The sequence below is a fragment of the Rhamphochromis longiceps genome, linkage group LG9 (genome assembly GCF_057381845.1).
Source record: "Rhamphochromis longiceps isolate RC_006_pf linkage group LG9, R_longiceps_female_GT1.1, whole genome shotgun sequence".
Lineage (NCBI taxonomy): Eukaryota > Metazoa > Chordata > Actinopteri > Cichliformes > Cichlidae > Rhamphochromis > Rhamphochromis longiceps.
Window position 1 is genome coordinate 15,139,845 of NC_140565.1, and position 144,179 is coordinate 15,284,023.

The following is a 144,179-nucleotide window of genomic DNA, read 5'->3' on the forward strand; positions in this document are numbered from 1 at the left end:
GACCTGGGTGTGACTCCTGACACTCAACAGTGGACAGGGGCCAGATAATGGGTTTAGGACCCTGATGGTTATCGCTTCAACTCTGGCTTGTTTTCATTCCTCTCCTCCCCTGCCCCTCCTACCATTGCTCTGCTCACCCCCCTCCTCTACTGACAACTGAGGAGGGGTTAAATGGTCTAATTCCACAGAGATTTTTGGAGGGAGAAGATACGTGACAGATTTATAGCGATAAACATGAGAAAAAGCAAGTAAGAAGCCAGAGACATGAATGAGAATGTTGTTTCCTTTGTGACGTATGCCGGTGACTATTTATAGGGTGTGTGTAAACAACAAGAAGTCCCGCCTTATGACTATCATAATTGGTAGGTTCGTTTATTTATTTATTTTTTTCAGATCAAACAAGGCCCGGCGTTTTTTTTGCACTCTTTGAGAAGCGAACTGATCTGAAGCTGAAAGCGGTTGTAAGGACTTGTTCCAAGTGTAATTGATTTTTCTTAATTGATTTATATTTTCAGTCACCCTCATTTAAAAAATAATCTAATTGTAACTAGGAGACAAATTGCTGTAATATTAATTTGACTGCAGGAATTTATTCACAAGTGCAAAAAAAAAAAAGAAATGCGGTGCTATTTTTTTTTTTCAGGAATGCGACCACTTTGTGTGGAAAACAGCAGGCAAATATCCACATCTTCTTCATGTCAAAATCTGTCGAAGCATTCGGAGTCCTTTGATTTTTTTTTTCCCTCTTGCTCATATTGAGACGGCTTAGAAGAGATCCTGAAAAGACCTTTTGAAATGGACCAGAGCTGGCAGTCTGGCTATTTGGTAACCCCCTCCTTCTCCTCGGCCTGTTTTACAATCTCATTAAATCAGCCCTTTGTTTTGCCACTTTCCAAGCTCTGATCTCTGGCTTAGGACGAGTCAAGAGGCCGAGACAGTTTGAAAAAGGCTCCCTCCGCCACAAAGAGGCCGCTTGTTCGCAATCATTCCCCTCTTCAACGCCGCCCAGACAAAAAAAAAAAAAAAGAGAGCGAGAGAGCAAGTGGGTCATTCACTGGCGCGATATCGTGAGAACTTAATGAAAGTTTTATAACACTTGAAATGTTTATGACCTTCCCACTCAACAGCTTGTCCCACCAATTAATGGCTGATTCTGACAGACTCGATGAGCTCAGCTGGCCCAACCAGATAAAACAAGGAAAAAAGGCAGTGAGAAAAATATTTCAAACGCCTGACACTGCTGACATGTTCATGATTTACTAAGTAATGTGATTAACATTCAAAGCTAAAACTACTACCTGAAACAAGATGTGGTACTCCTATTTTTTTATTAAGCAAGACTAATCCAACCTGGGTTGTTATTTACTTCCTGATAGTATATGCCATCAGTACTTTACGCTGGCTGTTCAGATGCTTCAGGGAAGCACAGCAAGGAGATATTACAATCTCTCTGGCAGGCCAGGCCTCTCAGGCACAGCTAACAAAGTCTTCCTACTCTTCCCTGCCCAGAAGCTCTCCAGCGCTTGATAAATGCTGCTTTATAGAGGCCTTATTATGCAACCGTTCACTCGATTATGTCACGATGTTTACAGGGTATAAAAAAAGAAGGGGGAATTGAAAAGGCCACAATCAAAGGTTTGCAAATAATGCATTCAAAAGTGCTGCACCAAAGACCAAATGAACAGTAAGTGAAGCCTCTTTCATCCAGTAGACAGTAGTTACTGAATTACTCTTCTTGCATAGACTTAGCGGAGATCCATCTTGGTACCGTGAACCTGTCATAGAGCAATGAAGGGGAATCCAGCGCCCATCTGAAACAAATGACAAAGTCTATCGCCCAAGGCCCAACTCTCCCTCTTCTTAACAGCTATGCTGAGAAGCCATCACTGTCCACAAAATATGATAAAACCCATGCCATAATAGGATTCATAAACATGCCCAAATACAATTTGCTGAGATGTATTTCAGGAAAAGACAATCATTTACAACTTCTGAGGGGGATTTAGAATAAGTATGTTTGTATGCAAATCCGGCAAACACGTTTTATGTACTCCGCACCCACAGATCATGAAAGCGCATTAGATTTATGGCAATGCATGTGCATAATTGTGAAAATGGTGGGGTGGGGGAAAAGAAGGAGAAGAAGAAGAGGTCTCAGGATTTATACTGAGACCTTTTTTGGGGGGTTTTGATTAGTGTAGAACGAGCCCAGCTTTCATGCCCCCAACATGGAAAACAAACGCTGCCACTTGGCTGAGTCCTGGGCATCAGGGCCCCCATTGCTTCCACATGGGATGCCGCCAACATTCGCTTTTGGCAATAAAGATAGCTGAGGACAAAAAAACAGGCAGCAAGTACCTCTTGGCAAGTTCTTATTGCAAGCAGGGCTTCTTAATTTATATATGTTTTATTTTTTTATAAAACCCGTTATGAGGAAAAAGTTAAACAGGAGAGGAATTTGGAGACTGGAGAATTATTCTGCTGCTTTAGTTTTGAAGAAATTCATTAATTAAACAGGGATTGACTTTATTATGTTAACATTACATTTTTCTTTATTTTTTCAGACATTAAAGATCATTTTCTGACTGATGTCATGGTTGCATTCCTCGCCACATTTCGCCACGTTTTTTGTTTTCTTCTCCCGTCAAGAAACTAAAGGACGTTTGTCTTCTGTGAAGATATGACTTTAAATACAGACACCATTATTGTGTGTAATGACTTTTTTTTCCAGACATGCTCTTATGTAAACACCGTTAGAAAGTTTATTCCAATAAAGTTCAATTTATAAACTCATTTATTACCAATAAAGAAGAATCCTAACCTCATTTTGACATGTTTTCTTTTTCTCACTCACATTATGTCTCGATTGTTGCTCTTTGCATAAATGTGGCGTAAATTTGGGTGTCTGAGACAGCAGCCACCTCTTCCTCTATTTGAACTACTGGTGGGAGAGAAATAGGAAAGGCGTGGGGGGGTTACCCAGGAATCTGGAGGTTTTTTTGGAATGAGAGTTCAAAGGAACTCCCCGCAGCCTACATAAACCACCCTCAATTGGCACAAAGAGGAAACTCAATTTGCAGGGAGCTGTGCTGTATACTTTTTATAGAGGAACTTTTAGTCATTAGGCCATATACTCCATCTCACTCAAAGAGCCAGGCGACGCGGCAGGAGGCTGCAACGTGCTTCTTCTACACAAAAAAGCAGGACAGAACCACCCCCCCCCCCCCCCCCCCCCCGTCAACTCTAGAGGAGAGAGAAAAAAGAAAAGAAAATGGTCTTAATGAGAGCCTAGTTAGTTCCTGTGTCTTCAGATGGTGTCCTGTTTGTTCGGCAAAGCAGGGGGATCTGTGTTAACCCTTCCACAACGAAATCTGCTTAGATGGTGTAATCCTATCTAGTATGCATGTAGCAGTCTTCAGGCGGGGCTGTGCGGGAAAAACAGCCAAAGATGCTGTATCAAATCAAACATATGTGTGAAAGAAGCACACTCTTTTGGGCAACAATCAGGCCGCATTGAAAGAGACTGAATTTGTTCTGAAAATCTAGTTTAGGGTTGTCATATTCATTTTAGTCAAATGGGATTTGAGAACAAAACGCAGTTTGAAACATGACAAAAGCAGACCCAATAGTTGATCTGTTTATAAAGAGAAAAAAGGAGAAAAACACATCTGCATTCTCTGTTCAGTCACTGTAGGACTTAAAGCAAGTCCACAGCACCTTAAATGAAATTGGGGGATATTATGACACACATTTAATACTAAAAGTTATTAAATACAATCATCTGAATATTATTGATGTAAATATTTTAGTACAATGGAGTTGGAAGTCATAAATAAAAGAAGTGCATTGGCAACGAGACATTTACTTATTGAAATTATGAGCTAGGAATGCATTTATATGTGTGTCATTTTCTTCTTCTTTGCATTGAAGTAGCAAGCATGAGACTTTGTTCCTGTCTTTTTGGAATTGCTGTGGTAAACAAAATCCTGTCATTCCAGTGTTTACTTTTTTTTACTCGTTTGCTAAGTGAGCAAGTCTAATCTAAAGCCGTGTGTGCAGGTGGAGAAAATAAAGTTGCATTGCATTTGTGTGCTGCAACAATCATTAGGTTTATTTTCAGTTAAGACTCCAAACGCTATCATTCATAATCTCCACCACCTCCTCTAGCCCACCTGGGTTCTTGCTAACCTTTGCGAACTTTGACCTTACCACACAACCCTTTGCCAGCCATCATATTTGTCTCTTTGTGTCCTTTGTTGCCCTTCTCTCCTCCCCATTCTCCCCCTTCACTATATATGGCAGATTAATGACAGCTAATAATATCTGATGTTCCTGGACATTGCGTCTGGTAATGAGATGCATTCCCAATGGGTAGGCAAGGTGTCACCACTAACAAATTCACCATTGCTGTGCGCAATTAGCCTGTAAAAAGGGTGGAAAAATACACTAAATCAGTATCGGCCAAGATGGATGAAGTGTGCTGAAAGAAAAATACCCCTTTGTTGCCAAAAACCCAGCATTGAAGAAGAGAGGGGGAGCGAGAAAAATGTCTCTTTTCCTCCTCCACATCTTTCTCCTGCAGGAGATGTGGACAGGTTACCTTTATGGAAACATTATTCCTTGACTGCTCCCTGGCAGGAGTTCATTACAGCTCAGCCCAACGTTGAAATATTCTCCGCAAAATGTCAGCATATGTAAATGAGGACTCAGCACTCATTCGCATGTCATGTTTTGTTAAAAGTTGTTGCAACCTCTCTTTGCTCGTTATTTCTGCCTTTCCTTTCCCCATTCTTCCTCATCAACAAGAATTCCGTCTACTTCCGAAACGATAGATGTCCGCTAAAAAAGGACGGAAAGGAAAATGTCTACTGGTGTATTTGTACAGTACTGATGATCCCTGGCGGCCATTTTTGATTTAATAAAGTATTAAATATTTTCAGTTTAAAATAAGACATGAAAGAGTTGTTGTCTCTTTAAAAAAAAAAAAAAAGTTAAATCTGAGACCAAATAATCGATTTTCTGTGTTATGTGGCTGTATTTATATCTGTACTAGTAGGCCATATTAAATCATGTTCAACAGTATTGATCCCTCAGGGCAGTTTAAATATTAGTGAGCATTAAATCAATATCAATGCAGGCTGTTGTTACACACTAAAAGGACGCTGGCATGATTCAACATTTATGCAAAACAACAGCTAAACTCTGGCATAATGTCTTGGCTGGTGCCATCCTCACTGTACAGGCCCTGTGGCTACTCCAAATGATGAGAATGGATAGAGCTTCCATTCACAACCATCCATGTGCGCCCAGTAGCTTAAAGCATCAACTAGTTGCCCAGTCATTCCCCAATGTGACAGCTAGCTGCAGTCAGAGCAAGCGTCTAACGCTACACTAATGCTGAAACACCACCCACTTCTTTGCTGTGAACTTGCGCGATATCAGTGCTGATCAGCACCAGAATAAAAACTCTTTTTCTTACAAATCTGCGCGTGACGCTGGCTTAGATGGAGGGCAATATGGTAAATAATTTCCCACTTTTTTGGCGTCTTGTAGGGGGGGGTGCTCAATTTATGCTACTATGCATGCATGAATGCATTGACTTCTCAGCGTTGCACTGTTAAAAATTCATTTTATGCAAGGGTACAGTTTGAAGTTGCCAACTAGTTCACCTAGAGCTGTAAGAAAAGGGGATTTAGTGCATTGCGCCGCTGAAAAGAAAACTGCAGTACTCCCATATTCAACAGCCAGCTCCCTGCTCTGTTCTGTGCCCCTACTTTACCCGTATGCACAGGCTGGATCTGTGGGGGCTCTATCAGCAGCCTGATGAAAATTACATTCACACCCGCGCCATTCCTGCCTATACAGTCTACATTATGCAACAGATGAGCATTGGGGCCATGGTGTCTAAGTTTGATAGCATTTCTTAAGCAGGATCAGACTGGAAGCGCGGGAGGAGTGTTGGCAGTGATGTGAATTTGATGAGTTCAACAGTAAAAATATTCACTTTTCACGTATAATGAGTATGACAAACAGGTCGGCGCTGGGTAGACTTTTCGAGTAGACTTTTCAGGGGGTGAATCTTCTTTGCAATATCATTATGTGGGGTAAAATTGATATAAAAATGAACTTTTTGGAATAATTGACTCTGTGCTCATAAGGAGAGGGGATCCCGTCATTTGTTATGAGCCAAATGTATGCTACAATATAGGAAATCCAGTTAGAAGAAAAGTGATGAGTTTCAGGAAGGCACTGAAATCTACATGCAAATGCATAATAATCACACATCTACAATATTGCAGTGTTAAGAAAAAAAATACCTTGGATTCAATTATCATGTGGGCTGGAATAATCATAATGTTATTGGAAACTCAATTATGGAGGCAAGCCATGTCTGGAAATTAGCTGAACTTAGCTAAGGCAAGTCAGCCCCTTGAATTCATCAAGTATGGATTATCACAGTATTACATGTTCACTTTGATTCTGCTGTCCAAAGACAAACATTCACAGTCACTGCTGCATAGTCCCTACGTTTGTTTTATTCATGAACTGCGCTCTGATCTATTATACATACAAAACTGATTCTATGCTGATCGCCCCAGGCTAAGAGGCTCAGACATAGAATTAATTATATTATATACACATGCATGATAATTGTGTACGATTCGGTCAAACACAGAGGTATTTCTCTATGCGTGATTACCATTGTTGCTTCACCGGCAATTATTTTCATTATTGTTGCTAATATTGTTAATGTTATTGTTTTCTCATTACAGCATTTCTCTGGGGCTTATAATATGTGTTATTAGAATGTATGTGACCGCTACTCTGGAATAAATCATGGCATTGGCTGACGAGGCCCATGACATTAATACATAAACTGCATGCTCATATAGCAAGAAAATGACTTTGAAATTAAACACCAGGCTAGCACAGGTCGGGCACAGGAAATAGAGATAAGGGTGCTAATTCATTAAAAAATATTAATGAAATATCCCCCTCTACACAGCATGCATGGAGACAACCATACTTTTGAATATTGCAACATTAAAAGCATTTCCTCTGGCTGATATGAACAGTAGATCTATCTTTATTATTAATAAGTTGATACTTTTAGCCTGTTTTCCACGCCTGAACGTGATTGAAAATATCATTTCCATTTGGTACTGGGAGCATCATGCATGGTTTTGTTATCAAATTCCAACACACACTGTGAGGTGATCCCAGCCCAAGATTGTCCAAAGACATTTACAATAAATACATCGGCTTTATGCAGATATGAAAAAAAAGGTCAATTGCATGCCTGGGTAGCATTTCTAATAACCATATTTAGGCCTGGACCATGAAAAAAAAGGTGCAAGGAACTTTATTGATATTTGCATAGATTCATCCACAATGTGAGAGCATTAGAAGGTCATAAAGAAGACAAAGGATCTTGTAGCACAAGAGGAAATTCCCTTCATTTTAAATGATCAGGGATGTTAGACGAATTATGCTAGTCCTATAATTTCTTCTTTTTTTTTTCTGTTGGCCAGCATCGAGGATTCTTGTCATTTGTGCGTTCCTGTCCTTGTGTGCATATCAGTGTGTATGCTTCTGTCAACTTTGAGAGTTCCTTTCAGTTCACTCTGTCACCAGCCTTACCCCCGTTCCCTCTGCACCACTGCTTGCCATGGCTGAGCTGGGGAACATGCAGCCTCGCTTCGAGACGACTTCAATCCCCTATTATCAGGAGAGCGCACATTGCCGCTCACAAGGGTTTAATTTATTTGTGCCTGTTTCAGCCCAAGATTAAAGTTTAATTGGCGCTGACTGGCAGCTCCCAAGTTTTGACTAATTCTCCTTATCGGGAATCCTTACCGAGTAGCTGTGGGCAATGTGAGGCCTGCCTGCCTGCTTGCCTGCCTGTGTGCATGGCAGCGGTGCCCCCCTCCTCCTCCCCCCCACACACACATTCAACATAGTAATCCTTTATTTTAATTAGTCGATATATTGAGTACCTGTGACTTTGTGTTTATTTGAGTTGTGCGTTTTCTACTCGTGTGAGCTAGTGTGAAACCAATTATGTGCATTTGGGATTTTTAAATATGTGTGTGTGTGTGTGTGTTTGCATGGTATTACGTGTGTTTGCTCCATTACTCCTTGGCAAGGCCCCTAAAAGCTTTTGAATTGTTGGGTAATAAGACACGCATCATATTATTTAGTCCGGACTTAATAATTGATTTGTAAAGGTGTAACCATTGTACTCTGTACACAGACCACTCGTGTTTCCGAAACACAGCCTGAGCCTTTGTGATACATGCACATGTAAGCATTAGCAGGAACCACGTCTATGTTGGGAAACAGGATGGGAAGAAATGCTAGTTAAAAAATCAACTTTTTTGTGGGTTGAATCTGCCTATATGCCGCCCCATTTTCCATGAATCATTTCGGCATAAATCATTACTGTGTCTTACCACAGAAGGATTGCATTTCCATAAATGCGTGTTTATGCCAGAGAAATACAAGCGTAAATAACACTGATAATCTCAGTCTGTGTTTGATCAGCCAAATCTGAGTCTCAGGGTGCAATCATTTGTGACCTGTAATATTAGCGGCAGCTATTAAAAGCTGTAGAGGATTTGCAAAGCTTCATTTAGTCAGTCGGGGAGATGTGCGTGAAATAGAGTTCCTTTGGTCGTAACTAATGTCTCTAATTCTAATGAGCAGAGCTTCTGTGTTGCAGCTACATGCTCCTAAACTGGGAAGCACTGGATTAAGAGAGTTCTCATGAGGGCAAATGGACCCTAGTTCAAAGTCATCATCTTTGATCATGCGTGCAGATGTACAAACTGGCATAAAAGCCTGTTTCAAATCCCTCTGCTGATGTACTATGCATGCTTAAACCACGCATACTCCCTTTCATCCTACAAATTTGAGACACATTTGAATGTATGACCCTGACTTTTTTCCAACATTTGATAATTTGTCAGTGTTCCCCCATAAAAGGTTTGGATGCAACCCTACCAAAACCTACTTAGTACCACCCTTTATCCTGTATTAAATTACAGTTGTTTTAGAGGCTTTAATAAATAAACGATTTCAAAGAGAAAAAATAGAAAAAGAGCAGAGAAGAGAGTAAACAGACATCTATGCTGGGAATTGAGGACTGAAAAGAAAAAGTCAGGAAGGAAGGAGGGGCTGACGCAACTTCGGAGAGTGGATCGGAATAAAAATTAGTGACACATGTAAACAGAAGAAGAAGGAAAAAAAGGAGGAGGAGGAGGGTGGGGGTGACTGGGCCAGGCTGGCCGGCTGGAAACAGTTTCTCATTCGGCAGAGCAAATCTGGGATAACGCCAAAACTCACAGGTAGCATGAGTGCTGTGTCCAGCTGGAGACGGCAGGTTCCCCTGTAGTACCAATAATGACTTAATATTCAATCTCTGGCTACATTAGCACATTTCCAGGTTGGGCTTGGCTGTGTGAGCAGACATACCACCACTGATTAGATGTATGCGGTAGAACAGAGCACACAGTGGAAACAGCTCCTTGCTCCTTTATACATATGTGACTTCAGCTTCAACTTCTGTTGATAGAAATCTTAAAAATTCAAAAAAGAAGGAGAAAAAATTTAAATAGATATTCCACCTTCTGCAGCTCTCCCCTCCCTGTTGTAAGCCCAGGTGTCAGGGGGCATATTGTGCTTCCTACACACCAAAAAAACAGGTGAAAGTCTTCTTGTTCCTGCTACGGTCTGCAAAGAAGTGTGATTAGCCAAAGTCTCCCATAGCCCAGGTCTTCTAAACCCTGTAAACAGAGCAAAGAAGAGCTGCAGGAGTCTAGTCCCCTGCACTTGCATGTGATGAAAGGTTGTTATGGATTTTTATTTGGTTCAGTAATGCCAAAAAAAACATGTTGCCAAGCAATGTACATAATCAATTTATCACAGGTAAGTCTGTCTCACAGAAGCTCTTTCATGACCTTTCGTCTTTTCAAAACTTGAGAAAAAAACAGTACAACGTTCAGGAGATACATTTATTATTTTCCTTGCCAGACGTTGATGAGACTATCAATTTTACTCTCATCTGTTTCTTATGTATGAAGCTGCAGTTTGACTTGCTTAGCACTTGTCCAAAAGCAATGGAGTTTTTGAAAAAAGGCACACTAGTGAGATTTAGAGGTGGTTCTGGGTGGATGTTTGTTATCCGGTGAGCTGTTTAGCTAATCTAACCACATGTTTAAAGGGTTAGCTAAGGACAATACTATCACTATACTATACAACACTTCAAACTACAGTTTGTATTATGATACTTTCCCTGGTGCCGTATAAATCATAAAATCAATGCCTAGACACCATAACAAAACATTTTTTTTTCTAATTTGGGTTTCCTGTCAATCAAAATGTAAAACTAGGAAGAAGCAGTACAAGGATGAAAAACTGAGAGATAACTTCTTTAGTGATTCTGCTCTGATGTTATCTTATTGAAAGAGACAGCAAGCTTGTTGAAGTGTAGAAGAAGATACTTGTGAATGATGTTTTGTAGTTGGTGTGGTGTTTGCTGAAGTGGCCCTGTAGCATCACACACGTCCTCACAGGCAAAACAGAGAGGGCCAGGACACACATGCACTGACAAACACTCACTCACACACACACACGGATACACGCTCCTCCTTGAACTTGGTGAGACTTTTCGCTGGGAGTCATTATTTGGAACAGAGGGGAATGGAGTGTGTCTACCATGCACGTGTGTGTTTGGAAGTCAAGGGTGGAAGTGTGAAGGGCTGTCAGCTTGCTGAGATGGGGGCGGTTGTCCCTAATGAATCCCCCAGGTTTGAGGGTCCTTTTATTGACGGCTGCTAATTTCACCTGACACTGCTGAGCCGCTGCTGAGCACGGCCTCGCAACCAATCGGCATGCATCAGTCTCAATCAGAAAGGAGATGCCCCCTTTCTGGTGGTCACGTGCACGCTCACGCACAGACATGAACACTTTATACCGGGTCAGGGCTGCTATCAGGGTTCCCACATCGCCCGTCCCCAAGGAGAGCACCTGATCCTGACCAGGAGGAAGGTTTTTACTGAGTCTACCTCCACCTGACCTCTAGGTGCTAAAGACTGTTCTGACTTTGTTGTCACATCTGTCACACCTGAGGAAGAGGGCTAGCCGCTCTGGAGAAACACACTAATACAACACTCAGGGCCTCTTCTCTTCTCTTAGTAAAAACCCTTGACGAAACACTTTGGCTTATTGCCATCTTTGCACGCTCAATGAAAAGTGTTCTAAGACGCGGTTTGCACCACCTGACGAGCGGCAGACTAGATTCCTCTTGAGCTGAAGTCAAGCAGCACCAAACAAACAGCACCCAGCAGACACAGATTGTGTCACGCTTTTGAGCTTGAGCACTTTGGAAGCACTTCCAAATAACCAGGATTTCCTATAAAAAGAGTGTATGAATCCATGTTATATGTTAATTTATTTCTTTTATTAGCTCAAAGTCTGATATGTGCATGCTTACTTCAGCATTCAGACGGTGTCAGTAACTTGGCTGGAGAACTCTCACATATAACACAGATGCATGATGGCAGTCTCTGCTGGTCATCTGTGCAGCAATAACTCCACAAACATCTCTTTAATTCAGAAATCTGACAAATGCACAACCATCGTCTGCCTTCATCATCCTCCCACTGGTCCTTTTATTTGGGCTTTTTTTTCCAAGGTCGTTACTCCGGGGCACGAAAAAAAAAAAGCTTCTTTCTGCCATCCACTGTCGAGTTATGATGAACAAATCGTAAGGCAAGAGTTGTTTACAGGAGAAACAAAAAAACAAGAAACAATGTTGAAAAATGGGCTCCGCAGTTAGCTTTTGCGAAACAATTAATGTTGCTTGTGGTGGGCAAAAGCGCTCGGGGCCAAAACCCATCTCTCGTTCTCCTCAGCTTGTGTATGTAGTTGACGTTGTGGGTTTCTCACTGTGTCAAGATAGAACATATTCAAATGTGTATTGCTATTAAATGTTAATTTGCACAACAGATGAATGTCAAGTACAGCACTTTATCAAGAAAATGCCCCTTTGTTTCAGCATGCAAAGAGCTGGGCTTCCACCAAGTCGAATGAGCTCTTGATTTTGGCATTAAAGAAAAACTTATCATATTTCTTTCCGAGCTTTGAAAAGTTTGTTCTTGTTTTTCCACCTAGCTTCACATTTGGAAGCGGTTGATGTTTTGTTCAGCTTGACAGCAGAAAGCTTTTAATGCAACTTATTTAAATAAAAGCTCTTTTTCTTTCAGCGGTGATCAAAACACTCATTTCTCTACTTCTGCTACACTGTACCGCGATGAGAAATGAATCTGAGCGAACAGCTTGAGCTGTCCGCAGACACAAAGTGGCTAATATGCTCGCTCTGTGCGGAGTGAGGTGTCTTGATGAGAGCCTTTATTGGAAAAATGTCTTTAAGCACTAAAGATAACACTTTTTATCGCAGCTAGCTTAGTGTGTTGATAGATGGAGATTATCAGTGGCAACGGAGAGTTGTGCCTCTCAACACTTGAGTGAGAATTTTAAATCCAAACTCAAACAGCGTTTGATTCCTTAATGCCTCATGTATCTTCAGCTAAAGAGTAGGTTAAACAATACTCTTACTGTTGCTTTTTTGAGAGAAAGGTTTGGCTACTACGCCCGCGCCTTCATCCTTTTTATATTACTCTACAGTTTTGTTCATGAATCCCTAGAAATGATGTTGGTGTGTCATATTAGGCTATGTGGGCTGTTTTATTCATACGTCATTCTTAAAATTATTAAAAAACGGTCTCGACCAGAGCTTGAGCTTTTGTTCCCTGTCTGTACTGTAGCTAAACCACAAAGCAATGTCCAGAGGTGAGTCAGCCCCGCTCTCTTTCATCTACACATGCACTAAAGCGCCCCTGTCAGAAGTGCTCTCAGTGCATACACACCTGACACCTTCTCCCAGCCGCGATGAAGACACACAGCACGCTCGCACTCCAGATGCTGATGCGGAGACACAAAGAAAGGAAACAGCCTTCTGTGCCTCACACCCAAAGCTTGAGCTGATGTTGCTTGACACAGTCAAAACAAAGCTCGGTGTTCCTTCACCGCTACGTTAAGCATCGAGGATGGTGTGTCAGACCTTACCTGCTTCCTGTTTAAAGGCTCCATGGAAACACGTAGTGACGAAGCCACCTGGTCAGTGTCAGCAGAAGTCAGTATGAGACAGATAACAGGGGAAGGGGAAATGGGGAATAAAGGAACACCAGATCCTCATACCGTTTCCCTTTAGTGAACCGCTGTCTGTATTTACCAGCATTACTTTGATCTAAAGCAGCACCATGCTGTATGTTGTCGGTCCCTGCTAGATTTTTCCACAATGCTGCTCTTTGGACTTAATTTAGACAATATGGCATTGTACTAAACCCTCACATGGAGTGTTAATCACCCTGGATTAAAGTGCTTCTGGGACACATGTGAGAGGTAATTCTCAGAAATATTTCTCTGATAATGAACCTGTTTCTTATTTTTTATTTTATTTTTTGAGCTCTAGTGTTGTCAGATGTAGCACATTGAGGCTAGAGAAACACAAGATGCCTCCGGGGGATTTTCTTTAAGCTGCTTGTGCATTTTAAGAAGTTACATACATAAAATGTATTCCTAGTGTCAGCCTATTATTTATTGATAACTAAAGCTGTCCCATGTATTCATATTTTGTATTTTGTAAGCTTGATAATAATAATAATAACAATGATAATAATAGATTCGGGAACATAATCTAGAAATTGTGGCTGATTTAAATGACAGTTGATTATGTAACGTGTCACTCTGTGCTTTTGAAGAAAGTGAAATATTGTACAATAGATACACAAGTTCTCCCAGAGTGACTCCAGTGGTGCTGTTCTTTGGCTGAATCCAACAACTGGGGAAATCCCAATGATCAAGTCTAAAAAGCTGCTAGCTGATTTGCAGTATCTGCAATTAATTTACTTCCATTTTTGTGAAAAACTGTAAACAATCACGGTGATAAAAGTAGGGCACTGCAGCACAAGTGCAACGCAGAAGGAGAAGCAGAACGCGCGCATGTTTTTTTTCAGCCTTCCCCCAAATTGAGGCCACACTTTTAAGGTCAGCAGAGTGCGAGGAAGTGCAGCGGGTTGCAGAATGTTGCTGGCACTTAGCTTGGCGCACTTCTGAACCTCGTAGACGTCTGTGGCAAGGTCACCGCAGGAAGCATAAATGGGAGTTGATGGCTCCGTTGTTCCGTGTCATCCGACGTGCTCGCCACCATATTTTTTTTTCAGGGACGGCACTACTGAGCGCAGCTGACGTCGTATGTGAAGAAAGGAGGAAGGCGATGTTGAAAACGTGTGCGTGTGTGTGTAGGGGGGGGCAAAAAATAGAGCCGAGGTTGATGTTATTAAGACACAAGCTTCAGTTAGCCCACACAATGTGACGATGGGAAATAATTGAGGCATCTCCCATTTTAAACCTGAGACAGCTTTTCACGCTAGCCTTCACAAACACACATCCTTGAGCCTTACGCCGTGCGAGTGCAAGTTTTTCAAATCTCCCCTTTCAAATGCAAAGGGATAATGGAAGCTGGTGATGCGAGGGCCAGAGTTGTCCTGATTCTCCGCTCATCCTTTTTCTACTAGAGACTTTCTTTCTTTTCTTTTTTTTACTTTGGGAATGCATTGTTTTACTGCAAATTATAACCATAAAAAAGCCTCTGATCCCCCATTCTGTTAAATTAATAGAATTACGCAAAAAATGTAATGATAGCAATTAAGTCTTGAAAATGCAAATTTTATAGTCAAGGACGATTACCTCATTTATAGCATGTGCTGGAATGATGCCAGACGAAGGTAATTTAGATCCGGGTTGCTCACGGTTACATCATGATGAATATGAGGCGAATGGGGCCTCATCGCGTACCTCCAGTCACCCAACTCTCAATCAAACGAAGAGGCGGCGGGTGGGGGAGTTCTAGGGGATGAGGCGTACGTATGCTGTTAGGGACAGCTCTCCCCCAAGAAAGAAAGACATACATCAGGAGTAAATGGGACTGAAGGAGGTTATTCTACAGGTATTTCTCAAAGATTTTTTTTATGTCTGTGTGTGTGTCTGTGGCATTTAAAAGGGCACTACGCACTGACCATAGGTTTTAAAGTGTCTGCTCTTGACTTCCGTGACTTTACAAATATTATGCATTCCAGCAACTTCCCACCAAGAGAAACAGTAATGCACTTTACAACCAATCTTGACATTTTAGACCAGGCTTTGATGGAAGCATCTCAGATGACAGCGAATGTCCTGTTAACCTCATAACGTTTATTGTCCCAGATTAAAAAGTCACATCAAAAGTCCGCTCACAAATGACATTTAAATGCACAGGTTTTTGAACGATAACTGCATTTGGCTGAGCAAAATACTCACATTAGTTAATTATTCGAGAAGGCACCTGTGAATGGCATGAATCTTTTATGGTGTGTGCGGGTGGGAGGGTGGGGGGGGTCTGCCTGGTGTCACGATATCTAATAGCTTAACATTTCACTTTAGCACTCCCTCGCTAGGGCAGTATAACCCAGGTCTGCCCTAATCAAAAAAATGCTTTACATGCTAGAGTGTGATGCTAACTTGAGTCCAAATCATGGGTGCTATTTTTGTTGTTGTTGTTTTTTTTAATAAATCCTGAATTACTGTCTGTCTGCCACTGCTTTAATCACTGTGGAGGATAACTGATCGCCATGAAAATCAAGAAAAAGATCATTTTGCTTTGGTGGTTTCAGTCGTATTTTCAAATATACTGATTTAGTTTGAGATCACCTCTAGGGAGAGACAATAGGGTAAAAAAAAAAGAAAAACGCCAAGATAAAATAAGAGAAATAGCACAAATATCCCTCCTGTTTCTTTTAAAACTGGAAAGCCATTTAACTAACATTTCACCCAGGCCTGGCTATTACACAGTCTATTGACACACATTGCACCCGGGCTGGACTCATTCTCAACCCCATCCATCGGTCACACAGAATGTCCCCTGGTAGGCAGAGGCCTGCGACGTTAATGGAAATGGGGCGATGCTGGGAGCATAGAGCCTGGAGAAGCCTGGATGATCCCTCAGGCCATGGCTGCCACGGGATGAAATAGAGAGACTATTACAGCAGAGTTGTAAAGCCCCACACGCTCCACGCACTATCATAATAGAATATTGATTCTATCAGATGCCAGGCCCCAGCCTGTCCCCGCAATGAAGAAAAGAGCACTAAAGGTCACTGTGCAAAAGAACAGTGTGGGGGAAGAGAGACAGAAGAGCAGAGAGGCAGAGTGGACAGGAAAGAACGAGTGGACTGCTGCTGATGCGATGCTGCATTTGTCCAATAACAGAACTTATAATGCTGGAGGCTCCGAGCTATAACTGTTCGAAAAAAGTGTAACGGCAAATATATATATATATATATTGTTCCCAAGCATGTATGAATAAAGTTAAATAAATCTGAACTTCATTTCTGTTGTTCAATTAAACTTCTTTTTCCACTATTTTTTACTTTTTTTTTGCATTGCTGCATCTGTCTCCACAGCCATAAGTAACAGGGAAGCAATTTCAACCATTAATTGTTGATCAAGGCGGTTGGGAAAAGCGCCAAAGGAAAAGGATGACAAATAAGCGCCCACCACGCGAACAGCAGTACAAATTACACCACAAGCAGGAGACGTTTATGCTTGATTGGAGCAATTTAATGTTTTCTTACAAAAAAAAGCCCACAAATCCTGGGAGGACAGTTAAGGAAATGACTTTTTAATCATCCAAGGAGCCGCTGCGCCTTGTATCTCCTGATGGCCCCATATTGAAGACTTGAAGCCATTAGGAGAAGGACTTCATTGGTAGAAGCTGTTGTTAGCAACAGTTGGGCTTTTTAGGGATGAACTAGTCCAAACTGAAGAGCGCCTGGGATGAAACACTGGAAACATCTGATGTGCATTTCTTTTTTTCTTTATAAATAATGGTTTTAAAAATTCTGTTCTTTGTTCAGGCCGCTTGCTGCGTACATACGCGTCGATAATATATGTTTTATAAGATTCGACACAGCTGCAAATCTACTCCCATTAAATTATAATTTATGGAGTATAGATTTAATTGGGCTCTAAGGCTTTTAGGAGAAACCCAAAACACAGTTTTACTAAAACAGCACAAAGTTTTGCACCCTGCCTACAACCATCCCACTCTGTAACTCTGCGAGTCAGGAGAGGCGTATGCTTAACAGTGCCACTGTGCATTAGGAGATTGACTAATCTTTGCTGTGACATTATGGCCTGTATACAAACTTCATGATGAATTCTGTTTTTCCTGGCCCTTGGAAAATATATTCATGAAATTTCAATGTCCGATGAGACAAGTCATCTTTTAACCAGAGCTTGACTGTGACATTCCATTCCTCATTTCTTTACCAGGCAAGGCTTTATTTTAGTCAAATAAATATCCATTTGTCTTGCTGTATTTCTTTTTTTCCTTCTCCCCAATTCACAGACGTCCCCGGTAATTGAACAGTAGTTGTTGTCGAGAGGCCCCAGCAAATGAAACTGCCATTGTAGCATCAAAAATAATCAATTTGATGAGTCTTGTATATACTCCCATACTAAGTAATGCGATATTGATTTGCCACTCTGATGTAGTACTCCTCTCCTGCACCAGAATGATTATTGGCTTTTGACAAATTCCAGCACAATCTTTTATTCCCTCCCTCCTCGCTCTGCCCAGCCACCTCCTTTGTCTCAAAGTCCTCGGCACCAGTGCTACACGGCAGCCTGTCTTTCCGTGTGTTTGTAGCACACTCGGACAATAAAAGACGACTTCCTTTATTTCTTCTATCCTTTATTGCTAAACAACAGTGGGAATACAATTTGACCCAATCAGTCTGCATCAAACCATTTTACACGCAGCTCAATTTGCATCTAAAAGACATCCAATTTCATCTCCTTTGCTTTCCTTCACCTTCGCACACAAGCCTGCACGCACACACGCGCACCTTTAAGTTATTATGTTTCACAGTGTTGTGAGGTATTGTGGATGGTAGCTCTGAAAAACTAATACATTATTTAAATCCAAATCACCCTCCCCTGTCCAGCTACGTTATGGATGACAATAATGCTGCCAGCCCACAATCCACTGCCGCCACACCCCCACCTCTCTTTGCGCACTCTTTCTTTTACTCTTCACAACTTCTTGTGATGCCACCCCCCCCCCCCCCCCCCCCTTCCTGAATCAAAGGGATGCCAAGGACCGAGACAGTCATATAGAAGGAGTGATGGCTGGGCAGTGAAATGAGCGGATAAGAGCTGATAGATGGACGAGGAAGGGGATTGATGGCATTCAGGTGCGGAGAGGTGAAGGAGGGAAGGAAAATGATAGATGAGCGATGGGTGCTGGGGTGGAGGGTTGAAGAGGGTGTGTGTGTTGGGGAAAGATGAAAAGATGGCAAGCCTCAACGCCAGGTCAGTCTGTATTGATTAATGTGTACATAATAAAGAAAGTGAGACACCTGGGTGAGGCCATGGTTCACTCGGTGTCTGCTTTAACAAGAAGTGTACTGTATGCGTGTGCGAGCGCGCGTTTAAGATCTGAGACCGCTAAATATGCCGATGCCTGCATTTTACTCCCAGAAATGCCAAAGGGTGTCTACAGAAATGAATAAATGAACAAGTACAGTATCTGTGCGTGTGCACCTGGGCATGCGTCTTTTTGTGTGGCGCATTTAGCTGTGTGCGTGTGTGTGTTCGTGCATGCTGCAGGCTGCATTCCCTATGCGCTGTGCATGAAAACACTTCACACACATGCACACACGCATACAACAAGGGCCTGCTCATGGAAAAATCAATTTGATGGTGATAGAAATATGCTTGAATTTGATAGATTGATCTGAGCTCCACAGAGAATCTGTCCGAAGCCAAATAATGGTTAGGAGCCAGTGACCTCGAGATCTCTGCAGAAAACAATAATTATGACCACACTGTATATGCCTGGAATAAGCATAAAGGCGTGAAAGATGAACACTAATGTTACAAATATTGTGTTTCAGCATAAAACAAAAACCTGGAACTTTCAACAATAATTGCATTCACACTGTCAACACTTCTGTTTTCTTCTCAAATATGTGTCTTCTGGTACGCATCATTTACCCTAGTTAACTATTTCCTGGCCACCTAATGATTCTCACTAAACTTGGTCACTTAAAGACAACAAACCCTGGTTACTATAGTAAACTTAGAGTGCTGTGAGTACTTTTCGAATGCATAAATTCGTAGGCGGACGTCAATAGATTATACAAATATTGCCTAAAGTAAAATGTTTTACAGAGGTATCAATAATGAACACACATGAAACAAATAAAACACAAAAACCACACAAAAGCCTGAACAGATGAGTTTTAAGCTCCTATAGAGTCAGGGGTGAGAAGAATGGATGGTAAGCCGGTTTGGACTGTACAGTATCCTCAGTTTTTAGACGGGTAAGTGCAATCACAAGAATGGCTCTGAGCATAAATAAAGATATAAAAAGAATTAAGAAACAAAACAAAATAAAAGACAAATATTATTTTATAGATTAAACTAAACTGAAAAAATAAATGTCACAAAACCCAGATTCAAATGCATCATGTTCAGCATGCAGACATTTATGGTAATGCCTGTGTCCAATTTCTTCTTGGCAAATGCATTAACTGAGGCGAGTAAGACAGACTGATGGTGTGAAGCCAAAGCATGCTGGAGGTCCTGTGGGTAGCATAGAATTAACTGGTCCAGCCCTATTGTCAGGAACAGCCTAATGAAAATAAAGTTTCTCAAATATATTCTGCCATTTTTTTTTCCAATTATGTTACAGGAGCCAAAGGTTTTCCATATGAAAAACATTTCCAGGCTCAGACTGAGTCCTTTAAGTGTTTTGGTGGAGAATATGATATTAAATTGCCCAAGTCTAATTTTTTAAGTAGCTGTTCATAATTGCAAATGAAAAAATATGCTAACATGTGACCTGGTCTTTTTCTCTCAAGGCTGGATCTGCCAACAGAAAAATCTTAATATTACCTACCAAGCCTAACATCAGCACAGCCACTTTTTGAGTGATGAGTCTCCTACAGGAACCAACAGCTGTATGTGCAAATCATGCATATAAATCAATTACCGGGGCCCTATGTACTTTAAATGCACCCATTAATTAAGCAATGTCAGACACAATGAACCGTGAAGTTCATTACATTTTTAGCATTCAAACCCAGGATTATTTGAAGAGTGCATGAGAGAGAGGGAGACGGGTTTACCTAATGATTAGCCCCATAGCTCAATGTCGGGCAGACGCCAGCGGAAATTTCAGGAAAGCTGTTGCAAGAGGAGACAGAACAGCAGTGAGCTGTCTCAGCAATCTACAAAACATGAAAGGGTTGATCAAAAGGAAGCCGGGAACAACAACAACAACAACTATGAGCTGTGCCCACTTTTTAAACTTTCAGCTCCAAAGAGCTTGATGCAACCGCTTAAACAACAATAGATCATCCAGTAGACGGTCAAGCTGCTGGATTGGAAAGCTGGATTGGAAAGAGACATACTTTACAGCCTCTTTTCCATTTTCTGAAGCTGTGCAAGCATCGCTCTGCACAAATGAAACACAAGACATACAGCAGCAGTCACTTTAGAAAGTATTCATATACCTTAACTTTTGTTTTTAAAGAGTAAAACTGATATTTTTACTTACGGTGCACCCAAGAAACTATAATGATGCTAAAAATGATTCAAAATCTCTTAGTTTCCACACTTAGAAGCCCATTTGGTAACAAACACAGTCCTGCTGAGGTGATAGTGTAACGTATGAGCCAGATGATAATCACCAGATCTGGTCTCGGGAGTTCTGACCAAAATTTCTGACTGATCAAATATGCTGTCAGGTTTATTCACATGTGGTTTGGCAAACTACATGCAGACATATCAAGATAATTTATACACACACAGTAAATCATGCAATTGTGTTAAACTGAAGTACTTCATAGAAGCAGCAGAGTTGTCTTAATCGGGAAATTGAACAACACAAGGTTTCCTTTTAGGTTTCCTTATAGCTATGGAGACATCCAGGTGTCGTGTACCTGTAGCGTTTGTGAGTGCCTTGCGTGCATTTGTGTGTTTTTTGTGAACTGTGTTGCCAGGCTGTAGTTTGGTTCAAGTTGCTATGAGATGACAGCAGAAATGGTGGTAGTGGTGGTGGTGGTGGTGAGGGTGGGGGGGGAGCTCATAGAGAAGAATCTGGGCCCAGCTGCCTGGCATTAAGCAATGACCTCTGCATAATGAAAGATGGCAACAACATTTCCCACTCATTACAAGGTTCCACACTGTGACAAGATTTGCATATTCATATATTTTTCCCTTCACCACCCCACCTCCCCCCCCCCTTTCTTTTTTTTTTTTCTTTCCCCCCCACTGCAAATTATTTTTCCTGTGAGCAGGACATCTGCCTCCCCGACACTGCTCTGGAAGAGGAAAAATAAATAAATATGTGTGTGTAGAGAGGCACATGATCTATCCAGATGCCACAGAAATATGGCACGATGTTGACATCGTCACATACCCCAACCGTGTGGATTTTCCACAGCTTAAGCACCAGGGAATTCTTTTCGGGGTCAGCGGAGAAGAATACAGCCTGAGCATAAAAACCTGACAGAGGTCTGGAGTGTATATCTGTTTTGCATAATATTGTTCTTCCACAGTGGCACGAATGCTGCCATCGCACTGGTGTTGAGGTTTTACGGAGACCCTACTAAATTCATTTGACAAGAGGATCAGCGGACTTGCTGCTAAAGCTAGATCGCTATGCCTTGTATCTGATTTGGCACAATCTAAAGCAGAGGGATGCTTTCTTTAAAAATAACACATGAAATAATAGATAAAATAACGTAGCACACCCTTCTGACTCTAATGGTGCACACTCTATAAAAAAGTTTTGGATTTTAAGAAGTGTGTGCCAAGCAGTGCAGAGAAATACAAGATTTGGATTAACACTCGATCACTCTCTATGGTCTCAGACCTTCTTAAGGTCCCAAAGCAACAAGCTCTTCCACTCTTTACAAGACATAATACAATTTCAATATCAAACAAAGCGATGCCATAAATGGGGTTGTGCAAATAGAGAATCCAGGCGTGTATGCCAAAGACTAAAGGTAGAAAATTCCTCATCAAAAGAAATGCTCGGTTGCCTTAAAAACAGGTTTGAAAAGAAGAAAAAAAAGTAGGAATTTGAATCCCTTTTATTTAGTTGAGCAACTTTAATTCAAATGAATCAGGCTGAGCTGCACCCGCCAACCCTGCCCGAAGAGTTGCCGATCTCAACGTGCAGCATAACGATCACGGCAGCACTTCTGAATACAAACTGTTTTATGTGAATACCTCAAGCTGAGGGCTACATAAATATAGAATTAGACAAAGTGTTATTTTTTCTTTTTATGTTTTATTTTCCCCCCTCTGTTCTCACTCTCCAGCAACATCCCCAGGTTGGGTTGGCTGCAAGCAGATGCAGGCACTTACTTCAAAAAGTTGCTGCTCCCTTATGATAGCACTGCAAAAAGGTTTTCTTTTAACTTAAATCAGCAAATGTGTGTAGCAGAGACCTAGCGGCGTGTTTCTCTCCCCTCAGAAATAATTGCTCCCAGGGATCAATTTGAAATTTAAATCGCTATGAAACGGTGTTTGTCATTAGCAATCAAATATTTGAACCGCTGAAATACCTTTGCCCCCTCCGTTTCTGCACCCTCTGCCCCTAGTTGGGAAAAGAAAATACTGCACGGGGCTTTGTTTTGATGATTGCGAACAGAAAAAGGTGATGGAGCTCCCAGAGAACATCACACGAAAGAGAAAGGAGGACAAAGAAGAGCCATTCATCAAATTTTCTCTATTTATATATGAAAAAAGAGAATAACGTGCCGAAGCAAACGAGAAAACAGGTGAAATATGTCCATCATTTAGCTGCGATGACCTCAGACCAAGGTCATGTCACATATATACTATAGAACAAAGTAAGACAGAGGACACTGAGTAGGTCCGTGAAATGACGCAGGCAGCAAGGTAAGAAAATTAGAGAAAGAGCTTCCTGTCATCTCTGAAAAACAGCGTCTCTGTTTAATGTTCATTTCAGGGCTGATTGAATTGGTGGGTGTAGCACTGTCACCGTTAATGGAGCGATCTCTAATTAGCTCTGTAGGTTCTGGCTAGTGTCAAAGGCAGACAGAAGGGCAAGGTGCAACACTACTCTGACACATCCTGCGAATGCTGGAGGTACACTGTGATAAACAAATAGCTGACATTTGCATAAATTACAGATAACCTATCAACAAGTATGCCGATGTCTTCTAACTTCATTTTCTGTATTAAAAATGGACTTATGAGCCTTAAAGTGCTTTCATTATTCTCCCTCTTTTATAGGGATGGAGAGGCCTCTTGTATGTGTGTGTGTGTCCATACGCACTGTGCACCGGGCCATAGGGGCAGGGCTGTGATGGTTTAAACATGGAGGTGAGGAGCAACTTCAAGGCAAAAGTAAGGTGTGTTCGCGATAATGATGGGCCGCAAAAGGGCGCTATCGCCATTCAGCAAGACCCAGAAGTTGATCTATAATGGCTGCCCATAAAGGAGAATCATCATCAATGAAAATGACAGGTTATTAAGATCCGATTTTAGGGGGGTGGCAGGGGGTGCTATGGCTTTAGTATGATAGGTTAGCTATCTATAAAACCTTTAAAGCCTGGCCCTCAATGACAGCAGTCCCGATCCTCATCTCCCTCCACCCTGTGCAGAGACACATGCTAATAAGCTCACAACCTTTAATTAAGCAATATGTGTAAGTAGGCGGCCATTACAGTCTGATTTGTGAGCCACTTCATTACACTAAGCACCGGCTAGCAGACACATATTCAATACAAATCAAGCTGGCCTGAATATTATCCTGCTTAATGTGGGGCCAATATTGATATTTTATCACTCGTGTTCTGATTAGTGACTTTAAGAATCTTCATATTTCATTGTGTTGAGGCAGTCCCCAGCACTTAACAACCTGTATCCATTAGAAGTGGTGGTGAAGTATTTATTTGCTTTATTAGGTCACAGATGGCTTATCAGTTCACATACACCATTTATGTTTACTTGCACAGGGTCTCAAGAGTGAAAAGTACAGTGCATTTCTCACTGTGATTCTTTGAAGTACTACACAATACACAGAACAGGGGGATGTTTTTTGTAACTACTAAAAAACAAACAGGTGATGAGAGCTGTTGTCAGATTAATACACGCTGATTTTAACACAAAGAGCAGGAAAAGTAACATTCAGAATGCATAACTTCTGCAGTGCATTGCTAAATGATCAATAAGAGGACTCAGTGTTTATTCTCTCTTCCATCTGGTGTCATTGATTGAGGTCTTGTAGTGCAAAACTGGAGTCACACCTGTTTCCTCCTATTGGCTCAACACGATGGGACCCTAAGGGCAATGAAACGACTGATAAAACTGTGTCAATAACAGGTAGGTTTGCACAAGCAAGAGAGTCAAACGTGTGTGAGGTGAGGTGACTGGGACGACTGAATGTGCTGTAGTTGTGTGCTCTGAGTGTGACGAGCTAACTGTGAAAAACATATTTTTGTTACAGTGATAGAAATAACAGAGAGAGACACTCACGCCAGAATCGTTTCTTTCGTTTCCGTAGCTGGAGAGCGTCGCCTCCTTTGTCCTCCCTCTGTTTGTCAGAGCTCTGAGCCGGGCAGGGCACCGTGCTGGATGCGTTGTCGAGGCCTTCTATGTCACCCATCACCTTCAGAAAAAGAAAAAAAAAAACTCACCCAAAGCATGCTTAAATCAGCCAGGTAGCATAAACGAGAAAAGGTGACAAAAAAGAAATGAACAGCACAACAATGATAAACCCGACTGTTTCAGGAGCCCCCGCGGCCTGTAAACGTATCAAGCGTCACAAAGTGCAGGTTGAACTTGGATGACAGTGACTGAGATTGGCAGAAGAACTGCAATTTTCCTCGAGGCCTGCGAATAGTGTTGTCATGCACAGTCTCTTCCTCTGTCCCCGTGCTTAGAGTGAAGTTGGAGGAGAAGCAGAAATGGAGACTTTATATGACACACTACCTCTCGTCCCAGAGGGGAAACGGCTCTCACAACTCTGGGTTGGCCTACTTATATACAGTGATAGGAAATATAACTTAAATCTCACTGGTATAAGCAATTACAGAATGATGAACCACACATTTGTCAAAAAAAAAGGCATATAAAAGAAGAGAATAATGTTTATCAGGTTGTGCTATACATCAAGTGGTCAGGCTGAAAATGCAGGCTGGCACAAAAGCACCCTATACATGAAACCAGTCTATATATTCAAAGTTTAGTTTTGCAAGTGTTGACAAAAAAATGTTTTCTTTTCTATTATTTATTTCATTTTAGCTCATTTTTTTATTTTTTCTAAAATTAGTATAAACTTGCTTGACAATTGCCTGTGGTGTACTTCAGGGAAGTCCTCCTATTAAACAGATATGACTGCCAGGGAGGCATTAATCTCCTCATGCAACATATAGTACATAGCCAAGGACATTCCCCTCCCTAATTCTTTTCCTCTGCCTCTCGTAGACACACGCGGCACATGAAACGACATCACACACACGCACGCACACAGAGAGCGCGCTCACTTCCTGTAAAAATCAAATTCATATTTCTGAGGGCTGCCGATGACCTCACGGCAAATGAAGCGCAGGTCTTCAGCTCCACAGCGGCAATCAAACATGCAGCAGAGTAATTACAAAAGAGGGGTAGGAGGGAGAATTGATGTGGTTTGTCAATTAATGTTGCTGCAAGGTGTTTTTTCAAAAGGTTAACTTCTTCATATTGTCTGCATGTTAAATTAGGTCAATATTGGTCCGGTGAAGAGTCGTCGTGTGCAGAAGGACAGTGGACTGAGCTGTGGGAAGGAAAACACACACACACACACATGCACACACACACACACAAACAGCTCTGTTAATGAGAGATGGTATATAATGATTATTATGAAACCTCTTCCCAACTTTGCATTGCTCTGCATCATTATTATCATATTTGTTTGCTTTGTCACTGTACTTGTAAAACTCCATAAGTCCAGCTGGGAAGGTAAACTAATAAATGTTATGGAGTTGAAACCGTATGTGTCTAAACTGCATAGCTTTGGTTTCTACAAACAGTTAAGTGCATTCCCAGAACAGGGAGAGAGAGAGAGGGGAGGGAAAAAAAAGCACAGCTGAAATTGCAGAAAAAAAAGTGTTTTTATTTATACAAGTCGCTGGAGATGCTCATCATCAGCGTTTTTTCCGAGCCATAAATAATTTGCAGAGAGAGGTAATATTCAAGCTGGCAGAGCCTTAGTTGTGCATCTTTAATGGAAGTTTTACAGAAGCTGAGCCAGTTCTTGCATATGCTGCTGCCTCCCATATGGAGGAAAGGAGACAAAAGGAGCACAGTTGGCTTGTCCTATCTTTTTATAAGTCCATCGACACTTAAATGTTAGCCCCGGAGAAAAAACGACACAGGGGGACATAAACCCACTGTGGTTTTAGGAGGGAAGATAATGACTTTGCCTGCATTAATTTCTTCATCAGCCATCTTGTTTCTCCAGACAGAGTGGTTATGAGTCCTTCTCTGAAGGTCCTAGGTTATATAGATGCATTTCCCTGCATAATTTTGGCCCTAACAGTTGTTGTCAGCAGTGCGTTTTGTGAGTCGGCAGCTGTGGAACATCTGTTTATAGGTAATGAGTGTTTGAAAAGCTACACCTCACTTTACCTTTAATGTCTTTTATTGGAGCACACTGATGGGAACGTAGCTTTAACTTTTTCTATTGTTGTGATTCAGCGAGAAGATTCCTTCAACATGGTCCATATTACAGACACCTGCCTTGGGCAACAAACTGAACGAGAGCATATGATGGATCATTAATATTAACTTTCTTTAAACAGAATTCAATATGCAAGTCAATAAAGACTTGAGCATCAGTTAATTTTTACGACGCACCCACGATTTCAGCTTTCCTCCGTTTGGTCCTACGTGTCACCGAGGACGGAAACAGAGGAAAGAAAAGAACGGAGCTGTTTCAACAGTAGCTGAATAAACAACAGAAATAGGTTAGTTTCTCGTGACTCTCGCTCAGAAGTTCATTTTACAGCAAATCAAAAAGTACACACCTAACTGTTTTGCTCCTTCCAAACGGTGTCTTACAGTGTCTATAGCTCAGGGCACTTCTTCTGGGACTTGCTTTTTAAAATGTGCATTTAGGCAAATCTTGAGTGTATATGTGTTGCGTTATGCAAAGCTACAGGCCCCTCGAGCTGTGGTCATGTTAGGCTAAGGGCGGAACAAGTCCTCCAGGGCACCGATGTCCAGGACGCTGCCTGAAAAAACAAAGGTTTTTAAAGGAAATGAGGCATCAGTCAATATTTCCACAATAAATGGAAACAGACTCCTTAAGTAGTAAGATTAGCTTTTAAGCTAACTGAGGCGGAGAATCGAGTACTGTCAGTACACAGTTTAATTAAGATAAATGCTTTTGTCACTGGTTGTGAAAATTTCACAAATAAAGAATCCATGCAACTGTAGTGTAACCACATCATCACATCTCAAAACATGTTTTTTACATAAAAAAACATGTTTTGAGATGTTTTTATATATATATATATATATATATATATATATATATATATATATATATATATATATATATATATAATTTGTGCTGTTCTCATCTCTCAGCAGCAGTCACCTTACATTTTAAAGCCATTTTGTATATAGGACCCGGCTGCAGTGTGTATATCACTGCCAGAATTACATAAAGCACTAATAAAATCAGCTCAAGTGTTCTTCCAAGTGCTGGGGATGCCCTTTGGAGATTCTTAGATCTTGCCCTATACATAAAACCAGTCTATATATCCAGGGGATTAGTTTTGCATATGTAAAGAGGGGATCTGTTCTGAAAAGCAAAAGGAAGCGACAAAGTACTCTATTGGCAACTCCGCACATCGGCACTATCATACCCACCACTGGCGGGTGAAAGAGGATGCCATCAGCATGTCTTGCTGCTGGGGGTCCTTTGCCTGTGAAGTTGCAAGGAACAGACAGCAATACCCACGGGACATTGTGTGTGTGTGTGTGTGTGTGTGTGTGTGTGTGTGTGTGTGTGTGTGTGTGTGTGTGTGTGTGTGTGTAAGAGAGAGAGAAAAGGGATCAACAGAAAGATTATGAACAGCATGTGTCTGTGTGTGCATGTGTGTGTGTCTGTGCATGAGTGCGAGCCTGTTTTCCTGTTTTTCTGTGACACCTATCTTTCACTTACGGTGGCTTCTCTGACACTTCCTGCACTGTTTAAAGAATAGCATGTTGCCAGGTTGGGAATGAATTCTGTTTCTCTGAGTGAGCTAAGGCTGTGTCTGCCAAGGTTATTGGTGTAGTAAATTTGTGTGTTTATGCGAAGGGAGAGCGCTGAAGGTTTTGTGTGAACACTATAACTTATTTTTTTCACAGACAGAAAGGATATGTGAGTCGGTGTGTGCGCGGTTTTGTTGTTTGAAAAATCCTCCCAGATGTCTCATCTGCTATGCACAGGTCTAGAGGCTACGCACACACAAACAGACAGACAGTGTGACACCAGTAATAGATATACCATGCCATGTGTTTATTCACATAAGCGCTCCATCATTCAAATTATGATTGAGAGCTATTAGCGCACAACAGAGCCTCAGAGCTAATTGTTAGTGCGTATGACACCCTCTATCCTCACTCTGTTGACATTCAAAATATTAATTTTGTTGGGACGATCCAGGTTGTGAGGGGAGTGACAGAATGATTGAGGAAAGGAAAACATTCTTGCCACAGCAGCAGTCGTTAGGAAGTCCTACTTTTAATTAGGCAACAAGCTATGAATCAGCCGGTTACTCTGGCCTGTCTCTCTTACAAGTGCTTAGAGGACAGCAATCAATATTTTCCAATGTCACCGTGAGTCGTGACTTAAACCGATGTCCGGGACTTTATACAGAGCAGATCTTTGCACCCCAAAAATTCTAAATGATTGTTACCCACACACACGGAGACAGAGGAAATTGTTTTGTCGGCTAAATTTCGGCTTGTAGTTACGCTCACATGTTGAACTCAGTCATGATTTGTTTCTCGAAGCAAATCCTGTCATTTTCTGTTTGAAAAGAAGAAAGAATTTCAAATCTGCTTTAGCCCAAGGATAACAACAAAAAGAAAAGAATCATAGTTATTCACCCTTTCAGGCCACAGAGCTGTACTGTTGCCTCTCATTGTGCTGAAAGTAGAATAAAGAAATAGTTGCTGCATCCACTTCTGTCCTTTCCCATTCTTACTCTATTCAGAGGGAATAAACCAAGTGATGCAAGGGCCAGTGAAACAATCACACCCTCTGTCTTCTTCTTGCTCTCTCTTGCCCTCTTCCTTTAATTTCAACGTCAGTAAGTATTAAAAGAAAGAGTGAGGGAATAAGATAAAACAAACTAAAATGGTCTCAAACTGAATAAATATACAGATAAGCTTTATTAATATGATCTACATTAACAGATTTCTCTTTTAGTATGACGTAAATCCCAGCAACTCCACATCAAATCAAACACCCGTTGTCATGACGCCTTGTGAATAGGGGAGCAGCCAAAGGTAGCTTTTTGTTTATTTACTGCTGATCTGAATGTAGATGAAGCAAAAAGCTTCAATTTTCAGGGAATACACAACTCTGTTTTTTTTAAATGATACAATTGTCTCATGTTTTGTCATTTGTACACCATCTGAAATTCTATCGCATTAGACCTTTAATTTGAATTGAAGTAAATCTTTGAACAAACAGGACAGAGCAACAGAAGAGGGAGCCCTGTTTCAGGTTTTAAAGGCATATAAATTCAGATCCAGTATAGATCACTATACAGTTTCATTTTGGAGCAAAGCAGGAAGCAACGTCTTCCAACAACAGACTCTTTTTTCCTTCTTGTTTCACATTTGCATAAATTGGAGACATGCAAATAAATTAAGACTTCAGTGTCATCTCCATTGATATCTCACCTCTATGATGGCTCCATCTGACTGTCGAAGAAAGTGCCTGTATATTTGTTTAAGCCCGCTGAGGTGCAGTGTGTAGACTGCCACGTGGGTGCTGGTCTCACCCTCTGGCATGTGCGCACCATCCCTATGGGACTCATCGCTGGGCGCTGCAGAGTCTGACACGGGGTCCTCCGTTGTTAAGATATAGTCATACACGGCCACCTTTGAGAGGGAGATAAGAACATAAAGGCCAGCTAACAGCAGGAACACATGAGAAGATATAAAAACACAAAACAAATATGAACGCCGTTGTGTTAAACAGGAGCTAACAGAGTGCATGAGTACCACGTGGCATGTAAAGAGACCAGTTGTTTCTCTGTGTGTCCATATGCACATATTAGGGATTACACACCTGTAATGTGCTGCCCTTCCCTATTAGGGTGAGGCATGGGGAGCAAGCGGCGCGTGTAACATGTTATGTAGGTCATGTAACTTGAAGTCATCCATGTGTGAAGATCATGGAAGCTCTCTTCCTCTCCGAGAGTGTCTGCTGGTAAAGTCTTGAACGTATAATGGTCACAGATTGTATACGTCACTTCAACTGAAAGACCAGGTAGTAAAGCCACGAGCACCGCCCACCTAAATCTGGCTCACAGAGAGTCTTTAAATCAACTTTTTTCTTTCATATTCATAAACTGCGACTGTGACATTGCTGAATCAGTGACGCACTCTTTCTCTGCCTGTGTGTACGTGGCTGTACTTAAAGACATAATTTAAAGTCTAGCTCACAGCTACCGACCCAAAACAGTGAACATTACACGCACGTAAACTGAGCCACACACAGAGAGTCAAAAGAAGGAGGAAGTTTTTCAAGGTGACCCTCTAATTGGCGGCATAATTATGATTCGTCTAAAAATATGGGAAAAAAGGCAAACTCATTCAGAGGGCCGTGAGTGGCAGGGTCAAGCTGAAGGAGAAGTTTAATTTGGCGGTGTATCGATGTCACCTCAGACTTGGAAACGGTTAGCCAAACACAACTCTAGGCGCTTCACTGAGAAAACAGTGGGAGCTATTACCCCTCTTGTAATTAGAAGCCTAGTATAAACTGCAAAGCACACGACCCAAAGAGTGGAAAAAGACCTCAGAGTCGAAATGTCAACGGGTTATGAGTGCAGAAAATAAGACTAGCTAAAAACACTCAAAGAAGATGTGTGTGTGTATTGGGTGTGTATGCTAGGATGGATCTCTTCGATGCTAATTCAGATGCTCATTTGTGGAATCCCCTCAGCTGCCTTGCCTCCAGCCTGTCCTCGGCCCACACAAGAGGGAAACTGATTACCTGGATTTCTTTTGTGTTTAGCGCCCCTGCAAGGCAGCAATCAGTCTGTTTCGATAAGATGTTTACATCGATGTTGATATTCAGATTTTTATTGTTTTCATCTCTCTCTGAGTAAAAGCTACGTAGATCTCTTCCAATACCATGGTTCTCAGCGAGGTCAGGCTGCATTTTTAAGGTCATTCATTAGTCTTAAAAAACGGCTAAGAAAGCATCTTTTCCTCCTTTACTGGCCACAGGAAGTGTGCCTATGACTCAATTATGGCCCCTTTCCAGGATGTTTTAATCCAAGCTGTACAGTGGCGATAGAAACACCATGAATTCTGCCTCTGTGCTCTCAGTCACTTTGGTTAAACGCACCTGCTTGAATTCCCCCGGTATGGTGTGCTGCGTGTCTGTATTTTGGCTTGCATGAAAATGGATTTTTATTTATTTTTTTAAATGTTTGCCATGCCACCATCCTATGCTAATTAGCACGTGAAATCCAGTTGACAAGACGAGACAAAAGCTTGAAAAGGTGTTTGTGTGTTCGGTTTGGGTGATGCCATTTCATGCAATGCACCATGGCTCTCAAGAAGCATCATTGCTAAGACACAAAAAGGAAAGAGCATTAGAGGGCCTGTCTGCTCGACACTACTCTGTTCTGGTCTGTTGTGTTGTGTTATGGTGCTAGCCTGGCTTCTAGCCCTAGCTTGAGTGCTCCCTCCACTCCACCATTGTTCCATTTGATAGCACTAAGTGACTGATTTAGGTTCAATGCCTGCATGGAGCAGACAGGCCAGCTGTGGGTTAAGCAGATAGCATTCAAGTGAGCTAACCCAATTCAAACCCAATCAAGCCAGGATTTATCGTTGGGGTCTGTATTTAGAAATCTGATAGAGTCTGCATCAGTCCCTTGACTTGTATCAGGAGAGATGGGCCTTATTTCTTTTAGCGGAGGACTATAAACGGCAAACCATGTTTTCCAGCAGGGACATAAATTTCAGGATTTGTAGACATTACCGCAAATGCACATTGGGAATGGGAGGGAGGAGCAGGGGCACAGGAAGTGGGGATGGCACAGCTGCAGACGTGGCTCCATGGTTCGCAAATATAGTCTGTCTGTCTTTCTGGGAGAAGATGTGATTTCACACCTAGCGAATCATACCATACCACATATGAATGCAGAAGAAAAGCCATCAGTCTTTAAATACAAGCGCCTGTGGAAAGGTTCTCTTTAAAAAAAAAATCCAGTGTGACTTGTGATAAAATTTGACTGACCTGACAGTCATTTTTATTCAAGTGCGTGTGCAAATATAAAGTCTAGCAACAGATGGATTTGAATTACCTGTCACCGACAGCATGACGCTTTGTTGCTTTTTTAGTCTGAGGGCAAACAAAATAAAAAATAAACTGCGATCGGAGGCATCTATGGCTCAGAGATAAAAGTATAAATGCACTTCATTCTAAAAGGGTATTCTTTTGTGTTATATTTTAAGAGCGACCCATATTTATACCTAAAATAGGACTTGAACTTGCAAATAACAGCTAAAAAGAGGGCAGACGGAGAGACGCAGTTCCACTGGGTGACACATTTCTCTGGTAATGCGTGTCTGGGAAAGGTACAGTGTATTTTATTTGTTTGTCTTACATGGCCTTCCCCATCATACACATATACATGTGACATCTTGCTCCATTTTGTGGCATGACACATGTAAACACCATGTCTAGATTTGATTGTTATGAAAAAAAAAACCTGTCATGTCGCTCCTGACAATCAAAACAGTTCCCAAATGTAACCCTGTAACCTTGTAATGAACTGATCAAAACACTGTGTCAGAGCAGGGACTAATCACGGGGCCTCAAGAGCAAGTTAAAAATCTCCCACGAATGTGGAAATCCACTATTTTGCAAGTGAGTTAATTACATGTATTAGATATTAAAATGTTATTTTTAAAATGATGGGTTTACTATACTAAACTGCACAAACTTGTTTATACTTATACTGTATGATGTACTTGTGCAGCCAGAGTGTGTGTGTACGTTTGCAACTAAAGGGAGGAGGAAAGGAGAACTTTCAATGAGCACACAAGCTGAGCTGGGCTGGCTACTGTCCAGAACAGGAGCCTAAGGCATGGGCACAAACAGGCTTGTCAGTCCCCCTGATCCCTTAATGATTGATCCAAACTAGATAGCCATCATTACCATTCATGCACTCTCTCTTCTCCAGACCTTCCTACCTTCGCCTAATTTTACCTCCCATTTGCACGTTTCCATGGACTAATTAAACATTTCCCTCCTCTCTTGCTCTCTCTGTCTCCCTACCTCTTTCTGTCTCACTCTGTGTCCAGTGGTATGAAAAATAATGCAGCACATTTTTGGCACGTTATTATGTATGAAATGTGAGGGGCATAATGTATTCCAGCCGGTTGGAGTTCTCTTAGACTCGTCTTGCTTGCATCGCCTTGCTTTACAGCCAGTGTGAATGCTATACCTCCCATTTCTGCTTCCCTTCTTAAAAGCTGCTGACCTTGCCTCCGTCCCGCCCGTCACCAACTCACGCCTACTCCGCAAGGGCTGGGGTTTTCTCCACTGCCGTGATCCTTTTGGTTTGTAGTTCTGTCCCACTTGGCTTTAATTTACAGTGGGAAAATAATTAGAATCTCACTTTTGCAAAGAATGGAGTGAAAATGTAAACAATGCTTCCCTGCGGGTGGGTGCTTCATCACTTTGACAGGTGCATTTGAATTTGCCTGGGTGGCGGACAGGCTTGGTTATTTATGTGTCAGTCGCACATGGAAGCCCCGGCTGCGGCTGCAGTTGGGACTCAGACTAGGGACGAGATTGAAACTCAGTGGAGAGGGTGATACGGGGTTTGGATTTTGGGAGACTACAGAGGATGTTGCTGGTTCTGGACCCAGTGCTCAGAACGGTGCTGTGGCTCCTGGCATTTTTGCACATCTTGCCAACCAAAGCAGTTACAGCACCGGTGCCCAACCTAGCACCGCTTCCATGAACTGTCACCACAAAAAGACTGCTGCCCAGCAATTCTGTTTGCATCCAACAAGTTTGCTTGGTCCAAATTCAGATCCACAGTCGTCAGTGGTTTGGGGATTACTGCAAGAAATTAATCAAAGAGTTGCAGATTCAGTCTGCAGATTCCACCCACCATGATTTTTTTTTACCATGTAAATTACCTCAAAAATATGCTGTCTAATATTTGTAATATTTGATTCTAAACCTGCTCGATCCATGCTGCTTCTTATAAGGTAGAAAGGCAGCAACAGCGCTGGCACCAAATCAGTGGGAAAGAAGTGTAGAAGAGAGGAGAGAAATATGGGAGTGAATCTGGATATATGGAGGAGATTTAAGGCCATAGTGGTAAGAGAACCAGTAATGGGGAGAGTAGTAGGACCTATGTTGGATTAAAGAGACTGATGTATGTCTGGAACTGTGTGTATGGATTACTGCTTTAATTTGCCCTATAGAGGTTTAGAAATAAAAAATAGAAGTCTGTGTACAGACTTGGTTTTGGGGTATCCTTAGCAAGTTACTTGGAGATTCTTACATAAGGAATATTTTGAGCACAAAGAAAGCTTTATGGAGTCACCTGGTTTTTAGCAGTCTTTCTGTAAATACATTTTACGCTGTGAACCAGATCAGAGTCATGTTGGCTGGAAATGCTGAACTGTGATATGATCCAAAAGGAAACATTTTAAGTGTTTCAGCAGATCCAGTGAAGCTTCATCTGGATCACTGCATTGCATTAAGTTTACGAAGTAGACTTTGTGTCATAGATAGATAGATCGATTATTTAGTGGTATTGAACATAGGTACTTACATTAAAGCGATATTTTGTTTTCACATTTTCACTGTACATTGAATTAGTGCTCATTGGTATTACCATTTAATACAAATTAATCCGTATACTTTAGAACAAAAGGTAATCACATCTAATGCAGTGGGTTAGCACAGACAGATCTGAAAGAAGCATCAGTGATTATTGCCAAGTGAGAAAAGAGGTAGCCATGGTTGCTTCTTTTGTCCACATGTACACACAAACAAACACACACACACACATACATACAGAGAGAGAGGAGAGAAACAGTAACACTCATATAAATACTAACACACACATACGACCATGCTCACAGACAGACAAAGCCCCACACAGTAAGGCAACGCATGCGTGCATCTCCAATGCCTGCGGGCGCTTAGGGCTATGCAGCAGGGAGTGGGGGGAGGCAGGGAGTAGTGGGTTGTGGGTTGATGGGGAGGAGGGTGTGTGTTGGGTGTGTGTGTGTGTGTGTACTGTGCATTGAGGCTCTCTAAGCTATAGAGGGTCAATCCCTCCTCTCCAACACCACCATCGTTTCTGTCAGAGCTGGCTTGGGTTCAAGGCCTGGTTGCTGAACACGGGGTTCATGTAACAGATACAGACAGAACGTAGAAACACAAACACACTGTCAACATGGACTCGTGGACACATGCACCACCAACATGTAATTATACATTGCATGCAGCACAACAATTTGAATTAATAAGTGCATATGCTGTGGTGCAGATGCACAGATGCATTGCACGTACGTCAGAGGCTAAATTGTACTAAAGCACAAGCTCATTCTCTGATATCACTTCATGCATTTATAAACATAATGTTGGAAATGTTACTGGAAAATCAGTCACTTAACTCATGACATTATTTAAAAAGTAATTGCATTACTCATTACCCAGCAACAAAAGTCATGAATAACCTGTTGTTACTCGACACTGATCTGAAAGTTTACAAGAAAAACTTTTTTTTGCATCTTAAGGAATTTTGTCTTCAAGGTCACATTAGCCTTATTTCTCAGCAGGTACACTATAACTGTTAAAAATAAAAACTAGGTGACTCCCAGTCGATAGCATGAAACTGTTTGAATTTACTAGAATTGGCATTTGTCTTTTGGTAGAGGTGAACCACCATCCTGGAACAGCTAATAAAAGAGCTAATAGGCCAACCACAAATGTCAAAGTAACTATGGAGGCACTGAGATTAGCAAATGTAATATAACAACTGAATTTCAAATTGTAACCATGTATAGTTCCTGTTAAAGGAAAGAAAAAAATGCATCCACATTAGTGTAGCATTTTTCTAAGTAACAAACTGCTGCACTCCACAGTGCATAGCAGCACATGAAGTTCGTCCAGCACACACACATCCAAAGCCAAGACACGCCACAGCACATTGCACATGGCTGGGAACAGACCAAACCATAAAGCATAAAAGACCACCGACATACATGCATGGATAAGCCAAGCAATGTCAGCCATTAGAATGGAAATAGATATGCTATTATTGCAAATTTAGCCAATATGTGGATGCTCAGCGGATGTAATTGGAGCAGCTTGAAAATGGCATGGATGCACACTGTCTGCGTTGGGCCTGAGTTGGCTGAAGCAAAGGTCTGTGTCTGGTTAAACGCACCACTGGACAAGACAGGCCACCCATTCATATTTGCATGGAGGGACACACATACGTGCATGCGTATACACACACACGCACAGTGACAAAATGACTGTTATGCTACAGTAGCTTCTACCCACCCTCCTCACATGGCTGTGCCGGTAAAGCAAAGATCACCGTCTGCATTTATTTCAACTTGAAGAATGATAGATTATAAGCAATAATACACTCCATCTAAAAGTAGCACAGGCTAAATTGGACTTCTAGAAAAGATAAACAAGCAAAAATGACTGTATTTACAGTCAGAATAAACCAAACGACTTTAAAAGAGATTATACAATGAGATAGCATCTCTGACTGCCTGAGATAATCCAGAAAATAAGATATGCATAATTCACCATTACTAATCTCCTTTGCAGAAAGCCTACTCTCAACCTACAGTAAACAACTCAGATAGCAGCCCATCTTTTTTTCTGCCACACCATGTCTGACTCACCCTGGGCCTTAGGGAGATCACTTTTTCCAGGTTTGTTCTGGAGAATATTGAAGTTTACTTGAAACTTTAACAAAAGATAAATAAGCCTGTGCCACATTTAAATGTTTCAATGTTTACAGATGACTCACAGTCACACGTTTCTGCAAGTAAAGGTGATTAAAGTTGATTGGAATCTTCATCAGTGTTGAAATAATGAATCCACCGAAGAAAGGCGAACACGTAAACCAGTATCCACGAGCATTAAGACTCTTAAGACCAGGATCTGAACTGCTCTTGATAAGTCATGAGCTCACCTGATTATGATTTATGAAATGTTGCTGGTTTCTAAAATATTGATGATATGCTACTTTTTCCACACTCTTTTTTTCTGTATTTGAATTTCCATTGATCATGGGTTTTACTATAGTATTTCTCATGCATGATTCATTACTGCTTCACTTTTTTATAAAGAAACAGAATACACGCTCTCCTGCCAAGGAGCATAGTTTTCACTCTTACCTCCCATAAAACAGAAAATAAATTAGTTACCATTAGTTAAATGTATGAACCTTATCATACTTAAGAATACTGACAAGCAGGGTGAAATAGTAAAGTAGGCACTCGTTCTCTCTGTCAGGAATAAACTGTATTACTGTTATTACTGGAATAAGAAACCTCTCTCTCATAAAGACGCACAGCAGGCAGCAGCTAGTTTTCAACTGTTTTCTTATTATCCTTATTTTCACTAACAGAACTGATGATAAATGAAACTACAATCAAGTGTCAAACGTTTAGTAATTATTTTGTTTTGTCAACATTTGAACTCACACACACACACACACACACACACACACACACACACACATGAATGCATTGGGGGCGACGCTACAAGAAAGGTTTGTGTGTCATATTGGCTTCTGTCTTTATTGGCTCCTTATTAAATCCAAAATCAAATTTAAAATCTTTCTCCTCACATGCAAGTTCTTGAATTATCATTCCCCATCTTGTTTTAAAGATCTCATAGTAGAGTACCATACTAACAGAGCACTTGGCTCTCAGACTACGGGCTTCCTTAAAGTATTTAAAAGCTGAATGGGAGGCAGAGTCGTCAGCTTTCAGGACCCTCCTCTGTGGAATCAGCTCAACAGCTCCCAACCAGTCACTACAGATGGCTGCTCCTCCATTAGCCTGGTTCTGCTGGAAGCTTCTTCCTGTTAAAATTGAGTTTTTCCTTTCCACTGTCGCCAAGTGCTCAAAGGAGGTCGTTTGATTTTTGGGGTTTTCTCTGTATTAATGTAGGGTCTCGACCTTACAATGTTGCTATATAACTTCAATTGAACTGAAATGAACTGATTGGGGTTCAGTATCTTGCCCAAAGATACTTTGTCATGCAGACAGTAGTATCTGGGGAACAAACCACTGACCTTCCGATTGGTAGATGGGTCTTGCTAGACTTTTCCAGCCAGCCCCTACGGTCAGGACCATAACTTTATAACATTAAGTGTATCAAGTTCAAACTAATTGTGTCACCAATACTTTCCAACTTACTCATTTGGCATTTGTCGCATGGACTCCTCATGCTGGCCCTTTTGTGGTGGGAAAACACATTTCCGTCGAGGACGCATTTCAAAATGTCATGTTGAGTTCTTAAAATTTTAGGAGACCAGGCTTCGTATTAAGATGCTGCAGACAGATGCCAAAGTTGAGTATTGCCTTTGATATCCAGAATTTGACTTTGGAGTAGCTTCCACCTAATAAAGCCTCGAAGGCTGGAGGTGATAAGTATCCAAGCCAATAACCAAAATGAGAGCTGGGAATAAGTGGTAAGACTTCACACACATTCTCACTCAGACACACTATAGCTGCATGTGCACACACACGCACGAGCACACACACACACACACACACCCTAAGTTGTCTCTTTAAGCTTATGAGGGGGGAAAAAAATCTCCAAATGTGGTGAAAAAAAAATCCAAATGTCTATCTCTCCTCTGGATGTCACGTGGGGCTGTTAAGACGCGACACCTGTCACAATCACCAGGACTTCTTCATCCCCTAAGGGCCACAGGAAGCGTCCAAGGTCAAACTCTTTAAAGGGGGAGTGAAGGGAGGAGAAGTAAGTAACGGCAGACAGTCGCAAAAAATCTGATCTGTCAAATTCAAGCCACAAAACCTCTGTGGAGCTAGAAGCTGTATACCTAAGCATGCATGTATGTTGAGTATGCATTACATACAACATTGCCCCAGTGTGTATGCAAAGTATATCTGCCTGCAGGGTACTTGCCCTGTAACATTTCCTCAGCTGATATAATCAAATCTTTTCCTCCAATAATGGCATCTCACTGTGTCATTATTCACTTAAAATGTTTGGTGAAACCACATTCTGCACCAGCTTCACAGATCCGAGCCAGGTGCTCTGGGTGGAAAACCTCTTTAACCGATGTAAAACGAGTCTTCCTAAATTTGTTCTACAGTCTTTTTCTCACTTTCAAGAGTCCAATTTGTTGTCTTCTGTTTCACATTAGGGGATGGCAGTGCAGCAGAAAAAAAGGACTCTTTAGGACGTGGCCCGCTGGAGGAGGAAGAAGTTGAGGCTTGAAAGTGGCGAAAACCTGTTGTCAGTTTAACCTCTTCCAGCTGCCCATGTTTTGACAGCTGACATGCAAAGCTTCATATTATGAAGAAATTATAGGGAAAAGCTTTTCCTCACTAATGGTTTCATGAGAGTCAAGTGTCCAAAATATTCAAACTCAATGTTTCGAAACAACACCCGAGCATATTACCTAAATCCTTTTGGTTGACACAGAGGTTGAACATAATATAGGCTGCTAACCAAAGGCGCTTCCTTGTTTAGACTCCTCTTTTTCCCCTCTCACATTCCATCTCTTTGAAAGAAAAGCCTGCCCAGGCCCAGGCATTGGTAGATAATGACATCCTCTCCCTGGATTAATTGTAAGGGACACATTAAGCAATGGAGCTGACACTCCCTGTAATTAAACTGTTCACACCGACGAGTTCATACTGGAACACTTTCTCCTTTCTCTTGCTATCTAATGTTGGAACTGTGCGCCTGTTTAGGAATGCAGGTTGACTATAAGAAAAGGAAGTGTGTGGTGAAATTTAAACCCAAATAAGATAAGGTTTGTGCTTTTTAACCCTCTTTATGAGCCTGCAATGATCTCACTACATTTAAAAGTAGTCAGCTCATTTTACTGAAGATATTCTGTATTTGTGTCCATAAAATCTTGCGTGCGAATTGGAAAAGAGGTGAATGTGTTTGATCTTTATCTGTTTTTTCCCCCCTCTCTCTTCTTTTTTAACCACTGTGCACCACTTTCACACATTACTGCTCAGCAAAGTCCATGACCTTTTCAGGAACACAGGCATGTAGCCTTTGCAGTCATATCTCATATTGCGCTCCCTAATGCTCCGACTGTGGATGCTGTGCTTGCTGCTGTGTCGCTCCTGTCCTTGCCTGTCTGCTCGCTATCGCCTCGGGCCACTGGGGCCCTCAGCACTGTCCACTAAAAAAAGAAGAAACAAAAATCCACTGTAATTGAAGAAGTCTCTCTAATGTGACATGCACACGCAGGCAAGCAGAAAGGTTTGCATGAACACAGTCACACTTATAAATGTGCATGACAGTTTACACACATGCAGGCATACTGGGCCTACATGAACAGGTTTGCCTTCATACACACGCAACCAAGCAAATAAATGCACGCGTGCACACACACGTACACTTGCCCGCACACTGACCACATTGCTCTTTTGTAGAGCTTATTGGGGGTTGGGAGGACTATTTTGATCCCACGCACAAAGGCGCACACACACACAGACACACACACACTACAGACCAGTAGTTGCCCTCTGACTCTAAAAACCCTTCCTGTGCCAGTGAACCACTCAGCTCTTCCTCTCCTCTCCCGGGGTTCCTGTGTTGCTGTTATGGGTTCCTTTTGAGGAGCTGAAGGTTCTATTGTTCTGTGACAGCGGTTCCTGTGTATCCTGTCACGGCCTACTGCTCCCTCTGTCTACCTTCCTCTCCAAAGCTTCTTTCTTTACATGAGTCTAGATTTGCATCTCAAGTGGCTCACACTCATTTAACTGTACTATTTGAACAAGCCCAAGATTGATGAGTACAAGTGCGCAGGCATGCACACTTGTAGTGTTTTGAGGACTGAATTTTATTTATTTAACTATGGGATTAAGATTTTTTTTGATGCCTCTGAAAATAGAGAACGTGCATGTCCTCATAGCTATTGTATAGATTAGGCATGTATGATATTTGTAGCCTATATTATTTTGTCTGACTCCAGATGAACTTTTGCAAAGAGATTAAAGCTCAAAATCTATTTTTATCACTTGGTAATTGGTGCCAAAAGTGTGACCCTGACAGTCCTCCATGGTCAGGGGCTCACAACACACACAGGCTCTGGATTAAAATGGAGAACACACCTCATATGATTAACAGCCAGCCTCCCAGACACAAGTTATCATTATCACTCCAGTCTGTGCCATTTGACTCTCAACAGGTTTACTCTCCACCAAGCGCACTGCTGTTGCAAAACACCTTGGGTGTTCCCAAACTCGCCTGCTGGTAACCCATTACCTAGACATACAGAGACAAACGGCACAAAGGTACGCAAATGTTGATGCAATCAGGTTGAGAAAACATCTCCAGGGCCATCATACAACCCCCTCTCTCCACTCTCTCCCTCCTTCCTCACTTCTTTTAATCTCTCCCTCCCTCCTTCAATTAATACAATGTCACCACCACCACTGGGAAACTTTCCTTTCGGTGAATTAACAGCAACGGGAAAGCTGGTGCTCTACTCTGTCACTGTCATAGCGGTAGCTCCGACAAAACAGTTTGCGTACCTGCTTAAGTATTACAGAAATTAACACCTCCCTTCCAGGTACAGTAATCAAGGGGGTGACGGGAGACAATTAATTAGGTCCATCTGCATCACTGCCTTTACATAATTAATGGGGCTCATTACTGCACCACTAGTAAGATGTGGAGCATGCAAGCCCTCTCACTAGCTGGGAGCATTACTGACGGCACAGAAAAAGTGAAGATTTTTGTTTATTTGAAATCACTGAAATGCGCCTCTAGTTGGCTAACCTGTGGTACTGATTGCCGTCTACCAGCAAAATATGTGAAGTTTTTATTCATTTATTCCACAGGTTTTAAAAACATCATCCTGAATCAGTCGTATATCAGGGCAAATCTGATAAACAAATGAAGAACATATGATGTTTTCTTTATGATTGTTGTTATCACAGGAAAAGGAAGATTGTATTTATCACATGATTAAATTAAAAAGCTACATACTAGTATTTTACTCGCCCTCTTTGCTTAGTCAGTGGACCCTGCTGTTGACATCTTCACCTGAGGAATTTTTAAACCTTCAAGCAACTCAATGGAACAACTCGATGGATGAATCTTATAATATAAAGTTAATTGGTGAGAAAGTAAAAATGAGATTATGTTTTATGACCACCTTGTGAAAATTACAAGTTTGATAATAATAGGCCATTTGCAGGTTGGTTATTGAATGTGGATTCTTTTTTTATTGTTTCATTGCTTGGGGGACATAGAGCATTACAGAGATTTTGCTGAGCATGCTAACACCATCAAGAATCTACTTTTAGCCTAACTGATTACCTGCCTCTCATATTCTACTTGGTTTAATTTTAGCCTTTAAAAAAAATTCTTTAAAAAGAAACAGTGGGGGAAAAAAAATGGTATGACTTCATGTTGCACTTGGCAGGTCTGTTGTTTGGAGATTTTTGGAGAAATTGCCACCTGTTACAGGGCTAATTTTTATGCCCCTGAAGTTTATCTGGACTGTTTTTTACTTTGGGGTTTGGAGCACTGATCGGTGGCTCCATTATTAGCATTGCACAATCTGTAAAGTCCTTGCTTCAAGGTGTTACATGGTAAGTCAGTTCATGATTTGTATGTGTTTAAAAATAATGGAGAAGTCTCAGCAATATAGCTTCTAGAACAGGTGCCGACATATAATAGAATCATACGTTTCAGAAATTTTTAAATGATTGTCTGTAGAAATCTCCAAAATAGAAAAATAGGTGGTTCTACAACTTTTAAGGAGTGGAGATGTAAGTATAAGCCTAACCTTTATTGCTTGAAAGGAAAAGAAAGTGGGGGTAAAGTGGAACCCATGCCTAGGCCAGAAACAGCTATTCACTGCTAATGTCGTAACGTGCTACAAACGAATGTGTTACTTTCATCCAATTACAGTTACAAGGTTCTCAGTGATTTCAACAATAGTTAGAGAGAAAAAAGAAAACTTGCAGCTTGAAGGCTGAAGAAAACGGTGGCGCGGTCTAGATGCGGACATTACTTTTACTTGCACAAAAGGACGAGAGGTCAATGGTGAAGTGAAAAGAGCATCCAGGACAGAAACAGCTACATTACAGGTAGCAAAGAACAGGGACGCCACTTAATCTTGCCATATGAGGGCCAATAAAAGTATTGCGTTGGCACAGCAAAAACAGAATTTCGAATTTTATTTTGCTGTTGTCATATACCTGAAAAATATGGCAAAAAAGAGAGAACTCAAAACTCTGCTAATGCCCACAATGAAGACTCCGGCTCACCAATGTTCACCCATGCTAACCAACTCTGTGATGATACACTATGTGTAACATGCACATTTAAAGTGCACACATCATGCTTGATGACATGGCTAAAGACTAGATATAGCACCCTGTTTTTTTCCCATTATTATGAAGCCTCTTGTATTTCAGTGAGGGTTAAAGAGGCTTTCTTTTAGCAGGTGAGCTTCTGTGCTACATGACAGTTAGGCAGCCAGAATATGTGCAGTTACAAAACTTTCATATTTACACACTGTTTAACATGATTTTAGCCTAGATGGATACCAGCTAGCTGTTTAGGAGGAATCATAATCAGCAGAGTTGTTTCATGTATTTACTTAAGTATGGATGGGATGAGAAGTTTTCCCCGGGCTGAGAAGAATCTGGAGGTATATCCATGATGACGCTGACACTGTGTGAGCACTGAGCAACACCCACCCTTTTGCACATGGACCACACAAAGGTCAAGTGTGTGGTGGTGACTGTCTGATGAATGCATTGCCTGCTTTCCAGGGGGGGAGAGGGGAAAAGGGGAAGTGGCTTTTCAAAGGTGACCACATTTCAGTAGAGGTGCGATGTTAAAAATAAAAAGCAATAATCGTTCTTTTCCCTTTTAAGGCTAAGCTTCTTTCAGCTTTGGTCCAGCCTCAACACCTCTACAGGGTTAGAAGAGGATCTAAGACTATAAAAATATTCAAAAGTGCCATAGTTAGTTAAAAGAAACATGGGCTATTTGCAGATCCCGATAGCCCGAGATCGGATTTGTTCAAAATATCTCACTCTATCTTTTTCAATAACGTTTTAAATTTGGTTACAAACTCTTGATGCTCCTATGGGTACCTTGTTTTTCCTTCCCCTCATCCCTCCTTTTTCTCGCTCAGCTAATGAAGGTCTCGTAGCCCACTGTTATTAAAATTACGCCCTTGCCTCTGATATTAATTGGGTCCATAATAAGGAATGCGTCAGATTCATTATTTAATTGCAAGGGCACATTTGGAATACAGTTTCTGAAATGTATTTTTAATGAAAAACACTACATCCTGACCTAATCATATCAACCTTATTCTATCTAATTAAGGATGCAAAAAATCATTAGAGTTGCAAAATATTAGTTTCAGCTCTTTTGGGCTGCTCCTTTGCTCGCTTTCATGAATATATTTTTTCCCTGTCTATGATAAATAGTTAATGAGGGGAAAAATGACAAAAATTTGCATGTAGTCAAATTAGTCTAATAGGGATATGTCTTTGCTGAGTTAGGAAAGTGACCCTTTTCATAGGAGAAACTGTTACAATAATTATGAAATAATGGTAAGGCCCATCTTATTTTGATGAAAAATGGTCTGCTTGAATAATGTAAAAATGTTAAAATGCAATAACCCTAAATTTTCATCAGACCAGAGAACGTGTTAACGTGTTAGCATTTTATCAGTTTAATAACATCAAATTAGGTATAATATGAAGTATGCTGTAATTGTTACCATGGAGGGGGATATGCAGTAATGCAAAGATGATTTAGCAGTGCACCACAGCAAGAGGCCATCAGCTGCTAAATGAGGCATTTTCTTAATCACAAACTTTGGGGATGTAATTTCTTTTAAAGTCTCCAAACAACGGAAGGCTCAATTTTCTTCCAATAAACAGGTCCATCACCATCCCATTAATGGCGGTGTAGTCACCTCTCAGAACAGGGGTTGCATTTCATTAAGGCATGAAGACCAATAAACAACAACAACAAAAAAGACTTTAGAAAAAGAATAGCATTTACACGATTACAATTATACTATCTGGTTTAGCAATGTAGTGTAAAACCATTTAAAAAGTGTATTTTTTAGGTCCTGCTGATGCAAAATGTATTCCTCTGTTTCTCTCACTTTTGTAGCTGAGTTTTTGTACAATTTTCTATCAAGAAGAATCCAGCTTTTCAAAGGTATCCATTCCCCTGTGTCTGGCACGTCACAATCGACATAGTTAAATACTTTGTTTAGGAAAACAAGATTTTGCATACTGTTTTGTCTTCATGTCTCCTGCTTCCTGTTGCACGTCCTGTCTTTTGTTTCAAAATAAAGTGTAACTACAGATTAAAAAAACCCCAACAAAGCATTGCATCATTGAGAGGAAGACACAAGTTCTAATGCCATGTTGACACAATCGGCAACAAGCTCACTTTGTTGCATCGTTCACCGCTGAAGTTTTGTTCCGTCTCTGCCTGTGGGGCTCTGTTGGTTGCTGCTTCACCCTGTTATTACTGCCCTGAAGAAATTCAGGAATGTTTAACTTTGCTTTATCACATGTCCCACCTGTCACACGGTGACAAGTGTCAGGTATGAGATAGCAGCTTCATGTTGCCTTTTTCATTGAAACGAAATTCGCTTTTCCCCAGCGCTGTGAACGCAACATAATGAATGCAGTCCTGCTTGTAGTGTAAACTTTGTTACGACACGGTTTGACGCGACTTTGATGTGTAGTCGTTCAGATATTAACTGCTACGACCCTCAAAAACTACATTTTGGTTTGGCCCACTCTGTTTTAGTTCTACAATTAGACAAAATAATGCATCACTTCCTAATGCGCAGACCATCTTTCACCACAGTCCACTGCAGCCTCTCATCCCGTTGCCTCACATACTTATTTGAGAAAAGAGCAAGGGAGTTAATGAACATGGAGAACATGTAGCGAGCAGTGTGCTACTAAAATACCCTACAGAATAAATTAAAGGGGGCTGCAGTTTGATCGCTGCATTCTATTTCCCTTATCTCAACAAGTCACATTTTCAATCACTATGCAAAGATTTTACATCAGGGGTAGGCTTTGTGCTAATACACTGCCCTCTCCTGTGCCACCATCATCGACCTACACGGGGCTGGGCCACATGCGTCATCCTCTCCCCCGTGATAGTAATTTCATGGGGACAAGCATTTATTTCAGCTGCCTTAGATGATTTCGAAATGTCCGCAATAAGGGAATGCCCACTATATCTCACACACGCATTCCACTGTGTGTGTTGATTGAGCAGTCTCTCTTTAATGAAATATCTTCGAAAATTGGTTTCCACAGACTAATCAGGCTGCCTGTTAGCTGAGTTTCTGTTTTGGTAATTATCTTGTACTAATTAGAACGGAGCTAAAGACCTCTGAGATGAATTCTCAGCTTTCTCAAATGTAACTAAAGAAAATTTAATGATATAAAATGAACCTATTCTATACATCCTCTCGGATGTAATATCTCCTTTAAAGTGACCAGTGAATGCTAACCCTGTGTTATCTTGGCTGCCTTTAAATGCTTCTGTTAGTGCCTCACTGATCTCACCCAGCTCAGCACTTTCATTGAGCACCTGCACCACGGCAGAAGACCTTATTGGTTACAAACACCACAGTTAATTCCTCCCCTTTGACCAGGTTAATTGAAAAGACTAGTATCATTAGCCCAACAGGTCACTATTGGTTTAATTACAATGCAATTCATTTAGAGACAGCAAAGGAGACCAATAATGTATCTACCTTGCGCCTCTCTCCATTGAACCCTCTCCACTGCTCTGCTTTCTTGACAATGTAGCTCAGTTCCTGATTGGACAGCTCAAGGTCTTGAGGCAGGAAGAATACCCCCTCCTTGGCGGTGAGTCGCTGAAAGACATCCAGCATGCGACCATCATTGTGGAGTCTGGAAGGTGTGTGGTGAGAAAAAAGAAAAGATTCAGAAATGTAAGACGGCGCAACAAAAGCAGACTGACTGGAGATCTTAGAGAACGTTTTTGACTAAACACAGCCTTTTGTAATAAAATACTGCACTGCATTCCTGATACAAAAAATATGGCTTCATATCTACATTTTAGCGTTATAATTTTTTAATTGCTGGTGGCAACTCAAGACTGATAAGAAGCTCTTTGAGCACATGAGAATATGCCCGACAGTGGCACGAGATTTAAAAAATGGCGACTTGCTATATGAGGGTACTTAGCCTGCAAATACAGCAGATATTAAAGAAACACAGAAGGGAATGGGAACTTCCCAATGACAGGGAATGAATGATGGCCAATAAAGTATACAGCGGTAACTGTACTGCCCACCACAGACCTAGCATTGTAAAGCCACACCTGGCCCTTTGGTTGTCCCTGACCAGCCCATGTTTGGTCAATCGGATTCAAATGTAAATACATGCATCATGTTGTTTTTCCTATTTCACCCATTAAACACTCTTTTTTATTGGAAATATTTTGAAGAGGATTTCTCTATGTATGTACATACATGTCTGCAAGGGGATATAGCTTCACTGTAAATGCACTGGAGCAGACAGTGATGAGAAATGTCAGATCACGGCAAAAAAAAAAGAATGACTGATGCAGAATGAATGTGGAGTTTTTGACAGGCCACGGACTTCTAAGTATTTATTTACTGAAGTCAGTAAAGCTATGTCCTTAGTTTTTGTCGAGCACATTGCTGTGTTTAAGAATTACATTTAAAATTGCCATTATGAGACTAAACACACAGAGAAATACAAGAACCTGACTGATGCAGCCTAGAAACCTTTACTGGCAAAGCTGCAAAAGCAACAAAGACTTTTTACTCAGATTTACGCCTTAAATCATCAGACTTTACTGAAGCATTATAACACAAACACAACTAATGAGTGAAATTACTCGTTTATGTTATTTCTACAGACACGTATGTATATCAGTTTAGGAGTCACTGGCAATTAACCTGCTTTACCACTGACGTATGAGAACATGTTGCTTGTTTCATTGCCACCAAGAACCAATCTTTTTTTTTTCTTAGTTTGTTATTAAGAATATTAATTGCGTTCATTAAATCATGGTCGCTGGTTGTAAACAAGTGCACCTATGAGAAATGGAGGCTGGAGGATGGTGAACCAAAAAATGTTTCCACTGTTGCAGAAACATGTAAAATGCGGTGCGTAATTAAATATATACGTTTGTTATTTCATAGGTTACTGCAGTATATGCCCTCAAAAGTTCCAAGAGCATTTGAAACATCACCTTTATTCACACATACCTAGAAAAGTTCATATGAAACCTATTTTTGGTTCCAGAACACAGACGTTGTGTGGATCTGCAGCTTGCAGAAATGCACAGGGCCAACTTTTTATTCTGACAGCTGGGTTGGATGCTCTATAAAAGTCTAATACATCAATTGAAACAGCAAAAGGAATCAAACAAATTGGCCTGTGAGTGGGAAGTATTTTGTGGACACAAGCTGAGTGTAGAAATGTCTGAGTTTGGCTGGGTGTCTGCGTGGTTGCACAAATATTAATGTGTGGGAGTCGGATCCTGGGATGTTCTTCAGTGTTAATGCTGTGCTTCAAAGATGGCAGATACAGTGGACGTGCTGGTTGCAGATGCATCTGGAGAGCCCGGCTTGAGTCACAAGAAAATTTTCAGCCCAGCAGAAGGCATATTGATTCATACCTCCACATGAGTACGCATCACCAAAATGCTATTTTTCGTTTGCCACATGCAGCCAACCCCTAAAAAGAAACACCATGTCTGTAAACAAATGTCTTGGCTGACCATCAAAACCAACAGACCTTGTGCCCTTCCACAGAGATTCTAGCCTGTCAGAGGGTAATCAACTCTCAAATAAAACCAACATCAAGGAGGCAAGGATTTATACAAGAAGCTGGTACGGAGCTTTGAACTCAGCATCATTCCCCATTGCTCTTGGGAGTGGGATGTTTGTAGAATCTTGACCTCAGACACAGGAATAGCATGCATTCATTTTAATCCTACACTTGAATTGTGCTTCTCATTCATTTATGCGGTTTCTCTCTTGGAGGAATTCACCATCTTTGCATCTCCGAGCTTCAAAACGGGCTAATTTCTTTGGTGTGGAAAAGGCCTGAATTTAAGTATGTAATTCTTTACCATGTAGGTTGTGATCTGGATGACAAGGCTCATGGCAGGTCTTTGTTTAAGCACAAGGTTCACGAGTTGATGTCAGTGGATGAAAGGGTCAGAGAATAAAACACAAATGATTTGTCTTTCTAACGTATATGTTAGTATTATCTCACCCAAAGGTTTTTCTCACTTTGGTTGCTCTGTAGTGTAGTGGTTTACACATTTGCCTAGCAAGCAAAAGATGGGAGGTGACACAAATCCCTTTGGGGTTGCATCAAGAAAGGCATTCAGTGTGAAAACTGCTCAATCAAACATGCAGAGATACCCACTGTGGAAACCCTTAGTGAACAAAGGAGCAGTCAAAAGTAGCTTAAACTGTATTTCTCAATTTACAGAATGTGTGATTTATTTTAAAGGATCCTATCAAACTAAATTTAATGGAACAGAAGGATTCAGTGCAAACAAAGATACCTTCTTATCTTGTTCCATCAAAAACAAACTTGCAAACCTCTTCTAATGAAGAAGGAAAACTGATAAAGACACTGATGAAGTAGACACTTGCAGTAACTGAAACAAACAAAGTTTTTTTTCTTTTACAGTCTTGCAAAAATGTTGATGGAACTACCACTACACTACTACTTTTATAGCTGCTCATTTTGGTTTCCATAAAGGGTCAAAGAATACAGAGGTATTTTACGTGTATTTTTGCAGGCAGTGAATAAAAGCTTCCTAAATGTAATTAAGAAAAAAGGATAACAGTCCATTCTATCTATACATACGGCCTGGAGCATATTTTTTAGAAATAGGTCATGGTCTGTGTCAGAGCCCCTTCCTTGTAGCCAATAGGAAATTGTAACCCATAAAATTATCAGCCTTGCTTCAGCCTCGTGGCCTACATTCAGTACAAACCCGTGTGGCTGCTGAGTGGCAGAAGTCATTATTCCCGGCTGCTGTTTTAATATTGTCCATTTAGTCTGATCCCGATAAGCGTCTCGCTCACTGAAATTAGATGGCACCATCTCCTTGGCTGCCAATCTCAAACTGATTAATTCAATAGGCGCTTTCTTACATTTTAAGCTATTAATGGAATTTGGTCGTATGTTAGAGTGAGAGAACACACCTTGGATGAATACTGAGTTACACTATTCAGTAATTTATCACCTGCCTGCCTTTAAAGTGAGTCCTATATTGCAAAAAGTCTGTCAAATCAAATGCCTTTGAATGTTTGAGAAAGAGCAGTGTTTGTTTTGCCTGGGCTTTCGAACTAATCAGCAAAAGGTCTATAGATGACATGAAAAAGCCATCCGAGTTGCCAAATCACAATGCAGGCTAGCAACCAAATGTTTCAACATGGCTGACCTCAATCTGCAAGACATGAGTGGAACACACAGTGCATTAAGATAGAGTATGTGTGTTCATCACCATCCGCACGCCGTCCTTTTCAATATGTATGAAACCTGCAGTGATCCCAACCATGCAAAACACCCAGCCTAATCGGATAAAGTAAGGGGGTTCCATATTCACGCTATATCAAAACACATCTAACTTTTGAATTAGAAATGATTTCCATTTTCCAGTGAATTGCAGCGAATGGTATGTTCAGGCAATCTAGCTGTGTGGTGCGTGTGTATATTCCTGATTCTGTGTTTAATAAGTTTGTGTATGCTTGTGTATGTGAGCCTTTGATGCATAACTCCATCAGTAATTCCCTGCAACTATAAATTCAAAATAAATTACATCAACATCTGTTTATATTTTTGATTTTTTTTTGTTTACAGTTTTTTTGTGGACAGAAAAGGTGAATAAATACTTGATGAAGGGTGGAACAAGCAGGATAGTAACATTTAGATATACTGTATTATTATTAACTGGTGCTATACTATCCAGTCGTTAAGTGATGACGTGATGAATCCTACTTCCGGGCCTAAAGTAGTCTGCGTTTAATAAGGCCTGGAGACTAGCCAGCAACCCCTGTCAACCTCTAGTCCTTAAAGAAAAATGTGTATTTCCGGTTAGCAAGTGGTTGCTGGAAGTTGCTGTTCAAGAAGAGGTATACAGTCCTACACAAGAAACATCTTCATGATTGTTTTGTTGCTAGCAGATTGCTGTTTCCACCTGCAGTTTGCAAGTTGCAATCAAGTTTCACTACTCCTCGAGGAGCAGTTGGCCAGTGTTTGTAGGCAGGTAGCTGACTTCCAACTATAGGTGGCCACAGCTAGTTGCTAGCTGTATTTTAGCCGTGTGATTACTAGCAACCGAAGCAATCATAAAGAGATTTTTAATGCAGAAACTTTAGCAACCACTTCTTAACCACTTGTTAACAATGTTTCCCTCGAAAATAGAGGTTGTCAGGAGATCACTTACCTGTCTCTAGGCCGGTGTGACTGAGACCCAAAGAAACCAATTTCAAAATGTCATCGTTCTGATTTACTAAATGGGGAGGAGGTAAGGTTTGGACGATTAAGGGCTGGTTGTGCATTTGTGTGCTGTGGGTTGCGGGGGTGTTATAGGTTTTACTGCAGTGGTTTTATTGTCCCAGCTCACTTGAGATCAGATTGACCTACATGTAGCCCCTGAAACAGAATTTAAGGCAGACTTATTTGTGGGTGTCTCATAAAGATACTTTGTATTTAATGCCACAGATACAAGTGGCATTAACAAGTGATATAACTTGTTTTCAGATTCAAAACAAAGTTCTTGTAGATGGTTGACTTAAACCAAGCCAGCAAGTATTAAATACGTTTATTGTACATATTATATACTAGGAGCATACCGAAAACAGAAACAAATTAACATTCAAAAATACATTCATTTTATCTCTAAAATAACAAGAAAATATTTGAGATTTATTTTAATGTTAATGCCAGTTGCTTCAAAACATTTTGTGTTTAAGATAATGTAATTGTTTTCTTGCTATATTTGGTATTCTAACTGTGTAGCTCACCTGAGCAGGTACATGGAAAGGATGGTGATGGAAAGGAGAAAAACGACAGCATAGAGGAAGAGAGTGATGATCACCCCCGCTGCACCTGATTTGTCAGCTTGATAGAAGTGCCAATAAAGCTTGGCAGCATCCCCCACTGGTGTGTCAGGACTGTAGGAGAGGCGCTAAGGAGACAAGGATTAAAAATAAATAATAAGTAGTTTCCTATAACTGTGGATGCAGAAAATCTCTTTTTCTAAATGAAGATCACAAGACAGTTCACGGATTTTCTTTCACATATTTCAAAAGTCAAAATATAACAACGTTTTCTCTCCCTTTTTACGTTTAAGTTGCTGCCTACATGAAACTGCAGCAAGAAATGTCCAATCCATTTCAGTCACCTTACACATCTAACCCGCTGCCAAAAAAGACACCCATCCAACCTTGCACATTTTGCTTCTCACCCTCTCTGCACTCTTTTTTTTGTAATCTAAAGTCACTTTGCCAAGATAAAGTGAACTCCTATTTAAAGTGCACAAGTGTCCAAGTTATTTTTAAGTGACTTACCCCGAGGATGGCGTCCACTGCAAAGACTGCCAGGGGGTCGAGGACTGTCCACACTCCCTGAGCCATGATAAACTTTGACGTGAAGGAAGGGAGTGAGCCAAATATCTGTTGACAGCCCCATCTGATCAGAACCAGCAGGAACGTTATTGCGTTCAAGGTCAGGGGACCCACCACCACCATTGCCAGCTCCTCCCGGGTGTGGAGTAAAGAACTCTGGTACACGAGGTCCACCGTGTGTGCGTGGAAGTGGAATCTGGTATGAGAGGAAAGTGTCAATATATGTGTACCATATTTGTGCTTGTGATGCTTTGCAGCTCAAGGGCAGCTGTTTCCAGCAACTCCATATACTGTGTTATAGTATTTGTGGCTAATTCACTCAAATGACTTTGATGGCATTATGACTGACTGTTGTTAAGGAAACCTTTATACCTATTACTATCATAAAAGACACTAAAGATGCAAAGGACACTGAAAGTAAGAGTATTACCACCTTTGCCGATACATGGCAGAGCTTATCCAAGCCCGTTGTACGTTAAACTCCCCATTTACAGCAAGCCTCATGAGTTCCTTAATCTTCCCATCAGTCAGGAGGAGGTAGAGCCAGTGGTGGGAGAGGAGGGGTCCAGTTTTCTCTCATTAATTTCCATCTGATTTGCTCCAAGAGTCAAGCATCTCTCAGATTCTGTCCATTAATCTGACAGTAGAGGTCCATTGGTGTTTCATCTGAAGCAAATCTCTCAAGAGATTCAAGCCCCAAAAAGTCATTTCAGAGAACAGAGATTACCTCTCTGGATGACCGGTAAAGACAAGAGACTTTGATGTGTTATTTTTTATATTTCCAGACAAAATTATAAGTAAAAATCTTAAGATCTCTCTCAAATGCTTCCTATTATTTTGGCACAAAATAAGAGACATTTTGTGCTATAATTAAAGTACATTTAGTTAAGTACAACTTTGACATACTTTTTCTGTCCTTGAAGAATGTGATTTATGCTACACTCTACTTCTGATCGCTCTCTTAACAGATTACATTGAAAAACATATTTAATAAGCACAAAAATATTATACTGCTTATGCCTACAGTATATGTTTACTTATAATTCAGGATATTCTGAACACAAGATGTTTAGTACCTTAGACCAGTGTATTACTGCTTTGTAACTTGAGTGAGTAAAAGAAAAGAAGAGAAGAAATGAAGCACTCATAGATGACTGTAGAAGCACTGAAGGCCAGGGACTTTTGCTGTTGGGGACTCTTTGCAGGCCAATGATGTCCCGGGATGGATTATGGGAAGGGAGAATGCAAAAACAAACAGACACAGACGTAGAAAGAAAGAAAAAGGAACGAGTGTGAGATATAAGGGTGAAGCGAGGTATGCCTGTCATCATGCCAACCGCTCTGACTGTCACTTAGTCTCTCTCTCCCTCCCTCTCAATGGGCATCATCAGCTCTGACCATTGCATGGAGAGAGAAATGCTTGGAGGGAGAGCAGCAGATTTGGACATGTGGAAGTTGTCATCCAGCGTTGACCCCCTCTGTTTTCACATTTTTGTTTTCTATCCGCCCCCTCAGTCCATTCTTTTTTCCTTTTTTTTTCACTCAGCCACATTTTTTTTTCTTCCTGAGCTCTCCTCCATCACTTTCCATGATGTTTGCGCCCCTGAGTTATTGTAATAAAAACCTGGTTGTATGCATGTTTGCAGCCAGCCCTTTTATTGTGATGAATTAAATCAGCACCATATGCTATTCCAATGTGATTTAACAGTTCTGTGGCATCTTATTGCTGTTTATTATCAATGCTGCGTACCAAATAATAACAATAAATTCCTTCCAAATAATGTAGCCTTTTGGGACTTAAAGCTGTGTGGTGAGCAAACTCCCCCAGCAATGGTTTGTTAATATTGAGAAAGTCTTGTTAAAATGTTAATGGGGGGATTCCAAACAGATGATCTGGGTGTATCAAGCCTGCATTTGCCAACACACACACCAAGACACACACAGCACATCCTCATCCTCTCAGCTTGTTGTCCTCTCCGCATCGTATTTTCCCATAACTGTACACCGCATGTGTGTGAGCCTACATTCAGGTCATGTTATGTGTGGCCATGCTAATGAATTTACAGTATGGTAATATGCTACTATTATCTGGTATGTGTCAGTCCTCCGTTTTTATTAATGGATTTATCTCAGCAGCAATGTGTGCGCTTGAAAAGTTTTGCGCGTCTGTGTGTGTATTCATGCGATCCTCTTCCATGCATGTGTGTGTGTGCAGGGCAATATCAAAGGAAGCAAACTCACTTGTTGACAGGAACTGCTATGGCCTGGAGGTAGAGCCACTGGCTGCAGTAATGCAGGTAGAGCCTCAGAAACCACATCAAAGCCAGCAGCAGTATAATGAGGCCGAGCTGCTGAACGGAGCCATGCCAGCTACTATGCAGTTGTTGTTGTTGCCGCAGCAACGGCAGGCCCAGCTCAGATGGCAGCATGGAGAGAGCCAGACGCGCTCGGTCAGACAGACACGGAGGACAGGAGCCAGGTCCAGTCAGTTGTGATCTGTTTTCATAAGAGGAGGATCATACACACTGTACATGACTATCTGAAGTTTTCTTCAGCATTTCTTTTTTTTTTTTAGACACTGATACTATTACTCAAGTATGTAATTATGTGAGTTCATTACTCAGATTTCCTCCAATGAAAGCATTGTAATGTCTTTTTTTCTCATTAATTTTACATCACACTTTCAGGCTGGATAAGAACGTTCATGCACAGGTGACCACATAAAGCAAGATTACTGAAACAGAACAAAGGTGTTGACTTTGTTCAGTCGATTTGGAGGTTATGACAATCACTTTGAATAATGATGCAAATCCTTCCTCCTCTTTCTGTTGCATACTATTCAGAAGCTTATTTCCATCACGACAGCCATGCAGTAAACATTAAAGGTAGGGAAATGTAGTATTCAAACTGGCACACACACGCATACAATTGCCAACATATACACAAGTGCTCTCTCTTTTTTCCCCCCTCACTAACACACCAAAGACACGCAAACAGATAGGAATCCCTTTCAGCGGTGCTCAGCTTCCCTCAGCACCTCTGCCTCCTATGTGCCGCCCTTTGTCAGGCCTGCTCAACTATTCCCTTTCATAAGGAGTGCACAGATGGAGCAGTGGAGGCAGGAGCAAAGGAAAGGAAAGGAAAGGAAAGAAAAGGAAAGGAAATACCCTAACATAAAAACCTGACATTTCACATTTGTGTATAGGTAAATTAGGTGTGCATTTACAACATTCGTTGACTTTTGTTCAATATAATTTGCACATGTCAACAAGCAGTGATAGTGATGACTCCTAGCATTCGCCTGATAGTAATTAGAACAAGACTTAAAGTAGGTGTTTACAGTAGAGCTATGGCGAGGATCACACAATGTGACTTAAGGCATATGCCTGTGGACATCCCCATGTCTCACCACTGTGTCCCAGAGCACAGTTGGAATTCACTTTGTAGTGTGTATCTAGGGAAAATGGTACATTGCCTAAAGACGAAAAACCGAATCAATTGTATTGCTCTCTCACCCCCATTACCAAATGTGGGCTAGACTTGCATCAAAATGTACAAGTGCATTGTGTTCCCTGCTTCTACTAATACGAAAATGTGGAGCCTCACATAGTTTTGTTCGAACCCAGAGATAATTTTGGCCGTCGCTGTGAGGTGTGAAGTGTGAAATTATCTGAAGTTGAATCAAGTTTCCTCAGTGGATGCTATTTAGAGCAGTGGTATATTTTGCTGTACATGTGGGAAAAGTTGGAATTCATTGAAAAAAAAAAAAGGTGCTCAGTCAAGAGTTTGGGCTGATAAATGTTCGAGCTTGGCTGAAATAACATTTATCCTGTTGGGCTAAATGTGTCATGAAAGTCTGTTATCACTCAGCTCTCTGTTTGAGATCTTAAACTAAAGTATACTCCACTGCGAATAAACTGCGTGTTTCCTGTGTGAAACCACTGGTTGCTCATGCACACAGAGTAAATATATATATTTATTCAGCCAAAGTCTTTGTTTACTATCACTGAAAAAGATCCAATTCAGTGCTTCTATACAAGATTTGGAGTTAAAACGCAGATAGAAAGATGATGTCTTAGCAAACGCATCTCATGCTTCTCCACAAAAACACTTCCAGCTTTATCGCAACTTCACTGTGTTGTACAAAAAATGCTCTCCAAATCCCTGTAAACGCAGTGTATCGCAGACACAGGCGAGATGCTACCCTGTCAACTGGCATCGCGCAGAAACAGCAAACACAATCTGACGTCCATCTTTCATGTAATGAAGATATTGATGATGCATGAAAGAGGAATATTTTTAGACGTCTTCACGAAGCGGCCCCTTCTAAAGGAAACCGGTAACATGATGTGAAATCTGTTATCCCGACTGAATTGATTTCATTATGGCACCTCCAATTACAAAAGTATAATACAGAAAAATAGGGGAAGGCAGCGGGCGGACGTGTGGGATTTTTATCTCGCAGGGATGAAGGATGTTTCATTTCAATATCACAGCCTGTCCTCTGAATGGCTGATAGTATGTGGCACAGTGGCCAAGTGATGAAACCAACCATTTCAACAGGCATGCATGGGACATAATACTATATTTTAATTGTAGTTTTAATGCTTTTGTGAAATCTGGGCCAGAAGCTGTTTGCTCATTATCTTAGTTTTGATATGTTTGTTCTTCATACCCGTGTCATCAAAGCATATTGCAAAAGGACTCATCATCCACTCCAAATCTTTCCTGAGTGTGCCAAGGCCTGTAAATCAGATTTAACTAGCGTGTTTCTGTCAGAAGCATCTCCTGGACTGGTTTTCCCAGGCTGGTGTCCCTTAATGTTGTACGCTATGACAACAAACAGACGCTACGCTCTTAAAAATAGCACAAAGCGAAAAGCAAGTAGTGACATGCATTATACCTTGAAGACGGCACGGGTAATACGAGATGGAAGGGTGGATGGGGGAGGGAGTACAGTGGGGTGTTCCATTTAAAATAGCACACTTATGGTGTGAAGGCTCCAGGGCTGTAGGGAGTAAAGGTAACCCGCAGATTCCCTCTGCGTAGCCCCGATGGCTTAAACCCTCCAGTGTCAGACCACTTAAAGTCTTGGACTTATCCCTTTATTCGGAGGATTAAGATATTTTCTGTCACTTTCTTATTTAGGCCACCGGCATTGTTTTTAAATTCCCACACTTCTTTTCCCACCTAGTCGATGAACGGTTTGCTGTTGGGGAAACAGAGAAAGCAAAAAAAAAAAAAAAAAACCACTGTGAAAATAGACTTAAGAGATTGACAGATAATGTAATTGTTTTCTTAGTGGCCCAGATGCATAAGTGTTGTGGTGATTATGGAAGTGTGATTATCTCTGTCAAGAGATAGGACTCAAGATACCACATCTTTGTTTATATTTCATTTTTGAGGAACGCTGATAATGCATTTGTTTTGAATTAGGAGTGTATCTGTCATCTGTCCTACGTGCGTTACACAATCAGGTCTAAGGCGTTGCTAGGGCTTGGAACGTGGTGAAAGGTTTTTGGTAATCTGAAAGAAACTTATAGGTCATCATGTCAGCCTTGTCACCTGTGTTTGCAGTACCCATGTGATACATCGAGAGCTTAGAGGCATTGCTGGCTAATGACGGTTGCAGACACAGGTAGTGGCAAAATGCGTTTAACTGGAATAAAACAAAGAACGCTGTCTATCAGCCAAGAAAAGAGAGAGCAAGTAACTCAGAGAACAATTAGTGAGGGGATAACTGTGTATTTAAAAGTGGTGAGAGCGTCCAGAATAAAACTTGTGCTTTAAGTGGTCTTTCACAAATTTGATTGGCATTGTATATGTGCATCAGTATGCTGTCAGTGTAGATAGTTATGATGGGGCATGTAGAGGGGAAGACCTAAGCTACTAGAGTCCACAAAGCTGAATCAAAACATACCACAGGCATCACACCCAAAGCTGCGAGACTAAACACCTATATCACTTTAGTCAGTCAGTCAGCCCAGCAACAGCATCCAGCATCACTGTCTTAAATTACAACAAAACAAACACAATATGATAAACAAAATGAATAATAAAAGTAATAAATCCTCTTTTGCTTTAGATGTTAAACTAAATGGCCTTTTTGTTTCAATGTTTTGAAACATACTTGTGTAATGTTAACCAGCCATTGCTCACTCCGGGCATGAGATATCTATCATTTTGTCAGAACATTGTTACATTTTACAAGTTGTTGGCACCCAAAAGTAGTTGGGAGCGCTTTGGCTTCTTTAGACTAACTAATTTAGCCTGGCATGCCACCTGCATAATCACTGTTACACACAAAGTAGACACACCAAGGCACTCCCTGGCCTCCCACAGCTGGATACTCCACAAAAACGGGTCCCCAACAGATTATTACTTGTTTCAATTGAATCGCTGCCAAAGCCATCACTGCTCCAGCTTCTTATGTCTTGCTTTTCATTTAACACTTTTTTTTTGCCTTTTGTCCCTGGAAACCAAAGAAGTGGATGTTATCAGTTATATTTGAATACTAATAATTATTTTGACATTTGACTCTAATGCAAGTGATCCTGAAAAGCTTGAAAAGTTCTTGAAGCTGTTTTGCATTTCATGCAAGTGGTTTCTTTAGTTCTGTAGGAGATCTATAATGCGAGTGCAAAAAAATCACAATAAAGAATTATTAACTAAAACTGCCAAATAAGTTTCAGAAGTTTGTGTAAATAAAATTCACGTGTATGCATTTCAATTATGTGAACAAACGTATTTATTTTTAAATTTTATTCATGCAGAAGTACAGATGTTTATTGCAGTTCTGGCACTGAAGCAGTGCTTTGCACAGGTGGGCCAAATATAATGCACGAAGCTTACAAAGTGGAAACCATAAAGAAACACGCTCCCACAAGATGTATTAAATGATAATTATTGGTTTCTAAGCTGGTATCATTTTCCAAAGCACCTCGAACGTGTATGTGTGTGTGCACAATAACAACTTGGACAGAGCATCTCTCTGTGCCTGTAAGGCTTTTAGATAATTGAGTCATTTTATATCATCTTGTGAGAACTTTTATTTATACAAGGAAAAAAAAGAATCAGAAAGCATGAAAAAAAAAATGCATCGGATACAACTTTGTGCTCACTCTTTCTCTCGTACTCCCTCCTCTCATTTGTTTTTTTTCTTTGCTTTATTTTTTTCCAAGTGAAACTACCTTAACATGTTGAGGTTTTATAAGCACATTTATTTATTTTGCAAATCTGCCAAAGAGTATATACATACCCTAAACGAGCTCCATTGACAAAACTGGAGCACAGTGGCAGGTATTTGGAGTCAATTGCCATGTAATAAAACCTGTACACATCAGAATTAAAAATCAAGCCAATTACTTGCAATTAAACAGAAGTTATGGAGAACAGAATTTTAAAAAGTAAAAATATCTATGATACATTCATAGATGAGAGGTATAACAACGGCTCTACAAGTCAAACCATGTAACCGTCTCATATCTCATATTTGTGGATAAACTAGTCTTAGATCATGAGCCATAATTTAGCAACTTGACTCTTGCATTGCCTAAACTCCTCCTGCAAAAACATTTTGGCCTCCTCGCACACATTGGAATAGTTTAGATGCATAAATGAGGTAGCTGTTTCATTGCTGAGCAACATGTGGCGTTTTTATGGAGTGCCTGACTTAGCACGAGAGGGAATTAAAAATGGAAATGGCAGGTCCCTTGGTGCACCATAAAGTAGGGTGGAAACATTTCAAATGCAGATGCACCTGGGATGGACAAACACATACTGACTTTGCGAGTGCTACACACACACACACACACACACACACACACACACACACACACACACACACACACACACACACACACACACACACACACACACACACAAATGGTGCAACTACCACCACCCTTGTGCTCAACAATGAAGAACAGGTTGTTGTTTTCTCGCTCTCTCTCTAGATTTTTGGGGGGCGCTGAGAAAATACAGATATGGGTGCCAGTGGATGTGCAACACAATAAGCGATAAATGCAGAACAAATAAATGTTCCACATCCATCCATTCAGCAATCTGTGTGAGGTGTACAGGGACGGGTGCTGCAGAATGTATGTATGGCCCTCCAGAGAGTTGCATCAGTATTTAAATGGATTTCACTTTTTTGACCTTGCTTCATAACTGCAGGACATTGTCACCAGAGAGATAGAGACAGGATGGAGAGGGAAAGATGGAGAAAATGAGAGGCAGAGAAGTGAGATAAAGACGGAATTAACAGGAGGGAGGGAGAGGAAGAAAGGAAATAATAAAGAGCTATAGAGTCTAACTGTGCGGGTACGCAGAGATCAATTAAGTGAGTGCTAAAGACAAAAAGCAAAGATGATGTTTGACTTGAAGACGTGGCCTGAAATGCCTTTTGGAGTAGGAGTCTGTAACTCTCAAACCACTTTTTTTCCAATCCCAGGCTTTGTTACAATACATTACCACTAATGGGGGCCAATTATGTTCAATGATGTAATGTTTTGTTATTGATTCAAATGCTTCATTCAAAGGAATCCAGCCTCAACACAAATATGGATTAACAAAGATCATGTTTTTTTTATAGATACTATAACTGTAACTGTCTCCAAGCAAATATAAGAAGAAGGTAAATGCCTGTCAGGCCTGCTCCACCTTTGTTTATTGCTGATAATAATAGCACAACAACAACCTCGCACAGCCATTGAAGTGGAGTGGACCAACATTCCACAGGCCACAATTGACAATCTGATAGACTCCATGCGACGATGTGTTGCACTGCATGAGGCAAATGGTGGTCACACCAGATACTGACCGGTTCTGGGTCCCCAGACCCCCAATAGCGCAAAAAACTGCACATTCCAGGGTGGCCTTTTGTTGTGGGCAGTCTGAGGTACACCTGTGCACTACTCATGATGTCAGATCAGCATCCTGATGTGGCACACCTGTGAGGTGGGATGGATTATCTCAATATAGCAGATGTGCCCACTACCACACATTTGGACTGATTTGTGACCACTGTCTGGGAGGGATGGTTATATTGTGTATCTGGAATGAATTTTAGGTCTCTACGTCCATCCCATGGGGAATGGGAGCAAAAACAAAAGTGTTGTGTTTATATTTTTGTTCAGTGTATATATATACAAACGCTGCAGTAGGCAACTGCAACTTCTGATTACATCGGCATCCAGAGAGCTTGTCAGTTATAGTATCAGAGCTGCCTGTCAGTAATATTTTCCTAAGAGTTCACATTTATTTGCACAGGACACAGTCCATTAGTGCATGTTTGTGCTACAGTGCATTGGCTGTTACATAGCTGCATGTAAAACTTGTAATTTCTGGAAGAGTTATGTGTTTATATAACGCTGGGGAACTAGTGATTACAGATATAAAAGAAAAAAGGAAGAGCGTAAGTTAAGTGCCATCTCTGGCTTAGCTCTATTTTTTCAAGTGCACACAAAGGCCTCATGCACAAATCATATGCGATTACTCATATATTCTTACATATAGCTCCTGCCACTTTTCAGTATCTGACACCTCCCCTCTTTCCCACGTGTCAGTGTGAAGCGCATTCATTTGACCCAGACCACCAATGGGACCGCAGTATGCGCCCACTGATGCACACCATCAGTGTGAATTAACCAATCATATTGCAGTGTTAGTCTGTCAAGGATGTGACAGCTCTGATTTCCATAAAGGAAGCGGCATGTTGATTTTGCGAGTATGTGTCTGTGAGATCTGAAAGTGACCCAGGGCACGTCTGGCCACTAAAAAAACCCCTAACATGTGCACTCGGGCCGTGGTAGCCAGGGGCCACTCTTTCACACATGCAAGCAGGTACTTGGGCATGCAGAAGCGCAGACACTTCCCTGCCCTCTCAGTACAGGAAAGAGCCCTGGAAAGCGCTAGAGAGGGGTGACTAGCACCACCATGTCTCCACCCACTTATCCTACCAGTATTACATCAGAATTTATTGACCCTTGCACAGAGTTGTGATTCGTAGCTGCAGTTTGCAGAGGATTGACAGCCTGAAACTGGGTGTTATTTCAGGTGTTTTTCTGCCTTTTTTCTGTACACAACTTCAGGCTCGGCTTTCTTTCTCTCCACGACAGTTGCTGGTCTTTCCCAGGCGTGCGGCACTGCGGGGTTGCACGTTACCCTTGTTATAAACACGTAAAATAGAATAACACTTAACTTGGAATCTTATATTTGAGCGAGGAAACATACTCAAACAGATGGAGGGCACAGAATGATAGAGACACAGAGATACACATCAGGGACGCTCCTATAGGCTCGGTTGGGGGAAACGGGTGGAGAGGAACGTTGGTCCCCAACGAGGCGAGTTAACTGGGGGAAATTAGGTCAGTGTGTTCCCTCTGACTCCACAGCAAGAGCAGGCTGTGCGTGTGTGTGTGTGTGTGTGTGCGTGTGTGTGTGTGTGTGTGTGTGCGTGTGTGTTTTCCAGTGCACCTACAGTATAACACTCCACCACTATAGCAACATACTGTGCTACACAATCAAGGTCTGCTCCTGATTTCGTGTGTGTGTGTGGATTTGTGTACCTGTTTGAGACTTATTAGCATATGACCTAACTTTAATCTAGTTCACTGTCACCGCAGTGGCTTCTTCCTTCCTTGAGTCCAGACTTAACGGTGGTGTTTAATAGCTGCAGCAATAACAGCTGAAACTGTATTTATTATTATTCATTCAACTTATCTAACTGAGACGACAAACAAGCATGTAACTAATCATGGCATCATAATTAGCAGCAAAATAGTTCAGATTTTGAAACAACTAGATAAAGGTTAAGCGACATTTATCCCCAGATGACCTAACAGCATTTTGTAATAAAAGCTTTGGGGACAGATGGGGACAGTTCTGCAGCCAGTTGTCCTCCAGAGAATGAAAACGCTCTCTGCTACCTTCAACACAGCTTTGTCTTCACTGTCGCTCTTCATGTTTCCCGATCAGGACGAGTCACACATACTATAATTGATATGAGATTTAGGGGATATATTTCAGTGTAATTAGAATCTTGATAATTGGACTAATTAGATCTAATTGCTATATGAGAATGACTTTGATTAAAACAGGTTTCTCTCCTCAAAACGAGAGTAGGAAAAAAAAACAGTTGGGTGACATTGATGAGGTATAATACGACACTATAGCAATTTGATAATAATCATGTAAGTATGTGGTACACTACATAGGAAGAGGGTATATATTATCAGATAACAACTAATAGTAATTATTATTATTAGTAATAATTCGTCAATATCACACATGATGAGGTTTGCACAGGTCGAATGTGAGCTACCATTAGTATCTCATCACCGTGCTGAGTACACAAAATGTAAAGTAGTCTTTAAAGTGTAAAATTAATTCAGCATGTTTATCCTCGACCAAAAGCATTAAATTGGCCCGATCGAATTACAACAGCCATATTGAATCAGGTGCTTTGATTTTGCTCAGTGCTATTCTGTGAGAAAAAAAGAGGAGTATTGAAAATTACACTTGTAGACATCAAATAAACTGGAGGGTCGGCTGGAGTCTTTCAAGCGTGTTCAAACAGATATCAGCGGCACAGTAACGCTTGACAAAAAGATCATTCCTGACATGTTTTCAGACTTTTTCATTTGCCCAGAACTAATTTGCAATTGTCAATACCTGCAGTTTTTTAAAAAAAAGTGCATAGCATAGTGTTTTCTTTGATTTTCGACTTCATTATTTTTTTTATTTTATTTCTATGCCTTTTTAGATCACCAGCGTGGAAATGTGAAAACAATTACACAAGAAAGCCTGATCCTCACCCAATGAAACAAAGACTTTAAATAAAAAATATACATGTGTGTACTATAATATATAAACAATCATATCCATTGGAAACATCTCCTCCCAAAAGATGTACTTTGCAGTATTTCTGTCAAAGTAGATGACGTTGTCACCATTTGGAATAAAAAAAACTTTTACATAAAACCTCTAGTAGTTTTCATTCGTGTCGACTTGGTTCTACTTGTATCAGTATTATGTTTTTATGTAGTTGATACATTTAAAAAAAAAATTTTTTTTAATTTAATTTACAGTCCCACCTGTAACGCACACACAGTCTAAGCACTTGTATACAGGTCCCATACATACTGCAGATCTCTTTAAGACATTAGCCCACTTCATTCCAATTCATCGCGCTGCATTTATTTTACTTGATGAATAAAGTGCTCCTGACTGCGACACATAAATGAATGCACTATGTTAAACCGCTCGTGTGATTCTCCGACTGTCTGAACTGAATCTTACTGTTTCAAAGTCTTTGCTTAATAATGCATGAGCATCTGATTTGCACATTTGTGTCAGGATGCCTTATAAAAATCTCAATGAGCTCAGTCTCTTGTGGCTCAATAGATGGCAGTAATATCCCTCAATCACTTCAGTATGATTCCTTTCCTCAGTTAAAATACAAGAATATACAGGCAAGTGTGTGTGTGTGTGTGTGTGCATACTCTACTCGCTTGCATAGTCAAAAAATACTGTACACACCCTCTGTCTCTCACATTCGTCTACAGATGCACATAAACACAGACACAGAGATAAAAACCCGAGCTCCCAAAATGCGAAAAGACGACGCGGGGCGAGATGACATCATTAAGGCAAAATAAATAAAAAAATATCTGTAAATAATCCCTTTTGTCGGCATCTCTGTCAGTCCTCAGGTAATGTAGACAAACCCAGAATAAGTCAAACAACACAGCGGGAGAGACAGATGAGAGACTGCTGCGTCTTTAACGTCACTGTGAAAGCCAGCACTGCCACTGTATCTTTCTAATAGTCTGATTAGGTGAGGGCAAAAAAATAAAATAAAATTATCAGCCTTTAGCTCAAAGATACTGTAATGTGTGTGCTTGTAAAGATGAAATCAATAGCAGCAGCACCTTCACAGGGCATCAGGGAACAGCCGAGTCTCCAACTCAATACAATCCGTACCTATAACTGACAGAAATGTCTCATCTCACCGAACCCAGCAACTGCTCAGAGGTAAAAAGCGGCACTATGAATAATCGTGAAAACCATTTAATTGTGTCCCTTTGTGCGCAGTCTGCCCGGGCTCTGTGTTCATTTTTTTTTTTTTTTTGTATTCACTTTCCCTCAAGATAGTCTCTATGTCGTCATTTGTTGGCAGGATACGCTGGTAATCATTTGAATTCCCTCAGTATGTTCAGAAGATGTCAGGGAGTAGTCTCTGATCTTGTTTAATATGTGACCAGCAGCTATAAATTACAAACTCCCAGAAATGAGGAAACATGGGTACTTTTAAATCTCCAGGGAGCGCTCGCTTTATGTCTCTCTTGCACATACATACAGTAGACTCTCTCGCTGTCTTTACTCTCCCCCCCCAGTGCAGTAATGGTAATCTCCTCCCCTCAATTTAGTTGACATTCAAATAAAAACAAATACCTGAGACTTTTCTTGTTGAAATAAGCAATTTTGCTCTCAGTCTGTTTTGATGCTCCATGGGCATGCGGGTGCTACCTGGATGCTTTTAGCAAATTTGGCCGAGGTGTTTGAAATTCGGAGCTCTGTTTGTATTTCATACATTCTTGTTTTCTCATTAAAATCAAATGCTGTGAGCCACAATAAAGATGAAACGTAATTTCCACGCATTTTTGCAGAGGACTGGGAGACAACAACAACAAAAATTCACGGGGACATTATTGTTGTAGCTTGAGCAGCGTTTGGTTTGGCTTTAAATGCGACACTGTCACAAAGCAAATTAGCTGAAATACGACTGATTATTTTGTCCTGAAAAGCAAAGCACAAAGAAACACTGACTGTTGATTGTGCAGTCTTGAGATCTAAGTCAAATGTAGGCAAGTACAGATTTAATTAACAGACAAAAGAGGACTTGTGACTTCTGAAAGTATCAAATATAAAAATGATAGTATTGTGGGCAGCTGAATTTCTGTGATTCCTCACCAAATTCTTATGGAGTGCTTTCCTTTCCTTCGGGACAGATGAGGCCACCAGGCTCTGGAAATTGCTTTGAGTGTGCCTTGTTTATGTTGGGAAATTAAAATTGAGTTATATGCGATTTAAGCTATACCACATACAAACTCATTTGGATTTCCCTCGAAAGACACTCGACTACTTTATCTATATCTGTTAAGGAGGTGTTCTAGGCACGTCTTGTTGTCAGAGTCTGTCTGGTTGATGCTGTACATTTCAGCGTCTGTGAGGCACAGAAACCACTTGTCACCCACGTTTTTCTTTCTTTTGCTTTTTTTTCTTTTCTTTCCCCCACACATTTGAATTTTGCAAGGCTGAGCCGGGATAATGAGTGGTGAGACTTACTGTAGGGAGAATGTATACTCCTCCATCTCCTCCGCGGAGAGGTTCTCCATTGAAGGCTGCATCTTCTGTTTGTCTGCCTGCCGAGGCGGTGCACTTCTGCCGCTCATGCTGGGGCCACAGCTATTTGTCTTCTTGATTGGCTTCTTCTGTGAGGAGCAGAAATCGGGGAGAACACATGCGGATGTCATTTGTAATCAAAGCAGGAAACAGGCCTCTGAATTTATCTTGGGGGATGCACACGGTGACAGTGACAGTGTGCGTGGCGCTTTGGAGCCTCTCCTATATCTCACCCGCGCCTCAATTGACACGAGACAAGAATGACGGCAAAATCGCATACGGCATGCCATCCTTCAACTTGAGTTCATTTGGGAAACATGCGTACAGTGATGGTGGCGTTAAATATGTGATATTTGAGCAGCTGGCACTGTTTTTTTCCACACAAGTCGTTTACTGTCATCGTCATAAACACAGTCAAATGGAGTTAGGAAGTGGGGTTTTAAATTTTTCACTAAGGTACTTGGGAGCAGATATTATTTGTTAAGCCGCCAACATGTTAACGGCTTGCTTTCCCTGGCCGTGTCAGCCCTGCCTGTGTTGCCCTTGGGTGGGCTTAGTGCCTTTCTGCTTGAAGTTGTGAAATACACACTGATGTATGTTAATGAGACCCACAGTTTGGAATAAGCAAGCTGCCTCTTTTTTCCACCCCTTTCTGACTCTACCTCTCTCCGTTTTATTTTTTATTTTTTTCTTCATCTTCCCTTTCCTCCATCCCTCTCTGTCTCTCCCTCTGAGATAAACTAGGCCCAGGAAGTAGTAAATGGGCAGAGTCCCATAAAAGCTCCATCCGTTTTCATAGGGCAATCTTTGCCAAAGCAAGCTTGGATTCCAGAGTGATGATCACAATAAAAAGGTGGAAAAGAGTGAGAGAAAAAGGCAGAGAGACGGGGGGGGGGGGGGGGGGGGGGAATGCAGGAGATATACCACAATGTTCTCCAGTGTCTCCACACAATAAATTTAATGCAATACCTTAAGAGTGGATTCCGTATATAGCTGAATTCCTGCCCTGTGGGCAAAGTGGTCGCCTGGAGAAAATTCATTTTAATTAGGCCTGCACTGCAGGTTGAAGGGCTGAAATCTGATCCCTAGCGCTTCCAGGCTGGGGCAGGTTGGAGATCACTCCACTTAATCATTAGACAACTGGGTTCCAACCAAGACATTTGACAGAGTTAGCAAGGTTTTAAAGATAGGCCAAGAGGGGAAGGAAAAACATGGTCTGCAGAGGCTGCAGAGATATAAAACCTCATATCAACAAACTCATTTATTTAACAGGTCATCCCTGATTAATGGTGGTCCAAAGAGCCTCTTGTACATCAGCAGGAGGAGGTTAGTAGGAATAAAGACGGGCAAGAAAGGGTGGTGGGTATATGTGTTTGAGAGAAGGAGGCTTGATGTTGTTCATAGGCGTCTAACTACCTCAACAATAACATCACAACAACAAAAGGCCGCAGCAGAGGCACAATGGAAGGGGCGGACCGGGAGGCAGCAATGCCAGATCAGCACATGGAGTAATTTTGCAATTACCACTTCAAAGTATGGCAGGTAACACGCAGGCTTTGATTAATTTAGCTTAAGTCGTCTGTAGCCCAGGAAGAGGCGTGTTTAGAACGGTTTGGAGAAGAAGAAAAAAAGGCGAGGCCTGGCTAGCGTTGCTGATTTCACACAATTTGAGCTGCTTTGGCTTGTCAAGCAGATCAAAACTGGCTTTGAAGGCTGAAAAATACCTGTTAGTGTGAAATGTATTTTGACAAATCTCAGATAATAAGCCGGGGAGGTGCGCGCAAGGCCGCAGAGAGGGGCGGGAAGGAAAGGGAGGGAATGGAAGGGGAAAGCAGAAAGGGTGCTCATTTTAAGGGTGGGAACACTTCCCCTTAAATCACAGTGTTACCTTGTAGTGATTCCCACCCTCTGCTTTCTCCCTGCATGGATCACTCTTCTCTCCGGTGCTTCCAGAAATGGCTCCTGATGAGAAATTCTTGCCTGCACGCCCAAAAGAGAAATAATGTGCAGTAAGTGTAAAGAGGAAAAGAATATTTAAGGTTGTTTTCTCTTGCATACCACACTTTATCATTATAATTTCAGGCCTGAGTAATATTAATACACATATAATAAAAAAAGGGGAAGAAAAAATATATAGGGAGATACAGTAAGATATATAGATATGGATATATATGCAATTACAAATGATGAAAAATCAAAAAATAAATTAAATTTTGGTTATGATACATTTTCACACATTTTCCCATCATTTCCCTTCTTCTGAAGTGTTTTTCATCCTCCATTTCTTTTTCTCTTTTCTCTGTCTCGCATTTTTTTTCTTGCTGTAATTTAAATGGTAAGCCGCCAGATGTGTGTCTCATGCTTGAAGAGTCGAAGATCTGCATTATTTAGCATATTAACATTCACAGAATTTAAAAAAGGGTTCCTGCTTTGCCTGGAGGTTGCAATTAAGTAAACCTTAGCTTGATACATGTAAAAATCTCACTATGTGAAACTTTTTTTTCCCCCCGTGGAACCAATCACATCTATATACTACATATGGAAGACTCAGCAATGATATAATTTTTCTCCTGCTGTGGGATTAAATATATCAGTAATAATAACTTAAATATTAGCCACACATCAGAAATCCTCCTGACAGCTAAATTTTTACTGCATTTAAATGGCAGGAAGATTCTGCTCACCTCTATTTTTCACAGAGTCTGAAATCAGATTTCACACTGATGTAGTTTTTAATTACCACCCCTTTGCTGGTAAACATTTGCCCTGGTGTTATAGTTATTCTATTCTCAGGATAAAATTTTTATTTCTACATTATAAAGACGTTACATAACCGTGTACTCAGTTGTGTGGTCACATCAGGGCTTGGGATAAACACACTTGCCAGCCACAAGATTAAAACAGCAGGTGACTAGAACTGACCACTTTGTTAAATGCAATGTTTTGCTCTCTTTCTTGTTAGTCACTGCAGGCCAGGCCCTTTCTGGTTTCAGTGACCCCCTCCAGAAGACTCTAAGCCAAAAAGTGCTCAGTAATGACTCAAACAAGGAGAATAAGAGCCTGAGAAATATACCTGGTCTTTCAAACTCCCTTGTTACCAATCCAATCGAGCATTCACAGTATGCACAGAGACTCCACCCCTGCAAACCACAGGAACTAAAGGATCTAAACACCATGGGACACTTTCAGACATCCTCTGTGCCAGTTTTTACTGGTTAGAACTGGTTTGGTGGCATGAAAAGAACTTGCACAATATTAGACAAGTGATTTTAAAGTTGTGTCAAATTGGTGTGTCTTAGTATAAAGAGTATAAAAAAGTACAGGTCTTCAAGTGTCAAAAAATCAAAGAATCTTTTTGTAAACTATAGGATGTTACCCTACCTTGTTTTAAAAAGCATAGTCGGATTAAATAGCACACAGCGACACTGCTGACTTTAGTTTACATTGGACAGAAGTCTTTTTAATGTTGCACATGAGCACTACGTCTGTGCTCATGTGCAGACAGTCTGAGTCAGAACAATGCAATGCTCTCACACACAAATACACACACCCCTCATACTCTATTAGCTGAAGCATCAACCACATAAACTCACAGACTTGGACCACCGTGGATTAGGATCTTTTCAGAGACTGTACTATCACACACACACAAACACGAACTTATTACACTAGGCCCCACTTGCTTACGCTCAGACGCTATGGAACGAGAATCAGTGCGGAGGCAGCATCGACAGCTCTGACAGCTAAAGGCTACGTCCATGAACTCAGAGTGCTAGAGCTGCCACAACTCCAGCCTCCCTGGGCACCCAAGGCCAACAACAAACTCCTTGTTTTCCCCCCTGTGCTCTGAGCTATAAGACCAGAACACATACTCATCCACTGCACACACACACACACACACACGCACACACACTCTGTATTGATGCACCCACACACAAAAAGGCAAAGATATTAATATGTAGAAACTTGCATATATGGACAAACATTTTCCAGGGTAGAAATGTAAGAGTCTACCTCACAAAACGCATAACTCAACGCGCCTCTTTTCTTTCTTGCTTACACACAAAAACAGGCCAAGTAAAGAGAAAAGCCCGAGGCCTGTAACACCGTCGAGACCCCATCACTGTGTTACTGGTGAGATGGAACCAGACTGAGATGGCAGTTCTTGTTCACCTAGGCCCTTAATTGCCTGATGACTGGTCCAAATTTACAGAGGAATCGAAGGTTAGCAACTCACGGATTACCCTTGAGTCTGTCAGGCTCTCATGTTGAGGTTGCTATGATACGGTGCAGATTTATTGTTGCTTCACTCAAGTTTTTTTTCTTTCTTTCTTGTAATCCATTGCATTTTAATGACTATCAAACACTGCAGTGCATACTAATGTCTAAATAGTTATGTGCCATTATATCAGGAGTTACCGGTAAATTCTGTAGGTCTTGCAGGTTAAATCTGTCTACATCGCACCTGCTGAATCAAACACAGCCTTCACTTTTCTGGGAATTCACCTTCCATTGTGTTTGTCCCATGCAGTCTGCTTATACTAAAGTAAAGCTTTAAATGTGTGTTTCTGCATACATTTGGAAGTTGGACATTAACGTTGTCGAATTAATCATCAGGAAGTGGCATGCGGCTGATTGAGAGTTTATGATGTAACATCGCGGTTCGAAATGCTGATGACTGGGAGTGGCCTGGAGGGGGGAAAAAACATCCTGAAAGTAAAGGGCAATGCTCCAAAAGAGAGATGAGATGAGGAATCCTCGAAATCACCATCTATGCTCAAGGGGATGGATGTTAAGATGCCTTTGTGGGATAAAATAAATAAATGAGTTCAAAAAAACGAGAGAAAAAAAAGGAAGCAGTGTCATAGTTACAGCAGACTCATCTGCATGCTCACAGTGATCCACTAAAGGCTATCATGAAACAAGATGCTAATCTAATTAGTCATTTGGGTTCAAGTAAACCCATACTAACTGGATCATTCAGTTAATGCGAAAGGTCACTTAACCCATTGTGCCTCCAGCCGATCACTGCGGTAAAAAGCCAAATACACTCCGTTCTGCTTGGACAAGTCAACTGACGTAAATCAGATTATTACCATCCGATAGCTAATAATAATAATATGAAACAGAAACACATTAATGCCCACATAAAATTGTTTTGATTGAAACTCGTCAGAGTTATAATCTTGGTTTGGGATGTCAGGTTTCGTTCCGTATAGACACCTCACCAACGCTGTGTTTCTTCTGTGGGGATTAATTAACTTAAGGCCCAAGGAATGCAATCTTCAAGTCTCACTGTCAAGCTCTGCACTGTGCAGATTATCGCAATGACAAGAGATCTCCATATACTTGTCCTGACTCAGAGACAAATGGGTAATGAGGAAAATCTAGGCGTTACATGCAGAGAGAAAGTGAGCTCCACGCAGAAGACATCAGAAACAGGGAGGCATGAAATAGGAAAGAAATGTCTGAAAACCCTCAGACTTGACTAAAAACTGAGAAGGAGGTGGGGTAGGGGGGTAATTCGTTCCTCTTTTCCTTGCTGAATTGGATTTCCATTTTTGACTAGGTTAAAGTTGTCCATCCAATCGCTCCATTCAACCTTGACGTATCACCCCATCTGAACACCATAATTCGCTCCAGAGGTAATGCAACATGAACGGATCTGTATGCAAATGAGGCACAAACGTCAGGTCGGCTTAGGGAACGGCGCAGATGAGGTGTTGTGCAGGACACCTTTTGATCCGTTATTTCACTTGCGGATTGGGTTCACTTCCCAAGCAACCTCCTCACCTGTGAGAATGTGCGTGCGCGCGAGTGCGTGTGTGTTGACATCTCTGCCTGCGTGCAAGCCAGAGTTTGAAGCCGTGTGCGGTGAAGAGACCTGGTACCTTTTGCCTTGTGTGGCAGAACATAAATCTCCCATAGTGAGTGCTCCTCTCCCTCCCTCGCTCTCTTTCTTTCTCTCTGGAAAGGCAGTCAGTTCGTTGGGGACACTTCCCTTGTGGGCGTTAGGATCTCTGTGGGGGGTCACAGGTCAGCCAGCGGAGGAAGCGACAAGCTGTGAAATGTAAAAGACCAATTTCTTCCACATGTTTCAGTGCTGGGAGAACACTGCCAAGCTGTCAGCCGGCATCACGTTTAAAATGGGCCAGGGTGCTACCCAGCAGACCTGTCACAACTCATTTGTAATTAAAAAGCCTGTGTGATGTTTAAAGCAGAGCACCCCAGAAACTTTTGAGGACTGTTAAATAAAGATGAGCTGTGCGTGCAAAAAAATAGAAAGAAAGAAAGCGAGAAAAGGAAAAAAAGGCCAGTGTATTAATAACAAAGAAGCTAGCCGGTCGTCTTTGTTGAGGATCAATACCAAATGAGTCTGCACTTGATTTGTGGCAATGGCCAGAATGCTAGATGACTAAAACTAGTATGTTTTTTAAAATAAGGAGATGGACTCTAATATTATCATTATTATTATCAACAAAATCATTAGCCCCAATTAAATGTGGTTATGATTAAATATGTGATTTCAGCATTTTTATCGCTTAGCTCAAACTTTGGACATTGTAAGATTCATACTTATATCACTTCACTCCATTTCAGTAATGAAATGAAGCAAAAACTATATTAACCCGGGCCCTCTACTAATATACCTGGGTTGGACCACCACATAAGCAAGGAAACCATAAAAAAACATTTCTCCTACGTAGCTAAAGGATACCTTAATACCTACGTTGTATGACACAGGATATTATCTCTGCATGCTGTAAAAGGGAAGCAAAGGAGCGCCCATCCCTCACTTAAACATGATTTGCTTGTGTTAAGATTTAAAGAAGTAACTACAGGACACAGGAAGAGGTCACACATACATAAGGGAACACACGAACTCTAAAAGCCTCTCCTTGACTTGAAGCAACAGTAAAGACTGAACCAAGATGAAGTCTCATAACTAAATCTAAAATTTCATCATCTGTTTTATATCTTATCTTCCTAAGGAGAAATCATATAAAATAAAGCTAACCGGATGTTATTGAAATGGTGAGTTGTGGATAAAAAGGCAGATGAAGTTAAGATGGTAATCAGAAATGCATTGCAGCATGTAAGCACCTACTATGTATTGAACTTAAAGAAGGAATTTCAGTCAACTGGCAGAAAATTGCTATATAGCTCTTTTTATAGCTCGAACTCGGTAATTATAAGTTAGTCATCCACAGTGAACCAAAGCCAGACCGCAAAACACAGCAATGTGTGTCTTCCAGGTCATGTAAGCATGTAAAATGTTTGGTTTGGCTCAGCTGGACACAGAATATAAAGAAGAAAATGTGGTTATAAATTCCAAAACCTTTGTTGTGCTAATCATGGCAGCTAGGCTAACCACTGTTCACCGATAGCTAGCTTGATTGGACTTATTTAACCAGCACTTTACATGCCAGGTTTTTGTTTGCTTGCTGAAGTGGTGGTTTTATTTATCTAAATGTCTGTCAACTATCAGGTTCTGCTAATGTTGTGCACGATACTTTGCCTATGCTAACACTAACATTAGAGTCTATATATTTTACACATAATCTAACTGAGAAAACAAATATAATGTCTGTCTGTCAAGCATTCCCCTACCAAACCCTACCCTCAAGCACATTCACCTCAGTGGAGCTTTGCTGTAAGGGAGGCCTGTCATTCTTCTTTTCCCAGTGTTGGTGACATTAGGGTGACATTTTCTCCACACTGTGGCATAGTTGGGAGTTGTAACATCGGAGCCCTACCTGGCAGAGATGAGGAAGAGCAAGCAGAATCAGCTGACAGGTTGAGAGGGGACCCCCGGTGAGAATGTACCACAGAGGGATCTCCCGCTCTGCAGCTGGGGTCTGTACAGGGCTGCTGTTGGGACTGGGGATGAACGAGCTGAGGACAGAGCTGGTGCTGCGATGGGGGCTTGGGCTGGAGTGGCAGCTGGTTCTGGTGGACCTCAGATTGGGGAATGATAGGTTGTTTAGAAGTGGGGATCGATAGAGTGATGCAGTGCTCTGGTCTCCGAGATGCTCCAGGTGGGAGTCTCTTTACCTAAAACACAAGAAACCAGAAGAGGAACAGGCCTGCTTTGCGTGTGTCAGAGGTCTGCATATGTGTTCAGTGAACATTAATAGCTTGTAATAATCAGTAGTTATGTGCATAATGTTCCATTGCATCATCATTGTTTGTGGGAGAACATCTTGCTGTATGAATAACATTACAGGTGTTCAAAACTGCAGGCACAGAGAACTACTAGCATTTGTCAAAGTGTGCAGTAAAACAATTCAATTAAATCTATAAATGTGACAAGAATATTGTGCTTGTTGTTGTGCTGTGCATATGCAGAGATACAAAAAAAATATCCCACAGCAATCAAAGCAACCGTACCAACAGTAATGATAATGCAGTAATACAAACAACATGTCACAGTCAAAGAGACAAATAAAGAAGCAAATCCAAGACAGAGAGCTTTGTTCTGGTTTTTAATTCAATTAAGATGTTTACTAATCTAATCAATGCATCAGCTCTAATGCTTTCAGAATTGCTGGGTAAAGATGTGGTTCTTGTTTGCTCTCTGGGGCCAATTTTCAATTTCTCTGTAAAAGCTTTTTATCGTTGAAAATCCAAAAATCCACCCCCCATCTTTTCAGATCCACCGTTCTGCCCCCTAAACATTCCAAATAAAAGAAGAGGATCAGAGTGAAAAAGACACAAAAAAATGGCACACACAAGCACATGGTTTATAACTGAGACCAAGAAATAAACACGCACATACTGTACCTGCACGCAATTACGAATTTAAATAGAATAATCGAGAGGTTCGCGTCATCAAAACAAACATGTGAACAAGGGGTTTCGTAATTGCACACACACCTGAAAATACAGGTTGCACAGCCAGTGGTCGAGATCAGAGGAGATGAGGGCTTCAATCTTTTTAAACTGGTCCAGCTGTGTGCTGGGCTCGCCCCTGACCAGTGGCGTTTTGAACCTGTGCACATAACAGAAACCTGTCACTGTACAAAGAAATGTTGATGAGAAACACTCATAAAAGTTGCAGGTTGCATTTTTTTGGACTGCAGGTATTTTCTCTGAAAATGAATTACAGCCATCCATTTTCATTACCAGTTATCCTATCTGGGGTAACTGGGGGGGCAGAGAGGCAGGGTGCACATGCTAAAAACTAACACGCTTGAGCTAAAGAACTTGTCTTTGGACTGAGTTAGGGGGAAACTCGCAGAATGACAGAGGGAAACACGTGAAGATCATTTTGCTGTTCATCACAGTGGTTTTGACTCACCTGCCCTCGACCAAACCGAGACTTGGCCCACAAGCAGGAAATGCTGCCCAGGCCAACGCAGAGCTGACGTGACTTCTGTCTCCCGGTGCTGTGATCAGCTGGAAAACCAGCACCATGGAAGGGATGATATTACAGGTGGAAGGTAAGACCTGGATAAACATACAGAGTAATATAAGGAAAGAAGAAAGTTGCTCACAGTTTCAGTCAGCTGAGCGCACATGCCTCCAGGGCGCATGCATTAACGCATGCACACATGCAGACACATCAACAGCAGAGTATCTCATGCTAACTGCCTTTTAATCTACATCCTACACTTGAATCCTCCCGTAACTTATCTGCTGTTTTAGGATCGTTCTAAACTGCCACTCTAACCCATCGAGCTCAGAAAATTGCCTAAAAGGAGATGTCGGCGTGATAAAGACTGCGGCATCAAACACTGCGAAGAGGGCAACTCGAGTTTGCTGTTGTAGAGCGTGAGCTGACAGTTACCGAATTTGTGATTCAGAGAAGCCATCATCAATCAGACTGATAATATCAAGGGTGTCTTGCGCGAAGCAAAAATTGTTAGTGGTTAGCAGTCAATGGAAAACACATACATTCTTATTTACCCAGAGAACGGTGGGTTTGCTTAAAAAATGAACTGACAGTGAGGTGCGTGCGACATCATCCATCACTGGGTGGAAATATTTTATCCCTTTATTAGTTGTAATGGAAAATGCAGAGGACTTGTTTTAACACATAAATCATTTGTATCCCGTTCTCTTCAACCCCCCGCCCCCCCTGTAAATCAGCCTTTGGTATGCACCTGTGAAATGATGGGTAGTAGTGTCTGACTCAGGACATAAATTTATGGAATAATATCAGAGATTATAGATATTGAGGATATTCATATTATTCATTTACTGTAAGAAATGTGACCTGCATAAATAGTCATTTACGTGCGCGCGCAGTGCCTTTGTGTAGACACGTGGGCATATGTGCGTATGTGGTGAGAGGTTTGTGAGACTTGATATGCTTCAGAGTTTTTTTCTGCTCCTCTGTTTATGGAGGATCTACTTAAACTATTATAAATATCCAGGTTGACTTTTTTTTTAAAGTGCTGAGGGGAAATTAACGGCTACAGTTGTGCAGTTTACAGTAAACTGATAAAAAGTGATCTTTTAGCAATAAGCACAACACATGACAAAAGATTTAAAAAGTGGAAAAGACAAGAATAAATTCATATACCTCCAAGGATCTTTCCTAATTTTCTTCCTGTCCACTCCCCTCCTCCCCTCTTTAATTAGAATGTGGATCTTTTTTTTTTTTTCCTTTTTCGGTATAAAACTCTAAAATGAGTCTCGGCCCTTCTCAACTCTTTTCAAGCATTCCCACTCTTCTGCATATCCAAGACATTTCAAAACTAAGCGGCACTGTTTCTGTCTAAATCCAAACCCAGACACACAAAGCAAAGGGTGAATGAAAAAAAGTGGGAGAGAGATATGGAGAAAGAGGAAAGGAAAATAAGCTCCCGGCTTCCTCCTACCATCACTAATTCCTCATTTCCTCTTAGAAGGCACTGCAAGCTCCACTGAAATCGCACGCTATCGTGTGGGCAAGAGGCGAGAGAGACGGAGAGAAAACCAGCTAAGCCAATCCTGGTAGTCTCAGACAAATCTGATCAACGTTCCAACTACTATCAATGAGGACAACAACAACTGGTTTGTCTATAAAGCACAGCTGAGGGCTTGGGGAGGAGAGGAGGGAAGGCAGAGTGACACGAGGCATTTACCATGCTGTACTTAAACCTTTTTCTTTTTCCTCTTTCTTTTTACCTCTGACGCAGAGCCCAGGTTTTGCTTTCAGTTCGTGCCAGATTTTACCCCATCTTTTATGTTTCATGGGAGCTTGTGACAATATTATCAGAATGCTCTAGCTCAGTGAATACACCCACCAGCACGCTGACAGTGTCCACATGTGCTAAATGCTCCAGCTAGGCCTTTAGAGTTGCCATCACAACAGTGAAGAAATGCTTTCTCAGCCTGTATGAGACTCTATGGGATCAAGAGGGACACTGCATTTAGTGGTTTCTGTTTTAAGGTTTTGCTTGTGAATCTTTTGTACCGTGCACACATCACTGAATGAATAAACCAAAGAGTTCTAATCCACTGGTCAATATCGACCATCTATAATAAGTATGTGGGTTTTTTTAAAGATTAGCACAGCTTATATAGAAGATCCGCTCCTTCATATCCAAAGGTTTAGGAAAGGGGTTGTAAAATGTGCATAATTTCATCTAATGTAATCTGCTGTGTTGTTTCAATAAAAGAACCAAACGGGAAAACATATTTAGTCATCTATTATGCAATGGAAATGTAGGCTGACATTTTTAAAAATATGTTTCAAATACATATTTTTGTCAGTTCTGCCTAACTTTTCTATTTTTGCTTTTATATGCCTTGATCCGGCTCAAGCATGTGGCAGATGCTGAAAGACACACAGGAAAGAAACGAAATGCTTCATTCCATTTGTGCTCCATTTTTATTCCAATAAAACATTATTTCTTCTATATGAATGAATAATTGATATTGGATTTGATTTACATGCATGGATTAAATGTCATGTTTGAGAAGTTGTTGTTTTATTCATATAGGGATCCCTAGAGAAAAACCTAGAGGCTGTGTGTGACATATTTTCATACGCTGCCTTTACAGTAATATAACTTCTCATAATCCTTTCAGTGTAGAAACTGCTCCATCTTCACTGCAGCTGATGAAAATAAAGGCAGAAGAAGAAAGAGAAATTCTGAAATAGCACCAGAAATGCAGTGTTGTAGCTTCTGTCATTTTTAGCACGTGCAGCTTTATTGTTTGACCAATTTATAAATATAATTTCTTGCCTCCTCAGTGTCAAAATTGCTTCCCGGTGAAAGATGTATTTTATATTTAGTTCCATTTTTCTTTGAAAAAATAAAAATTTAATTCAAGTTTTCCAATTGTCAACTGCAAAACAAAATTGTACTATATTTATACTATTTCTTAACACTTAATAGTCACAACCAGGGACAGATTGTGTGTATTATCCCTGATGTGTGTTGTTGTATTATTGTCAACAGAGAAAAGACGTATGACACTAAAATTAAAACTTTTTTGTTGTTGTCAGAGCTCAGTGGATATCACCCCATTAGAGCACACCCCATGCTTTGCCCTGATGCTTAAACACAGCTTATACAAAGTGAAATTGTGGCTACCATGAACAGACTCTGGTTAATGTGGAGGTCAATGTCGTAGAAGCGTCCCCGATGCTCAGTGGGCTCAGTAGACGCTGCCCAAACATGTTGCCCTTTCTTACTGCACCAGGCCAGAGCCGGACCCCCTAGATGGCTGTGAAGTGCCACTCTGACAGTATAGAGACCCCTGGGAAGTCTGTCCCTCATGGCTCTTAGGCAACGCACACACACCTCCACGGGCTGGGGAGCAGTCCTCTGGTCTGCCTACAAAAAAGTACAGGCTTGATTTTATTATCTTTCTTTATTCGTGGAAACTGTGATTATAAAAATATTTTCTTAGGGAAAATACTGTTATTTAATCAACACCCTTATTGAACCAAGACTTCTGTAACTTTGTAAATAACTGTGAGTGTAAATAAAGTTTGTCAAATTCTATTTGAACAGCTTTTCTCTATACTTAAATATAAATATAAATTATTGTATGCTAAGGAAACTACGGGGCAATTAATAATTATATTAATAGATTTTGCCTGTCAACAGTGTCTTTGACTGCTGAGGATATATGAGACCCCCTGAGGAGTTTGCCAAATGGCATCTTAACGTCTGTATTATTTATCATGTAAGCTAAATATTGTCCTTACTTTAATGCTGGTGGCAACATCATTAGAACAAACAAACAGACAGATGGACAAACAAACTAAAAACCTTCATACGAGTATATCTTTCAAACAAGAATTACATTTTTATCTCTCAAAAAATAAATACTCAGATTACAGGTGTTTCAAATGTGATTCCACTAAAGACAAGCTCAGTAAAGTCACAATCTCCTATCTACATATCTCCATTCAATCCCTCAGCGTTTAAAGCTCAAGGCCTTGCTCAAGGGAATACCAGCATTCCTTGATAACGAAACTAGATTCCCTATTCAGACGACTGGTTTTAAAAAAAACCCCATCCTTGTGTTACTAAGATTATCCCGTTAACCTTCAGGCTACATCATTCCACTTGCAAATGCCTTTGTTTGCTTTGGTGACATGTGCCTTGTTTCAGAGCTTAGGATGAGTAATAGTCTAAGCAGGCTAGACAGTCATTTTTATTTTGTTCTAATGAAACATAATCAGACGACAATGTAGATACTTTTTAGCCTTTTGTGTCCTATGGCATCTGTTGAACAGCAGTGGATGAAAAGTCAATCTAGTTTAAACAGAAACCCCTTAGTCACAATTTATTTACTTTTTTAGCACAAACAGTAAATTTGGCCCATTGCTTGCCTTTGCATGGCAACGTTGTAATAACCTGTACAATGTAATTATGTGCTGTTTCTAAATTTCAATGCAATTCATATTTGAGTTTAGTTTAAGTGTAGGTTAAGATTACAGCAACTCCACTCATGAGTTCATGTTCCATCAGGGGCACTTGCAAGGGAGTCTGGAAAGTATGAGACCCTGTGGAGCATGTGCATGTTGGTGTGTGTGTGATGTGACATCATGCACCATAAGCCACTTTACAGCATTTGCCATTTTGATTTCACACATCAAACAGGAAGCAGCACTGCAGCCACCTGATAGCAATCACAGATCACCACAACCAGCCGGAATATAAGCTTTCTTATGTGCACATGTCATTTTTTAAAAATATATATTTATTTTATTTAACCAGTAACTGCATATTTTATAATCATTTGAAAACCAGCAGGAGAAACTGTCTTATGGGTGATATATATATCAGCCAATATACCACTTTTAAAAAACTAGAAGAAAAGTTGAGCTTATAGTTTGACTCCATCTACTTCTGCTTATTCACACCATAACATCATTTACTGCAGGCTTCTAGCTGGATTGAAATAATTATGCATTAACATCAAGATTTTACTGTTTATCTACCAACCTATAGCATAGGATGGCACAAAATTTGGTCCTTACTTTGCTAAGTTGTTGGGTAATACAACTTTATAGTTATGTTACCATGAGACTACTGATACATTGCTATAATATTAACTACTTGTAACCTATCTGTAAGCTGCCATCTGAAGTTTTAAGCAGCTCTCCTGACCTAATCCTGCTGCCAGATGAAGGTAAATAAATCCACAATACAATTCGCACAGTGATACTCAACATATCATCCTATCCTATCCTAAATAAGTGTTGACATGATCTAAGGTCCAACTTCTAATTCCTATTTATTTTATGTGCTCAAATTTACACCATGTTAACCAGTCGCCAGGGGCAAATTCTGAATGCTTGGCAATTAAAGACCTCAGTTCCAATCAATGATATAGCATCACTCAGGGGCTAGTGTCTATACTCATATGCACGCACTTTCACACAGTGCTGTTTGTACCTGAGATTGTTCCCTGCTATTTCATAGTCACGCACCACACACGTTCACCTAGCAAGGGCTGGTGATCCCCATTGCTCTGCCAGGCAATGCAGGGGTGTGTGTGCTGAGCCCTGCAGTAATGCCCCGCAATCTCCCCTCTGTGAGCATCTTTGCATACCAAAACAACTAAAACAATTTAGGCAGAAGCGAAATTAGTATAATTGGTGGCAAAGCCGTTTAGCCCACACATCTCACATTTGGGAGGAGGGGATGAAGACCTCCAAACCCCCACACTGGAACGAGATGTATGCATGCAGACAAGAAAGGAAGAGGAGGAGGAGGAGAAAGGAGCATAAAGAAGCACTGGAATAAAAAATAATAACGTCATACCGGTGTCCAATTTGTAAGCATTGTTATTATCAAGCCCACATGCTTGCACAGGCATCACAGGAGTCAGTCGAGACAGCAAGGTGAAGGTAAAAGGTGAAGTGAGCCAATTTTCCATATCAGAGGTGGTTTGTTTGCCCCAAGCTTGAGTTGTGCCTAAAGTGCCATAACATTACAGCACTCCTACAGATGAGATCAAAGGCTCCAGCGAGGGATCCTCCGTGGTTTTGCTGGCAAGCGGCCGTCCTTTCACTGAAATATCTTTTCAGGGCTTTCCACACATTGACTGATCACACAAAATGCACTCTTAATAGAGACAGGAAATGCCACATACAAAAACTTCCTTTCTTTCTAAGTATGGGCTAATATTCAGAGATTAAGCTTTCTCGTTAATTATTTTCATTTTAATTAGTATATCTTAATTAACAATGAACATTTACCCTTAAAATTTTTTGGCTTTGGAATGAAGGAGGGGGGGTGAAGAAAGGAGAGAATAAATATGACAATCTTTTTGGGACCTCCGGGCAGGATTACTGATGCAGGCTGCCTTAGTTATTAAACACGTTCTAAATTAAATGCCTCCATGAATTTTGCACAGAAATATATTTTCATAGTTTTGCATGCCAAATGTGACATTTTATATTTCAGATTCATCTCGCTGCAGTGATTTTAGGGAAATGTCATATAAACAAAGATTTTGTCATTTACCAAAGGAAATTACTATGCATGGCAGGTTTGGCCATTGCTTTCTCTTCTTTCTCTCTTTCCCTCTCCCTCTTTTGCCCCCTATTCTGCCTGTGCTAGTTGTTTCAAGTCAGCAAGCCATAAAAAATCTTTATCTCAGTGAAACACAGCAATTTGGGAGATAATCGAATGGTGACTGGGGGGCACAAACGCCAGTCTGAGGAATTATACCACAATCTCCCCTGCATTTACAACCTTCCTCAAAGCCAGTTGTCACCCTGGAAGGAAAGCCCCCGACTGAAGATTCATTACATCTTTAAGCCAGCACGGTGGCATGGCAGCCTCATCCCCAGATGCAACACAACAGCACACTCCTCCCACAGCTGGTGATGCTACCACTAAAGCTGCAGTCCCCTTCTCTCTCTTTCCTACTCGGTTATCTTTTCTCTCCTCTAACTCTGTTCCCCCCTTTTTTTCTCTAAAGGCTCCCTTTTCCTCCTACTTATTTTGCAAAAACCAAAGACACCATCCCCACAGAAAAAAGATTCTTTATATGCTACGTAAAAATACATTGTGTCAATATATAGTGATATTGTGACTACGTATTTAGCACGCTGTATAAGGAAAACTGTTTTAGTCAGCGCTGTATTGCAAATATATTTGCGCAGGCGTGTGCACATACAGGAGCAAAATTTGAAAATCTAGAAAATAAAGGATTTTTTTTTGGATACTCTAACAGGTTACAGGATTTCACAAAATTACATCATTCACTTTTGTTTTTTGTGGTTATTTGTAAACACTTCAGGATCAATATCTTCTCCTGCGAGACCACCCTTTTACAGATTAAGGGTATGTCACTTCCTGTTTACATGCTTTCTGTCCTCGGTGAATGTGTGGCTCGCTCTAACAGATCTTACCTGCCACAGGGGCCGTGATGCTGCAGAGGAGGATTCTGGGAGCTCTGTCATCTGGCTGTATTTGGCCATCGCTTCTTCTTGGCCTTCCCCCAACGCTCTGAGTGACGGGCTTTCGATGTCGCGGCTGCTACGTGCACAAACACACACTTGTATGCGATGCGCACAAACACAAGAGGCTAACCCTGTTAACAGCCACCTGCATTTTGGACCCTCTGTTGTTCCACTCTGTAGCCAACAGCGGCTCAATCTAATAACACCACAACAAAACACTTTCCACTGTCTCTCGCTCTCTCTGTCTTTCTCTCCCCCTCCTCTTTTTCTTCTCTCTGCCTTTCAATCTTATCAGTGGTAATGTAATAAGCGGTTGCTTCGCTCTGTCTCCTCGCCACCTCTCTTAATTCCTCAAAATAAAGCAATATCACAAGGGCCCTGGCCTGCCTGTGACTGGGGATAAGATGCTTGTAAAAGGGAGGATAATTCAGCAAATAAATGCTGCGCATCAAAGGCGAGCACTCTTTCTTTTCTTTCTCTCCTTCACTCCCTCCTCTCTGTTTGCCTATCAAAAGTATTACATGTGCTTTCATCAGTTCACAACAAGGCACAATGTGCTTCCTAATGCAATTACTCAACCTCCATTAAATTAGAAACAGTGGAAACAAATGAATTACACATTTGTTACAAAAACCACAAGTCAGCTCTGTGTCTCTGCTCTTTAATTTTTTTCTTTCACAGGCATAGAGAGAGAGAGAGAGAGAGAGAGAGAAAGTGAAATAATTTCTCATTCAATTTCAGGCAGATGTAGCCCTAGGTGATGCATAGAAAGTCTCCCATGTCTAATAGCCACCCACCATTGATATCAGAGGGAATTTACAGGGTTCAAGGCTGTCGAGAGGAGGTCATCTCGCTAAACTCCAAACCACATTCATCTGACAGGGCTGGTGTCCGACTGCCACCCACCCATAATACAACCCGGTGCGAGACGAGATGCTGATGTGTACAGTGGTGTCTTGATTTTATCGTGTCAGCTGGCGCGGTAGTCCGTAATTACTTAAAACTTAAACATGCTAAGCTGATTGCCTTTGGGGCTCTCGCTTCAAGATGTGATGTGTGATCTCTGAATAAAGCGGATGGACCAAGAATTGATGCACCTCCGAGCCCAGTGACATGGACAGATTTCTGTGCCCCGGAGCCATAGTACCCACAACGCAATGTCTGCCGACAAGAGAAGTCATGCGGGGGACACATGAATTACATTCCTTCCCGAACGTCAGTGGGAATACAAATGCTTTCAACACAATTAATGATTACAGTCATGTGACATAAATTTTACATATGGAAAGAAATATGAAATGGGCTGGACTTTACCACGGAAGCAGTGTGTTCATCATGGGTTGTGGTCTCACTGCCTCATCGCTGTCTCTTTGTGAACCGGGCTCCTTTAATTTAAAGTGGATATGTTGTGTTCTCATATGTAGCAAAACAGCAACATCTCTGCTCTGCACTATACAATACATGATCATTTACCTTAAAATCACCAGTGAAGAAAGCCATTAGTCTTTTCTTTCTCTTTGCCCACTCGCTTCTCTTCGGGGGTCCATTCTGAGCCACTTGCTGAAAACATGTTCAAAATCACATGCACGCGTTCTTTTGGGTGCAGCTTTGTGAAACAGTGCAGTGCACCATAATGGCAGAATTAAGCACAAGGAGCAACTGTAATGCAATCTGCAAGCAATCGATACCGAGCCAGACCCTAAAGACATGTAGCGTTTGATGAGTATTTCTGCCGGTTTTACATTCAGTCAGCACATTCACACTCCCCATTCAGACACATTGACACTGCTAAGTGACAATGTCTTGCACTGCAGCGGCTTTGTGCGGCAGAATAGAGAAAGAAGAAAAACGCTATTATTTTTAAAATAGATGTGAAATCTCTGGTGGATAATGTGCTTTCAATGGGAGGTGGGAGTGGGAGGTAGGAGAGCGCATACATATTATTGTCGAATAAGATAACACCGATCCCACTACTGATACAGTACACAGTAGATGCCGCTGATTATCCAGTGAGGAAAGATGAGTCAACTGTTGCTGTGACTTCGGAGTGACAGTAAGTCATTGTTGGGTATTTTGTTTCCCGGTTACATTTACTTTCTATTCATGTAACTTGATACTCTCTCTCCTCTCTTTTCAAATGGGATTAGAACTAAAAATACAGTGGATGGAAGTCCTGCATTCCTGTGTTTACATATGCATTAATGTGTTTCTTTGGAACCTAGATTTGCCTACACAATGAGAACCTGCTGTTCTTCTATCCACTCCCATTTCTCTTCTGTCTGATCGAATGCAAACACTTGTTTTGAAAGAAGCTTCAGATCTTAAAGCTAGTTCAGAAAATCCTCAGTTGGAAAATGAAAAGTAGTCGTGATCTTTTATTTTTTTCCAGAAAAGACCGTGAGACTTGTAAAGCACCGAGGAAATTCAGCTTCTGTTAGAGACAAATATGCATAATAATGCACAACAAAGTGGAAAGAGAGAAGAAGAGAGTCTACATAAATCAAATAAATTAATGGTTTGAGCTTATCATATGTAGAATAGAATATCGATTTAAAATCCATGTTCTAATTTTGAGTCAAGGATGAATGAGTAATCTAACCCCTGAAGTACCTTGAATGCCCGCTGTTCAAAAGAAACATGAGTGCATTCAGCTGAGACCATCTTCCAAGAAAATGAAATGGATTGAGAAGGGAGGGGGGGGGGGGGGGGGGGGGGGGGGGAAGGTTTGGGACAACATAGAAAAGAAGAAAAATAGAAAATGAGAAGAAGAAAATTAAGCCAAGGAAGTTACTCACTTTGCAAACAGGCATGTGAAGAGACAAAAAACAGATAGACGTACATGCACACATGCACAGACTCTATGTCCATTAGCCAAGCCACTGGTACACAGTATAATGGACATGGCTGATGTGCTGGTGAATATGGGATGATGACACAGATATTCCTCTTTGTAGCGCTGACCTGCTGCAGTGAAAGGCTGCCAAGCATGATCATGTCAGGCCGCGCACGCTCCTTCAGCTGCTGGGTGTAGTGGGGGATCACCTCCTCAGCTGTCCTCACTGCAAGAAATATTACAGAGGCAGCAAAAGCATTCTAATATTTAACAAAACTACAAGATTACCAAAGCATGCATGATTCTTTGAATATTATGTCAAGTCTCCCATTGCATCATTGATCCAATCATGCAACCCTGAATTGAATTAATTAATTTTGCAATGCTGAAATAATATCATGTTACTTTTAACTTTGATTTTATGAGACATTTTCTGCTCTCCAATATATATTTGTTTTAATCAGATAATCCATTTAATTTAGTGCAATAAAATAGTACTATGTATATATGTATAGGATAAATCAACATTAAAACGAATAAAAGGATAGCATTACTTTTTACAGTGCTCTCTCTGCCCATTACCATCCTCCCTGCTTCGAGTCCAGCCTCTCCTCCCAGCTCAGTACTACCCTCAGCCTGGGTTTTGGCAATGGTATGGGCCTGGGAGGGCCTGGAGCCCGAGGCATCACCACCACTGTGGAGCAGCAGTCGCCGCTGAAGCACCAGATCACCCGCCTTCACCTCCAACACCTCCTCATCCCTGGAGGCTAGCAGCGTACCTGGAGAGATTCGCATCAGTGGGCATGTGCAGACACACGCACAACCAGACATACACAAACACACACACATACGCACACGGATTTCCACTCGTAAACACTGGAACATGCATTCACATACTGATGGATGAGCATATTTAGCACATCCAGAAACAGGCACAAACTGATAGATATGTGTATGTTTGCAAACAGTATGATGTACTGAAGTGGAAGTTTGTACAAAAACACAATGGTGAACAGTCAAAAAACATCATGTTCAATTCACACATCCACATGTTTGGCTTAAAACTATACTGAGGCAGGACTTTGTTTAGAGAAGGAACAAAAAAGAAATGCTGAATCCTATAATGTTAGTTTTTTATTATAAGAGGTGTACAAAAATATATATTTTTAGTTAGTTTAAAAAAAATAGGATGAATCAATGAATATAGCACATTTCATCAAATTGCTCTATTTCAGTAAAAGGCATTCTACAGGCTAGGCTAATCTAACATGCCCAGACTGAAATGGGACCAAGCCTCTAAACTGAAAAAAACATATGCAAAGTAGTTTTAAGTTAGTAACCTAAAAATCATTACTGAATGGAGAGAGGCATTGTTTGCAGTAGCTTATCATGCTCGCTGTTTCTGTTTCAGTTTTGCTGTGCTGGCTCATTGGTAGAAATGTGATGTATTCTTCAACAATCTCTATATTCAACGTGTGCAGTCCAACGTGTGCAAGAGCCAAATCTGTTAAAACTGCTTAATGCTTTTCACATAGAGGCTGATAGCGACGCCTAACGCCTTACAGAAAACCAGAATACCAGTTTTGTGGTCTTTCATCTCCAAGCCAAAGCAAAGGAATTCATCAAGATAAAAAAGAAGAAGAGCTGAAGATCCAAGGCAGACAGACAAGACTTCTCCAGGATTTTTTTTTCTTAAAAAAGGAAAGAAAAAAAGCTCCAACACTGGCCACTGTCCATTTCATTAATGTTTTGTTTTATTCAGGTTCTTTCTTGTGAAATGTGTATGGTGCTTTGTGACAGGCTGTAAAAGCCAAAACAAAAGCCTGAGAAGCAGTCACAAAATGTCAGGATCAGGACTGACATACTCTGAGCCCTCTGCAAAGAACACTTGAAGCCTACACCGGTGGGAGGCATCCATACAACTGCATAAGGTCATTGTCTTGAAGTCTATTGTAGCTCAGTAAAGTGCTAACTGGCAGTAGTGTTGGACAGTACAGAAGTACAAGCTCTCTCTCTCTCTGTTTCCCTGTCTCTCTTTCCTTCCCTTTCTCTCAGCCTATTGCATGAAGCAACTCTTAATCCAAGATCCTCTTTACTTTCTCTGTGGGATTTCATGAACATTCCAAAACAATGGATGGGGTTGCTAATCTCGGTGGTACAGCTAAATCCAAAACAATAGGAAATAATACAAGCCTGCTAAATTCTACCGTGTTGAAGCGGGCCTAAACCCATCACTTGTGCGCTGGAATTACAAGAGAGATGTGCGTCATGTCAACAGGATCTGGTATGACTGTCTTCACCCAGAACAATGCTAAGCTTAAACCATCTCAGTATTGCCTGGATGGCTACATATTTAAATGAAACTGAGCTAATGAGAAAAGGCACGACTACTGTGAGACAATAGGGTTGCTTGGAAAGCACCGTCTGCTGGTGAGCGTCCCTTTCTAGTTTACTCTTTGTTCTATGGTAGTGCTGCTTTTAGTGGGAAATACAGCATCATATTTTTGGGTGGATGGTTTCTGTTATTTACATTTAACATTAGAAAGTAGAACACACAAGAAAATATGACATTCTTGTTCACAAAATTGTGTTTTTAATGATATTTTAATACAGATGGAAGTTAACAGAAAGATGTATCTCTAAAATCTGAAAAGAAATTTAGTGCTTCTGCACTATCTACACTAACCAGCATGTCTGTGAATTATACCAATGATTTAAACCAGCAATACAAGCAAATACATGCAAACTAGTTTAAGTGATACACATAGGTTAAATGTGCAAAACTGGATGAAATTTGGCTAAATATCACAATAAATCAAGGACCCACAAATCACTATGGCACTGTAGTATAGCTAATAGGGGATACATACCAGGTAAGTCAATGAAGGTGTCTTCGTCATCCAGCAACGCAGTTATTCTTTCATACAGTTTCTTTTCATCAGCAGTGAAACTTTCTGTAAATCCAAACAAGTATATTTGAATGGTGCCAAAAAAAGAAATATATTTCTTTTTGTGTGCTTTAATAATTACTTTCTGCTTATCAGCCAACTCAATCGAAACTGCATCTTAACATGCAAATTAGTCGTGGGGAAGGGTGAAAATCAAGTGTATGTAGAGGGGTAATGAAATGGGAGCATTAACATGCCTGTTAGCTGGCCTGTCATCATGTGATGAGATTTGATTTGGTGGATCCTTTGATATTACACGGCAGTGATATCCAAAAGATACAGGTGAAATGCCTTCTCCATTAATAGCCAGGTTTCATTATAACATGCATATTACTTGGCTCCCAAGAGCTTGCCTTTAATAGGCCTACTTTAGGAGGGGGCTGCAAACTCCTGATATGGCTCTGCACGTGTCATTTGACGGGGGGGGGGGAGAGAGAGAGAAAATGCCACTGTGAAATGAAAACTGACCAATGATACATGACCTTCATCAATGACAACGACTTGGGTAGCCAATCTAGTGATGCCATCACTTGGTGTATTTACATAGACCGCCGTGGCATCACGAATGGCAGCCTGTTACTAGTGATCTCTCTCACCCCTCTTTAATGAACCGAGGAGAACCATTATGACAGAGAATGGCATACTTAATTCCAGCTCATCTTCAGCGCTGACCCCAGTCGTCCTGCAATGCCCCGAGTCCGTCTGCCTTGTCGATGACGGGTCAAAGTAATTTTGCGCACGTTCATTTCCTGTGGAAAGTGCACGACGAGGAAAGCGAATGAGAGAAAGAGGGATTGGGAGTTGGCGGGGTGGTAAGGGAGGGGAAGGAGGGAGTTGTACAGGTTCAGGTTAGTGGTTATTAGAAGCACATGAAGCAAAATGTTAATTTTGAAACCCACACTGTCGAAGGGCAGTGGTAGTGGCTGCTACTAGATAAGGCAGAGCCAAGATGAGACAGGAGTTCAGAGGCGCAGAGAAAGAACTGGGAAAAAGACTCCTGGGTTTCTCAGTGCACCTCTCCACGGCCTGCGGTGCTCTGGGGCCTAATTAGCATGCTGCAAAAGGTCATGGCAAGCAATCTCTTAAATATGACTGCCATATGTTTTCCATGTTCAAAAGGAACTAATGAGAAAGTCTACAAGCCCAAAAGTACCTGGAATTTCAAAGACAATACCAGCTAAATACTCCGAGGTCAGCGGCCTAGAGAAGGAGGCAAGTTTGGGGGAGCAGATCCAAAGGAAAATAACTTGAGCCCATGTCTCATTGACTTCTTATTAGCAATCACTGACCTATGGGTATCAAGTCTGCTCCACAGAGTTTATGGGAATCAGTTGGCTCAGGGGCACTTTCTATTAAAGGTACACCCCACCTACACCTTTTTTTTAACCCCTGGAATCATTATCATTGCAAGCCTTGAATATTTTGCTCCAATCTAAATTGCTTGACTTGTATTTCTCAGATTGTGGGGGGAAAATGGATTAAGTCATGTTATATATTCCACACAAGGCGCGTTTATAGAAGTCTGAGGGCTTCAGTGATTGGTTGCATAAAAATGCGAGTTTGTTTGCATAAAAGGACCACTGGCCACTCGGCCACTACCCCCAAAAAAACTCCACAGAAATTCTTTTGTGTTCTTGTAAAATATCTGCATGAGGTTTTCCTGCTCTTTCATACTCCAACTTAAACACTCAGACTGAAATACTTATTAAGAGTCATGCTGCTACATGACTCTTCAATGGTGTCATAAATTGACTGTGAAATTCACATGTTAAATCCTGGTACATTGTTAGCAGAGAGTTTGAACAATTTCTCCGCAAATAGCTCTGAGGTTATGAAACCCTTTTTTCAAATACAAATTTGCATAATGGTAGTAGCTTCGTGAATCGCCTTTTGAATCATAGCTGTGATTTACCTAAATAGTCTGGCTGCCCTCCAATTCATCTCTCTAATGAAAATTTCAATTATCTGTTCTTACATGCACAATATCTGTAACTAGCACTTCTTGGCAGCCAGAGATACTGTTAGCAGAGACCAAGAGATAATGAAAGAGTCTGGAAAAGGCCAAAGTGTCACAAACATGGAACATTTTCTGTTTGGATCTTCCAGTAAAGGCACACAAGTCAGAAGTGCTTATTGCGTGCTACTGATTCATAGTTTGTGGATTCAGAACCTATAAATTCTTCAGTGCATTTTCAATTTTATTTATTTGCAGTGTTTCAGCAACCATAAATTGCCTTCCTAATCAAGTCCATGTAAAAATGAAGGCAGTCCATCAAAGCAGGCTTCCCTTGTCCAATTGCAGCGCTACTCTGAGTTACTGGCAGTCAGATGTAACACTCCTCTCTGAACGGATGGGGCTCGCTCTCTGATTCCGGATTTGGTCGCCTACCTTGCAAATCCTTATAATGGATATTGACAGTGTTTAATTCACACCAAATGCGAGCCGATGGTGGGAGAGAAAAAAAAAGATGATTGCTTTTCCAGAGCAACTTGAGAATGAACTTTATTTTCCACCCAGGATTTGCTCTGCCTCTTGTGCATAAAAAATAATGACAAAATAGATAATAATTACTAGCCATACACAGCGAAAGCAAAATAAACCATATTAAATCAAGAATCTAACATGTGACTCATCCCCGAGAAAACTGGCACACTCACAACCTCGAACACATCCTAATTTACCATCCCATTCCTCAAGAGTTCTCTCTGACATACTGAATTATAAGGGGGCATATTCGTATGCCTGATTGGCCTTAAGCTGTGTTTTGGGGGCGTTGTGAGTACACCACACAGACAGCGGATCGGCTCGATAGCGTAGTAGCGTATGTAAATGCACTCTCCTATGACTCCAGCCCACCACAAGGCATGTAGCCGAGAGTGGGAGTCAAGGCTGATTGTGTCGAGGGTACTTCTAGATAGAGATAGAACACCCACTACTGTAGCGTTCTCCAGCGAAGGAAGAAGTTATACGAGGGTTGCTTGTTAGGACACGCTTGCTTTGGAATGCAGGGACCAAGGGCCCCCCAAATGGAAAGCTACAGACTGAGAGAAGGAAAGAGGCAGTGAGAGAAAGGTTAGATCAGGAACACATCTACTGTCAACAAATTTGAGGCTAATGAAGAATGAAGCTTCACCTCTTTCTTTGGCAGGGGCTCGCGGCTCCATTTTTTTTTGGTGAGCTGCAAGGGTGCTATCTGGCCTGTCACCTCGTATTTCTCTCCCGAGCCAAACCGGAGGAATGGAACGCTCGGTGCTTCTTTCTCCATCAAAGGCTGGGTTTTCAATGCCCACCACATTAGCTCTCGCTTCTCTCCCTGACAGAATAAATAGAAACATAAATGAAAATACAATGACACGCAGGGCCGGGACAACACTTACATCAAAGTGAGTCATTAAAAGAAAAAAGAAAAAAACAAGGCATATTTATAAACAACAGAATTCTATTGGTGCTTTGACTGCCCCAAAATGTTCAAGCGCATCCTCCTCGAATGATGCTAAAACACAATTAGGTTAAAATTAAATCAGAATCTTGCAGGAGGAGGAGAAAAAAAAGAGGAGAAGAAGAAATGATTAAAATAATTACAAATTGCGCCCTGACAAGCAAGAGCAAAATTTAGCCCAAAGCCATTTGTCTGTAATTAGTTAATTAATCCTTACACAAATTATGAGCAATAACTCATCAAGCAGGACTCACCCATCAGAAATTCAGCCGACTTGGATTTCTTCTGCTTAGGTTGCTGCAGAGCCTTCTGCTGTAACTTCTGGAGGGAAATTGTTAAATGAATAAATTAGCTGCAGAATGAAGATCATCATTTATGATCCGCAACTAACGCAGTATTTTAAATATGGGACGACACTGAAATGTCATTTAATTTACATCGCCGCTAAAGGGGTCAAGCACTAATTGAACAACATGAGTGGAAAAGAATTTAATCATAAATAGATAAGAAAAGTTGACACGAATGTGTAATGAAGGTCACATTAAAATACTCCCTCCTTGTTTCTAAAAAGAACGGGCAACAACACTCGCGCCTGGAAAATTATGCATTTTCTTTCTTTCTTTCTTTTTTTCTGCACAAGCTGCATGAGAGTACACCGTCTCGGTGTGCAAATGAGTATGGAAATCCAGGCACACTTCTCATTACTTCCATTCACATGAACTCAACCTAAAAACCCTCAAAGGAGGGAGAGAAGTGGTGTTTAAATAACATCATGTCAGGTCTCCTGCATTTGGTAAAGACAGATTTTTGATGAAGGACTTATTCTTGAAGATGCCACAAATTTAATATAAATGGCGGCAGGGGGAATACAAAGACAGGCTAAGTGAACACTATTCCGACTTGGAGATGTAGGTGGTCTTCACTGGTATGAAGTGGAAAGAAAAAAGAAGAAGGGCTATAAGACAGAAAGTATGGGTTTCTTTGAAATCAAGAGTATGTGGAACAAACCCCGCACTCCCACATTTCTCTCATTTCTGCGGACAAGCAGAACAATAAGAAAGCCGAGGTAAAAAGCATAAGTAGTTGTTTTTGTTATTGATATGTTTACATAAGAATGCGCCATATAAAAGAGCTTTGTTGCTCAGAGCGTATGGAGCTTTTTAAGCATCATTTTATGCAGATTTCAGTGATGAACTGTGCTCATGCCCATGAACAGCATGTATTTGTATACAATATTTAATTTCAAAGGAAAAATCAAGGGGCAGAATGGGTGGGGAGGGCTTATTTCAACTCTAAATGACAGAGCAATTAAAATAGCAGAGGACTACTTCCAGACCAATCTGGTAAGAGGAGTTTTTGTAAATCTGTTTTTACATTCAACAAGCCCTACAGCAAGACATTCATTTATACCACTGAGATTAATGCTTATCTAATTGTAACTTATTTAAAAACCATTTTCTTTTCGACTGGGTACCAATCATTTTCTCTGAGTTGCACATACAAAAATGAGAGACAAATTTGGCATTGGTGAAGATGTCTCCATGTCGTTTCTTTCATTTTCTTCTTCTTCTTCTTCTCTCTCTCTCTCTGATTTTTTTTTTTACATTTCAGTAAACAATTTACAGAACTTTCTGCACTAATGTTCAGGTGCATACTCAAATTATCGACATTCCCTGCAACAATTAGAAGAAAATTAATCAAACAGTTCTTTTTTTGCTAATGAAAAATGCACACACTCCTCATTTGTACACCAGACAACTTAAATAATATTATCCTGCAAACTAAATCAGTGATTTGAATAAGCTAAATGGTATTTGCATCCTTTATATGGTATTAAAATGCTGATTGTTATTGGAACCTCAGAGCCAATTCGGAAATCCTTAATGACTAAATATAAAATAATGTCCATCCACACTACAGTTTTCCCCCTTGACACTAAAAGCTTGTTGTTCAGCCTTTTAACAACACATACTGTGATTAGAAACATTTCAGATTTGTTTGCTACTGTAATTGATTTTCAGACTAGGAAAATAATCTTTAATAGTCTGCATATATAAGTCCTTTCAACACAGATGTTTGCTATTATTGTTCAATGTTTCTCCCAAGGACACTGTGGCATGTGGCTGGGGATTGAACCACAAACCATCTGAAGAGTGGACGTTTAAGAAGAAGCCACCTTTTATGCTAACAGCCCAATTAGAAATATCTGCAATATCATTTACTTCATAATTTATAGCAGACTTTACATTTTAAGCACATAACATGAAGGGTTTTTGGCACTGTTCTTTTTTTCTTTCTTTGTCTTTACACTGGTTGTCCTCAAAGCACATTTTGTATTACTCTGATTTATAAAAGTTCCCATGTTTCTAACTGTGCATAGTGCGATAGCTTCATGCCCTGCAAATAAAAGTGTCAATTTGAATATAAGGTAACCAAGTAAAGAGCCTAGACTCTATATGGTAGCCCCAGACTCTGGGTGCACATCCTGCCATGTAAAGCTCTCTGTCATGAAAGCTAAGAAAGGACTCATTAAAAAAAACAAAAAAGCCAACTAATTGGTCAGGTGCAGGACTTACTATGCAGTACACTGAGATATGTGAAAACCAGCCCAAGCCAAAGTTTCTGCTGTTTTCTGTGACTTTGCACAAACATGTGTTAAACTTTTGGAGCTGCACCAAAATTACACGCCAAGAAATTTGGATATATTATACCATTCACAACAGCCATACTGTAAATAGTAGCAGAGCACAAAAGGCCCATTCTCTTCCCATCTGAAGGCATCTACATATGCCCCTTTAAATCCACCCACTCCACCTCATTTCACTGTGAAGCACACCAAATGCTTACTTTGCAGCCAACATGGGAAAAAAATAATTTACAATGGGTGACAAAAAAGGAGAATCGTGACTTTTTTCCCTTTCTTTCTTTTTAAATGTGATTGTTGTCAAAAGGAATTGAGCACAACAATGCCTTGTTCAGTTCTTGTTGCATTCAAAGGCATAGCTAGAAGGGCTTGGGGAAGACCGCTCGCTGCTAGGGGCTGGTGGGCACAGACCAGCTAGAAAGTGAATTTTGCATACTGTACGGATCATCGCCCAGTTCAGCCCAGTCACATTGAATCTGCCATCAACCAATTGTGCTTCATGAAACCGTCAACCCTCATTTACGTCTGCCTGTTTTCTTCCCCATACAGCTGTAAACAAGGCCCCAGCTTTGAGCTGTCTTCCTCTGTCCCTGCGCGCTGCTTGCCAGGGGAGAGTAGACAGCAAAACCTTGTCTTCACTGAGCTACTTAAAGCTACCATTTCCAGACAAGCACCCTGCGCACTAGGCAAAGGATTCAGGGACAAGAGTGATTCTGGAAGTGACAAGAGTTTTAAGAGCTTTACACAGAGATCCCATAATGTGTTTTGTGTCTTCACTGAGCTCCAACTTGTACCTAAAAATAATTTCTTATTTGTCTTGATCAACACAGTTTGAATCCAAGGGCATGATACACACAGCGAGTAAAGTCATTAATATACATATATGTGCGACTACACATCATAACTCCATGCAATAAAACGATGTGACACGCAAAAGTTGAGCCTTGCTAAATCAATGACCACTTTTGTTTTCATGTTGACAAAGTCTCTTTTTATCTATCCACATAATAAAAATTGTTATATTGATAAAATATCATAAGAATAATTAAAACATCTACAAAGCATCTCTATTTAAATGAGTATAGATAAGGTTAGCATTTTGTTTCAAAAGCATACAAAGCCAATTCTACCCTTAAAATGTGAAACCGTCTCAATTTATAGAGCAGCCTTATATGTGCATGGTAATTGTGACCCACCAAACAGTTTCTTCTAAACAACAACCGCGTCAGTTGGTGTAGACAGAAAACATAATTAGTATTCAAGCTTAATTAATCTACGCTGGCCCCCTTTAAGTGAATTAGTCAATTATTTATGCATGTGTGCTCCTTTGATGCTAACAGATTATGTATGTTGCTGGAAAAAACCTTGAAAAATGACTTTGAAAACTTTCTACCATAAAATGTCACTACAAGCTTTTGTACCGACTTAGAAATGTCATTGAAGGGCATGAATTCTGAATGGATGTGAAAACAAACTGCAGAGAATCAGTAAATTCTTATTGTTGCCAAAATTTTAGATAAGTCGTCTAAACGCTGCAATTCCACAATCCAGGGAAAAATACAAAACAAATACCAAAATAATGCCAGTAAATATGAGCCAAATATGCTCTTTTTGTCCTAATCCATGGAATGGAAATCTAACACAGGTCGGATCAAGGTCTTTCCTAGGATCATGGGAACTCCTTGGGATTTTCAAGAGCCTTTTTGTTTTTACCCTTGAGAACCAGGCACTGGCCTCTGCATCTCTCAGTCCCCCCCCATTGAAAACCCAGAGGCAGCACAGAGGAATGCTAAATGTCAATGGTCAGGCTGCTCCAGCACCTTGAGAGAGAGGGAGAGCTGGAGGTACAAGGATTTGACCTCGCTGTGTTCAGTCACACTGTTATGAGGGCCAGAAGTGAAACTGTACTCACACTGCCAAAGGTGTCCATCTCCACAAACTGCAAAAGATCATCACTGGCTGACCCTGATTTCTGAACTTAGACCAGGCCTAAAAAACAGAATGTGTGAAAAATGGTGGAAAAAAACATAAAGTTAAACCGAGGCTCATGAAAAACTAAAAACTAAATAAAAAGCACAGAGATGCTACTATTGACTTAATTTCAAACGTTAAATTTGCCTCTTAATTTAAAGCATGCCTATATTATTAGAGCTATAAAAAAAAAAGGTTTATTTGAATGTGTGTACGAAAGCCTTTACTGCAGCACACACAGCATTACACACTCTCCTCCTGCTTGTGTGCTTAAAACCGTTATCTCTGCAATGCATCTCAGAGAATGTAGGACACTAAACACCATTTATTATCACAGATAACAAATTATTTGCCTTGATTATTCAAAGTGTTTATTCATTTACATCTGATACAATATCATTTGGTATTTTTATCGTCTTTTCCTATGGTAATTCACATGGCTTGCACAAGTTTCTGCTGAAATAGCAAAACAAACCCCAGGCAAAATGTGAAAGATTATCCCATACCATGCGAGCTAGGATGAAATGCTATACTTTTTCACACTGAACACTGCTCCACTGGGTGTGATTGAAAAACATGTAAAGCTATTGAATCTGTGGTTTGTATATGTGAGGGAAAATGAGTGTTGTAACAAGTGGGCCAGTGTTTTTGTAATTGTTTCAAATTACACTCGACGTAATAACTCAGTGAAAGCGGAGCCAGTGTGCGGTCCGCACACATTAACTAGGCAAAGACCACAGGATATCCATGCACCTTATCACGGCCCACAAAAAAAGAGAACAAAAAAAGAAAAGGAAAAAGCGATCGCGTAAACAACTGTGGAGAGTAAAACTTTTCAGCTACATTTCCAGCTGCATCTATTTGTGTCTAATGGCGCTTATCACCAGAAGAAGGATAATACTTTTAGATAAAGAGGTGCTTTGTAGCATTTCCTGTACATGTGTATTTTATTGAATTAAAGACACCCTAACATTCCTGTTTTTAATTTGGTGAACTGTTTTTCTGGCATTGTGTGTTTGCATGTGTGTGTGTGTGTGCAATCGTTTTACACAGGCTGTAAAATTGTGATGCTGTGAGAAAAATAAGTCCATTAGTAGTTAAAACTGAACACCCCCTGCCAAATACTGAGATTGCCAGTACTGTTGTTAACCATATAAAGGACTGGCTCACTTTTCTGCTTTCCGTCAACAGCCATATGTGAATATATTACAGCACTGCACAACAAACCCCAAAGGTCCAGGAAGTTTAATGCACTTTCTGGACTTTTTTTTTTTTTTTTGCTAGTATCAATCCAAAAAAAAAGACAAGAAGTTTGGACTTCTCTGCTGTGTTAATTTAACTCATGTGTTTACTGAGCAATACACCCATGCAAACACACTCTGCCGACACGAGCCAGGGTGCAGCTAAATGATCTATATACGATTTCCTGCAATTGCATTTGTTTTTGACCTGCACACCACAAAACTGTTCAATCACAGCAAAATGGTGGGAACAAGCAGCTCGGTTCAGAGTTTAAAAAGACAACGCTGCCGTCGATTGATTGCTGTTTTAAATTTTGGAACTGAAAATATTTCGGCTTTTAAAGAACTTTTTCACGACTTTTTCTGGACCTTTCCACACAAAGCAGCATTTTAAAGGCTTTCTCTCAAAACTTTTTAAGAGTTAAACTTTATTCACATAAATTCAAACACTGAATATATTAAATAAGGAGCTTGTGCTTTACCCTAGACGTCTAAAATAGTGACAGCACTAATATGAACAATGGATCTACTGATTAAAAATACCGCAAGTGTGTGCATTGTTCCTCAGGAATGTCACTATATTTGACCTGCAACCTTTTTCCATCTACTTCTTTCGCCCTGAGAAAGACCATCTCCTCTGTCATCTAGTCAGCTAAGCTCAGTCAGCCCCTAATCCAGAATGACAGTGGGATCAGTGTTTGCAGTAGACAAGGCACTTCCCCTTTTTTTGAGGCATGGTGTGACCTGAAATCTTCCCTGACATTTTTTTTCCCGTTTCCACAAACACGGATCGGGGCTGTAATTCAATAGTCACAAAGAGACAGGGCATCGCGCACCAAAGAATATTTTATTTGCTTGCAGACAGAAGCCTTTTCTTGTTCTTTGACAGCCGTCAGTCTCCCCCAAAACACACAGTTCACACGGCTGACAATAAGAGTCAAAAAAGGGGCCAGGCTTTTTAACATTTTGCAGCATATTTACTTTAAATGTGCTCTTTGCACTTTATAAATTTATAGTAACATAAGAAACAATCCCTTTTTCTGAGTTCTGTCAAACTGCTCCTCTTCAGGTAAATTAAAAGCAGGTAAGAAGGCTTTTCACTAAACTATGTAATTTGATCTGAATGGATTATTAAGCCAAACTTTTGCAAATAACTAGCACACCATAACAGTAACTGAATACATAGATATTGTTATTACTTAGGATTAAGAGGTATGTTACCTTGTGAAGTCAGAATCCTCCCTCTTTATGGTTAGCTACACCTCAGTCGCCAAGGCGATAGTGACGCAGGTCCTAACAGCAAGCCCTTACACTTGGTGTCAGATGACCTCCTCATGTTCACTTTCTCTGGGTGAAAGTACACACGTCCGGTTTTAAACTTTTTATATTTGAAAGATAGCACACAATTCATTATTCGAGAGCGGCAAGATGACTGTCATGAATACAACATGAATGACAGAAGCAGGAACTGTGAGTTATCCAATTTCACATTTTGGGGAAGGACATTTCTGACAGTTTGTGGCAACCCATGACCAACACCATTAAGCTGGCAAGATAAAGTCTGGTCTGTGTAATAGTTTCATCTAACAGATGGCATCACTGCTCAACAAGGCTGAATTATTAATGCGGAGTGCGGTATGGCGCTTCTTCAAACAAATGTTTACATATAGTTTCACCTGAACAAAAGTACGAAACTTCCCCCTTTTGTCATCGCTCAGTGTCGATTCCAGTGAACCTCCCAAACTGACGTTAAAGTGCTCGTGCTGCTGTGTAAACATCCATTATGTAGTATGTGACAATTCACACGAGTTGCATGCATTATTTAAAGGAAAGTGCAGACAAATGTATTTCTCAGCCAAAGAAAACCAAGCAAGCTTTACAGCTGCTATGAAGGATAGTCACAAAATGCCCAGCGGATTGGCCCATTCATGTTTGGCATAAGGCATATTAACACTAATGTCTCCTTAAAACAGATCATGAACTACTAATGCTTCCCTTAGAACAAACAGTCAGCCTCTGTTTTATTTATGACTGCAAAGCCATCAGGCCATTGGTGGCCTTTTCAACTGAGGAAGAGAGATTGCTCATATGTATCAGCAATGAATAGCCCTCATTTGTTTTTTGCCACTACGGAGTCACTGTTTTGTTTTATCAAAAGTTTATGATAGCTGCTGTGAACACTCTGAGTTCATTCAGGGGACCCGTATCACACTCTTTCTTTGGTTAATGAACAAAGCCGAAAACAATCAGAAGTTAACTACGAACAACAACGCATCATTAATGCATGTTTGAATCAAAAGCAGTATTTACAGGATCTATATTACACTTACATTTGTTTAATTTTATTTTTGCTTATTAAGCTGGTTAAATATATTCTAAATAAGATGCCCACCGATTTGGACCTCCCATTTTCTGCCTAAGCTGTCATTGATCGTTTATGCGATTAAATATAGACCTAAATCTCCATCTTATCCAATTAATTCTCTTTGCAGGCATGAGAGTGGCTAATGATGTTATCTTACCTAATTAACCTGTATAGGGATTCAACTCCAGGACAGGGGATTGTTCATCCTTCATCCAAGTGTTCATTATTATCATTACAATCATTATCATAAAAGGGCCAACTTATGATGTTGGCCATTCCACCACTATTAATCTAGATTGAGTCTTTTTTTTTTTTTCATTTTGGGGAGGGGGATCCTTTGGGTCATTTTTAATTATCACTAAAAGAATGGGAATTCTTGCAAAGCTGAGTAAGTTCAGTTGTGGTCACAGCAATCACTGCAATCCCACGAGGCCACATTACGCGAATGTGATCCGACTGTCTATGACTGAAGGGACATTTCAGATTTTTGCTGTGTTTAGGGCCCTGTGTCCCAAATACATTGAAACTGTTTCTACAGCTTTCTGTCAGCTTTCCATTTGAGTGTGGGCTTCAACCTATTAACTCCGCATACTTGAAGAAGATCAATAGCCTTCATTGGGCCATGTGTCATTAGCTAATCGGATATTGATGAGGGTATTGACACACACCTAATTAATCTCAGGCCTGGTGCTGGCTTTCATATGTTTCCTTAATTATGCACTTCATCTTAGTCCCAACACATCAGCAGATTTCTGCTTCCTGTGTGACAGTGAGTAAAAGTTACCTGTCAAGTCTCACTCTAGCATTTAAAGTTTTTTTTCCTATGTTGCTCTTTTAAAACTGGTATTAATTTTAGGAGCACTGAAGTAAACAAGCATGTTAAGCACGTTTAGTTCTGAGTCAGTTTCCTAAACCTAGTATTATTGTAATCATTGCCACGGAAATCCTATGTGAAGAATGAGTAAAGCATGCCAGCTTTATGCATGTGTGCACAGAAAGTATGCATACACACACTATATAGGTAGGAGGACCCATGCATTCATGTGCACTTCTTTGCACAAACCTTTCATATACGTTCGCATGTGCTTTGTGTGCAGCTGTATATGTATATCTGTTGTGTTGAAACATCCCGGCTGATCAATAGAACAGCGCGCTGGTGTACAGATGAGAGAGCACCTGAAGGTGACCCTGACTACTGGCATCACCACAGGGCTCCAATAAGCTGCTCCTCAACCGCTGCTCTGCAAACCACAAATCTCCAACTTTTAGCCTGCTGCTGTTGGTTTGATTATTGTTTATAGATACAGCCGAGAATTAAAGCATGGCCCGCAGGCAGCATAATTATTTACAGCTGAAAACTCATATCATTACCAGCATGCTCCTAATTGCCAGAAGTAATATCAATGTTAGTTGATTAAGCTTATTTTTTTCATCTTCACTCTCTGTAATGTGCAGAGATTGTTTTCCCTCAGCATATGGGGTGACGGTTTATCTCAATACAGCTGTTCATCTGGCTTCACTTCTATTCCCCCCCCCCCCCCCCCCCCCCGCTGTTCATTCCAAAATACAATATTGTGGTATCTTCAGAGGGTAGAGATCGATTGCTCTACTTTTTGTATTTTGCTCACAAGGTCAAAGAAAACACAAGAGATTCATCCTTCATTGCTCAAAAATAATTTATCTCTGTAAAGATTTTCCCTAAATAGACACAGATGTGACTTACAGGAGCAATTGCACATACTGACTCAAGGTGATGTCAGAGTTACAGAGAAAGGTCCAGCGAGATGTAAACCTACCGTTAATTCACAATCGAATGATTAATTCAAACAAATGTTTCTTTGGCCTGGACCTCTCTCCCTTTGCTATGGACTTGTCAAAATATTTCACCCTGTATTTAAGGCAGCAAGAAAGATGAGGCTATTAATAACATCGCCCATGAAGGGAAAATATATAAACCTTGAAGGCTACATTATTATTCGCATGTACTGTAGATTACTCAAACATGAATGTGGCGCTGCAGCACCATAAACCTATTTCTTGGATCCAAGTATAGGAAACTGATGTAAAAAAAAAAAGTTTATCCTGTTGTTTTATGCTAAATGTTAAAATTAAAAAGGATGAAACACTGAACTGTATTATATACTGTTTATCTGAAACTGCCTCCTATGCATGTACATAATGCCTTAACATCCACCAGGTTATTGGGAATCCATTCAGTGTTAAGGGCAAGGTTTGGGGTCTGTGTGCATTTTTACAGAGAAACTGTAATGGCAAAATCTATGACATCTTTTTATTTTAACATCCTCTAATATAGAAAAACCTGCCTTTTAAAACAATACCCAACTGTAACCCTAAACCTTGACGAGTCATTGGTGACCTGTTGGATTTTATAGGCGAGTGAAACTGGAAAAGGTGTTGCTAAGAGTAAGTGTTAGTGCAATTCTGTCAAAAAAGAAAAAAAATTCTGTATCTATTGTCAAAAAAATTTTTCTGAATTCGCTTTGCTGTCTCTTTCACCATAGAGTTCATGTAGATCTATAAGAGCGGGAGTGAGTGACATTTTTTTTTAAAGTGGCTTGCATGTAAAACCTCAACTTTGGTTTCATCAATCTCGAGAAAAATTGCTGTAGAAAGGAAACTTGCTTTACATGATGCACCATAAGCACATGTGAAAATTTCACATTACTTATTTTGAATGCCTCAAATGTCAAAGAGAAAACTGACGTGGCCCTAAAAGATTGCGTCTATAAGGGAATTAATCACAAGAATCCTTCTCCTGTTTCTATGGTTAAAATTGTGCAGAGGAGTGGAATAATTTTTAAAAGGGCAATGCAAATAGTGATTAAAAGTGTGCCTAGGGTCATCATTAGGGCATGATCTCACAGAAATTGAGAGTAAGAGGGACGTGTTTGAGAAACATTTTGGTGACCAACAAGGGGCTTTTCACATGCAAATGACTCCATATGACAAGAATTTATTATTTATTATTTTTGACAGGCAGTGAGTCTGCCCCTTTTGATGAGCACCCAAAGTGCTTGAGGAAATTAGACAATTGTTAGGAAACTTTGTGCTATAAATACATTGTTTTTCTTTCTTTGCCATTTATTCTGAAATACAGCGAAGACATGTCAGAGTGAAGGACTTATGATCTCTTTTTAAAGATCAGGAAGCCAGAGGCTGCACTCTGTTAGTGGCTCAAAGGGTTGGCGTGTATAGGATACGATAAGAAATACAGTCTGAGACAAGAGTGAACATACAAGTTTGGCTTTATCGATTGCTTCAACTTAACTTTGGTGACTCACAGCAAACATCAAAAGAAATATGTAATATAAAACCGTACTGCTGCTTGGTGATTGGTTATATTTAGCTTAAAGTAGCTTAAGTTTATTGACTTTTTTGAACAACTAAACATCAAAAATGTAACAAAAACATGACATACAACATTGTGTAAAAGTCTTAAGCAGCCAAACTTTCTTTTAATTTGTAATTCATCACTTTATAAGAATTATAAAGTGATAAATCCAAATTTAAAATTTTGGTTCAAATCATCAATATATGTGGAGAAGTCCGGGAGAGAGGTACAACAATGAGTGTGTACCACCTGGAAAGCATCTGATTGGCAACAGCTTCATTTTTCAGCATGACAATGAATGCAAACACAGTAATGCAGTAAAATCATACCTGGATATAAAAACACACAATGAAAGACTATCTGTCATGGATTGGCCTCCCCAGAGCCTAAACCTCAACATTACTTAAGCAGTGTGGGATCATCTCGACAGAGAATAGAACAAATAAGCAGACAACATCCACAGATGATGAAGAAGAAGAAGAGCTCTGAATGCCAATTAAAGAAGCCTGGAGGACTATTCCTGAAGACCACTTAAAGAAATTACAAGAAAGCTTGTTCAAGAAAGTTCGGTTTGTTTTGAAGAAGAATTGATGTTAAGGTTTGCTGGAATTGTACAAACTCTGTTTTGCCTTGTATATTGTATTTCCTTGTATATTTTGGCATGTTCCAATCTAATGCCCTTTGCGTGCAATAAAAAGTGCAATTACATTAATATGTTCATTAATAAATTCTAATTGAATTACAATCCTAACTGTACTGTAATGACACTAAATTATTCCTATAATATATAATAGTGGGAGTAGTTACTTGTGTTTTAAAACCTGACATCAGGTGTGATCACTGCAGATCAGAGTAAATCCAGACATTTTTTCCCTATTAAGTACAGTTTAATTCCTATTATATACACACAGTTGCAAAGCTGGACGAGCTTCTGCTTAGAAAAACCTTCTGTATTCCCGTTTAACTTCATTTCTGAAAAAAAAGTTTCCTCAATAACACAATCTTAAACTTTAACTGTCATTAGAACTGTATGAGAAAATTGTTAACTCGTTGGGTTTGAAAGATTGATTTGATTGAATCTTTATTTTGAACATGTTGAAAAAGTACAACAACATAGAATTAAAAAGAGACAAACAAACAAAGCAAAACAAAAGGAAAACGAGCAACCACAACTACAAATAACTTTCAAAAAGGAGCAGGAAGAAGCATAAGCTTATTTAATCCCACCCCTTTTCCACTATCTAGTAATCAACAGACTACAGAAATACCTCCTTGCAATTACATTATATGTCACATGTATTTTTATTTATTTGTTTATTTATTTATTTATTTATTATATATCTATCCATACATACATATATACACATACACACATATACACATTTTCAATAACCCCAGTAACACCTCAAAGGATACACAACCTACAGATATATATACCCATACCAACGTGCACCCGCACACACATGAAAATATTGGACAAGGACACCCTATCAAATCTCTACCTCCTCCCTGTACCCTGCAAAAACCATATCCTTAAACCACTTTTTAAATTGAGCCATGCTCGGACATTGCTTCATGTCTTTACTTAGTCTGTTCCACAGCTTCACTCCACACACAGAGATGCAAAAACTTTTTAATGTTGTACGGATACAAGGATGTTTTAAATTTAATTCCCCCCTCAAATTGTATCCCCATTCTCTTTTAGAAAACAGTTTTAGAATACTGTCAGGAAGCAGGTTGTTTATTGCTTCATATATAATTTGTGCAGTGAGAAAATGAACCACATGTGTGAATTTTAGAATTTTTGATTTTAAGAATAGTGGATTTGTATGATCTCTGTAACCAGTTTTATGGATTATCCTTATGTCCCTTTTTTGTAATATAAAGATTGATGATAGCGAACATTTGTAAGTATTGCCCCAAACCTCTGCACAGTAATGCAAATACGGTGCAATCAGGGAACAATAGAGAATGTGGAGGGATCTGTGCTCCAGAATGTGTTTTACGTTACTCAAGATCGAAACACTTCTTGAAATTTTGTTATGTATATGATTTATATGAGACTTCCAGTTTAATTTATCATCTATAATCACACCAAGAAACTTATATTCAAGTACTCTTTCAATTTCCACACCATCTATATGAATCTGCACTTGTGCATTTCTAAGGGAATTCCCAAATAAGATTATTTTAGTTGTACTTAGATTTAGCGATAGTTTGTCCCTGTTAAACCATTTTTTAATTTTGCACATTTCTGAAGTAATTGTATCCAGCAGCTCCTTTATATTCCCTCCAGAACAAAAAATATTTGTGTCGTCTGCAAATGATACTAATTTTAATATATCAGATGCCAAAATTATTTAAATAATAAATAATTTTGGACCCAGTACAGAGCCTTGTGGAACACCGCAAGCAATGTCCAAGCATGATGAGGAACGGACACCCAGCTTCACAAATTGTTTCCTGTCACTTTAATAATTTTTCACCCAGTGCAGTACAACCCCCTTTATCCCATACCGTTCCAGTTTATTAATTAATATGTCATGATTGATTGTGTCGAATGCTTTCTTGAGATCCTGAAATAGTCCAGCTGCATACTGTTTCTGATCTATAGCATTTGTAATCTCCTCAATTGATTCGATTAATGCCAGAGATGTTGATCTTTTTGATCTGAATCCATATTAACTGTCAGAGAGTAATTTATATTTATCTAAGAATTTGTCTAATCATTTATTAAACAGGTTTTCTAGGATTTTCAGTTCATTCTTCTTGACATTCAACAGTTTACCCTGTCAAACAACTTTCTAATGTTGTGATGCTTTGTATTAAATTATAGACAGATAGTATACATAGTATACATTACTGTCATCATTTCCTGACAGTCATGCTTTCACATTCAATGTGAACAGTAAGAACTGCTGTGTAGCACAGAAATGCCTATGTATGTAAATGGTAAATGGTAAATGGTCTGTATTTGTATAGCGCTTTACTTGGTCCTAAGGACCCCAAAGCGCTTTACACTATACACAATCATCCACCCATTCACACACATGTAAGACAACTTAATTAAATATTCAGAGAGGATGTGTGCTTAATTTTTTGAAATCTCAAAAAGTGACTCTAGAAAATACTGTACGCAAGGTTTCTGAAGTTTCTTTAAATCAGTTCATCAAAGGCTCACAAGGACATATCCTGTTTTAATTAATGTACCAGGAAATAGTTGAGCTGTCCAGGTTAACCTCTTTCTGTAACAGCAGCTGATTGCCTCAAATGAGTTCAACCATGATCTCTGAGGTTGGTAGCTAACCCACACGTGTGTCTAAATTTCTAGGAGTACGTTTGAAATGTTAATGTCCAATGAGCAACTCCTCTTAGCTTGTCTTCAGTGGACATGCAACACTGACCCTGAAGGCAGTAGCAAGCTCATTGGACTATTCATAGACTATGTGTCCTCTGCCTCTTGCCTTTTAAGTTTTTTAAAGGGTATAATGTTCACTCTGTGAGTTTAACCTAGATCTCTTTTGAACTTTTAATGATCTATTTCCTACAGTTAATGATTCAACACTCGGTTTACTGCTGTGTGTGTGCACTGACATATTAACGCACAAGGGAAGCAAGGACACATTGAGAACTAGGAGTTCTCTGGGGTAAAATTGCATTTTGCTGTTTGTGTCACTCTCAATGTTGTTGTAGATGTTGTAGATTTCGAAATTTGTATGTGTGTGTGTAATATAAAGGTTCTTTTCAAAATAAGACTTGAAATTTGTCACACATTTTTAGACCAGCAGCTAACTAAGCTGCTCAAGCCACAGAAGGTTACATGAGTATTAATCAAAAATAAATAATTAAAGGTTCTACAAAATATCACACCATTTAGTGGCTTACATACTTAATGATTTATTTATTTACAATAATGTAAACATCTATCAGATCAAAAATCAACAGATTTCTACAAAAATATTATTTCACACAGAGCGTGGTGTTTTGCAGTCACTGTTTAGGATGTTTAATAGGTGATAATATATATCTCCCTCCCACCGCTTTACTGATAGCTGGCCTGATCCATGACAGAGGTGAGCTGCTACCCTGGACTGCCTGCTGTAGTTCTCTTTCTTTCATTTTCCAAATCTCTTGTTTCTTGGGATTGTGGAAACTGCTGAATACAAAAGCAGTATGTTACATCAGTGGTCCCCAAGCCCCGGGCCTCGGACCGGTACCGGTCCGTGAGTCGTTTGGTACCGGGCCGCGAGAGTTGAGGCTCAGGTGTGAAATGTATGGTTTTCAGGGTTTTTATTGGTTTTCAGCGTTATTTTGTTATCGTTTTCATCGTTAACTCGGTTTTCCTGGGTCTTTTCACATGTGTTATGAATAAATCTTCTTTTTTTCGGTACCGGTACTAGTTTTATTTTGTTGTATTTATCCGCAACACATTAAAGGCCGGTCCGTGAAAATATTGTCGGGCATAAACCGGTCCGTGGCGCAAAAAAGGTTGGAGACCGCTGTGTTACATGATAATTAAGGGTTAATCAGCATTAAATGAATATGCAACATTTAAGGTTTAAAGACATTTGATCGATAACAGTGACCGACACTGATTTAGGTTTGTGACTTGCATTTTTGAATTGTATGTTTTTCTGGAGAATGCTAGGAATATTTCAGTCTGATGATGAGCAAATTATCCAAACTATTCAGGGCATCAACTCTGTCGTCTCTGTTGTTTTTTTTCCTCTGCAGCATGTCACGCAATTTGCTGCTACTCATGTCTTGCAGAGAACTTTGATATATTCTTTCATTTTGTTTGTACTGCTACATTGTCCACTCAGAGCAAAAGCCCAACCTCATGAAGCACCCACAGAACCAGACACCTGGTTTGTCTACTCTAACTAGATGTGTTTACGTTGTTTTCATCCAAAATAATAATGATAATTATTAAAAAGTATTTGTGTAGACAAATGATCACCTAATTCTCTCAGCAATCAAGCAAAGAGACTGACTGAGCTCACGCGTTGCTTTTTATAAGCTAAAAGTGGATTATCATTGCTTGTGTTTGGCTGGCTGTATTATATTGATTGATAGCACATGGATGAGGCTAGGGCAAACACCATCATTACCTGGCTCACCAGAAAAAAGCAGCTAGGAGACATAATGGCGGTTGATTGGCAGGCTTAGCTGCTTATGTGTGGTCTGGCAAAATTATAAAAATATAGTTGCTGGAAATTACATTCTTGAATTGGGAATTGTGTGCTGTGGGCAAAATTTAAGATTAAAATTGAAATTAAAAAAAAAAAAAACCACAAAAAAAATTGTCTTGCAAAAAGTGCACTTACCAAGGAAGAGGCCAAAAGGACAGGTGCTTGAGCACCACTGTCAAGACTCCTCCCAGAAACACGTGACTTGAATATGGCTACATGACCTCGGTGTCTTTACATCTTGAACATATTACAAAATAACCTTTAACATTAGCTAATCTCAAGGCAATAGCAGAGGTGAGTAAACAGTATATCAAAGAAAATTTTGGTAGCCCACACAGCAACTTCTTGTGGGTTTTTGTTGTTTACTTTATTGTTTAATTTTGCAGGGACACCATATCTTTACAAGTAGCTGTAACAGAGTAAGCTAGCAGCTTTCTAGCACTGAGCAGTCAGATATAAATAGCCCAAATAAAAAGGCAGTCAGAAAGAAGACTGGGATATAGGTAACATTTAAGCTGTAAGGATTGTAAGCTAGCTCCTTTAGTGGTTATGAGAAAACCACAAGTTTCTTTTCAATTTGATTTCCCAAATTAATTTTCCACATATGCTAGCTAGCCAGCTCCTTCATGTCAGTACAAAAAAAAGAGGTTTCAATGGGGATTATGTGCTCTCATAGGAATGTGAAAGTCTACAACAAGATATTAATGCTATATGTTTTGGCATTTGCCTTGACAGCATTCACGCAGACACATAATTTGATTTTTATTTATGAACGCTTTCAGGGCTAACACCCAAAAGTCATAAGTGATGGATTCTCAAGAATGCAGTCTCTAAAGCTGGGTAATCCATTGTTTGTTTGCTGTGAGATGAGCAGCATTAATAGCTACTGTGTAGAAGATGTTTAACCATAGATGAAAAGTACATAAAAGGCTGGAGTCAACATTCATTTCGTGAACGCATGTTATAACTCAGGTTTGTTAATCCTTGAGTCAACACGTCACCCCGGAGTCCTTCAGAAATCAGACTTCACTTTTCTGTTAAGATCTGACAAAATTATTTGACTGGATTGTGTTCAGCAAAGCTTTTGTCAAATACAGTAAACCCTCCAGATTCCTTTTCTGTCTGTCTTTTCAGGGCTTCAATGAAAAAAGGCATTTTAAAAGCAGGTAACGTATCTCAGGGTGCTTATACTGCTTTGTCAGTTCATATTTTTCATGCGTCTATGATCCCTAAAAACACATATTTTTTAAAAAGCGTGTTATTATTTATAATCACCCCTGATTACCTGACATCTGAGCATTTTGTCCTGCTGTAAACTATAGGTTATAATATAACTTGCAAAAGTCTGTTTTTTAAGTGTTGTTATCGCAAGATTCTTATCTGTAAAATTATCCACATTTTCTGAATCTCAAAAGGAAATGATAAGATCTTTTTAGAAGTTTAACCACTGAATAGCTTAGAGTGATGATTTATGTCCAATTGCACTCTTTCCCTCAGATGCTTCGTCACATCTACCTCTCTTTTTCTTCATGAGACAAAAAAAAAATGCAACTGAAGGGAAGACTGTCAAATCTGAAGGCAATCACAGTACCACTCTCACATGAGCCAGTGTTTAATGTGGGCCTGTGTGGAGCAACTCTATAAGCTCAATATCTCCAGCACATGAAGTTATAAAGAAGACAGAAGCAAAGCATCCTCTGTTGTATAAAAGTCATACATCGCTCGCAGGCACCAAAACACAAAAGAAGTTGAGTCGTGAAAGTATTATGAAACAAGATTGGAGAGTGGCAAATTGGTAATTAGCCTCTGCGTTGCAAATGAGCATTACAGTCTTGCTTATGACTTTCCTCTCTGGTCCCCAAAGCCTCTTCTATTAATTTAGCTCTGAGGGGCCATCCATAAACAGGCTGAATAAGCTGTTAGCCTAAATGACGAGTGCAAATGAAGGGCTGGCTAAATATGCTGAAGGTAACCGAGATAGTGAAACATCCAGTACACAAATTACAGTGAAGAGAAAGTGAAGAAGCTGGAAGTAAATATGCTTTCTCAGGTATAGCTGTCATCATGCATATTTTCTGTGTAATTCCACTGAAAAAGCACCGTACTCCTTCCAAAAGTGTTCTTAGTATTTGATGATGTTTGTATCTTGGGAAACAGAATACAGCAATATAAGGTTTTAGGGACCGTACCATCAGGAAGGTGTATGATTGATCCCAGATTCGCTCTGCAGGATAGGCGACCATAAATAAATATACACTTTATCATATTGATTGCAACCTCCAAAGGTAGTTTGGGATTACATGAAATATCTGGAAAAAGTCTAAATTCCCATAAGACTTGTGGAAAGATTCTCCTAGAACAGACTTGGCCAACTCCAGGCCTTGAGGGCCGGTGTCCTGCAGGTTTTAGATCTCACCCTGGGTCAACACACCTGAATCAAATGTTTAGTTCATTACCAGGCCTCTGGGGAACTTCAAGACATGTTGAGGAGGTCATTTAGCCATTTAAATCAGCTGTGATGGATCAAGGACACATCTAAAACCTGCAGGACACCGGCCCTCGAGGCCTGAGTTTGGACACCACTGTCCTAGAACATCTAGCAGCTGTACCTAGAATAAGTGGTGGTCTGTAGATAGTTTGGTTGCACAATAAGTGGATTTATTTTACTGGACTATAAGAAGTTACAATAAAACTATTTTAAGATGGTTACTTTACTTTTAGTTACTTTGCACAACGCTACAGTTTGTCTATTTGAATCATCATTCCAATTACCATCGCACAAATTAAGCTGTTTCTAATTAAAAAATGTGGTAATAATGTGTTAAATTATCTTCCTATTAACAGAGAACAAATGACTCATCTTTTTTTCCCATCCATGTGCGGCATTTGTCACATATCGTGTTCAGTCTCCCGGTTTTAATAGAAACTGTTCTGAACTCTTGGAATTTTGCTTTCCCTCATGAGGTCAGATTCCTGCTTCTAAATTCATTCAGCCCTCTAGTTGTCTTGCATAAAAAGAAGTACAGCCCATTACTACCAAATGAAAAGGAAGTAAGACAGAAACTTCCAAATTAATTTACAGTAGAACACACCTTACAGGTAACTGACTGAAGTTTGATGTAATTACTCTAGAAACCATAAATGGCTGTAATTGAGAATAAGCCTACAGCACACAAGGATAACGAATGGCAAGATAATGGAAACAGTGAAAGTCTTAGGTATTCAGATTGATGTGGGAGGGAGACACATCTAGCTTCTTTGAGATGGGAAATTCTTGCAAATACTTCTCACCAACACTGGTAGCAGTGCTGCCCTGTTCATGCCCTCCCCTGAGCATGGCGCTTATATTCAGATGAGCCAGCCATTAGCACTAAGTGGTCTTTAGCCCCAAATTCAGCCATTTCACAAATTAGCCAATTTCAACATTAGATGTTAGCCGGTGGCTAGGGTCAAAAGGTCAGCTGTGGTAAATATGAGGTGCAAACCTGCAGTTAAGGGGATTAATAAGGGATCCCTGAAAAGCACTTAAATATAGCATGCACGTTTTAGGAAAAGAAACGTTCCGGCAATTCAGGATGAGTGACATTTCAGTGTTTTAAAATACGGGAGATATTTCACTGAGAAAGAGCAGTGCACTGCACTAACCTCAGCTACGAATGGCACAGGTTTTAAAGTTGTCTCTTTCTGGCTTTGTGTGGCCTACATAGTGGCCTAAATGGCCACTCCATGGTTTAATGCAATAGACAAAACAGCATTAAGCTTTCGCTCTGCACCAGAGTTGGGAGAAAAGCTTGTCAGCCCTGCAAAAATAGGCTGGAAGTAGAGAGAGAATAAAAAAGAGAGAGCACTCTCACATCCCTGTTCTTCCACTCCATCGAGTATGCACCATGGCAGACAGACATATGGGTGACGCTACATTCTCTAAAGAGAGTGAAGCAAATTCCTGACCCCCTATTCCCACCCCCATCCCTCTCTCCTGGCCTGTCGCTCACAAATTGCCCGTTCGAATGTCAGCCCTCCTCTTTATCAAATAAGTTCATTGTCTGCCAATTCGTGGGGCACTGACGAGAAGGGCTAGCAAACTGTGGAACCTCTCATCTGTGAATGAGTGTGTGCGCGTTTAGATATGCTTGCTAGCTGTTGTGTTAGCAGTCAGCCTCTTGAACACGGGGGCACGCAGTTAGACACACAGCCAAAAAAATCAATATAGCTTTGCATTGGCCTGACCCACATACAGAGAGGCCAGTGGCTGTCAAGGCTGTTCCATTATTTTGAAAGTAGATGTATGAATGCATGTATGGACAAGTCTGTGCTTACATACATCGCTGCAGATATTTTTATGAATTTATGGCCGTGCGTGTCTCTGCACATACACTGCTCATTTGCATGTGTGCAAGTCAGAGGCTGCGTGATTGTTGATTTGACTAGGGAGGTTTTTTTTTTTTTGTGATGATGCATGTGTACACATTTGTGTGTATGTGTGTGTCTGTGTGTGTGCAAGTCTGAACATTGGGCCAGAGTGGGTGTTGAGTTCACACAAGCCCTTCCTGCTGCCTGACTTCACTGTCACTGATTGCAAGCGACGCAGAGCTAATAAAAGAGCAAAGCTGACTGTCAGCAGTGATTAGGCTAGCTACACAGACAAGACAAAGAGAGGAGGGAGCACAGCAGCATTAGCCATGGTCATTAAACAACTTGAGTCAAGGAGATTTTCAGACTAACCAGGTCTATTAAAGGAGAGGAGGCCAGTGGTGCGGGGCCTGCTTACTACAATTTCGCCACAACATTTTAAGTAAAAATTGCAACTGAAAACCAACATGTGTGAACAGTGGTGATAGAGTAGAGAAATAAAAATGAATTTTAGAAAATGAGCAATGCACAAGCATTCATTCAACAGCTTCTCTACCATTCAGCCTGTGCAGTGAGTAAGCTAATCAAAAATGTATCTGTCTGCATGTGTCTACCATTTTTATTCTACTCAGACTCATACCTGTGCACCCTGCCCTTTTATTTATATTTAGTTCATGTCCACAAGAAAGACGAGACATCACATATCAGAAAGAAGAGAGGAAAGGTTTCTATCAACACTCCACTCAAAAATGAAACGCTTAGCTTCTTCACATCTTACTGTCCTACTGTCTTGTTTTGGCTACAGCTCAGTTGTTAACGGTTTCTTTCGTATTGCTTGAAAGAAAAGGAAGTGATATAATTTTATAGGACTGACCTTTTTGATTGGCATGACCATGACTCATAATAATGAGATGATGTTTCTGGTTAATTACAATACAATTCTGTGTAATTCTGTGCCTTTATGTCCAGATTTATTCTGATTTTTCGGTCATAAAATGTTAACCAGTGTTTTGATGGTGAAATTTAGTAATTTTATGCTTGCTTTGTTTATTTTCGCTCAGTGCCCACTTATTTGGATTATTTGCACACACATCCCGGCATTGCTTGCAGTTGTTTGAGATCTATGTCTAACTAGTCCATGGTTGCTTTTTAATAACTTATTCATGTAGTCAAAAAAGTGTATAAACACAAACAAACACACTGGCTGCAGTAGCAGGTACCTGTAGATCTTCTGAAAAATGGGTGGGAAGTCTCTTTGCTTTCAGCAGTACTAACTCTCCAGCTGGCTGAGTGGCTACCAGGAATGCTGCCGCACTATGTCCTCTCCCCAACCCCTGCCCATTATCGCCATCCATATCAATAATAGTGCTGTTAGATAAATAGTATCTAGAAGCAAACCATCTGGTTATCTTAGGATTAAGGGGGAAACAAGTTAGGTGTTTAAATGTATGAATGAGGTTGGGAGTGTGTGTGTTTGCAAAGCAGCTTTGCAAATGCTGCTTGTAATCAAAAAATTAAGGAGAGCTTCTGGCACGTCAGCACTTAGTACTACATTTATGAGCAGGTTGTTCAGGGTATCTCATCCAAAATCTTCATCAAATATCTGCTTACTCTGCTCTACCACCAACACCGTCAATAATTCAACATGTATCCTACCTTGGCATCATCCTCCACGATGTTACACATCATCAGAGCCACATTTTTCAAATAAATGTTGCCCTTATTTAAAGTGATCCAGTGGGGGAAAAAATACACCTGTCAGAATTAAAGTCCATCTTGCTTGGGCTGAACTATTCAAAGTCAAGGTCCAAAAGGCTAAATAGGGAAACTGGGGAAAAAATGGATGAAAGGAAGGACAGACGGATGGAGCTAATTAAAGGTAAGAGGTGACCTCAAAGCCCAGACAGGAGGCAGTAAAAACAGCAGTTAGAGTTGCATGTGTAACTTCTTAGGAAAACATGTAAGTGAGATGGAAACGTGTATCTCTGCTGAGATTTCAAACCTTGACTCAAAAATGAGATCACAACCCTGATAGTTTATAATGTATTACTGTGGTCTTATAATACAAATTCAACTGTGCTAGATTTACAGGATGTTTTAAAAAGAATAATCCGATTACAAAGTGGTTTCATTCCACGGCTGTTCACTAGTAATGACTGAAACACATATTATTGGAATTCGTATTTTAAAATTTACCATAAGCTTCTCTCGCCTTTACTTTGAAAAATATAGCCTTTTCAAATCGGATGACTCTTTTTAAAACACCCTGTACTTACAGTAACACCCACTTATACCTACAGACGTACCTGTGCCTACACCTAAAAAATATAGTTGTTGAAAGATGTAAATTGAGTAATTCTGTCATGAACACTTGCAGCATAATCAGAATTCAGCATTTGAGTAACATGAAATGAGTTAACACGAAATGTTAACACTTTTTCTGCTCCTCAGGCAATTTACTTCAAACAAAATAAAAAGAATGAAGACTTCAAATTTTTATGCTTTTTGTTTGATTCTGTCATTTATACATTCACATATAAATCCAAAATTTATCTTTCACTTTGATTAAAAGTTTAGTAATGACACAAAAGCCCTCTGCAAGAACATTTTGTAATCCTTTTGTTGCATGGACAGAAGAAGAAATGATTCGCTTTTTTAGAAACCAGTTGCTTTCGGATCTCTTCTTTTCTTAGTCTCCGGCTAATTGCCGTTTCCGCCTCTATGTGTCATTTATTTTTTTCAGCAGCTTTATCTAGTCGTGGATCTGTTTTTACCTTCTGTAATCCACACACATTTGCACAGGTGCATGCACAAGTTATCCCACAAACAAAAGCCCGTCTAAAACGCACATGCCTGAGAAACAGACGTACTCTGAAAATACACTCACTCGTACAAAAACAAAACGCACACAGAGAATGACTCAGAAGCGCAGACGTGCGCACACAAACCCGAAGCCTGTTTTTCTAGCTTGTGTTAGATATGAGTGCCAAGAAGCAGGGATATCCCACAAGCCCTGTAGCCAAGAGACCAAGGTTGATAACCAGATTGAAACTTTATGTGAGTGCTTGTGTGGATATGTAGGTGAGAGGAAGGAGGGTTTTTTTTTTAGCATCTGTAGCATCAGTGAGAATTTCTTTCCCAGCTTTATATGTTCTTGTATGTCCTTTTATTTTTTTTTTTAAAAACCCAAACATTATGATTAAGTGCTCCATTGCATCAAGTTTTGTGCTTGTTTTCATATTCATGCGGGCACTAAGTGTGGGTTGTCCCTGACTCTCTTCAACTAACCTGCCTTTGAAGGTCTTATTACTCCCCTTTGCCTCTGTAGGTCACCCTCCTTGTGAAAAGGTTGGAGGTCTCCCCCCTAAGCTTGGCCTCCCCGGAGGTCCCCCACCCACACAAGAAAAAGCACATGATGAAGGTTTTGCACTAATGATCTAATATATTACTTGTTGCACTGCTTTGGTGCAGCAAACCAGTCTGTGCAAGACTCGACGCTTGGCACAAACAGGAGCCTGCCATTCCGGCTGCAGCAGAGGGCAGACTTTTACATTGTCTCCTCTATTTCTTCATTTTATATATCTTGCAAAATAACACGAACATTTGATACAAGATACACATTTTTGCATGTGTACATGAGAGAACGAGACAACGAGTCAGGCAGAATATATTATAAAAGCAAAACAGAGCATAATAACTATTTTGCTCTTTAGTTTTTTTGGGGGGGTTGTTGTTTTCTTTTTTTCTGTGGACATTCATACGGTTTCACTTGAGTAGTTATCCATATGCAAATCTGATTTAGTGTAGCTTGCAGCAAAAGAGAGTGTGTTAGTGAGAGATTAACTTGCCTACAGATGAGAAAATATGTCTTTGAGCCATGAGCCATAACTGACATTACCAGTTCCTCTCAGTGACTCTGATTAACTGTTGTCTGTGACTTTGTTCAGATGCAGCCATGAATTTCTGCAGGAAAAGCATGCGTGAAATACGAATTTTATTTCACAATAAAAAGCCTAATGCAAGCATTGGAGTCCCTTACTCGGCACTTTTATGCAGGTTTGAATGCAAAGTGCAAAATATTACTGCTGCATTAACAAACACGGAAGCTACCGCAATGAGTATGACAGCCTTTAAACCACATTCCCTTCAGCTTTGAACTTTAACTCTGTGTCACACTGATCTATATATGTAGCTGCACTGTGCAGGAACAGTGTACAGATACACCCGCAGAAGGACTCTAAAGCTTTTGCCTCCACCTCTTTAGCTTTCATCTTAGTTTTTTATACCTCAAAGCTGTTTCTCAAATTCAAGTTTAACAACCCAATGAGCCTTTTTATATCTGGAAGTCAACATTGGTAAAAAAAAAAAAAAAAAAATGTGGTCAATAGAATATACACATCCAGATACAGAAGTGAGCAAATACACACACACATGCATGCACACATAACACACATTCACAATCTCAGAGCTCCAAACATTACCAACAGATACTTTTTTTTGAACTGCTCCACATGCTCTGCAAATCAATACAATTATCTTTTGTTCTTGGTAGTATGTGTTTTCTTTCCCCAATAAAAATCGAAATGTATTTTTATATGCCTAACAAACACAGGCAAAATGTTCAATGACAACACAGCGTCTGGGGAATGAGGGAAGTCTTCGTCCCAGCAAACAAATGTGTGCATGCTATTTTCTGCTCCTCCAAGATCAGATATTTAGGGCAAGGTGTTCGCAGTTTCCTCGTGGGTCTCTCGAGGGAGTCATGTTTTGTGCTTTGTCTTCAGTCTGAGATAAATGAAAAACCTTTTGACTTTCCCTCCAAGGAGAGACTGCAAGTAGGGAGGAACTGTGAGCTATGCTGAGCAGAACCCTGGATGCCTCCAACGGCGAGAGAAAAAGAGAAAAGGGGGGAAACATTAATAAAACAATTTTTTCTCATTATAATACTCTATTTTTATTTTGCATTGAGGAACCTGCGTGTCACTTTAGTTCGCAGTGATTTGACGTAGCAACCTTTGCCACCGTGGCACACAATTGCATGCTCTTGCTATCACTCAATGTCACTTTTTTTTTATGACATTCCATAATGTCACATATTTGCCTGTTGAAATAATGATAACCGTGGCATATTGTAAACAATGTTTTGTTTCTCATTTAATTTTAAGGCTTAAAGCTTTGCAATTTTTTTTATTCATGTCATACCAGGCATATTTTGCATTATGCTTTTTTTAAAGCGTCAGTAGGAATGTGACATCGCAAAGTGTTTTTTAAGCTTTATACTTTAGTGTTTTTGTTTAAACAACCTACATTTCCCCTTTTAAGCTATATATTGCACTATTGCCTACTTAACATCCATCCACTTTAACATGCTGTTCTTCATCACACTCTTGTTAACATCGTACAGCTGTGCTTCTCTCAATAAGGAACTTTTACATTAATGTATTCGCATATACAGTTAGTGTTATGAAATCGTCATTGTCTCGATGGCTTAAATGAGATTTCACCTTATTACATATTATGAAGCAATGAAATAGGGTTTGTGTTAACTGTGAATGTAATATCTTCAACACATAAGTGCAGATTCACACACTCGCTAAACTAAAAAACATTAAGTAGTTGTTGGCGTCACAGTGGCGCGGTGGTTAGCACTGTTGCCTGGGTTTGAATTCACCTACTATGCGAGGTTTGAATGTTCTTCCTGTGCTTGTCTATGGGTTCTTTCTGAGTTCCACCCACAGTCCAAAGACATGCATGTTAGGTTAACTAGTAATTTGTGAATGTTTTACAGGACCTGATGACGCGTCCACGGTGTTGCCTGCCTCTAACCTTATGGCAGCTGTGATAGGATACAGCCCAACCACTTGAATTGACCCCCTGTGTATATATTGCCTGTGTTTCCCTCTGTTCTCTGTTGTGTTCTTCTTCATTGTGTGTGATCTTTGTCAATCAGTTCCTGACCTGCCTTATCACTGTTTGCTATTTGCTTTTCCTGCTGTTTTTCCAGCATTAATAAAGCCAAGATTAAGAGATGGGTCCTGTGTCTGGGTTCGCTCCCTGCTTGCCACACGCCCGTACGTGACAGATGAATTAAAATGGTTTACACTGCCTTACTGGCATTAAAAATTAATCTATAGCATTTTCAAATCACTTGAATTTAGTCCGATCTTACTTAGAAGACCAGAGGCAATGTTTCCTCGCTTTGTTTCAGCCTTTAGCTTAAATTCTCTGATGTGCTAAACTGTTGTGGTTAAATCACTGGTGCACCATGTTTATTCTGGAACTGAACTGGTTGAATTAGCAACATGTAACCAGTTAAAACGATGTTAAAAAAACACCTTGATATTATTTAGTTTTGCAGGCAGTTTTTTTTACAAGCTGTTGTCTGGGGCAATTTGACTCTTGTAGGGTCACCCTAGACAAACTTATATTTTCCAAGACTACTGCTATAAGAAGAAGTGAGTTATGTTTGAAAGAAAACTGCTAAATCTAGTTTGGATTTACCTAAATGTTCAAGTTCTTGAGCCAATCTTTTGGAGAGAGGCTGGACTCTATTGGTCTCTGGAGTTGCCCTGGGTAAGAAGCAGTGCACAGTGGTGTACACTGCAGTACTCTTGGCTCCAGGTTTAGTGGCCATACATTTTGCTTTCCTCCAGTGCTTTCATTGTACTCTTGGGTTGGGGGACTACTTCAAGCGTCTCTCTGGACTCCTTTGGCGTGACTCCATTGGGGCCTTCAGTGCTCACTTGGGCAGTGGAATGGGACTGCGGTGTGATCAGCAAGAACTGTCTGACCAACTCGTTGTGTTTCATCATAAAAGTGTCAGTTTAGGCAATTAGTAATCTGGGATCTCTTCAAATCTTGCAAAGCTGTTGAAGCCTTATGTAAGAGTGTGGGGAACCAATGTTCCATGTTCCACATCTCGATTGCTTTGGTGGCTGTGCTGGTGTCAAAAGGCTGTTGTGGACACCATTGGTGAAGAAAGTTTCCTATAGCACTTGGCTGGTTTAAAGAGGAAAGATCTGTATTTTAGCATGTATCTTGGCGCTGGACACACTTGCTATGAGCCCAATTACGTATTCTACCAAAGAGGAGGGATGGCACGAACCCTTTCTGCGCAGAGTTTGGTCGCACAATAGCATAAGGCAAATAACACCGACAGTATATATGAACTAACCTCCATTATTTAGAGTCAAATTCTTGACACAGAGAAAATAACCTACCTAACACATCATCTTGTCTTTGGAGGTGTTTTTTTATTTTGGTCACATAAAGTAAATGATCAAGCTGTAAAGTCTAAATCCCAAAATACTGTGTTTCAGTTACGGGCTGTTCAGGCATTTCTGAACAACCTGGACAGCTTTTTTCATTTCTAACATCCTGAACACTTGCAAAAAAGATTCTCCACACCGTTTTGAAGACAATAACACCTCTCAAGGTCATGTGTCCTCCTCTATTCTGCCCCTGTAAACACCCAGATAGGCAGGAGAATATGGACCGATGACAAGAGCAGCAGGATTTTAAAGCGTGTAATTTTTTTGTAATGTGTTCATACAGGTCCTATATATCAGTGTATACTCTGTACATCTGTGTGGGTGAAAGCAGAAAGAGAAGGTGTGGTATTGTTAACAAACCTGTCGCCACCTGCCAGAATCACAGATGGGTAGCGCTGGGTCATGAGTATGTTTATATCTCCTAACATGTGGACTTGAATTAATGAAAAGACAGACAGTTGACCTTAAATTTAAAAAAAAAACCCAATCTTCCCACGCTGGTAGGTGACACATACACACACACACATTCATAAACTTGTCTCGTCTCCTTTTGTTTATCTGGGTGTTCTTCCTATCTCTACATCTCTTTGAATTTCCTCAGTAACTATGCACTGCCTTTTACGTATTAGTCATCAGCGTAACAGGCTTCTAATCTTTCTGTACTATTAGATCTGCTATGACTCATACTCTCTCTACTCTTCAGATAAATATTTCATCTGAGGCAGCACAGACCACATGAATGTGCCCGTGCAATCAATTGTGTTGCTATGTTCTAGAATCACAAAAAGATTTTTGGTGCATATACAAGTTTGTTTTTGGATACCAGGCTTTTCTCCATTGCTGTGTCATTAAAAAAAACAAATAAATACATAAAAGTTTGACATTTGTCATCGTGTATTGTAACACTCCCAACTTGGAGCTGCACAAAATCTCCTGTTTCAGACATTCACGGTTTCAAACATAAAATTCCTGTGGAACCAGTCCCGGCATCTTGCACAGTGTCGTGAGAAAGGCTCGACAACAGATTTATGAGCTTTCATGACACAGTCAAGTTTGCATACAACCATGTACAATTTACCCTTTTATTTCTTGAATTGCTTTCTGGTTCAAACATGCATGGCAAATGACACCAATACTACACCTAGCCATTGTGTAGCTTCCAATGGAGGAGAGAGATGGAGAGGGTTGATGGAGCTGGAGGCAGAGACAGGTTTGCCTTTACAAAGGTGTAGAGTTACATTTTGTCCATTTAAAGAGACCAAACAAAACCTTCTAAATATGCCATTTTGATTAAGAGAGATGAGCTTTTAGGGGTTTAATCAATACTGGGAGAGAAACTTTCAGATGACTTGTTACACTGCTGGTGTGTGCACTAACCACAAATAGGAATTAAAATCATTGCGTGAAAGGCAGAAGCGTGGTCATTTATTTTCTTCATTGCATAAAGGGTGGGGACGGAACGAGCAAAAGCCACCTCTATCATGTTCATCAAAGTCCCTAACCACATGTTGAGAGGAGAGAAATCCTTTAAACTTGCTCAAGTGGAGGTGTACGTTCAACTTCAGGCAGGGCAAAAACAGCATTAAAAAAGCTCAATGTTCCCCAGTAATCCAATCGCATCACACCAGTCCCTAAATCTTTGTCAAGGAAATGCAATTGTTATAATGCATTTATTGAAACTTGGGCAAGGTTTTATTTAATCATGCCTTGCTCTAACAGCACTGGCGGTAGATGAGAAAAACACACAATCTTTCATCACACCATCATCCTTGGGAAATCCAATTTATTGCTATTCCTCTCACCCTGGTGCGTACCAAACGTGTGATTGCTACGTGGTACAGCTTAGAACATGGAGTAAAGTGTGTTGCATGTGTTTTTCCCTTTTATGTTGCATTATGTGTCATAGCTGTTTCATTTTTCCGGTGATTATCAGAGTAATTCAGTGTGTGAGGAAGACAGGAGGTCTGTGCTGAAGAAGAGCATGTGCATCGTTGTGCGTGTGTGTGGAAACATTCATATTCAAACTTATTCATCTTACACGTATAAGAAAAATATAATATACACAGACTTAATTGTGTGCCACCTTTATCACATTTCAGAGGGGGGATCTGCTTGGTGATTTTATAGCACAAAGGAAGGTTGTTTACTGCAAGCCTGACACTAGCTAAGAATTGATATGAAAAATTACTTGAATAAAAATAATGCTTAATAAATGCCAAGGAGAAAAGGGGGAGGCTTGTTTATCTTTCAGTTTTACAGCATATACTCAGTAGAGAAAGCAGAAGTGAAGTCAACATTGCCACAATAACCTGTGTATCAATTCCTACTGGTGCTTTGAATAATTATGCTCAGATTATGGTTAACTGTTGCCACAAAACCCCACCCCACAGTTCAACTATTTATATCTATGGAATAGTTTTAGACTCACCAGTTGACCAAAACCCACCAACTGCATGTCTTTGGATCATAGAAGAAGACACGGGAAAAACATGCAAACGCCACACAGAAAGGCCTCGGCCAGTTGCTGGATTCAAACCCAGGACTTCAGCAGCAGCAGTAACCAGGAAACACTGAACTCTAATAATAGACCAGTTGTGTGTTGTTTTGACTTGTACTTACGGCTGTGCATTTATCTATTTTTTTAACGTTTTATTAAATGGTTTCTGAGTATCAACTAAACGAAACAGTGCTGTAGGCCTCTTCTAAGTAGCACACAGACCCACACACATACATTTACACCTAAGCCTAAACATTATTTATTGGAGTGTTTGAGTTGCTGACAGCTCCCAGGTCTCGGGCTCACCGTGCCTTCTTTGCAGTAAAGGTCAGGGCGACAATTGCAAAACACACTGGTTGGACTACATGATACTTCACAATGATCTGTGTGTGTGTGTGTGTGTGTGTGTGTGTGTGTGTGTGTGTGTGTGTGTGTGTGTGTGTGTGTGTGTGTGTGTGTGTGTGCACATGCATGTAAATGTAAAACACTCAGTGACCATCTAAGATGACGACTGTGTTTGGTGTGTTTATTTGGGATAACTAACACAACCGCACAAATGTGTGTTGGTTAACTTTCAAGGTCGAGCTGCTTGGCATCGGTAGCCGACACACCCTGGCAATGGGAAGTCTAGTCGCTTCATGTGCACGTAGGTGTGCGCGTGCGTGTGTGGTTATAAAAATTTAACAGTGACTGCTCCTCACTCTTCCACCTGCCAACTTGACATCAGTCTCTCTCTCTTTCTCTCTTCTCTCTCTCTCGTAAAGGTTGCCAGATGTTACAGATTAGTCAACATTTCACTCTGGCTCTAGTCTTAAGTCAAATGCCATCACCTCAAGCCACCCCTAGGTAACCATAAAGGCTTGAGGTTAACCAAATGGAGGAGGGCAACAAAATATAGTTGGGCATTGTTTGCAGATGGGAAACCTTATTGGTTGTAAACCAGAAAGGCTCTAATCCAGCTGTGTTTTGAGCCATTACTGTGATGTAGCCTCAGAGGAAAGGAATTTTACTCCAACATTTCAGCCAATTATGTTCTGCTCAGTGCCTCATATGTAGCTGGCATCAGTGTGTTGAAGACCAAACCTTGCAGTTGGGAACTGAAGGCGGAAAAGTTTCACTTTCACAATATAATTACTATTAGTTTTAATAGAATGCTAATATTCTTCCTTACTACTCTTTTTTGAGTACTGTACATATTCAATGTTATCTTGTATGCCAAGATATTATACACCTGTACACACTACCTGGCCAAAGGAAAGTAAGTAAGTTTATGGTGTCCTTGAAAGGTCAGTGTACTAAATAGGATAATGCCAAAAAAACACAAAGCACACCAAACACGATGGAAGTGTTTTTCGGGACGAGCTAACTGTAAAAGCAAACATGTATCTGCAGTGTTATATGACTCATGCAATTAAAGCAAACACTTCCTTGTATCTTCTTCTTCAAAACAGCGGTGAATGCTCTACTCCTTTGAAGCTTGTCTCAGTACAATCCTTTTCATGTTGTGTTGTGCATGTTCTGTCACTTCCACAGCTGTTCACTCAAGTTATTGTCTCCAAAAAGCACTTCTGTTGTGTTTTGTGTGCTTTTACAGCATTTTTCTTTTTGCTGGTGTTTTCTTAAGTCAAAGTGCGTTTGACTTCTCAGGGCCAACATATTCCTTGGGTCAAAAAGGCAGCAGAGCCCCAAACAGAGGAAATTTGAAAAGTTGACAGGGAGCAAAAAGAAGTATTGGATGTTCAGAAAAGGTGTGCCGGGCCAACCATACTAGCAGAACTACTTCAACCTCAAGTTGAACCTGTCAGATCGATTGTGACGATCAATAACAAAAGCAGGATTATTAATAGTGGCAGGGTTATTGTTTCAAAATGACTGCACCATAAAGGTAACTGACACTTTCATCGTCAATGTCATTGTTAGTTTATTTTTACAATGGCACTGTCACATTTTTTTAAACATACCATGCACCATATTATGAACACGAGATGCAACAAATGATGCTCTATTGTGTCGCCGTATCTCTTACATTTGTTTGTATGAAAAGATAAGAAGAAATTTGAATATCTTTTTAGTTTTTTGGGGGGAGAAATTTTGGGAAAGCTTGAGGCCATTGCTGTTAGAATCACAGTTAGAGAAACATATGCATTTTATCTCATGGTGAGCCATTCAGAAGAAGTATTTTGAATGGAAAATATGGCATTGCATTGTGTTCCCATTCTTCACAAATCTGCATGACACGCAGTTTACGTGGAAACGCATATCACAAAACAAAGAACAAAGATACTCTATGTAAATAATTCTAATCCAAGTATTAGCATGCTTCCTTCTAAAAACGTATGCACACATATACCAGCCAGATGAAATCAACCGTCACCAAACAACACGAACGGGCATACACAAAGCCACGCCACACAAGCCTACTGACAGGGTGTGTGTGTGTTTGTAGTTTATAGTGTGTGTGCATGTGCAGCATTAAGGTGCTTCAGATGTTGTGGAAGCTCAGGCCCTCTGGCTTCAGCCAGCTGGAGTTCTCTAAATTAGCCCGGCATTTCATTATGCAGCTCCTGTCTCCTTTCTCATCCCCAATGCTCCCTTCTTCCACCTCACCTCCCCGTTTTTCCCAACCCTCACCCAGCGTCTCACATTATTTTTCATGCTGATTAAAGAAAACTTGCTCCCCAACACTCTTAGCACTGTCAAAATCTGATATAAAATTCTAAAATCAGAAACTGAACAACAGAAGAGAAAAAAAAATCATATCCATTCTTTCGATAGTTGCGTTTAACCACCTCCTCTTCTGGTCTTGCCCTGTTGTCCTGCTGCCCATTTCTTCCCCCTCTCCATGTCTCTGTCCTCACCCCCTTTTCCTCCCTCGTCTCTTACTCCACTCTTCTTCAGATATTTAGCTCCAGGTAAAACAGTGAGCAAACCCTTTCGCTGCTATGAAGCTTTTGTCCTTTTGCTCATAATTGCACCAAGGCTTTCAATACAGTGTGTGTGTGTGTGTGTGTGTATGGGTGCATGTGGCGATGACTGAATGTGTGTGTACTGTACATGTGTCAAAGAGAAAGAAAAAAACAAGGAGAGGCTGGTAGGAGGACTGATAGCTTGTTCAAGTATGCGTGTGCATATATATGTGTTTTAACTCATACCTCCTTTGCTTTTTCATCTGTTGCCTGTGCCCTCCATGCACAAATATGCACACACTCATACACACAGATTTACAGCCCTGAAGTGAGGTTGTTAGCAGGTGCATGCAGTTTATGTTAGCATTAGCCAAGGTTAGCCTAGCCACCGTAGCCCCCTGTGACTTTCTGTCTCAGTAGAATCCAGGGATTTCTCTTCATTTTAGGGCTGAAGGGAGGGCCTCAGTTTCAGACTCACACACACACACATACACACACTGGGGGGCCTGAGGGAGGGCCAGTAACTGAGCCACCAGCCAAGGGAGCTGGACCAATTACATTGTTAGGATAAATGTAGCGCTGGCTATGCATGGATTGTGGTACTTAACAGCTGGCGCGAAAAAGAAAAGCCCTCCCTTTCCTTGCCTTCTCCTCTCTCCCGTTTGCCCAGGCGTTTTTTAATGGAGGGGAATTTAAAAACAGATTTATGGGTCAGTTAAATATAGTAGGCAAAACTGATTCCCTATCCAACCACCCCCTCCTCTGTAACTCCCTCCTTCCATCCCTCCCTTGTATCACCACCACCCACCCAACCCAGCCCCCAGTTTTTGTCTCCATTTCCCTCCCTTTGGTCGTTTATAAAATGATATATCTCTTAAAAAGGATGGAACAGTTCCCCCAGTGGAACGCTCAAACACAAATTGACAATCCAGGCCTTGTGGTTTAATAGGCACCCTGTATCTCCCTCTCAAGCTTCCCCCTCCCTTTGTTTCTTTCTATCTCCGTCTCCCTCCCGCCCTCCTCTCTCCTGTCTCTTATTCTCCTGACCAACAAGGACTTATTAAATGAAGCCTTAACTAAATCTGAGTTAATGAATTATTCTAACACCTACGATGTGATTATTGTAATTAATGGACCACCGTCGTACCTACCTTCAGACCAGGTTTCCTAAATGAACATCTTGCTCAGGCTTAATGTCTTTCTTTTTGACAAGGATTTAAAGCTTCCTCTAGCTTCCTTCCCTCCTCTTCAACTAACAAGCCAAAATGCACTTTGGGATAGAAATCTGGGTCTGACATTCATTTTTCTTCTCTTAGGAGTGAAAAAATACCCATGGTTATTTATATTATGGTTTTAATAAATTCAAGAGCACTTAAATGAGTGTTTAAAGCATTAGCTGATCTCAGTGGGCATATTTTTATGTCACTGCTAGTTTCTGTAGAGATGGTGACCGCACATAATTTGCTTTCCATTTTGTCAGCAGGCGTAAGCCCAACTGATGGTATTGGGAATGTTTGCATTTGGATGACAGGGATCATTTGGCAATCCAAAATGTTTGTTTTAGGGGCAAAGAGAATCCCTCCTCTGTAGCACTGCTATTTTAGATATGTTTTTGTTGCTTTTCCTTTAAAAAAAAATCTACTGTGGAGGGGAGGGTGGGGGTTCAGTTTCAGTAAAAATGTGTTTACCTCACCATACTGAGAGTTGTAAATGCAACGGTTAGCAGGTTTTCAGCAGCATGCATAGAGGTGCGAATCTTTCCTCCTCACCACACGCTAGCCTCCAGCGCCAACACACAGACATGCACACATAGTTTTTTTTTTTTCATACACACGTACACACTCTGCTTGAGTCTGCTCGCAGCTAATCCTGTGCACCAGCAAAATCCACTTTAAGGGCTGCGCTACTGCAGGCGCGCCAAACAGGCCACAAGTTTGGTTCCCTCTCCAAGACACACAGTTCTAGGCCATGTTTGAGATTCTGTTTCAGCAGCAAACACACAAACCAGCACTGTTCAAAGTTCTGGTAGTATAAAAGCAGATAATTTGACAACAAACAACCTTCCCGGTGTCGGCACTAGTTCACGAACCTCGGCCAAGCCTTTCATCCCACAGCCAATGTGTATGGGGCAAACATTCACTGCGCTTTGATTTTCTACACATTTAAGAAGATTTGGTCATGCTTAATCCAGTTTCTCATCCAAATTTCCCTCCAAGCTGGCAATTACGGCTGAATAAAGCGCATACTCGAAGTATTGCTGTCGTTGCTGTTGTCAAGCCCTGAGCCAAGTGTCGTACCTGTGCTGTTTACTTCCAGGTAAACTAAGAAAGTCACTGACCTGTTCTTCCATGTTAGCTTTGTGGTAAAGCCAAACTGACTTGTACCTAATTGACTGGTATCTGCTGATGTGGATATTTGTTTTTAGGGCAGTGACTTCTACATTAGTGTGTTAAGGAGTCCAGCAAGAAGCAGTTATGGGGGAGTTGGGACAGTGAGCTTTAACCACTTTGTCAGCAGATGTTACGTTTCACTCACTGGGTACCAATTATTTACTTTTTCTTCTAGCCTAAAAGGGGGGCTGAACTGTGTGAACCACAGGCTCTGTTTCAAGAATTCCTGCTACTACACCATCATATGTTTAAGCTTGTGTAACTTTTCTTTATTTTTATTTTATAACAATTCATTAGAGCTGAAATACATTTGAATACATGTCGTATTTCGAAGAAATAACTTACTAAAGAGGAAATGCTTTGTGTGCAGATTATCTCATCCCCACTGTCTTGTTGTATGACTGGATTATCCATCTGTTTTCGTGTCAAACTCGGTGCTTACATCTTTGCTCTATCCTTCTTATGTTTGCATGGTGTCTTTGAAACCTTTAGAGGCACAACTTTAACACAAAGCTTCTCTGTGTTTCTTTCTTAGGACATTTTTTCATGTTTCAACAGGTGCGTTGTGAAGTTAGTGTTTCTGAATTTAAATTTCATGATTTTTCTTTTGTATTTAGATTTTATTTTATGTGACAGCAGTCCTTTTTCAGAGAGGGACAACAATACATAACAAATAACTTTGACCAGATCACGTTAGGAAATTTAAGCATTTTTAGCTTCTTCATTTGTTTACATAATTTTTGTCTGGTTGTATTAGAATACAATATGTATTATGTTTTTAAAGAAAAACACCTTTTTTTTTCTTTGTACGTGAGCTCAACAAGAATAATTTTCCTTTTTCTGTTTTTTTCCCCCGTCTTTTATGTATCAAGTCTACCAAACTGCATCTCCCAGGTATGCTCATTGTGCAGAAATGTGCAGGGTACAGGGTTGACCCATGTGGACCCTCGGCTGGTCTGTGTGCTCTGTGCCTGCAGCAAGAGACAGCCCAGCACTGATGAGAATCCCTATAATTGGCCCAAACCTGCACACATGGCCTCAAGCTCCTCCACTCTACATTGCCAATGAGAGAGTGGAGGATAAAGATGGAGAAAGTGTAGCAGAAAAAGAGAGCTGACCTGACTGAAGATGCACTACACACTGGTCTATGTGAAAAGAGTCTGAGTTACCAAATTCTGGGGAATGAAACTTGAAGAATGCATCATTTTTAATGCAGAGTCATCCAGAAGCTGAAAAATCTTCCAAGAGACGTGAACATCAATTTTTTCTTTCTTTCTTTTGTTTTTTTTTACCTTTAGTTTATTCCCTGTATCTTTGGGACATTTTCCCTTAAGCGTCCCGATACATACATTGCTCAATGTCTTCATTTTCACTGTCAGTCCATGTGTGTGGATGTCTGCATGTGTATGGTGCACCACTGCACGTGGGCTTGCTATCTCCTAGCCACACTTCTGGGGCTGGCAGTGGGACAGAACATCCTGAGGGCCCAAACTTTCCCCAGGCTCCCCGCCCCTCCCTCTATTCTCTGTTTCTCTGTTTGTTAGCTATCCAAGAATATGCCAGTCAGGTCCTGGGCAATCTTCATGCTGCCCTCATGCCATCTCCTACATCCTCTCTTCTCCTCTCTCTTTCCATTCTCACTTCCACTTTTCCTTTCTCTCTCTCTTCATCTTCTCTTTACATCTTTCAGTCCCACATTTTTTTTCTCCACACACCTCATACTCCTTTCCTCTCTGGCCTTTGGCAGCCACTGTAAACCCACTGCATGAAGTGGTGTCTGTTTGTAGCTCAGTACAGTATGTGTGGTGACGCCCTCTGGACATGTTGGCACACTCGCTGACAGCTTGATTTGGACTCAGAGTAGCAGACTGGCATTAGGGATTGTGGCAATATTTAAGCATTTTTATGTATATTTATGTATCCCTTATGTTTCCTTTTTTTACTTTAAATTACATTTTTAATAAAAAAAAATTCTCTGTGGATCTTCTAACTATAGCAAAAATAAGCATTTTTTAAAAAATTGGGTCTAAACAGGCTTATCTTTAGCATCAGGTACTTCTTTGTGTTACATCTTGTACTTTTGACAAACCACTACTGGGTCATTCCAGAATGAGGATGATTTAGGCTTCAAAACTGGTGAAATAAAAGAAATAGACCCTTTACTTTATAATTCTCCATTATGCATTTAAGACATTAACAATAAATCATTAAAAGTTATTCTTGCTCAGATGAGGCATTAACTGCACATTTTTACAAGATATTTTAGTTGCTGTGTGCTATGAATAAACCATCACCATTAAGTTACCCTGATACTGCATAGTCATTCAGTTTTAGATAAGCCCAACTTTTCATTAGTCATTTTGTTACAGTTTTTTTAAAGTTACACTTTTTTGTAACAGGATTGATGAAGTTATATAAATAAAGTAAGGAAACTGAAATTGATATGTTTTGTTTCGTTAGACTGACATACTCGATCTAGTCAGAAAAGACTGAAAAAATACAAAACATCAACAAGCACCGACCTCGGTGTTACGACGCGACTCGATTTTCCTAAATAGTTTCCAGTAACAGGGTTGCACATGTGCAGTGTGCAGTGCAAAATTATTTATTTATTTATGTTAAACTGGTTTAACAGTTATTAAAAGGCACATATCAATACAATCAAAACAAAAATAACTTATTTCACCTGCAATTTGGTAACCAAAAGTTGCCTTATTGGGAGGTGCTCAAAAGCTATTTCATTTTGATTATTTCTATAAATACTATTTTGGAACTGCTTTTCCACAAATTGGTTCACATGTTGTCTCAGGAGAAGACACCAAATGTATGTTTTAGTATTTTGAACATGAGTTATTCAAATTCCAGAGTAGGACAGAAACTGCCCTGCAATGCTTGAATGACCTTAACTTCATTTCTGCTGCACAAAATGGACTCAGATATACATAATTAGCTTGTGAACATATAGTTTATTCAAATATGATTGACTGCTGTGGAACAAAACTGCCCTTTCTAATCTGCTTCTAACCTGAACCGCTGCTGTATGCTGAAACCTGATGTGCCTGCATGTGGTTTGTATCTGTAACTATGGCAAACATCCCCACTCCCTTTCAACATGTAAATTAATCAGAATGTTTTTTTGTATGTAATTTGTATAGTATATTTTTTTTCTCTCATTTCTTTTCTAAATGTACTTGTATATTGTTCACATGTTGAAATAAATTACCAATCAATCAATCAATCAATCAATCAATCAATCACGAAAGGTCAGGACTAAAAATGTTTTTGCTCATTACTGAATTATGAAACAGTACTTCAAATTTAACCTCCAGACTTCTAAGTAGATGTTTCAGCCATATTACTACCTGCAAAAGAGTTTCTTCAGGTTAAGAAAAATTCCTGAGGCTTTGTGTTGTATTACTGTTTCAGGATAAAGAAAAGGCTTTAATACTTAAACATTGTTGCAGGGAGGATTGGCAACTCTTTCTGTTTGTTAAATTTGTTATTACTTTTCTGTAATACTGACCTTATCACTCTCCCTACTGATACTTCATTTAAGTTACTTTATGGAAGTTTTTTTTTCTTGATGCAGTCCAAAATCCACAGGATGTACACAGTGTTTGGGTTGAATAGTGGACACATCAATAGGCAATTGACTTGCTGTTATTGAATGTTATTGACTGGCCATGTGATTCCGCTGTATATGAATTGGTGTAACTTCACTGTAGGCCACATCTGTGTGGAAACAAATGTGAGGAAACACAGCAGCCACCATAGCAGGACCTCCTTTGAAAAGAACTGATTAATGCAGACTCCTTAAGGGGTAAAGATGGAGGGATGGATGGATGGATGCTAAAGAGGAGAGCCTGGCAGCTAGCTCATAATGCTACAGGGAGAGTGACAAGAGGGAGGGAGGAGAAGGAGCGAGAACATCCGGGGGCAGGCATGCAGGAGCAAATACGCACACAGACACACACACACACACACACACTACACACTACATTGGGAGGATTTTGACTCTTTAATCTTGCCCTGTGTAGCTTTGATAAGAAGAGAAATCCCTTCCTTGCAACGAAGATAGAGCTGTTCTCCTTTTGTCTTAAAGTTACGGGCATATTTATGCATGAGCTGTTTATTTGTGTCAGGCTTACAAATTAATTTTTTAGAGTCCTCCAAAAAAAATAAAAAATAAAGTGTGAGCCCAAGTTTAATGTGACTTTGCAGAGTTTTGAGACAAAGAGAGCCAATGCTGATGCCTGTGTACTGATTACTTCTTAGTGTAAAGAATAGCTCGGCTGCATCTATGAGCATTTTGTGTTAAGATCAGGATGTCAATCAAGTCCCCTTAAGTAAGTACATACCAAAGTGGCAACAGGTCAGTGGATGTCAAGTGCATCACGGCCATTGCTTTTCCCCAGTTGTTCTGAAAGTGGTAGGCAATAACTTTATAACGAGTTTTTGGGAAGATGAACATTTGCCTGCATTAAATGGGAATTATCTGAAGCACTTTCAAGGATTTTTGAAGTGGATCTAAAATTAAAAATTAAAATATGTACATGCCAAAAGTGGGACAGTGATTTTGTCATAATGTCTGCTCACATGAGGAAAAAATCTACTGAATATAACTGAAAACTTGTTGCAGTATTCTGTTCCTGAGTGCTTCTACTTACAAGCCTCGTTCACTGAACATCTCCTTTCCCCAACGCATTGTTACGAAAGTGTTTCCACTGTTGAGCCATCAAGATAAAGCGATAGGTATTCTTGGCAGGTTTTCATTAAAACCCACCCATTTCAAAATGTTCCATTTTCATACCTCACAAACAGGTTTAGACTTCTACAAACATTATGTAGCTGTCAGAAGTGCCGAGCTCTGCTTTGAAGCTGCTTCCAGGCTTTCAAGTTACTGACCTTTTGGTGTGGCTTGTCACACATGGATGCAGAACTGGATTGTCAAGTTGCCACAGCCTTTCACCACGGTGACTGCCACTAAAAAAAAAGGTATATATATATATATATATATACAGTGGGGCAAAAAGTATTTAGTCAGTCACCGATTGTGTAAGTTCCCCCACCTAAAATGATGACAGAGGTCAGTAATTTGCACCAGAGGTACACTTCAACTGTGAGAGACAGAATGGGGAAAAAAAAACCATGAATCCACATGGTAGGATTTGTAAAGAATTTATTCGTAAATCAGGGTGGAAAATAAGTATTTGGTCAATAACAAAAATACAAGTCAATACTTTGTAACATAACCTTTGTTGGCAATAACAGAGGTCAAACGTTTACTATAGGTCTTTACCAGGTTTGCACACACAGTAGCTGGTATTTTGGCCCATTCCTCCATGCAGATCTTCTCGAGAGCAGTGATGTTTTGGGGCTGTCGCCGAGCAACACGGACTTTCAACTCCCGCCACAGATTTTCTATGGGGTTGAGGTCTGGAGACTGGCTAGGCCACTCCAGGACTTTCAAATGCTTCTTACGGAGCCACTCCTTTGTTGCCCGGGCGGTGTGTTTTGGATCATTGTCATGTTGGAAGACCCAGCCTCGTTTCATCTTCAAAGTTCTCACTGATGGAAGGAGGTTTTGGCTCAAAATCTCACCATACATGGCCCCATTCATTCTGTCCTTAACACGGATCAGTCGTCCTGTCCCCTTGGCAGAAAAACAGCCCCATAGCATGATGTTTCTACCCCCATGCTTCACAGTAGGTATGGTGTTCTTGGGATGCAACTCAGTATTCTTCTTCCTCCAAACACGACGAGTTGAGTTTATACCAAAAAGTTCTACTTTGGTTTCATCTGACCACATGACATTCTCCCAATCCTCTGCTGTATCATCCATGTGCTCTCTGGCAAACTTCAGACGGGCCTGGACATGCACTGGCTTCAGCAGCGGAACACGTCTGGCACTGCGGGATTTGATTCCCTGCCGTTGTAGTGTGTTACTGATGGTGACCTTTGTTACTTTGGTCCCAGCTCTCTGCAGGTCATTCACCAGGTCCCCCCGTGTGGTTCTGGGATCTTTGCTCACCGTTCTCATGATCATTTTGACCCCACGGGATGAGATCTTGCGTGGAGCCCCAGATCGTGGGAGATTATCAGTGGTCTTGTATGTCTTCCATTTTCTGATGATTGCTCCCACAGTTGATTTTTTCACACCAAGCTGCTTGCCTATTGTAGATTCACTCTTCCCAGTCTGGTGCAGGTCTACAATACTTTTCCTGGTGTCCTTCGAAAGCTCTTTGGTCTTGGCCATGGCGGAGTTTGGAGTCTGACTGTTTGAGGCTGTGGACAGGTGTCTTTTATACAGATGATGAGTTCAAACAGGTGCCATTCATACAGGTAACGAGTGGGGGACAGAAAAGCGTCTTACAGAAGACGTTACAGGTCTGTGAGAGCCAGAGATTTTCCATGTTTGAGGTGACCAAATACTTATTTTCCACCCTAATTTACGAATAAATTCTTTACAAATCCTACCATGTGGATTCATGGATTTTTTTTTCACATTCTGTCTCTCACAGTTGAAGTGTACCTCTGGTGCAAATTACTGACCTCTGTCATCATTTTAGGTGGGGCAACTTGCACAATCGGTGGCTGACTAAATACTTTTTTGCCCCACTGTATATATATATATATATATATATATATATATATATATATATATATATATATATATATATATATATATATATATATATACACATAGACAGGCCTTCTCAGAACAGAGTGAAGCATGTTCAACTAGTAGGGTGCACATATATTTTACTAAAAATGTTTTTTTTAATATTAATGTTTTTAAAAAACAATAACAAACTCAGGGGAAGGGAAATTCCTAAAATGGGAATGCAGTCATTTTCTTAACCTGTTTTCCAGTTAGGGGTTATGGGGCATGGTGGGGGTTAGAGGTACACTCTGTGCCAGAGTGTCAGTCTGTCACGTTGCCAACACATAGAGATGCTCACATTCACATCTATGGCCAATTTAGAATCCCCAGTGACCCTAACAAACATGTGTTTGGACTGTGGGAGGATGCTGGGGAACCTGGAGAGAACCCGTGCAGGTACAGGGAGGCATGCGGAGTCCACACAGAAAGGTTCCGCCTGGCTGGCAGATTCAGGTCTGTGAGTTGGCAGTGCTAACCACTTCACCACTGGGCCGCCTGTCATGGTAAAATGCAGTGTTAAAAACACAGAAACACACACAGACACACACACACAACAGGGATTTATACGTGTTCGTAAACATTACCCTGCTGTGTACGTACTTCTGTTCTTGTGTGTGCAAGAGGGGAACTTGCATACATCTGTTTATGAGTGTGTGCTCACATTTAATGTCTCTCAGGATCACTTTTTTCTTTCCCTCTTCCAGACAGTTACTCATGCACTTAATTTATGGCACACCTGCAGAGTCTGTGTGTGTGTATATGCGTGTGTTTTTGTATTCGTGTCTGTGTGTATGACTGTGTGGTAACTTTCAGGCTCGCAGGGGAACTGTTGATGAAGGAATGCTTCTCGCTCTGACTCACCTGATGATTTGTCCCTTACTTTGTAATCAGCACAGCAGGCAGATCCCGCACAATAGGAAGGCAACGAGCAACACACAGCAGTGCTTTTCAGTTCATGAGTTGAGATTCAAAGACAATGCTGCTTTCTTAGACACAGTTGGATAAAATATGAATTTTAAGATAGCAGCCACTCTGTTCCCAACACAGTTTAGAGAAGCTCCATCAGAAGCAGATACAAGTAAAAAATTCTGCCCCACAATACCATTCAGTTACTACATGGGTGAAATAAGGAGTCGCTGATCAACCATGCAAACATGTAAGAAAGAACACCCACTCACACTTATCCTTCACACACAGTCCTAAAAGAACTGAGTGTCTCATGAGACATATTGCAGGCCGGTGCTAGATAAACGCTAAGCCAGTATAATCACATAATCAATGACTAAAAAGTTCAGTCCGCTGCCCTTTCTTAAGACAGGCACTGACAGACAGGCAATGGGAAACAGTCGGGTGGGTGGTATTTAAAGTTCACATGTGTAAAAGGTTTGAGTGCTGCCTTGGATGGATGGACTCATTTGCATTTTTGCTTCTTTACACTCACGTCTGTCTCCTGAAGCATGGTCTACAGAGAATCGCTCCAGCGTGCTGCCATCTTTCTTTCTCTCTTTCACACACACAAACTTTGAACTGTCAGTTGTGTAAATACAAGGGATGCTTCCAGTTAAGCCTCTAGGCTAGCTAGAGTAAACCCTAATTATGTAAAATAAGATTTTGAGTATGCTGTTGTTAGAATGGTTACTGTTTCTTGGCCGAGGTAAGGTAGACGGATCTCCACGGGGACTTTTCAATGTGGATTGAAGTAAACATGACTGTGTGATATTTTTTTGCCTTCAACCTTCACATCTGACTTCTGGGGACAGATTTAAACCTGATATAAAGCCAAAGTTTGCTCATTCATATTCAATGAATTAGCCAGTTATTATTAATAACATACAGGAAAAAATATAGTTTAAGTTGACCAAAGACTGAGATAGTTCGAGTATATTACTGGACTTAAAACTGACTGCACTCAAAGGGTCTTGCAATCTATGTGTCATACAAGACTGTCTAAGCTACATCATCTCTTTGAGAGCACTACGCTAAGTATATCTTAGTGTCAGTACTTAAAACCGCTGCTAATTTTTGAACATCACAAAGGTGTTTATTAGTTCCTCGTTTAGGCAGACTGCAAAGTTTGAATGTCATAGTTATTACAAAATTCCTTTGTGTGGAGTAAGATCACCTGATATCTTGAGTCATAAGTTGAAGACAGACTGTGGTTCTATGTTTGTGTTGGTACTAAGAAAACTGATACAAATGGCAATTTTTAAAGAAAATTGTATCACCTGTTGAACAGTACTAAGTGTTGCTGACATACTCCATGTGTACAGAAATTGCATTAACATTTATGTTTTATTTAAACATTTTAGGTCACATCAGATCACATGCTATGAAAGAAATTTAAAGAATAGGGGAAGTAATCTATCCTAATGTCGGCATTTGTTGTTTTGTCTGCTCATTGTATTTAAACCATATGTTTGTGATCAGCAGCAACACATGGCACGAGCATGGGATCCTGGGAAAGAAAGGACAGAGATGGGGCCCACACATCCTGTTGGAAAGTAAAAGAGAAAACGACAGATTGCCTCTGTGTTAGCAGGGTTTGGACACCAGGCTTGTGTGTTCTTTTGAGCTTAGGTCAGCGCTTATTAAAGAAATACATATTTCTCATTATCAGATTTCTCCTGCTCTGTTTTCCACCACCCCCAGTCTCGAGAGACGGCAAGAACATTAAAGTACCTGAAAGGGATCAGCGTTAAAAATGGCTATTGGATGGTGACAGTCAGTAGTAGCAGCAGAGCTACTACTCCAAGCCCCCGCAGCCATGTGACAGTGATGTGATCTAGTTTAAACAACAGCTGTTTGTGATTCCAAGGGAAATTAGGAGCAAGATTCCCCTTGAGATGACAGTGGCTCACTACTCCAGTTATCTAAATGAGGTGTCTCCACGTCTCAGGCACGCTCACCTTGTAAAAACACACCACCTTCTTCTCTGCTCCCTCTGATGTGTGGAGCTGTTACATCACTTCTGAGTCTGCTTTTCTCTTTTCTCCCTCTCTTGTGGATCATAACACAAACTATCCAACTTATTTTCTTTTCTTACTCATTTGCTACCCTTTTCTTTCGCTTCCTTGAGCTCACTTCTTATCGTATGTCATCTTCTCGTAATGTCCCCGAAGGTTTCATGAATGTCACCTGTTGCTGGGAATGTGTGTGCTTGTGGACATAAAGCTATCTTCCTGCCTACCTCGGTGCTGTATTGAAATGATTAGTGAGCCATTTTTTATGATGCCTCCCTGCTTTTTGAGCGTGTGAATACTTGTACAGGACTTAGACCGAGCTCCCCTCCATCCCCCAACCCTCCCCTCCAGCTATCCCTGCCTCGTCCCATAAAAAATGATGCAACGCAACTGAATTACAAAGGCTGAGATAATCTGTAAATGAAGCAGCATTGAGCCCCCTATAAATTCCTTTAAATTACAAAAAAAGGGTTTTAATGTAAGTCTGCTGTTTTTGTCACATTTAACCCTTCTGTGAATGATTTTTTCTAGCAGGAGGGTTTGTAATGTTGAAAATCAACACTTACATGTTAACTAAACTCTGATATGACTGGTATGACTGAAAATCTTACATATATTAAAAAAGGAGGGAGAGTCGAATAAGTGTCTAAATGCCCTTTCAGGCTTGCAACAGCCAATGACCATCACACCAGTTTAATTTTAGTAGTAAAAATGTGAATGTTGCTGCATATATGTAAGCTGCATGTCCAGGATGTAAATCTTCCATTGAACCATATCCCAGGCCCAATCCATGCTCTCTTAGATTGAGATTTGGTGACTGGGGAGCTCATTTGTGCACAGTGATTTCATTGTCATGTTTAGGAAACCACTTTGAGATTATCTGAGCTTTATTATATGACATGTTATCTTCCTTGAAGCAGACATCAGGAGATGGAGATATTGTGGTCATAAAGGGATGGTCAGCAGCAATACTTGAGTAGGCTGTGGCGACCAAATGGTGAGCAGTTCATACTAAAGGACCCCAAGGATGCCAAGAAGGCATCCCCACACCATCACATCACTAGCCTGAACCTTTGATACAAGTCATGATGCATTCATGTTGTTTGACCCTACCACTGGGCAACATTTTTCTAATTTGGTAACACTGTGCAAATTATACGTTTATAATATTATAAACTTAGTTTCTGGCATAAACTGACTGGAGTGGTCTGCTGCTATTGCCCATCTCCTAAAAGGTCCAACATGTTTTGCATTCAGTGATGCACTTATCATTTTGAATCAGTCCATTCTCCACAGTTTTCTTGATTCTCTTAAACAACATATATGAATTCACCTTTAAATTTGTAGTTCTCCATTGAAAAAAACAAAACAATGGGTGATGTGAATTACATATGGCTCTGTAAACCATTTGTTTTCCATCTTATATCTGTATTTCTAAGAGAAAAACACACACATGGATTCCAAATTTAACTGGCTTTAACCCTGAAGTACCACCACGGCTACACTGCTTCTGGGAAACCCAGAATTTCAGCTAGCCCATGAAACCCTAGCCTCCCTTTTCCCCCTCACGTGTCTTTAACCAGGTCGTATTGTTTCTGCTCTGTGTCAAGTTGTTGTACCAGCCAACACATGGGTGTGCTTAATTAAAGTTATATAGCCTCTATAAATGGAGTTGCCATGATGGATAAGGAACCTTTATAGGAACTTAAAAAATTAAACAGTTTCTTTGAAGTGTGAACCACTTATAGCCATAAAAGTTGTTGAGTCACACACATTTGAATGATATTTTTACTTTTTCCATAAAACACCTGGGTTTGATGTCAAACTTTATAGTTCTGGTAGAAGTATTAATTGGTTATTTTAAAAAGATTATATTGGCCAACTTAAAAGTTTTATAAACTGAAAAGCACATTGGCAGCATATGTATGTGTCTTGATGTATGGGAATGGGACAAGGTGCAACACATTGCTATAATACAAGCATTGCCCTAAATTCTTTCGATTTATAAACTTGAGCTTAAGGGAAGAAGCTGTAAAACCCAAACTCTTTTTCTGTGCGGGACAACATCTCTCGTTTTACTTTCTTGTTAAAGTATTGTGTCAGCAGTGCACATCAGAATTACAAAGCTGATAATTATGAAACGCATTAGTTGAAATCTTATTCATAAAGTAATTATGGTTTCTAAGGTTTCTCTTTATGCAGATGATGCCATTATGTAAATTCTGCGCTTAGTTCTGTATACTTAAAAGTCCATGACAGCACATAAGAAATAAAAATATTCGATGTACACTAAAATACATTTAAAAGACAGATTACGAGACAGTTTGGGAAAATAAAATCTGTGGTAGCCTTTCACTGAGCTGTGATTCTCGCCGTCTTAGAGCTAAAGGCTTTGTTGTCAAGTTCTAGCCACAAAAATAACTTCTCACACCAGACTGCACATTGGCCACCAGTAGTCCCACAAATATGCACTCATTCATCAAATCAATGCATTCCCCTCCCATTCACCGAGATCTCCTCCAGCAGAGAACAGCACAGCCCAGCACAGCAGCAAACTAGACATGTCTGTTGGAGACTTCACAATGGTTCAGCAAGCAAACATACTTCCCTTAAGGCCCTTGGGACAAACACAGCATCAAGCAGAGGCACTCTATGAGTGGTTGCTGTGGTCTTTTTTCCTTGTGTGTGTGCTTTCCAATGTGTATTGTGTGTTATGAGTGTGTTCTTGAACTGTTCTACCTGTATGTTTCACCATCATCAGATTATTCTTCAAATAACAGCGTTTTCATTATTTCTTACTGTCTTAAGCTCAGTTTTAGGTTAAATTAAAATATTTTGCTTGATTTGTTTTCCATCTCTTCAGATCTCAGTGTATGTCAATTATGTAACACAGTGCAGCAAAAGCACATTTAGGGAATAAAGCAACAACCACTAGTTAAGGGAAAAGGGCATCATAACAGAGTTTGATGAGTGAAGAGGATCCATCTTTGGGCTGTCTTGCATGCATAAATATGTCTGAAATTGCGGAGAATTAAATGAAACAGATGAAAGTTTGGTGAAATAAAATAATGCCAAGTGGCCATAACTGGCTATGGCCACTGGCCACTTGGTTATGGCATTCCATCTTGCATCTTGCACCCAGCTGTTATTGGCTGGATTGTCTTAGGGGCATCTTTGCACAGCATGCACCTGGGGTCTTGCCTGGTGTGGTTAGACCACAGCCTCTATCGATCTTGTGCTGAGAGCTTGTTCCTGTGCTGTGCTGCCTCTGTGTTGCCTCTCAGTCCAGCTTTGTCCATCCACCAGTAGGATTCTGGATGTTAGCCACTTCTTGCATCTGCTGGGAATACATACCGTACCATCTCAGGGTGCTGGATTTGGGGTGAAATCCTCCATGCATTGTCAGGAGCTTCCTGGTCTTGTTGTCAGTGAGGGTGTAGGTGTTAATTGTCTCGAACATGTTCATTTCATTCAGCTGACTCATCAGGACTAGCCTTTCCCTCTGCAGGTATTTGGTAGTTACGGGTGTCCTAGCAGCCTCTTCGTGGTTCCCATTCATCTGTGGGATTCCTAGGTTCTTGTAGCTGTCCCCAATTTCTGCAATGTTATATACATGTATATGACTTTTTTATTGAGTCAGCAGAACACTGACAGCTTTTACACGCTATACAATGCAACGCTCTGTGACCCTGCTCTGCAGCTTTACATGGTCTACCACATTGTGGCTGAGCTGCTGTGGTTGCAGTGATGGATTGCTATTACAGTACAATGCCCAAATTTAGAGATCCTTAGAAAAAAGAACTTCTTTTAGAATTTTTTGTAAGTATAGACTGCATGACTAGGTGCTTAATTTTATACACCTGTGGCAACTGGACTGAAAACACCTGACTTTAGTGGTCAAGAGGTGTGGCCCAGTGCTTTTTTCCATATAGTGTGTGTAGGTTTGTAACTTTTTTTTAGCCTTTGCTGATCTTAAACTAACAACTCCTATGTGCATTAGTTATCTTCTCTTGGTGATAACTAATCAGTAATGATGTAATACTCTGTAGCTCTCTAGCTTACAGAAGGGAAGAGAAGCAGACTTAATTTTGGGTACATTGTTGGAAATATTAAATATGAAATATTAAACAAACAAATCAAATCAATGAGTTAATTTAATGGGATGTCATTTTGGCAAAGCAACAGTGGGTTGTTGTTGTTTTTTTAAATCCTGTATATGTTTTTCAGTGACACATTCAACTATCTACAGGTTGTCATGAATCACTGAGTAAGTGGGGTGGGGGGTCCACCCAGGTTAGCACACCGCACTGGGCCTGTCAGAAAAAGTGGGAAGGGTTCACATTCTTCACCTCCCCCAGAATGGCACCTTCCAAAGCGGATCCCCTGTCTACCCATTCCCCAGGCCCCAGATAAGAAGCTCATCCGTCATCCACTGGGGCTGCATTAAATTTTAACTCTGGTTACCGAGTGTGGCCATTCAAACTTTTATCTCAAACCTTCTTTATCTTCTTTTCATTAAGTTCTCAAGCACTAATAGCCCTGCGAGTCTCCGCCG

The 144,179-nt window shown here is 40.5% G+C and overlaps 1 protein-coding gene across 1 annotated transcript; it reads right to left on the reverse strand.

The window, feature by feature from the left end:
• Positions 1-24,055: 24,055 nt before the first annotated feature.
• Positions 24,056-98,456, reverse strand: ofcc1 (orofacial cleft 1 candidate 1). The gene is made up of 23 exons (XM_085417765.1): positions 98,378-98,456; positions 94,076-94,142; positions 93,516-93,695; positions 91,022-91,130; positions 90,304-90,383; positions 87,988-88,212; positions 87,562-87,659; positions 86,074-86,160; positions 85,915-85,985; positions 84,550-84,676; positions 80,264-80,506; positions 77,035-77,183; positions 76,611-76,725; positions 75,491-75,788; positions 69,622-69,713; positions 67,677-67,822; positions 55,569-55,823; positions 53,271-53,523; positions 52,725-52,888; positions 47,430-47,589; positions 30,094-30,294; positions 24,682-24,814; positions 24,056-24,486 (listed from the first exon to the last, which is right to left on the reverse strand). The coding sequence occupies exons 1-23, from the start codon at positions 98,393-98,395 to the stop codon at positions 24,413-24,415; spliced, it is 3,345 nt and encodes a 1,114-aa protein (XP_085273891.1). The 5' UTR covers positions 98,396-98,456; the 3' UTR covers positions 24,056-24,412.
• Positions 98,457-144,179: the final 45,723 nt, after the last annotated feature.

Bases quoted from the DNA above. Each gene is read 5' to 3' on its own strand.
- ofcc1 (XM_085417765.1), bottom strand. The intron at 55,824-67,676 runs GTAAGTCTCACC...TTATGAAAACAG, and splicing joins GAGTATACATTCTCCCTACA to ATCACAACTGACTGGACCTG. The intron at 47,590-52,724 runs GTGAGCTACACA...CACACCTTCCAG, and splicing joins CTTTCCATGTACCTGCTCAG to ACTCCACAATGATGGTCGCA.